Raw genomic sequence first — 124,406 nt, forward strand, 5'->3', positions numbered from 1 at the left:
GGCATGTTCCAGTTGGAAGTAGAAATTGATAAGAGCCTGGTATTTTCTTTGATGCAATTTTATTTCTTTACAAGGAATGTTCAAAGTCCTGCTTCTCCAGACACAGGGGAAACCAAGAAGAAAAAAAGAGCAATTTCTTAGCTTACAGCCCTCAAAGCTCTCCCTTTAGCTTTTTCCAGGTTCACACTGTCCTTGTAAGTGACTGCTTGGCTTTCTCACTTTCTGCCTCTGCCTCTCTCTGTGTGCTTGTCTGTTCTCAGTTTTTTGTGTTCTGCCTGCACAAATTCACATCCATCAATCTCAGCAAGGTCTTAGCTTGACCCATAACAAGGTTTCACCCAGCTCGTAACTAGTATAATGGACTATGGGAGATCCTCCCACACAGAGACTAGGAGACAGGGGGACTTGCTAGCGCAATGACACAGCAGAACCTTGTTAGAACCTGCCTAGTGCCTGACAACCAGCCCTAAATACCAGTCAGTTCAAAACAGAGTGTACTCACTCACAGCACTGTGTGTTGTATATGGAGTCAGTTATGTTGCAGTCTGATTACAACATTTGGTAGAAATCTATACTGCAAAGACAGATCCTCAATTATAACGTTAATTTTCAATCTGGTTTGTTCCAAAACAAAATCTATTGCTTGTAGCACTCCTCACCTCACTTATATCCATTCCAGTGTTGCCACATCATTACTTACTGCTATTCTTCACTAACGCAATAAATCTGATGACTTAACAGTGCATAAATCCCTTTGAGGATGGCATCGACTTTTTAAATATTAATTTCTATGCAGATCAGGGACATCCCAGTCTGGCTGTAATCAAAGGAGGAAGAACAGAGACAAATAGCATGACTGTTCAGGGAGTAATTTCTGTCAGAGATATCATCAAGAGTGGGTCTTAGGAACATTAGGTACTATCAACAGCACAGTGGGTACAAGCTTCGGAGACAGGCACCCCGTAGCACAAGTAAGATCGATGTGGGCTTCTTTGATTCCCACAATTGTATAACCGCTCCCTGCCATCCCTTCATCTTCCAAACAGCTGCTTCTCCCCTGCAATGCTGAAATGCCAGTTGTTTCTCTCTGCTAACTGCTGAGTAATGTAGTGTGAAAGGTGCCAGACTGACAGCACTGGGAAATGCACTTGCCTGTTTATACCCACAGTGCAGGTACAGCACAAGCCCCTTGTCAGCAATGTGCTTCAACCCTGACCTGCAGGGATAAATCACAGGGGTCGGAACCTCCAGGGCTATTATTCAGTTCTTGGCTGCTCTGCCAGTGTCAATTAGTGCCAGCCATGGTGGTGAGTTTTGAAATGTGGAAAAGCAATATGTATCTGGGCTTCCAGCTGACAGTCAAAGCAAGGTCAGTCACGTAGCCTAGTTTTTACTCAGAACAGAAAAGACCTATGTATGTACAATGCAATCTTCTCCCAGTGAATCCATGCCCCTGAGAAGTGGACTGATACTACAAAACTTTTCTCATCCAGGCTGCTGAAGAGCCATCTACTAGTAAAGTCTGCATCACCCTGGATTCAAAGGTAACTTATAGCTGGGTGAAAGTTTCTATATCCCTTTAGCAACTCCCTGAGTCATTCAACCCTCCTCAAAGGATCTATGTTATATCCACACAGAGGCAGGAAACTGAAGCCCAGAGTTCTATGCTTAAAATGATGCTAATAAAGTCGCTGTCAATCAATACCACCTCCGAAGTGTGAGCTTCCATTCTTCTTAGCTTATGCGCAACGGGCCTCAGGTGGCACACAACCAGGATTCATCACTGAATTTGGTCCGCTGGCGGGATCATTACCTCCCCTGACTTGGGCCAGGTACTGACGGGGAGTGCGACATGACCCTCCCTGATCCATCCCCCCGTCCCGAGCTTCCATTGGTCTTTATGAAGAGAAACACTTAAAGCATTCATTTTGTTAGTGAAGGGGAAAAATAAAAAACAAACAAAACAACCCAACCCTTCGCTAAATGCATGTCTGACCCTATGAGGGGACATGAGAGAGAGAAGCCAGAAAAACCCTCAAGCTGGCCCTGACAAGCAATGTCACCTGAAAAAATAAGGAGAAAAAGACAGTGTTGCTTGGATCACCTCTGTATGTAGGTCACGGTGACTTAAAGCAGGCAAGGCACTGACTAGGCAAAAATAAACCTCTTCAAACGCGCCACATACGTAAGTCAGGAGTTCCATCTCAGGCAGAGAGCTCAAAATACACGACAGAGAGGACTCATTGTATAGTGCGATTTCACGAGCTTGGAGCTCCCCTGATGTGACAGGAGCCTGAGGAGTGCGGGCAGCAGCAGCGAAGCTTTGCACGTTTGTGGGCTGTCCTACCAACGTCTGCGTATGAAAACCTCCTACCCGTTTTCCAACAGCAGAGCAGCTGCACTGGTCCTAAGCTGCTACCAGAGCTGATCATCTGAATCCTCTGGAGGAGGCAGGGAAGGAGTTTGCCGGGATCCAATGCACAGAGGCTGTCCAGTTGGTGGAGGATCATACTGCGGTGTGTGTAGAGCCCAGGGGTAAGATCAGGTGCGGCCTCAGGCCTTAGCTGCCTGGCTCAGCCTGCCTCCCTCTCTCTCTTTCACACAACACACACAAACACCCCATTCCCCCAAGTGCAAGGCAAGGAAAGAGCACAAAGCTGGCTTTAAGCAATTCCTCTGCCTGGCTGATTGGGCTGCCTCCATATCGACCAGGTCCAACTTAGGCCTGTTCAACACTAAAAAGTTAGGTGAACCCAGCAACGTCGCTCAGGGTGTGAAAAATTCACCCCCCTGAGTGACATAGTTAAGCCAACCTAACCCCCAGTTTTCAGAGTAACAGCCATGTTAGTCTGTATTCGCAAAAAGAAAACGAGTACTTGTGGCCTCTTAGAGACTAACCAATTTATTTGAGCATAAGCTTTCGTGAGCTACAGCTCACTTCATCGGTTGCATCCACATGCACAAATAATCCAATAAACTCTCCTTTGCAGGGGAAGCTGGAGACAAAGATGCAGCTACATACAGGGAGCAACAGAGAAAGTCTAATAAACGCCTCTGGCCATGGCAGCCTTGTCTACGCTAGGGCTACAACCAGTGGTGCTGCACCAGCTACAGCAATGGAAGAGGTTTTTGTAATTAAAAAAAAACAACCCCCCCCACAAATGTGGACAAGGCCTGAGAGTGTAAATCACTTGTAGAAAAGCCACATTGTCCTACACAGGAAAAATGCAGATTACTTTCCCTGAATTCAACAACAGAAGCCCCTGGATTCCCCTTTAGCTTTTGCTTGAAAATCCTATTGTGTGCTTAGGGTTACACATCACTCTCAATGCAAAGCTATTTGTATGACAAAGGGAATGTCAATTGTTTCTAGGCCAGAGCTTGGAGATAGCAGTGATTTTAAAGGTTTGCATAACAATAGAGGTAGGGTATATGTGCGTGCTGAAACATTTTTCAGATTCCTTTCTTTTCTTTTTTGTTGTTGCTAGATTTACTCCTGTTTATGATTGTTTTGTCTAATGAGATACAATAAATTATGGATTTAAAATTTCAGGTTATGATAAAAGCATGTTCTCAAAGCATGGCCGTCCTGGATATAAGAAAGGGTTCTCAAAAGGTTTTGTAGTTGAAAAATAGCCTTTTTCTCTAAAAAGGAAACTTTTTGCAAAAATAAAATAAAATTTTAAAAAAAACTGACAGCACTGAAATTTTCAGTATCTTTGTGAAATTTTCCACAATACTTTAGCACAATTTTTAATCAACATTTTTAGTCAAGTCATTTTCAAAACCATTATTTAAAATGTTCTCCTTCCAAAAACCTGAAGGTAAACAAAAATTTTCAAAAACGACTGAGATAAAACATTACAGTTTTTTAACCCTGCAAAATGGTAACAGATTTGAAATGCTAACATTTTTGCACATTGGTTTTCCAGTTTTTGGAGTGTATTACTATTCCTTCTATAGATAGAGGGACAGGGCAGAAAAGAAGAACCTATTGTTCTCACAGTTTCAGGATAACTGTACCCATACTCCTTCTCTATGGTCCACTCCAGGAGTGCCTTGTCAGGTCAGGTCAGCCCCCCGGTCAGCTCACCCCCACTTTCCAGTGCCTCCCGCCCACTGGCGGGCCCTGCAGAGCAGCACCTCCCCCTCCCTCCCTGCGCCTCCAGCCCACCGCAAACAGCTGTTTCCTGGTATGCAGGAGGCTGGAAGGGATGGGGGAGGAGCAAGAACACCATGCGCTCAAGGGAAGGGGCGGAAATGGGTGGGAAGAGGCAGGGTGGGGTGGAGCAGGGGCGGAACGAGGCAGGGTGGGGTGGGACCTTGGGAGAAGGGGTGGAGTGGCATGGGGGGCCTGGGTCAGAGCCGGGCATCGAGCACTCCCCGGCACTTTTGAAAGTCAGCAGCTGTGCCTACAAAGCAGTCTGCCTAATGGCCAGTGCCTGCACATTGCTTTCTCTCCAAAGACAATCAGTGACAGCATTTTTACCAGCAGTTACAGGTCACCGTGCAGCTCTCACTAAGCAAGCATATTTATTCTTCCTGTAAAAACATTGCAGAGAAAACCTAATAAAAACAAACAGATTTAAACACACACTAAACATACTAAGACTCACCCATCAGTCTTATGGGGCCCCAGCATGCCAAAGTATTTCCAACCCTTCTGCGAGGATTGGGAGCCCCCCTTGAACTGAAGGTCCTTTCTATTTGCTGGATCAGAAACAAGGCCCTTTGTCAGTTCAAGCTCAGCTTTATACCAAAAGGCCTTTCTTTGCTTGAATCTCTGGCAAACCCATCCTGAACCAGCATATGCAACCCCCACCCCACCCTGGGGTAACAACCCCACACTGGTTTTCATTCCTGTAGAAGAGGTGGTAACCCTCCCCCATGGAGTAGGACACAATCGTACATAAACCACTCATATATTCAATGTAATGGTCCCCAAAGATACCACACAGGGTTATAATATTTCTCACAACTGTCTCCTTGTATCTTCTACCCATGCAGGTGTCAAACTCTTTCTGTGGATTAGGCAATTTTTATGATGGTTCATGGGCTCAGGTATAAATAGGGTCACCAATTCTGGTTGGACGAATTCCTGGAGGTTCCATCACATGACATAATCTTTAATTGAAGATTAATCTTTAATTCCTGGAAACTCCAGGACAATCCTGGAGGGTTGGCAACATTAGGTATTAAGGTAGGACTCTGTGTACCCCTCAGTGCAGAGTACCACTCCCATGTATGACAATGGGGCTCTTGCACAAAAATCAAGGACAGGAAAGGGCTATAATGGAGTAACTAAAGTCTGAGTTATTGTCATTGTCTAATGCTTCTGTGTTTTGTCAGTAACACTCAGTGGGAAATATGCTCCTGTTTCAGAACACCTCTATTTCTGCCCTGTGTGCCCCTTCCTTTCCCATCCTCCTTTGTCTGTCCCACTTCTCCTTGGAGCATCTCCCAATCCCCCTCCCATAGGCTTCATTCTCTCTCCCTGATCTATCTGCTAAAATGATCAGAAACAAAATACTTAATGGTGACAATTAAAGTGTCAGCATTAGGCTTGAGACAGCATGATCATAACAGTCCAGAGAGATGAACAGTGGGGGGAGTCAGGGTGAGTTTTCATGCCACCTACAGCCTGTATGTTTCCAGACTAAAGGACTTGTCTACACATTCACAGCTGCAGCAGCTCAGTGAAGATGCTACCTCTGCCAACGGTAGCTACATTGATGGGAGAAGCCTTCTTGTTGACATAGTGCTATCGACACCAGGAGTTCAGTCAATATAACTGCGCCCCAATGCCCCTGAGCAATTATAACAACGTAAGTCTGCAGTGCAGACCAAGCCTAAGGCACTCAACATGGCATTGGTGGACACTGAGATCCCCTGTGGAAGGTTATCTTCACAACCACAAGGGCTGGAAATGCAAGGGCCTACACTTCCAGAGGTGCATTTGTCCTTGGTGCAAATAACTAGCTTAACTTCCCTGTGCCTCAGTTTACAAATCTGCAGTGTGACATTGTGAGGCTTCATGAATTCATATTTTGTAAAGGGCTTTGAGACCCTCAAATGAAAGGTGCTTTTGAATAACTATTAGATAATAATCCCTGGGTTAAAGGTTGAGAACTCCCTCCTGAGATGTGACCCCAGAAAGAGGCTCTATAGAGCAAAGCTCTGCAAGGATGCCCTTCCAAACATCACTCCTATGTTATCCAGTTGAGGTTACCAGTTTGGCCCCTCCAAACCTGGCAGATCCTTAGGCATCCATGGGAGGGCAAGGTATCTGTGTGGAGGCCTTGTGTCCCACTCAGAAGAAACCTCTGAGATGGGTGTGAGGCAGATTGCTCTTTAGTAAGGGAGCAATATAACATTATAAATAAAAGTATTTAAATCAGAACTTCTGTTTTGACCTAACAAAACTGCAGCATTGTGCAAGGACAGACTTCGAATTCTTTTGGCACACTTTAAACCCCAAGAGCCACAGCACTGTGGTACACATGGTAAAGTAAGTAACCTGCATCCACCTTACCAGTGGCAAATTCAGGCACAACGGTAAAGCTGTGGGGTATTTGAATGTTGTTTGTTAATATGCAGAGTTATGATTTTACCACTAGATGGCACTATTGCCTATAACACACATTCCTTGTCTGATTTTCAGAGCAGCTAGTCCTAAAGCCTTGGCCACCCTGAAGCAATCCCCCCCAAATCCAAACTGGTTTTAAATCTGCTTCACAAGCTTTAAGTAAATCACTTAGAAGGACAGTTCTCGCCATGTGAGCCCCGTCTATATGGGGCTCCAACCCATTTTAAAACCAGCTTGAATTCGGTCTAAATGTAGCCCGTGAAGATTAAGGGACAGATTTTCAAAAAAGCACAGCGCTCATCTAGGCATCAAAATAAGTGGCCAGATTTTTAACAGAGCTCAGGATGTCAGTGCTACTCCAGTATTGCCAAACCTGAGAACCCACGGCTCATGAGATTGGCATAAAGTCAGGAGATTTTTAAAAAGGAATAAACGTAGGGTGCTTTTTATCTGCTTTCTGACCATTAGGGTGTGCTTGGGTCACATTTTCAAGCTTTTCTTTGAAACCATGATGGCTTAAAATCTTGTTTGTTTGTTTTTTAAATGAAAGCTGAGATTCTCATGCAGTTTCCTGATTCCAGCAGCAGCTTTAAGAAAATATCATTTACCAGAAAACTTGCAATGAAATTGCAATACTTGGCAACACCTCTCACTTAGAGCAGTTTAGCACCAGCATTGTTTCATTCACATCAGTGAAATTATTCCTGACTTACACCAGAGTAAATGAGAGCAGGATAAGTCTCTCTGAAGCAGTATGCCATGGACAAGACATCCTGACAGTGATTAACAACATGAGCAGATAGCATTACCTTCTGGCTTGGAGCAGGTAGGAAAAAGAAGAATTACATGTGGTGTATGTATTCTCCTCACAACAGAAGTACATGGAAACTCCCATTAAAGCTTGTACACTGGGGGCAAATATAAAGGAATTGGAGATAACATGTGCAATGATATGCATAAACACACAGCTTAAGACAATGTTTAGAAAGAAAGAATATTTCCTTTGGCTCTACTACAGAACGAAATAGGAATAGATCACTTTTTGCATCACCTATTTTCAAACTCTTTTCCCTTCTGAGTAATTTGTGTTGATATTTTATCATTATGCCTATAACTAAGTTATGCACCTGTAAATATGTTCTCTCTATGTTGTCATTCCAAGACAGAACCCTTTTTGCCTGGCTTCTCAAGCTAGCAAATGGCTTATTACCACCAGCAGGTAGCTGTCTGTTTGACCCCCCCACTTTGAATGAGCCGTGGGCGGTGAGCATAGTGCATTGCTCAGGAGAGAGTAAAGAATATGGTTCAGAAGTAAGATATGGTGCAATCAAATGAAGTAAGGGATAAATAGACAAAGATTGTTAGATATGATAAAACTGATTGTAAGAGAGATTACTTCAAATAAAGACTAACAAACATGATGTAAAACTTTAATATTCCTCCTTAATGGGATGCAGTAAAGTGCAATATTAAAAAAAAACTGCCACTCTACAGAAGTTAATACTGTACAGAGTTTATATGCACACATAAAACACCAGGCTCTCCAAATGCAATAGGTGTAGGTTACTGTGCTTCACTGTAGAAAAGTCAGTGCAGATGCAAGGCAAAATGTTGGAGAGACTGTTATATCTATGGGAAGGAGTGTTATCAAGCAATTAGAGCAGGCAGCTGTGCATCCGGGTTTCTGAGTGTTATTCTGGTCTGGGTAAATCACATAACCTGTATTTAAAATATAGAGCGATCCCTTTAATAATGAAGTGCTGGGGCAAAGCACTCTGGAAAGCATTATGTATATAAATACGTTATGTCAATTCATTCATACTGAACTCAGAGTGACCCTTACCTCAGTGTGAGTTCCCCTTACATACAGAGTGGAGAATAGGGCATTTCCTTAGCTTTGTGTACTTGCTCCAGTAACTCTGGGTGACCTATTTGTAGAGATATTGAAAATGCATCCCAAACGATTTGAGCACATCCCAATGTAGAAATAGAACTGAATGAAATTCAGAATTTCCTTGCTGCAGAAAATTCTTCAATTTCAACATTTGTTTTCATCCCACAATGGGACAAAATTGAAAATTCAAAATTTTCTAGAAAATGGATAGTCTGAAATTTCATTTTGGAAATGTAAAAGTGTTTCATTTTGTATTGAATGAAAACACCGCAATATTCCTGAAAATGAAATGTTTTGGTTGGTTGAAGTGATCCAGAATGCTTCCTTTTGAGCTACTTCAACATTAAACTGCATTCCTCCATAGCACGCTGTGTCAGTGATGGAGGTGTGGGTGGTCATGCCTCACAGGTAGAGCAGGAGCCAGTAATCAAGAATCGGAGCTCAGAGACAGAAACCAGATGGCAGAGCCAAGGGTCACAGCTGAAGTCAGAAATTGGAGCCAAGGCTCAGGACCAGGTTATCTAGGCAAGGCTAGGTTCAGGGCAGGAGCAAACCTGGGAACAGACAGGTACAGGTGCTATTACAGCCATGGGCAAATGCTTTGAGCAAATGCTGCTGCTGCTGGCTGTAAGAGCCAGTCTGCTCCCTTTTCAAACCCAACAGGTAGTGCAGCCAGACAGCCTACTACTGGACATCTGTGCTCGTTAGGATGTCCAAGACTGGCTGTGCTGTAGGCCCTGATTCCTGACACATTGCCTTAAGGAAGTTGGCATTTGGGCTCCCACTCTCTTCTGTGGGCAAGATCAGGTGCCAGGCTGGTAATCTTCAATCAAACTAGGTGATTTCACAGTCAGCATTGTAAATCCTTGATTTCCCTCTGTGTACTTGTAGCCAGGGGGTAGTAATGCAAATAATAAACTTGAACGCTAATAAAGAAAGGTAGAAGACCCATAACTTGTTCCTTATCATTTTTAAGACCTCTTAATTTGCAGTGTACACTGTAGTGTTGGGGGCTTTGGAAACAATTGTTGACTTTTATACAGCCGGTAGCATTTTTTGTTACATTTTAAAAAGCTGATTAGCATGACTCTCATGTGAGTAATATAGCTCCCCTTAATGGCACTCGTATAGCTAGAGCAAGTTAAAGCACACTGTTATGTACTGGTCTTCCTGTTAATATAGTTAGTTCAAGAGTGGCTCTGTGTATATGTGCCTCTGTAGGGTACAGCATTTCTCCAAAAAAGCCTCAAGCTACCACAACACAACATCATGCAAAGTGAACCATCGGTGTTGCCCAGTATATTAGGTAGAGCATAAATTTCCATGGTTATTTCCATGGAATGCTACTGTAGGGCACCACAACTGGTAGAGAGAATTAGCATGAATGTAATTACATGCGTGAGTAAATTTCATGCCCCTGAAAATGCAGAACTCATGAGGCTGGCTTCAGGGAGGTGTCATACAACCAGGAAGGCCCCAATTCGGCTGCCACTGGAGTACATGCACTGTAACGGGGGCAGGCTTTGGGCCCAATGCATTACAATCCTGACCTGTAACTTATCCCACTACCCCAGTCCTAGGCCTCTCTCAGACATAGGCTACTGATCCAATTGTGATAAATTTCTAGATGCATATTGCTGAAGAAAAGTGGGAATTAGAGAGACAGCACCAAGCACGTTGCAACCAAGACTGAATTTGAATCTGCTAGATGTCTAGAGGTGGTGGACTAATCCTCTGAGGCTAGGGATTATGGAGTGCAGAGGCACCTAACAGTAGCTGACGTGCAATGCACGCTAACCCAAGGGACTGTTCAGTTCCTGTGGTCATACTGTCTTTGTTCTTTTGGTGATAACTGAACCTTGCCAAAAGCCCAAGGCCTCACATCAGAAGTATCTGAGCAAAACTAGATTACACTGAAGATTAACCCCCCTTTGTATCTGATTTATTCTGATGTATCAGCAAGTAACATTATACAGATATGATCAAGTAATAAAATCTTTACAACACATCACGTGTACTACAAAGATAAAGAGGAAAGGAGATTGCCTTATTTATGGCAGGAGGAATGGGTCATAATGTGTTATCTTAAAGAATCTCATATGTTAACTTCATCTGACTTAGAATTTTGGCTATTTTCCCTTAGGAACCTCAGATGTTCTGGTATAACAGTTTGTGGAACAAAATAAAAATATCCAGAAGTTGCACCTACCTTATTTGCTTGTGCTAATAGATATCACTATATCTGTAATCTAGACAACCTTTTTCAGTTGTTATAATTCTATCAAACTAATTCCTTTTGGATTGAAAGGAATTATTAGTTATAAATTCAGAGATTGGATTTGTCAGAGCAATCTACATAACTTGATTTTTGGCGGCTCCTGTAACTCACATTTATACTCCTATTGGGCATTTTCTGGTTACATTACTCAAAAATGGTGCGGGCTAGAAACTCTGCTTGTGCTGCAATTCTCACTGAAATTTAATTAATCTAAGGGCCCATTCCTGCTTTCCATGCACACCCAATACTTCCATTGGTTTGAATGGGTGTTTTGAGTGTTCAGTGATTGTAGACTTGAGCCCCCACGGCCAATCCAATTCCCAAAGACGTTGAGAGGATTTATTTCTTTGATTTCAGGGGACTTGGACTGGGCCCTACATTTGTACAAAATTGCATCAGCAGACCTAAAAAAGAGGCACATTATGAGTTCAACTTAGCAATACTCCTATCAATTCCAGAGACCTGTGTCTATCTGGCAGTTACTAAGGGAACATTAGACTTTTTCTACTCTTTTGGTATAGTTAGACTATTAAACATGCCTCCATTAACACTTCACTGCAAAGTGATTTTGCAGCCCAGAGAAGGCTTTAAAGATCTTCAGCAACTTTGAGACACATCTAAAACACTCTGATCCAGACTGTCCCCCTCAATGGAACCTCTCTCTGATAGGGAGAGGGCTAGAAACAATAGGAGGTTCCCTTAGTACAAGAGGCTTTGTCTACACTAGCACTGTTGTCAGTCAGAGGTGTGACAAAACCACCCCTGACTAACATAGGTTTCACTGACAAGAGCGCTAGTGTGGATAATGCTACTGCCATTCAATGGGGATGGTTTAACTATTCTCCCGCCAGCACAGAGCGGCTACACAGGAGACCTTACAGCAGTGCAGCTGCAGCAGTAGAGCTGTGCCACTGTGTAGACATAGCCAGAGCATGGTAAGGGATGAGGCATATTTCCCTCTAACCCACAGGGAGCAAGCAGGGACTTGGTTTCTTAGGAGATCTGTGCCCCGAGTCTCATAATTGGCTCCCATTTCCTCCTAGCTTCCTTTGGATATATCCCACCCTTCAGAGAGCCACATCATGGAAGAGGATGGTAGGTAAGTAGACGCTGACCTTGTCATTATTAACTTACCCACAAAAATCCTGCAGAACTGGCTGAAGTATTTTGTTAAAATGCACAAACTTTGCACAAAGCATAGCTCTTAGTAATTTAACCACATCACCCCGATAATTACTTTTCTACCGCTGATGAGTTTAGAATAATAAAAGCTAGCACTAAATTGATACTTAATAAGGCAAAATTATAATGGGACTCCCATGGAATTACACATTACATTAACACCAAATGAGTTCATTCTGAATTCATTATGAATTAGTACTCTGAATACCAAAGGAATTAATAATCATTAACCATTGACTAGAAAGGGTTGTTGAACTGCAAGATACAGTTGTATGAAGAATTTACAAGTCTTCCTGATCAGACTTCCTGCTGAAAGAATAATTTAAGAGTAACTTTGTTTTCACTGGAGATTTCCCAATTTTATTCTGAATGCGTCCTCTTTTGTTCAATTGCCTTTCAGTTCTAAAAGTACTTCAAAAAAAACCAATCACACGTCCTTCTTCACTTACTAATGGAACAGCTTTTCTTTTCTTTTATCTTTGTTCCGTCTCTGAGTGTCTCTAAGCTGGCTATAAAACACATCTGAAAGGTTAATAAACTCTTAAAAAACAGGGGGAGACATTCAAGGGCAGGGTGACTCCGACATGAAAATAAGAATGTAAAGACGTTATTTTTATGACTTTGTGGCAAGTAAATTCTGAAAGTGAAGATATGCCAGGTCTTTGATTCATTCATTTTCTGAGTTCCCAATGGAATTTAGATTCTCAGCTGTTTTGAATATCATAGGAGCTGTGTTGGAAACAGTGAAAACCAACTGCTTGCTTCATTTCTTTAGGCAGACTTCCACAGCAATAGTGACAGGTTTCAGAGTGGTAGCCGTGTTAGTCTGTATCAGCAAAAACAACAAGGAGTCCTTGTGGCACCTTAGAGACTAACAAATTTATTTGGGCATAAGCTTTCGTGGGCTAAAACCCACTTGGTAAGGCAACTCCCATCTTTTCATATACTGTGTACTTATACCTCTCTACTGTATTTTCCACTCCATACATCTGATGAAGTGGGTTTTAGCCCACAAAAGCTTATGCCCAAATAAATTTGTTAGTCTCTAAGGTGCCACAAGGTCTCCTTGTTGTTTTTTCACAGCAATGTTACTTCTGAATTCCCACTCCCTGCATTGTCCACACATAATTTCGAATCAGATGCTTCCTTTCAATGACAAACTCAAGCATAATGGTTAGTCTTTCTGCAGAGCCCAACCCATGTCACACTTATGAAAATTTTAAAAAGCATAGGCCAAGATTTCCAGGTGAAATAAATTACACATCCACAAACAGATCACTTAATTGATTAATCAAATCTACCCTGTGCAGAGAAACAGGGCCAGGCCTATCCATCACTTAAATCCCTTTTAAACCCCATTGGGCTTAATCCCATTTAAGACTAGTGCTGTCTGTACAGAGTGGATTTCAGACTGACATGTCCATGCATAACAGTATTTATGACCACATAACCAACCAGACTGCTAACTGGGCATGAGTGTCACCAGCCCCTGACTCACACATACAGATTAGGTACCTGCACATATAATTTAGGTTAATCTAATTATTCATGCTTCACATTAAAAATCTGGGGCGAAATCCTCGCTCAGTTTAAGCCAGTGGTAAAATTGCTATTGACTTCAAGATTTTACCCCTAATATTTGATTAAATCCCCATGAAGTTGCCGCATACTTCTCAATTTCCTTTCCTGTCATTGCTGACCCCCAAGGTATTTGATTAGTGTGTCAATTGAAATATTGCACTTTTAAACAAGGGATCGTTCTACCTGATACTTAGTGATGTGATCATCCAATGTTGTGACATCATGATTACCAGGGGAACAACTGTCACCTTGGAAATATTCTCTACCTAGCTTATATGTGAGACAGGCAAAAAGCAACATCCTTCTGAGAGACTCATGAGTTTAACATGGCTCCTAACATCTTGGCCAGAGGAAGATGCTATTTGACTCAGCTGGGAGGGTTGCTAACATTGGACAATTATGATCCCACTTTGAGATTCAGTTTTTGTACCTTGCCCAATGCAAACATTCTATGCCAAATTAATTCCTGCCATCAGTTCTTTGAAGTCAATGGTATTCTACCTGGGATGAATTTGACTCAGGGAGCGTGAATTCACAGAATGCAGGACTATGCTAATTGGTTCAGTCTTCTCTGGTAGTTGGCCACCAGATGGCAGACACAATCTCTTATATGAGAATTATATTCTCCTCTGACCTACCTAAAGAACAACTACACCAGAGATTCTCAAAGTGGGGGTCAGGATCCCTCAGGGCGGTCGTGAGCAATCATCCTCCACCCCAACCTCTGTTTTGCCTCCAGCAGTTATAATGGTGTTAAATATATTAAAAAGGGTTTTTAATTTATTAGGGGGGTTGCACTCAGAGGCTTGCTATGTGAAAGGGGTCAGCAGTACAGAAGTTTGAGAACCACTGAACTACACCTCCTGGGCCTGTCAGAAAGGTAGCTAAAGCCAAGGGCAAATGGAAAATAACAGCCAAATGCTGGAGACCAATCTACAGCTCTTCCAACAAGTTGATAGAACATTCTGCCTAGCTCCAGTCTCACAGGTGATCCATGGGCAGAGAGTGCCATGCTGTAAGTCACTCTTACCCTTCCATTGGTCTAATAGCAAATTAGAGGCATTTAATTCAATTGTAGTTGGATGGAGTTCTTCCAGTGTGAAACAAGGACATTTTTATCAGACTGTTCAGAGGCCTAGATTCTGATGACTGGGAGTGAAAACTGCCTGTATTCCTGCATAAACAGCTACTTACACGCAGGGTAACTGATGTGTGTTTCAATAGAAGCAATAAAACATGAAAGAATGTTACTTTAATCAATATTTTTGACATCATGATTATTTCTGCATCTCTTGTGATGTTTAGTAGAGTGATTGCATGGGACTATTGTTTAATCCCACTCCCACCATTATGGCTGCAGGTTCCAGTCCCACTGCAGGGCTCTACCATTAACTGTGTGTTCATCTCTACAACGGTGAAACTCCTTCCTGCACAGGCATACCAGAACAAAGCCTATGCAACACTGAAGACCCACTAGTGGTCTTGAAGGTGCGGGAAATCAAGAGCATTGTATGCTGTCAAAATCTAAAATTGTTACCTGAAACGAAAGGGTTGGAAACGTGGATGACTAAATGTAGCAATGGCGTGAGCATAGCTGCGATGCTGGCTGAGCAGGTGCCAGCTCATAGGGCCTAGACCTCCCTGAACACTGACAAATGCGTAGGTGCAAACCCATCTGGCTCATCTGTGTGTTCGCATTGTTAAAATAGAAATTAGAGTTATAATTAGGGCTCTACCAAATTCATGGTCCATTTTGGTCAATTTCACGGTCACAGGATTTTAAAAATTTTAAATGTCATGATTTCAGCTATTTAAATCTGCAATTTCATGGTGTTGAAACTGTAGGGATCCTGACCCAAAAAGGAGTTGGGGGGAAGAGAGGGTCACAAGATTATTGTAGGGGGTTTTGCAGTACTGTTACCCTTACCTGTGTGCTGCCTTCAGAGCTGGGCACCCAGCTCTGAAGGCAGTGCCCCGTGAGCAGCAGCGCAGAAGTAAGGGTGGCATGGTATGATATTGTCACTTTTACTTCTGCAATGCTGCTGACAGGGTGCTGTCTTCAGAGCTGGGTGCCTGACCACCAGCCGCCGCTCTCTGGCCACCCAGCTCTGAAGGCACACAGAAGTAAGGGTGGCAACACCATAACCCTCCCTGTAACTTCCTTTTGGATCAGGACCCCTCCCCCCCAATTTGAGAAATGCACGTTTCTCCTGTGAAATCTGTCTAGTACAGGGTAAAAGCACACAGAAGACCAGATTTCATGGGGGGAGACAGGATTTCATGGTCCATAACGCATTTTTCATGGCTGTGAATTTGGTAGGGCCCTAGTTATAAGAATGCGCTTACTTTATACTTTATGAAATGCTTGTAGGATGTTGCATGTATTAATCTCACTTACTACATCTGTAACCTATGTTATTAGGTAACATTTAAGTGTTTGCTCTAAAACTGTAAACCCGCACATTCGGGAGAGAAGCATTACCAAGTACGAAATACTAGTATACCACAAGAGATGTCATCTCCTCTCCAACAAAAGAAGGCCCATAGACACCCGACAAGCCATTGTGGAACATCAGTGGACAAAAGATTTTGTTGATTGCTCCTCCTGTACCCATCAAGCAGAGACCTGCACAAACACTCATCCCATCAGCTTGAGCTCTGGGGGAAGAGAACAAAAGTCCCTTTTAAGATGACATTTGTTATCCCTATGCTGTATGGACTTCAGGGAGAGGACAAGATTTCTAAGCATAAGCAAGGGAGCCCTCACTCTTTAGCTTGGGTTATTACCCTAAAGGACATATACAGCACATGACAGCAGCTTCTCTTACTTTTTGAAACCTAAGACCATACCTCATCAGTGTGTGTACGTTTACCTGCTTTAACCTTGTAAATTACTCATTTCTTTTTCCTAGTTAATACATCTTTAGTTAGTTTATTATATTATTGGCTACAAGCGTTGTCTTTTGTGTGAGATCTAGGGTGCAATTCACCTGGTCATTCAGGACTGGGAGCAACTTGAGTATTGATGTGATTTTTAGTGAAAGAGACCATCTATCACAAAGGCAGGCTTGCCTGGGTCGCAAGATAGACTGGAGCACTCAAAGGGACTGTCTGTGACTCCATGTTAAAGATGTTATAATGCTTGAGGAGTTCACACTTGATACTTGATTGGTGAATCTAATTACAGAACATACAACCAGATTGGTGTTTGTGCCCTGATTTGCAAGGGTCCTATGCCCTTTTAATCTAGCACTAAACAGGGGCATGACTTAGTATTTGGGAAAAGATTCTTCATAAATGCTTCATTCTTAAATACAGCTGCTTTTGTTTTGTTGTTCTGTAAAAATGAATAAAGATTTAAAAAAAGAAGAAATGCAAGGACATACAATATAGTAAATCCTGTGCAGTTATGTGGATGTCAGCATTTTTATATAGCATACCAAGAGTTGAAGAAAGCTAATGATATAGTTTAAGTAGAAATAGTAACTCAAGGAAGTCATGTATTGGAAATCTTTCCCAGCAGTTTCCTAGACCTTCAGTGCTTTTTTTTATCTGTCAATTGATCTGACTTCCAAAGTCCTTTATAGTATTACTACACTAGTGAGATTGCTCTCATAAGTTTTGTTCAAACAGAAAAAGTTCATGACTTGAGTTCATTTACCTCACCCTTGGATCATCCAGGGGAGACTTCCATCTAGAATATGCAAGATGGAGGTCTGAATGCTCAGCTGTGTCACTAAATTACATTGCAGAAACTAACTCTGGGACAGTCTCACTAATTGGATTTTTGGGGCGCAAGCTGACAAACCTGGTAGGAAAAGATACAGCTTCTGCTCCATAACTATTTTCAAAATATTTTTTCCATTGACAGAGCATACAAGACATATAAGCAGAAGACGAGCCTTTACTGAGGATTTTTAACTAAGATGCTCTAGACAATAATTCAGAACATCACTGAGGCTAGTGCAAATTCCCTACATATCCATTTGAAAGCAGCAGTTCCTCCAATGGTCTCATTGTCGTTTTCCATCACATTAAGGCCTTGTTTACATCAAATAAATTTATACTGGTACCCCTATGCTAGTGCAACCCCCTAGGCACTGGATTCAGGCGATTCGTGTTTGATCCTGGCCTCTGCCACTGGGCTGCTATATGAAACTTTGGCCCAATCACTTCACCTCTCTCTCTGCCTCTGTTGTACCAAAGCTAATTTCCTTAACATGGACTGGGCCTAAGAGTTGTGGCCCAGCTAGTAAAGAAAAGATCCTCTTTAGTGGTGTGATCCTGCGCAATAGACAACAAAGGGAACTTTGCCAAAGACTTCAGCCGGCTCAAAATCAGACCTGAAGTGTCAGAATTAAGATTACCCTGAACTGGGGCAGCAAACAGTTACACCCATCTCACAGAGCATTGTCCCTATTTATTTTGTAATAGAAGGGCAATGGGAGCCCTGGCTCTGAAGCAGAATTTCCCAATTACTTCCCTGAACCCTGTGCGAGCAGGCCTTACAAATGACATGGAAGCATCCAGTCAGTGAGTTTTGAATGCTAGCCACAGAATGTGGAGAAAATTCACAGCGGAGAAGTACATAGACCTCTTCCCTTTCTCATACAGAGACAATTTTTTTTTTAAATTACCCTCAGACAGCAGATGACATCTTTTGTGATGACAAGAACTCTAGCAGCCTGTCATTTCCCAGCATGGTACACTTTGAAGCTGAGTGAATAGTGAGGAGAAGTGCGTGTGGAAGAATTCCTAAAATAAGTGTTTGATTTTTTAAAATTCTGTTTATACCGCTCATGTTCACTTTTTGCATCTATTCTAGTAAATTACTTTACCAGTAGGAACATCCACCAAAGCAAGCAATTTTAAATGAGACTTCAACTTGAAAAGTCACATTTCCATCTGAAAGTTTTGTACCTTCCATTGTTATGAGTAATACTTAACATTACTCTCCGTCAGACTTCAGAGAAGGAAATAGGTTGTTTCTTGTTTGATCATCGAAGTTTCCAACTAAAAAGCTTGATTATCTGCAGTGTCGATAGTTATTGCATGTTCTATATTCCACTTGATGTCTGTAATTCATGAAGAACAAAGGCAGAATGTGAGACCCCCCCTCTTACAGGCACTGAAGAGGACAGTTTTGTTCTCAAATGGTACAAGCCCTTACAATACAAATAGCAAATATATTTAAGGAATAGGACCTAATCCAGGAGGCCTTACAAACATCTTAAAAAGACTCTAATGTATATTTTCTGCCACTGGCAAATTAGGATTTGTGAATTAATTACATTATATATTTTTTTTTAAATCTAGCCTACATGCTTGGGGAGCAAAGTGGGTAAACATGATTTGAGTGCAACCTAAAAGCTCTGGAACCAGAAGGTAAATAAAAAGTAAGCCTTGGGCTCTTATTACATTCTCATGACTTTGAGGTGACCTCCCTCATGATTTCTGAATGCTTGAGGTGGCATTACAGTTGTCCAGCCAGGATCAAACCTTGCCCTGGCTGGACAGAGCCTCAAAAGCGGAGCAGCAGCATTGGTGGCTATATCTTCTGCTCCTGGTATGCTGCCAGTCAGGACTGGATTCTAGAAGGAAGGCCTAGGGGATGAGGGAGAGGTAGCCCCCTGAGATAGCAGGCATCTTTCACTGCAGCATGCACTCTAATGGGACAAGATTTTGGGGAACAAACATTTATAATTCTTTCTCCTTGGCAGAATCCATGCTACTAAGAGTCAATAAGAAGCATTTTTCTTCTTAGGATCTTGCAGTCCCTCATACAGGCATACTGTATTATCATCCCTTTTTACAAAGAGGGAATTCATAACAAAGAAATCAAGTGATTTGCTTATGGACACACACTGAATCAGAAGCAGTCAAAACTGGACATTTTACAAATACATCATCTGCAAAATAACTAGTTTATTTCAAACAAATTAATTTGCGGTTCTCTTTTTTTAAAATAAATTCCAACAGAAAGGGTCAGCACTTGCACTTGGGAAAAAAAACAACAACAAAAAAAAAAACAACTGATCCTTACAGCCGTATAAACCAAGGACAAAGAGTCATCATAGAATTATAAACAGGCACTTTCATGAGGGTCAATAACACCCAGGCTAATGACTCAGACACACTATTTCAGTTGGAGGGGTGTGGTGGACAGGTGGAATGATTCGGGGATGGGGTTGAGCAGCTTGGGAAGGTTTATAAAGTGAGAGCTTTGAGCCTGTTTGCACCCAGCCAAGCTTCTTCATCGCAACAGCTGCTCTAGTGCTCTAACCACATCTCTAAGGTGGCATGGCTTTCACGGGCAGATATGAAGTGGAAAGTGAAGACAACTATGACGCCTTCGTGAAGTGTATTGGTGAGTATATACTGGAGATTTTTCTCAATGAATCTTAATGAGTTTTAATAAACAACTAGATGAACAATGCAAAGGTTTGAGGCGCCAAGTGCTGAGGGTGTTTGATACCTATCAGAAAGTGCTGAGCACCTTATCTGCTGGCCCATAGCTGGCAAGTGGGTTATACCTTCATTGATTCATTTTCTTCCATGCAGCTTTCAATCACATCTTCCCAATAACATCTACAGCAAAAGGTCAGGCCTGCTCCTACTAATATAATCCTGAGTTTAATGGGAGCAGAATCAGGCCCAAACGTACCTGAAATACAATGAATTAGGGACCCCAATATCCAATCCTTGCACTCCACTTATGCTGGTACAAACTCGTGACTGTTCTCTACAGGAGTAGGTGCCTGAGTGTACACTAACTCCGTATGAACTTTTAAAAAGCCAAAGCCGGTGCAGGCACCTGTAAAATCCATGGAGGTAACTAGGTTCTGTGAGTATAAATGTTCGAATTCATGCAAGTGTTCAACTATTTAAATGGCATATGCAAATATTAGAATGTAATAAGTGGTTTTTTCCTACGAAGTACAGAAAAAACTTTGTGCACATGTAACTGTGTGTACACACATGAATAGACTGGATAGATATAACTGAAAAATTTACACCCCCGCCCCGCCCATGGACACTTTCTCAACAACCTTTTGCAGCTCAAGAGCTGCATCTAGCTACAGGGTTGAGGTCTTACTGCTTCCAAAGTATGCTTCCAACATTTTGAACTATGACACCAATGTAAAAAAGAGTGGGGATCCATGTAATCAGTCATGAATTTCTCAATAGAGGAAACCCCATGCTATTGTTTGGCTTAAATACAAAAGAAAATATGATTGATGGGATACTGGATTTTAAAAAGTGTGTTTCCATTGGGTAGGTATCCCCAGTGATATCATTGAAAAGGGAAGGAATTTCAAGATTGTCACAGAAGTGGCACAGAATGGAAATGACTTTGTCTGGACCCAGATCTACCCAACAGGCCAGTCCATGACCAACAAATTCACCATTGGCAAGGAAGCAGACATGGAGACAATGGGAGGTAAAAAGTTCAAGGTAAATTAATGGTTTAAATGTTGTTTCAGTAGTAACTTAGCTACTGAGTCTATTCCATAATTTAGGGGACAATGGTCCATAGCATCTGGTACCCCATCTGAGGGATTTTGTCAGTGCCTAGTCCTGACACATATGAAGAGATGCCCTGTATTGTTTTTAATCTACCCATTATATTTTTTAACAAATCTATTTCTAAATATGCCCATAGAGATGTCTAAACCTCTTGATTTTCAGGCCAATGGGCAGCCAGTTCAAAGAGTTTAGTAAGGACTTGAACATTAATCATCACATTAAAAAAAACAGGGAAAAAAAAGGGTAGAATGACAGCCCCAAAAGGGCCCCAGAAGGTGTTGTGCCTCAAGCAGGTACACTGGCTGACACCCCACCCATAATGGGAGTTCATTACCTTCTGCCTTCTATGCCAGATTCCCTTCAGTGACTGGTGTAGAGAGTGGGGAAAACTCTGACTTCTCTCAAGTTGACCAGTCTGTCCTTGACTGACTTAGCTGACTACATAAAGTCACACACAGAGCACCAGGACTCCCACCTGCTTGGGCCTTGACCCATGCAGGGGTGCTCTCATTTCCTCCTTTATAAATCCATGCAACCTGGCCCTATATATTCCAATGTATTTTATTATATAGACTGCTAATATAATAATGATTCTTTCTACTTCCCATCAAAATTTACAAGAGGCATGAAGCAAGCCTCACATTTCTTAGATGTGAGGAAGGATAGCCTGGTCTTCCAGGCACTGCCTAGAGACTCAGAAGACAGATTTAATATCTGGCTTTGCCACAATCTTCCTAAATGACCAGGAACAAATCACTTGCTCTATTCTCCATCTATAAAATGGGGATAATATTTCCCTATCTCAAAGAGGTGTTGAAAGAATAAACTCATAATATCTGAGCATCTCAAAAATAATGAAGTAAGTACCTAGATAGAAGCATTATTCATTTTTAACAATGGGAAAGCCAACCATCGCATGGGGAAGTGTGTGACCAAACTGGGACCCGAACCCATATTCCCCGATTTCTAGACTGGTTTGTCAATCATAACATTGTTTCCTCTACATTCTGACTGGAGTTGTGCAAAAAGCCAAACAATTCTGGCTTTACAAAACCCTTGAGACCTAACATACGTACCATTACAAGGAGAGTTACTTTCATATACTGCAAACTTTTCATCCAAAGTTCTAATATTACAGATTCTACCCTTCCCCTTTCTCTATACCAGAGACACTTTAACATGTGGATCCTTTTGGGCTGCCAAAGATTCGAGTTGGGCAGTTAAGAAAAAATGGTTCTCACATGAGACATGTTTCCTTCAATATAACACAATGCAAACCTGACAGGGGGGTTCCCTGTTGTCTGTCAAAGTCAGCTCATTTTTTACCTTGAAAACCACTATTTTTCTAATTATGGCTGACTGGTGTTAAGTTATTTTTGCCTTACAAGCTTGGACAAAACTAGTTATCTGTAAGAGACCAACATTATGAGGACTGGCTATGAAAAGAGTACTCTGCAGCCCTTCTGTCTCTGGATATACTGTTTCCCTTCAGTGACTGGCCCAAAGAGAAGATATGTTACTTGCTACTACAACTAGCTAGATCTACTTTAGCTTAAGCTGTGAGAACTTATATTTAGGAGCTAAAGTACTAGGATTCTGGTCTTGTTAGTGTCTGAAAATATATAATAGTGGCTGTAGCACATGGGTTCGCTCACATCTTATTTTCTTTAGAGGCTGTTGAAAAGCAGTCATGCACGATAAAGTCCAAGAAATCGAGACAATGATAAACAAATTTCCATTACAGGCAACTGTTAAAATGGAAGATGGGAAAGTGGTTGCTGATTTCCCTAACTACCATCATACTGCAGAGATTGCTGGAGGAAAACTAGTAGAGGTAAGTCTCTAACCATCCTCTAGAGGCACTCCATGAAAAGTAAAGGAACATTGCCAGGTTAATTACAGCATGGAACATTATCTTTACAAAACTTAAGGGACCACTATTAACGTTTCCATTACATTTTTTTTTTTTAAAGGCAGGATTTTAAAGCAAACCTTCTCCCTGCAGTTTTTGTAGCATAATTATCCGATGTGAAATGGACAAGTGCTTCATTGTTCCATCTGAATGCAAAACATTTTTTAGAATGGCTTTCATGATGAATTAGATTTTTTAAGTGTCATAGCTAATAAAACCCAGATAACTGTTAAACACAATTTTGTATTTATATTTTGGATTTTTTAACCTGACTTCTCTCAGGTTGACCAGTCTGTCCTTGACTGACTTAGCAGACTACATAAAGTACATGTACTTCAAGAATTGAAATGGAAATAACACTTACTGAAGTCTTCTAGAATAGTGAAACTTTCTAGGGTGGAATCCCTTACAACATCCCTAAAACATGTTTTTATTTGAGATAGTTGCTATGTAAAATGTATTTCTAGAGTATCCCAGGATTAATATTTATATAATTAATAAGCATATTAATTTAATTTCGGGGACCAAATCTTTTGCCAGCAAGGGGCATACTCCAAGCTCTAACAAGTCTTTTCTATAAGAAACTCTGCAGTTCTAGTTACCGTGTTCAGAGTTTTTGGTTTGTTCTTTATTCCAGATCTCTACAGCTGGTGGTGTAACCTACAAAAGAGTCAGCAAAAAGCTGGCTTAAGAAGAACTCATCTTCCAGTGCACGGAGAAACGAATACCAAGAGAGTCAATAAATCAGTTTTAGAAACTCCATCTCTTTCTGTGTCTCTATTGCAAACAAATGAGGGAACAGTTGTTTCAAAGACAGACAACTTCAATGTTAATATTTTCACCCTTTGTGTAACTGAGGGTTCTGGCACACACCCCTAGTCAAAAACCATGAGATTTAAATCAATGCGCTCATACATGTCTAGTGACTGAGCTGCAGTCTAATTCTTTCAGGATTCATTTTGTGCGTGGCCTAGGTGAGTGGTGTCTATAACCATTTGATAGTTTTCTTATTTGGCCTCTGACTAGGCATGATAGGCAGTACTCTGTTCAAAGCAACTATCATGGTAAGAACAGGGGAAAGGGGTTTAACCTTTGTGTCTCGCTAAAGACACATCATTGAAAAACCACATTTGTGCATCCGATATCAACCCCTTCAGTCTCAAAAGAAGGTATTTTGGTTATATGTGTGGCTGTGATAATCTGCTAGCATTGCTACTGTGATTACATTATCATTACCCCTCTTTATCTAAGTGGTTAGCCACTGTAGGGTTTTTTTGGAGGATGTTTAGATTCCCTCCCAGACCTTTTCTACTTGGCTTCCACAGAATACCTTGTCCAGTTTTGCTCACGTGCATTACCTCTTCTGATTCCAAGACTGAAGTACACCTTTGTTGAAAAGATCCTGAACTTTAAATTGGTGAAACAGGAGTCAGATCTGAAAGCTGTGCACGGTTGGAACAGTCTTCTGCTGCTTACAACAAATAGATATTTCTGATCCACAAGCTTCTGTTGAAATTCAGCCTCCCCAATAATATTGTTAAATGATGGCAGGGCATTGATTTTTCCTACCCCTATCACCAAGGATGCTCCTCCATATCCTCACTATGCTCCACCTCCAGACTGCAGGCCTGATTTTTTGATAGCAGCTCATCAGTTTCTGAGCACGATTGTGTCAACAATAGGGACACAAATCACCATCACAATTTCCCGAGGCTGAGGGGGTCAGCCCTCTAGTGTAGGTCCCCTGGAGCATTCACTCAGACACTCTGCCAGCTGTACAAAGTGTTAATTTAATAGATTGCTGTATGAAAACTTGTAACACTGCTGTAAACCTCTGTGGAAAGTCCTTCTCCAGCCCATGAATAATGATTTCAGTTTTTAGGCACTTCAACATCAACTAGCTATTAACTGGCACAGGGCAACAAAAGTTAAAGGTCATATGATCCACACACTAAAACAAGTTTTAAAACTAATTAAGAGTGAGAATAGCTCACATTATTACTGGAAAAGAATGGTGCATGAGCATAGGAAATACATTATGTAAACATGAAATGTAGTCACACAACATACCTTAGAGACTTGGATATGGATGCACATACAAATACAGTTGTAGAGAGGTGGGAGTTAAATAGAGAGAGAACTCAGAGCCACATTATGCATTCAGATCTTCATGGAAAGTTAGAATCAAAGGGCCATGTTACCTTCACACTGGTGTAAATCAGGTCCATTTATGTCAATGCTGTTTTATCAGGGTAAAATTGATGTGAGAGGGTAAAGATGGGCACCTAGCTCATGCTTTTCTCTCATTCAATTTGGAGATAGTTTGACTAGGTAGTATTTGTATTTTCCAAGGGGGTTATACAACCGGATATCAAAGAACAGATGAAAAGATGCCAAGTGAAATTAATTTTTTGATCCAATTTAAGTTGGATGAATTTGAGCTCTGGTCAGGAATATTTGGCCATACTTCCAGTACTGGCAACAAGAAAGTGGTATGTCAAGCTAATTATAATTCCACTCACCCTAACCATAAATTCTGGAAATGTCACTATTAAAAACAGATTAATTTAGAATCATGAAGCAGTGAAGAAAATATACTTACAGAAGAAAAGTAATTAGAAATTCTACTTTACACATTAACAGGCTGCAGACAACTGAATTGAAAGAATCACTGTTCCTACCCTCTACCTTCAAAGATGCTTTTATATTTTTAATTTTGATGTTTTATTAGCCTTGTGAAGGCCCCTACTATTGAAGGAATGTTAACATGCTGTGATGCAATTAAGGAAGGGACTGGCAAAATCCCTGCAGGCAATTGATCAAAGTGTGTATAGGAGAAAACTACTTCTGAGAAATGTTACACCATGGGAAATCCACTTTCATTCTGAAGTGGGGGTGGGGCACTTGTTCCATACCAGTGCCATGGGATTCAGATTTTACCAGCATTCTGAATAATGGAATTAGAAGCACTGATAGGTAAACAAAGCCCAAATATTGAGCATCTAAATTAAAACTTGGAACAAGTGAATTACATAAAACAATTTATTCTGACCAACAGAAATATACTACAATGCATTTATCAGCAGGAACACAATGTATTTCACAAACATTATGTTTCACAACATGCCTCTTGAACATGGGTAATCATCTCCAGTTTCCAGGTGGGGAAACTGAGGCACAGTGTAGCAACTGGCAAGAGGGCATGTAGCATGATATGCCAGGTGCCTCAGTCTCTATCCTTAAGTATGACTCAAGTCAACTAACCAACAGTCTCAAATCTGAGATAACAGGCATTTGGCAAATTATGGTTTCACAGTAGTGAGAGTTAAGATTACAAAAAAAGCATTCCAAAAAAGGTGGGATATTGAGGTACAGATCATGTAAAACAGAAAGAAAAAAAAATGTAAACATGCCAATTTTCAACCAAATTTCAGCAATTGAATGAATGGTGTGTGTGTAACGGGGTACACTCACCTCTCATGAGCGCTCCCTTGGCTGAGTGCATGTGCCTGCATATTCTCTCTCTCTCTCTCTCAGATTGTCCCTGCTCCGGGAGAGCAGTGCCCCAGGGCTCCCTGGAGAATGTGTCTTTGCCCTCTTGGGCTTCCAGGCCATTTCTCCCCAGTGGCTAAAAGGGGGGTGGGTGAGACCCAGGCCCGCCCACTCATACTCCAGGTCCCAGCAACCAGCTCAAGGCTCCTTCTCACTCTCCCCAGCTTCTGGCAGCACTGCCCTGTCTGAGGTTCTGTAGCTCTATCAGCCAGCCAGCACCAGCAGGGAACTGAACTCCCTCTGGCCCTGCAAGTGTTTTTATACTAGGCTGCAGGGCCCTGATTGACTGTATGGGACACAGCCACTCTAGGCAGCTTGGAGGACCCTCTCCACTGTCCTTTCTTGGGGTGGGATGTGGCAGGGCTAACTACTTATGCTAAACGATCTGTTCCATCTTGCATTTTGCTGTGATTCTGGGAGTACCTTTCCCAGACCCGAAAGAGAGCTCCATGTAGCTCAAAAGCTTGCCTCTTTCACAAACAGAAGCTGGTCCAATAAAAGATATTTCCTCACTCACTTTGTGTCTAATATCCTGGGACCAACATGGTTACAACTACACTGCATACTACACCATCACTGACAAGTGTTTGTCCAACTGGTCTTTAAAAAAGTCCAATCATGGGGATGCCACAACCTCACTGGAAGCCTATTCCAGAGCTTAACTACTCTTCTAGTTAGAAAGCTTTTCCCAATATCTAAGCTAAATCTTCCTTGCTGTAGATTAAAACTATTACTTCTTGTCCTACCTTCAGTGGACATGGAGAACAATTTATCAGCATGCTCTTCATAACAGCCCTTAACATATCTGAAGACTATCAGGTCTCTCCTCAGTCTTCTTCTCTCAGGACTAAACCTTTCTTCATAGCAATTTTTGTTGCTCTCCTCTGGACTCTCCAATTTGTCTACATCTTTCCTAAAGTGCGGCACCCAGAACTGGACACAGCATTCCATCTAGGCCTCACCCTTGCCAGTTAGACAGGACAATTATCTGGTGTGTCTTAGATAGGACATTCATGTTATTACACTGTAGAATGACAGTAGCCTTTTTTCATAGCTGAAGCACATTGGTGACCTATATTCAATTGTGATCCACTGTAACTCCAGATCCTTTTCAGCAGTACTACCTCCTTGCCAGTTATCCCTCATTGTGCATTTGATTTTTCCTTCCTAAGCGAAGTATTTTGCACTTATCTTTATTGAAATTCATCTTGTTGAATTCATGCCAATTTGTCAAGGCCCTTCTGAATTATAATCCTGTCCTCCAAAGTACTTGCAACCCCTTTCAGGTTGGTGTCACCTGCAAGTTTTATAAGCACACTGTCCGCTCCATTATCCAAATCATTAATTAAAATATTGAAGAGCACCAGATCCAAGACTTATCCCCTCCGGGTCTCCACTAGATAACGCCTCCCAGTTTGACAGCAAACAGTTGATAACTACTGCGAGTATGGTCTTTCAATCAGCTCTGCACCCACCTTATAATAATGACAGCAGATGGGTTGGATAAGCTTCTGCTCTGTTCTTTTGGGGTTGTACTGTGATGTTACATTGTTTCTTTTCAAAGGGTAATTGTTTGGTATTTCCCCCAAAAAGTGTTACATGAAAAGTTACATGAAGAGCAGCTGTAATACTGAATATTGCTGCTTGGTGCGACACTACCAACAGTAGTCTCTCTGGCTGGCACAATGGTCATCAGCAGACTATGACTGTTTGAGGATGATATTGTTCATGTATATTGTTTATGGCTTCTTATCAATCGAAATTGCTTGGTTATCTTTAAAAAGAGCAGGAAATTATAGACATCCCTATTCAACTTTGAGGGTTTTTTAAAATGTCATTTAGAAGTGGGAGTAAAACTGAATTTGCATAAAAAATCATGTTTTGTTTGAGTACAGTTTAATTACTTTCAGAATACTGGTCAGCATGGCACAGAGTGGTGAAATATGGAGCTTCACAAAGATAATAGCAATAATACACATTTGTTGTCTTCATTGCATAAGTGCTTTATTTAAATAGCACTCAAGAGATTTTATATTTAAAAACTAAGGACATTCACAGACAAAAATCTTCAGTGAACATTAGTTAAGGTTGCTCACATGAATGAGCTGTAAAAACAAAAATAGGAAATATAAAGTTACGGATTAAAAAAGGTCGCAAAGTCAAGCATTCCCCAGCTAGAAAATGCCAAGATGTACATTAAGGTTGCTCTCATCAAAAACCTAAACTATTAAGGTTTGTGAATCTAAAATAGGATTTGAATTATACAGTGCCTGACATACCCAAGACGTAAGTGATTGCCCAAGACTCAGTGTGGCAACTACAGGTAAACAGTGTATTTTGTGGCGAATAAGGCCTCTGGGCATTGGACATTGCAGCTTGTTACTCTTGAAAGAAGAGTATGTTGACTAGGACAGTGGGGTTATCTATCCCCTACTCATTCCCCAAAGTGCCATTAGATCTATATGCTTCCTAGAAAGTGGACAGATTATGGTCACATTTGTAGGAGGACAGTATTAACAATATAGCTGGCTCCCCACTCCCACACTTACCACTGTAAAGTGATGGCAATAGTAGCTGTGTACACAGGTTGTGTTGTATTGCTTGAACCTATAAGCTGCTCCAGCAGAGAAAAAGGAAGAATGCACCTATCTCGTCATTAGTGGTCTGAGCACAGGACAGGCATACACCAGGAAAACTCTATTCCAGTTCCAGCTCTCTTTGGCCTTGGGCAAGTTACATAACCTCTTTACCTTAGTTTTTCTGTATGTGCAAGATGGGGGGTTAAACAACACTCGTGCACCTCACAGGGTCACTACTACAAGGGAAAATTTAAGTCTGGAATGAACTGAGCATTTTATACTCCACTGCAAGACAAATTCCACAGCTCTCAAGAACAGAAATTAGCAGGGGACACTAACAGACAAAACGGAGTGAAGTCAACAGCAACTCATTATTGGAAAGGTTGGGCCATTAATGCTGTATGTTCTATTGTCCAGCAAAGCTCTAAAGGACAAGAAAATATTTTTCCAAAGCTGCCCCTGGCCTGTTGTAGGAAGCCATATGCTTGTCATACGTGCACACTCAGCTGTGCTAGTCACTTGGAACTCATGCATGGGGTGGGGGGGGGGGTTCTGTTGCTAAGAATGACTATGAACTTTTTCGGTTCTTGTGCGGACGTTTTCACATTTCCATCTGGAGCCAGATGGTTAGCCCCATCGCATCGAGCCACGTGACTAAGCACAGATGTTTGTTTTGTCCTGCATTTACATAAGCTTCTTCTCTTCCCATTTCCACCCTTCATTACTGCCAATTTGCACTGCACAGAAGTGGGAAGTGGAAATGGCTAATACTGCAGGAGCCTAGTGCTCACTGTCCAGTCGTGTCCTCAGAGGCTTTAAGCTATGCAAGGTTCCAAAGGCCCAACTCACCATTCCTGGTCTTCCTTCCCTGCAGTCCCTTTTGCTTTTATGCCAGCAAGCTGTGGCGGAGGCTGTATTCCTTAACCGCTTTCCATGCTTGACAAATTAGCCTTCAACTCCAGCTCTTAGTTTTCCTGGCCATATAGAAGGGTCACCAGAGGCTACAAAGCCCCAGAAATAGGCTTGTGCCATAATCCAGAGGTGAGGAAGTAGGTCACAGATACATAGGAATGTGCTGGGGGAGGGGTTTAGGCAGTGTCTCCACTAAAAAAGGTTTGCCAGTATAGCTATTCTGGCAAAGCCTCCTGATATCGATGCAACTTGTTGTGCTTTTGCAGTATAGCTTATGCCAGTTCCCTGAACAAAATAAGCTATGCAACAACACCACACTTTTTTCCAGTGTAATTGTATCCATAGCAGGGCTTTTGCTGGCATAAAAATATCACAAGAAGCCTCCACTCCTCTAACCGACATTACTATATGGCAAAAGTTTCTAAGATCAGGTAGGTCTATATTAATCCTGCCCTGCCCTGGCTAAACACTATTTAGAAGGTGTTTGGAGAGTTGATTTTCATTTAAAGCAGAACATTTGCTTATGCTGAGGAATAGTAAAAGTAAGAGCAAGTTAAAGTTTAGTCTTAGGAATTGATTCTTGGGATCCATATAAGAATGTGATAAGATTTGAAATTGATTTCTTGGGGACCTGACACCAACATGTTCCCCGCCCCCACGGTTCAAAAACAAAGCTCTCTCTCAGAGGGAACCAAATGATGTCATTGTATTGTAGACACAATTCTGTTGATGGAACCCTGCCAGGACAGTGGGGGGGGGGGGGAATGGGGAGACCTGCTTCTAAATGAGTCCCAACAGCTGGATATACAAGACCTTAAAAAGATGCAAAGAACTGATGCTTTATTAAAGGAGTTGGGAGAGCAGGGTTTGGAAGTTTAAACTCCTGCAAGATAGTTCCAAACAATAGATTCATAGAATAGCAGAGTTGGAAGGGACCTCAGGTCGTCATCTAGTCCAACCCCCTGCTCAAAGCAGGACCAATCCCCAATTTTGCCCCAGAACCCTAAATGGCCCCCTCAAGGATTGAGCTCACAACCCTGGTTTAGAAGGCCAATGCTCAAACCACTGAGCTATCCCTCCTCTCGATGATCCATGCTAGCTTTAAAATGTGTCTCATGAAGACAGAACTGCTTGGGAACTCACACAGAGCATTTCAACCCCCCAAAAATTAAAGCCACATTTTCAAAAGTTGGGTTCTGAAGAAAAGTGCATGCCCCGCCAAAGGTCAGAGAGCAAAAAACTTACGCCTGCTGCCAAAAATCGGACACTCAAACCAATTTGCCAGGCAGTCTGATTTGCCAGGCAAGTAAAGCAGATTTTTGAGGATTTATTGAAGTGCTTTTTAAAGCAGGACACTCACCTCACCTTGTCTTGTCTTTTACACTAAGGAGACACTTGACACCTGCAGTAGTACTCACAAAAACAACAAGGAGTCCTTGTGGCACCTTAGAGACTAACAAATTTATTTGGGCACAAGCTTTCATGGGCTAAAACCCACTTCAGTAATTCAGTGCTACTACCTAACATCAAAAGAATATATGGGCAGGTAAGGAGGTAGTAGAGGGAGATGTTCCGTAGAGGGAGACAGAAGTTAATTCAGGGAAAAGGAAGTTTCTTGCTTATTATGTCTCCAGCTGTGTCTTAAGACTGCCATGCGAGATTGTGCACATTATATTCTACTGCCCCTTTGGTGGGAGTGATCAAGAGTGATTTTCACTTGTAAAAAATATATATATATATAATAATAAATAATAATAATAATAATTTAAGTACCCTAAGTGAGGGGCAGGGAGAATTTTGCAAGGATTATTTAAATGACCAAATTTGAAATATTCCAACTTCAGCAAGAAGTTGTTTGAAGAGTTTACTATATGTTTAAAAGGGTGATTGACAATATCTTTATTTCCTTTTGCCTTCACAGTGCTGTCAACAAACACAAAAGTACTGTGAGGAACAGATTCTGACATTTATAAGAATTAAAAAGAAAAACAAAACCACATCAGATCAAAGACTACTTGTTTAGCAAAAGTGTCAAGAGTATGTTCAAGCTCTCAATAAAGCAACAGACCTTAATATCTGCTTGTAATGTTAATCAAACCCTCAGCAGTAATTTATCTTTGATCACAGAGTATTAACCAACTTTTAACAGTAAATAACTTTATATGAAGCGTTTTGGACAGTGGCTAGAACAGAGAGATCAAGCTGTGTCTGGGGAGTAGTCAAAGCCATTATCGCAAAACATTATAGAAAACTAAATAAGGAATGTCTATGTTAGCTCCAAAGCATAAAGATCTCAATTAGTGAACTCACTGTAGTCTTCCTAATCACTGGAACGCTTTCCCCCATATACACCTGCTACATATCAAGATTCATAAGTGTTAAGAAAAAAAATAGCTTTTGAATTTTCTCATCTAATTTTGCAACCCACTTCTATCTTTTAAAAAATTACCAGTGAATTTTTAAAAATGTCCTGTAACATCTATTAAGCTTTAAAAACTCACCCAGCTTTTTGTGCAGCTATGTAAGTGACATGTAACTGTAAACCTAATCATTACAGTTGTCTGAGCTTTCCTACTTTAGCTACTTCCACAGGTGGCATGTTTTCATTAAAGACAAAAGGAAATTCACACACAAAATTAGGTGTGGCTTAAATGTACACTAGCCAGAAAATTAAAGTGGAACTCCTGCCAGCATTCAGAGGCATTGCAGAAGATATGTTCTCCCAAAACAAGAGGCAACATTGGGCTTTTTAGCCCATCTTTTCTGAAAAACCTCTATATGCTTCTTTCAGAGCTTTGTTTTGGGGCTCATCTATACACAGGACATAAAGAGCAAAATTGAGAGAAGCCAGGGAAAGGACATGTGTAGAGAAAAGTGACCATGAAGGAAAGAAAGAAATTGCAGAGGCATATTCTCCAATTCAGAATTAAAATCGCATAAGCAGCGTGATAGGATGCCCAAGAAATGTATTGGTCACATCACATCATAAGCGGTCATTTCACCACATGCCCTCAGTCCCACTGCATCATTTCTAATTGCTCCTTAGACTGCTTCCCTGATTCACTTCTTGCTTCCTTGTATGCTGCCACATCTTACACTTGGAATAGTTCCTCACTTCCCAAGCAGTGAGTAGCACCTCCCTGATCCTTTACAATTCCCTTTTTGCAAAGCCTTCCTGCATAGGTTTCCTAAACCATGGAAATACCATTTGTTAATTCATCCTGCGTATCACACTTGCCAAGAGTACTTTTCTGTTGTGTCCCAGGAAGCACTGTCGACAGCTATAGCTTCTATACACAGATACTTGACCAAGGGATTACTCTGTGCAAGGTGGGGGCAGAAGTTCACTGGCTCCTTTTAGGAGACATACACTGTGAGAACGTAGACAGTATTAACAAATAAGTAGTCAGATACAGGTCTTTTGTTTATTGAACAATCTTCATCAAGCTAGCAGTGGAAATGGTCACTAAAGAGTGACTGCAGACTGTCAAACACAAGACTTCATATGACCTGTTCTAGAGAGGTTACAAAAAAAACACATGGATTCCACAGTCAGAAATGCCCTAGTACCAAAATATTCCCTGCATGTTTAAGAGGTTCTTTACAGTCTGCTGAATGGCCGACTATAACAGTCATTAAGATACGCTAAAACCTTGTGGAAAAAAGTTCCATATAAATACACAAACAGAATAAAAAAAGAGTGAACTAAATTCTTTAAGTTGCTAAACTAATTTCTGTAAGGCATTACCTCTTCAGTTTTGTTAGGATTTGTAACTTAAAAAAAATAATTTTAAAAATGAAATAGATTTTAAACTTTCCTAGCCTGTTCTGCTAAGGACACGGTCATCTTACTGTGTGACTCAAAATTATAGTATGCAATATTTTTAAGGAGACCCTCATCGTTAAAACAAATGTTAGCAGACAGGTTATTTTTGAGAGAGATTTGCCCTCCACCCCCCAACACATCCCTTAAAAACTACATTCTCTAAAAATATAACTTAAACAGCACTGTCTAACGTGATATTTAAAAAAAACAGCATTTGCCACAGATCAGAGTAAAAGCATATTGCACATTGTCTATACTGCTGTCCTGAGAACCTTTAAAAAAGAATACTGGCTTTCAGCAACTACAGAATGGTGGTTGCCTATCAAGTGAATGTTCTACACCCAAGTAGAAGTCTCCATGTTACTTGTAACTATCTACATTACCACACAAATCCTACATAGAATTTTTGACCAAACACAGGAAGTTCCAGCTCAAAATGATTTTAAAAACATAACCCTTTGGATACATGGTAGCAGGTATACTCATTTCAGTTAAATTACTAGTACCCTTAACTCAGTTTTGCTAGAATGCTCCAAGATGCTTAAAGACCAAAGTTCTGTATAGCCTAACATTGCAGTCTTAGAATAAAGGCATAACCATTCCTAATTTCCATGGTAGAATTAACTGGTTCCCCTTCTCCACCTCCTCTTCATTAGTACAAGTTCTTCAGTCCTAAACTTCACTTTGACCACAATACATTAATCCCCAAAAATACTAAACTGAAGGCAGTGAACCCCTTCAGTGTATATATAAGAATTTTCTTCCAAGGGGTTTTCTTCAAGTAACATTAGATCCCTGATGTAGCTTGTAAACAATTTTACTAAACAAATTATATCCAGTCACATAAGGCAGCAGCATCTTAAAAATCCTAAAGGTGATTTAAGATTGAGGTTTTTTTACATGAAGGCAGAGAGGTTTTGTTCAGTGGCACAGCACCCAAATCCAAGAGGACTTTTAAGGCAAAGAGGATTTGATGGTCATCCGGGTTGCTTTCACTCCAGGTCAAGGAAAGGGAAAACAACATTTTACACAGATTTTGCACAGACTGGGATTGTTCATCCAGATAGCATCAAGAAGCTTCTATAGCATCATTTTTAGTGGTAGTTTCCAGTGGAATAAACTGTCAGAGAGACCTTTGGATAGACGCCACTTTCAACAATAACCTCCCACAAGAATGTTATTTGAGAAGTCCCTCCAGGCATTCCTGCTCAAAATAACCCTTTAAAATCACAAGTGTTAGCATTTGTGATTAATTGGAGCCTGCTGTACAGAAGGCTAAGCTAGTAAGCCCCATAGGGTATAACTTCTTACACAAGATGCTTTTCAAAGTGACAACCTAAAGTGATGTATGTTATTGCATTGCTGTTTCTCTCAGTCTTATTAAAAGACAACACCCCAATCCTTGCAGGAATGGCACCTACATTGAAAAGGGTCTCAAGAGCAAACGTCTTCAGAATCAAGTAGTTGTAAAGATTCTGTTCCTTTGTGTTCCTGTTCCTTTCGCTGCAGATATACATTTGGGTCTTATCCCATGGGGCCCTTTGTTCAGACTTTACTCACGTCACCATTTTTCTAGACAGTCATCTGTCAAAACACCTGGCTGTGTAGGAGTGATGTCCACTGAAATAGCTGCTGCCATAGGCCATGGAGATGCAGTGTCTAGGTTCTGTTGCTATAGCTACCTGCATCGTGATAGGTCCTTGGATGGGCAGAGTTTGCACAGAAGGTTGAAGGCTGGCCTGCAGAGCAGAGTAAGAATGTAGTGAGGTGCTAGCACTCTCAGAGAGTAGGCTGCTGGGCCTGTGGGCCTGCAAGGAGTCACGGTAAGCAGAGCACAAATCCTGCACTGGAGACTGGAACTGTGAAAGGGTAGTTGAGTGCTGGGCTAGTGGGGGATAACTAGATTGCTGAAACAGGACCTGAGTTGTGGTTTGTTGGTTCACACTTCCCACTACTTGCTGCTGCAAGGTTACTTGTTTTTTCAAGTTGCTGGCTTCTTTGACATCATTCTCATAATATCTAGAGAAAACAAAAATTAAAGCATAGCGTTGTCAAGCAAATGCAAGCTATCAGAATGGGTGTAAATATCTGAGGAGTTTCTACAAATTGATTTTCAATTTTCCCCTTGCCAGCCTGTTCCTACATAGTCAGTACAAAGTTTTCCCATTGACCCTAATGGGCATAGGATTTGGGTGCTTATTAGCCTGCAGAGGTCAGAGATAAAAAGAACTTCCTGTGCTCATTAATGTTCATATTTCCCCTGTCGGCACTTTGACTAGACTTACCATTTCTATCTACTAACGACCATTCTGCACCATTAAAACATTCAGTGGGCATTTTGGTACATTTGGTCTATAGCGTGGAGAGATCTTTTAAAACGTGCAGCTATTATTTAAAACGTGCAGTTATTAAAACGTGCAGCTTGATATTGTGCATCAAGACCCCATAAATGCAGAGTACCAATAAGGGAATCCTTTTCAGTCTCTGCTAGCAGGACTTGCCTGCGTCCACATAGATCATGACGGCGGTCCAGCCTATCACAACAGGACAAGCAACATCCTCTCCTGGGGGTAGTTAGTGAGTGAGTGAGACAGACAGAGAAAGTGAATAGTTCTGGAATGTCTTTACTGGAAGGGGAATATTGCTATCACTTTATAACGCTTCTTAGTGTATGAAGTATTGCTGTAACCTCGCAAAGGATGGATAGCTACTTACACAGAAGCTATAACGGAAGTCAAATTTTGTGCAGCCTACCCACCCAGTTGCATGAATTGATTACCATTCTGGTTGATTCAATGGATTCATGTGCTACCACTGCACCAATATTTAGGAAGATTGCCCCAATCCCCAATTTTGCTGATATGCGTTGAGATGTACTAATCTCATGTGATCTTAATTACTATTACACTAAATGCCATTTGGAGTCTTTTCATCTCTACTTTTTTGGAGAGTAATAGAAAGTCTATTAAGAGTTTGAGGAATAGGTTACATTGGTCCAGCAGTCTTACATTAGCATCATTTCGATACACTGGGCAAGATGCTCCCAGGAATAACACGTTAGCAGCTGGAGCTGTGTGGTCCAGGAGGGAGAAATCTGCATACAGATGCGTGAGGCGCACACACAAGCAGCAGCAATCAGAGATGGTCGAAAGTTGAGGAAAGCATAATCTAAAGAAATTTTAAAAATAATATTACGCTTTGACCGATCACCATTCACTCCGAGTTCCATTCACTCTGTGCACATGCAGCAAGGTGGACCAAGTTAAACCTATAGGCCAAATGCCCACAGAGGTGAACAGTTAAGTCTTCATATTTGATACACAGGCTGAAGAGTGGCATTTTGTGCCCAGTCAAAGCCTCCACAAATCAGGATGAAACATTTCAAACTATGACCCTGCTGTGGGCGTCTATCCCCTGCAAGCCATTTGGATGTGTTCCATTTCATGCAAGTTGAAGGCATTTTCTGACTCCTAATCAAGTTTCTAGGAAGGGTCTCAACTAAAACAAGGTTGGGCACTTAAAGTTTAACCCAATTTTTCAAGAATCAAAAATACACCTTAGTTCAAATCTTGCTGCAGCCAAGACAGTGAGCCCCTTTGGCTTTTTAGCAGCTCTCCAAAACATCTCACCCTCAGGGAGGAAGTTAAAATCCACAACCCCCATTTCTAGTGACTCTCACTAGGGGCATCACAGAAAAGTTCTAGGGCTGGGCATTTCCAACCTGCTTTAGATGCTTGCAAAGAGGGCCATAAGGACTCTTCTAGGGGAAGGGTTCTTCCCCTAGAAGTGCCTTTGATAATATGCACCATTTGCAGTCTGTAGCAATATGGAGGAAAGATATTGCTCTTTGCAGGTATTTTTATTGCACCTACATTGTGCCAGTTTTAAAAGCCTTTGTCTGCTATGGATTTTTGCCATTAGCCCACTGGAAAACTACTCAAGGGTAAATCTCTACACATTCCACCTCTCACAGTTGGACTGAGAGATTACCTTGCACTGAGAAATCAAGGAAGTAGTAAGCATATTTCTCCATGAAAGCTTTGACTTTGGTCAGGGAGGTGATGGGCCAGCCATTGTGAAGGTCCTTCTCACCAACAGAAGCGAAGAGGTAGTAGTCAATGTAGTGTGCTGGAGTCGGCAGGCAGAGGTTCCAGTTGAAGTTTTCCAAGAGTAGCAGTTCCATCTTGAGCAGGTCTTTTTTGTTTAGCACCACGTTCACGTTGCACATGTAAGCCAAGTTATTTAGCTGCTCCAGCTTTGGAACGCGATCCTCCTTTTCTTCAAATTTGCCTAAAAAAAAAATTACAAAATTAAAGATGGATTTCAAAATTGACTCAAAAAACAAACAAACTCAGCCCAAGGTCACCAAGATTCAAAGGATCCTGGCACTAGTTGTGCATTAGTAAGCATGTAGAATTCACAGATCCATCATGCAGCATGGGGAACCTGCTCTCCTAGTGGGGCTAGCTGGAGTTTTGTGGACTTAAACCCAAAACTGATCAGGTGGTGTATATGCGAACTGCCAGGGTCTGTGCAAACACTGTATTTGGTCTATCTGTGCAAGACAAAGGTGTGCAGCTCTGGTGCACTGGTGAACTGTGAGCTCCAGAAGTATTTATTGGGGCAAGGGAAGAAGGCAGGAAGTGAGGTCTGATGACGTCTTGCCATGATCTGAATATAAGGTATATTTCAATATAAGCTTCCTTGTCTTTAAGAGCAACTCTAATATGCCAAATACCAACACTAGATACATGCAAGCCAAGGAGGCCCATACAACTTAGGACAATAGCAAACTTTATAGAGATGGGTACACGCTTGCACTATTATGAAGTTGTGTCACCAATGTTGTCTTTCCTTAAAGACTTAGTGAAACTGACCCAGCCAAAGGTATTGGAATCCTAAACGAATCTCCCAAAGGATAAGCCCACCTCCCCATGAGGACTTATATCACATTCCAAGGTTTAGGAACAGAGTCAGACCAAAAAATACATATATATAAAAATTTGAAAAGTGAAGTTAATTTGCAATTAAGTAATATTTTCCATGCAAGAATCTCAAAAGGAGCTTGTTTCCATATAGCACAGAACATTTATAAGATTATTCTATGTGGTATTAATATAAATTTATAAAATAAAAAATTGCACAGATTTTTAATTAGCGCATCCCAGTAAAATACCTAGCACAATAGGACCCAAAACCCTTGGTGGGTCCTATTGGTGCTACTTCGATTGTCGCAGATAAATAATCCCAGTGCTTTAAAAAGCAGCACAAAATTCCTCCCCCCCAAAATCCATCCAAATAAATCCAAGCCGATTTTAAGCATGTTTTTAGAACAGTGCAGACCACCACTGGCCTTTGCTTACCCTTGCTGATGTTATTCCATATTCAGCTTACCCAGTGTGGAGTCTTGTCATCAGCAATGGGTAGTTTTTGCAGGGCAGCTCAGGCTCAGATGGTTGTAAATGTGTAAATACAACCCCCCCACACCTAAAATCAGTCACCATAAAGAAGTTTGTAAAAAGAAGAGCCTATAAAGTATAATGCAAAATAAGAGGATACAAAGTGCAATGAGAAATGGGAAAGAACAAGAACAAATACAGGTCTATCTTCCCTCTGCTAAATCTGTACATTTTTGTTCTAGTATTCAAACAGCTATCAGTAGCTGAAGGAGTACACATCAACCCCCCGATCACAAAAGCCTTAGGATATTGTTAGACAAGAGATTTAAAATTTGGTCCAGAGATCAAATATCAGCAAGACCCACAACTCCGTTCTTCCTTTGGATACACAAAGGCAGCTCCCTGCAGCACAAGTGCAGATAAATTAAGAAAACACTAATACACTTCCAGAGAAGTCTCAAGACACCAAAGGCCTTTTTGTTAAAACCGAAAAACAAACAAGTGGTCTAAACAACTTGTTCTTGAGTTTAACCATCCATCTACTTCTCTGATTTAGAATTTGCTTTCTGCCTTAAAACTAAGTAACCCCATCTTTGCAGCCATCTTGAATTAGATTGACTGCATCTACTTAACCATAATTTATCTATTGAACATTTGTTCAGGATCTTATAGAAGCAGATGTTGGAATTCATTAACATTTTTATACATAGCAGAAAGCTTGGTGGCACATCTTGGGAGATGCAAATGCATTCTGTAGGAAAACTGTATTTCAATATGAAAAGAGAATCTGCTCCTATTTCAAGAGTTTCATACTGCACGGGGTTTCAGAAGTGAACAGAAATCCAAGATAAGCATGTATCTAAGCAAAGCAATCTGCTAAACTATGTACTGTGACATTTAACTTTTCAGGTAATAGAAATGCATACTAGAAAAAACAAGCCATTTCTATAGCAAGTTATCTTTTTGGGGAAAAAACTGTTTTGAACTTAAGCATTTGCTATTTAAATATAGCGAGAACAGGGCAGTAGCTACAGTGCTAACTCAAAATGTAACTGCTTTAAATAACAGTCTAATTTAAAATGTGTACTCTTAATGATTGAGTATATAATGGAGTCCACATAAAAACTGTAACTTATTAAAAATACACACGTCACTTGTCTATTGACAAATGCCTTTCTGGTAATGTTGGGGTTTTAGCCACCACTGACATAAATTTATTCAATTTCTTTGTTTAAAAACTCAGATTCTCCCAGATTTCTCATGGAAAGCGACAGGAAAACACCTCAATTTCTGAGCATGCTACAGTATATAGATAGACTGATCAGGAAAATCATGTTACTGTCAAGTAAAAACTTGCTTCAAGAAATCAACTAACACATGCACTTAACCCATTCTTTTCATGAATGATGTGCTGAAGATGAGTGCCTGTATATCATTTTAGCCAGAATTTCAGCTCTTTCTAGTGCAAATATGTCCCTCCAGTTTTCTTCTCCAGCAGCATTGACACTCCATGGGTCTCTAACCAAGTACGTACCAAAGTATTCTTAGTCCCTTCTACAATGCTGGCCACCTAAATGAGAGAAGCTCAATACTGCAACTGCTATGTTAGGTCAAATTACAAGCTTAAAGACAAGACCATAACACCCTTCCTCAACCTCGGTCATATGCCTTGCAAGGCACCCTCGTCATGGTAACGATTGAATAGATCCTAGCAGAACTAAAAAGGGAGCAATGAAGAGATTAACATCACCAATTTCACTGGAACGGGCAAGTGGACACTTAAAATTACAAATATTCAGAAAGCTTTAAACAACTGCTCGAAACAGAAGAATCCTGCCATGATACCAAGACTATCAACACCACTACCCATATGCCCATGTGTTTTTTTGTTTTTGTTTTTTTAATATGCACACACAATATGTTGGGTTGCGTGGGGGGGGGGGAAGGAATACACCTTAAAAAGTATAAATTGCTTCAGCGGTACTTTTGAAGTTGTGTTGCCTAGTGATTAGAACAAATACTTGCATCACCAAAGTCTCACTGCCAACAAGTCCTGAATTACTAATGCCTATTTAATTTACTTATTTTAACAAGAAAAATCCACACCCTTTCAGGCTTTCATAGTGGCTAAAGAAGTTTTTAAAAACCCTGTCATTTCCCTTTTACACACCAACTTTTAAGGTATGTTTTCACTTCAGAGTTACCTCCGGCTCTCACTCATGTTTTATCCTTAATTCCCCTACCCTTCAAAACACAAATCCCCCTCTCTCGCATTTCAGCCAGGGCTGATGGCTCATCTTGGGGTATAGCCTAAAGCTTGGGCAACAGCCAGGACACAAAACTCAGGTATTTCTTTGCAGAGTGGCTGCTCACATACCCAGGCTGTGCTAACCCAGGTACCAACGATCCGAATTAACTCTACAGTGGAGAAATGTCCTAAAATAATTTACCATAAAGGTTAGTCACTGCTAGATTTAGATCTGGTTCACACTTGGAAACCTGAATCAATTGAAAAGATTTAAATCAGAAGTTTGCACCAATATAATTAGATCAATTTTAATTTGATCTAATTTTAATATAATTAGATCAATTCATCAGTTACACTGATGAACATTTTCCCAACGTATATAGAGAAGCCCTAAATCACTCAGATGGATGCATTCTCTCTCAATATGGACAAGTCAGCTGCGATTAAAGTGAATTCCCTTTGACATCCTGCACCAGAAGTCTTATTTTTCAACACTAAAACTGTTTATCAAAGTCTAAATCTTTTTTAATTATACACATTCGTTGTAATGTTCTACTGTGTTAAGGCTGCCATTGGAAAGGCCTACTTTCCATCCTTCACAACTTCCCTGTGGGGAAAAAAAAAAGTCTTTATCTGAAGCTAGACATGGAAGGTCTGGATCCCAGAAACAAGCTGGCAAGTTGAAGCTTATACCATGTACTTAGGCTTTTCCTTCCAATGGAGAGTTCCCGTGCTTCTAGTATTCTTGTATTTTTTTACATACCTATCCATGGGGGAAAATTTTTAAATACAGTATGTTTTCAAACTCATAGGGCGTAAAACAGATACACACAGAGAAAGGGTTCTTTGCACATAGCCCTATATATACTATATTTAATACGCAGCACTTGCTAAGGAAGTCAGAAGAGACTCCCAATGCGGAGCCAAATTGTTCCTCTAAACATTCTATCAATCTGGTGGATAAATATTACCTTCTTGGTTGAATGGAAACATACTTCAATAACTATATGGCCTGCAGCGGTATGAGGCCTACAATAAAATTGGAGAGGTGCTCTGGGCAAGTGGATTAAGAAATGCTACAGAGTTTCTGACCTTTGTTCTGCCATTCCAAGCATTGCTTGTCTCTGTCCAACCCAGCTGTGTGGAATCTAGCTGCACATCAAGTCTCTATAGCCACCCACATTTAGCATTTTTCTTTAAGTTTCTATCTTTGCTACCCAAGTGGTAGCAATGCTGGAGGACCAGGGTAGTCAACACACTGTTGTTTTAACCAATAGCCTCCATTGCGATAGTATTTCAGCACTCGCAGTCTTCATCCTTTCAGACACCCCTGTTGTGACAGGGAAGTGCTACTATACCCATTTTACAGATGAGGAATGGAGGCACAGAGAAACTAAGACTTGGCCTACACTTAACAGTTAGATTGACATAACTACATTGCTCAGGGTTGTGAAAAGAAATCGTGCCCTGAGTGCCGTTGTTAGGGCGACCTAATCCTTGGTGCAGGTGCAGTAGTGCCTCTCAGAGAAGTAGATGAACTGCATTGATAGGAACAACCCTTCTGTTGACGTAGGAAGGGTCTACACCAGTGGTGGACAACCTGCGGCCCGTCAGGTTAATCCACTGGTGGGCTGCGAGACAGTTTGTTTACACTGACTGTCCACAGGCTCAGCCGCCCACATCTCCCAGTGGCCACGGTTTGCCGTTCCCGGCCAATGGGAGCTGCGGGAAGCAGTGTGGGCCGCAGGTTGCCCACCACTGGCCTACACCCTGCCACTCCTGTGGCACAGCTGCCTTGTCATAGCTGTGCGGTAGCAGCACAGACATGGCCTAAAGGTCACACACGAAGTCCGGCAGCAGGGACTTAACGAATGTCTCGCAAATGCTACGCTAGCACCCGAGCCACTGGCCTTTCTTCTTTTAACAAGACTACCTTTCCTCTTGAGTCTACACAAGCGCTATCTGCCACCCCTTTGCATTCACCCTTTGGAAATGTGATAAAAAGCATGAGTGCAGATATAACCAAAACACTCATTTATTCATCAGTTCTTTTTCCCTCCACAGTGGTGACCTCCGTCTGCAGATATCAGTTTTTGGATTTCCATCCTTTGTGCTGAGGGCCAGAGAACATCACCTCCACATCAGCCTGAAAAGACAATACTTCTCCACTTCACTCCGCTACACGAATAGCTGGAGTGGGAAAAGACCCAGATATTTACAATCCATTTACAGATTTAGAACAAAACAGGATTAATGAAACGTTAGGATTCAGACTCATGATAGCTGGAGAGCGTGGGAGTACAAAGTTAAAAGAAAAGCAGAGGCCAAGGAGAGTGAACATTAAGGTAGGTCAGAAAACCAATCAACAAAAGTTTTGAATCAGAATGGTCAGTACAGGAAAATAGCAAAAAGCTCAAGGTATTCACCTGAGGAAACAGCTAAAATAAAACTTTGTTATATGTTCAGTATTTTGTGAGTATAATAACTGAAGAGATACAGCTTATTCCCCTACTGTTTCCATTTGAATTTTGATTTTAGATTTTACACACACACACACACACACGGAAAAAAAATTGGGACAAGCAAGCTTATCAAGAAATGAGTCTATTGTAGTGAGACCTGCTTTCACTTCAGAACAGACAAGATTCAGAGGCCAAAATCTCCAACAGGTAACTAAAATTAGGCTCCTAAATCCACCTTAGGCACCTGGATAAGTTGCTTATTTTTAAAGATGTCTAGCACGTGGAAGTTCCCCTCTTTGTTCAAGATTGTCTCAAAGACAAATGCACACATTTTACAACCGACTTCTCTCCCCACCCTCAAAAGTGAGCTCTGAGTTACCTGGCAAAGATCTAATGACATACACTTATTTAATGTGCCAAACTGCAATGCAATAGGTAATCACTCAAGTACCCATAAAACATGGACTGTTCAATAGCTGTACTCAGATTCAAAACTCTTTGAACACCTACAAATATACTAGCTTTGTTTTAATCAGCATTAAGGCCTGCTCTACTGTAGGAAGAGGTGAGTGAGCTAGCCATTTAAAAAAAAAAAAAGAAAAAAAGAAAAAAGCCTTTTCCCTAGCGTAGGCATCCCTAAAGGGCTTTTCAGTCATATTAAACTAATTTTATGAAGCTAATCTTAACATAAAGGAAGCCATATCTTTCCTTGTTGACCCATTAAGACAGGACCATAGTGACTTTCACATGAAGTGAGGCTTCAGAGCCAAGAATAGAACATAGTAGCCCCAAATCCCAGTTCTTTGCTTTCAGTAGCCCCTAATTTATACCACCCCTCCGTAAATCATTTAAAGGCCATTTATTCTGACAGTTTGAAAGCGGCTCAGTGGAAGGCCTGCAGTCAAGTGTGGAGAAACATGATCTGGGGAACTCAGCAGCTAAAGAAGATCGATATTCAGAAAGAAAACTTCTTTGGATGCATCCAATGAAGTGAGCTGTAGCTCACAAAAGCTTATGCTCAAATAAATTTGTTAGTCTCGAAGGTGCCACAAGTACTCCTTTTATTTTTGCGAATACAGACTAACACGGCTGCTACTCTGAAACCCGTTCTTTGGATATGTTATTTGAAAGCTAAAATGCACATGCTACAAGAGGGAAGACACACAAAGCCCTCAGGCAGCTCCAACTTTGCCCTGCTTTTGCAGAATTTCTTTTTCTTCCTGTCTGGCAGGGCCTCATTAAGATCAGGTCATTGAAAGGTTAGGAAAAGTATACAGTAACCAAGTAATTAACATAAATAAATTCCTATGGGATTAGGAGAGAGTATACATTTTCACAGAGCCAGGATGGCTGTGCTGCACTCAACTTCTTTAGGCTACATTTATCACTGTACGGGACTGTGGCTTTCCCCAGAATTAGTCACCTACTTCTCAAAAAGTAGTTATAAAGCGCATTGCCACTCGAAAAGCAGTGTGGACAGGTCTCCATTCACTTTCCTGAAAGGAAGCAGTGTCACACATATTTGATTCCCAGTATGTGACCAATCAACAGATAATGGAATAATGAGAGGGTTAGTCTGGTGCGAAGTTAAGAATGCAGTAATTAATGCCTGCTGCACTGCAAAATTTTAAACATAGTTCAAAGGCAGCAATAAACAGATTCACTAAAAAGAGTCTCTCTCCAGATTATTTGTTTGCTACAAATTCAAACCAACTGCTTTGATGTATGGTTACATATGAGTGACACGCAGGTTATCATTCCTTTATGCTTCCGCAGTGATCAGTGCTACTACACACCCGTAGAATCTTCCCGTCAATCCATTTTTCAAACTAACAGGTAGAGCCTTTAAACACCAGAGCTGTATGCTAAACAAATTTAATTGTTATTGTTAAGTCTAATATTAAAAGTAAAAAAATAAAAATCAGTAAGATCTTGCTGTTCAAGGTGATGTTTTCCTTTGTTCATCTTGGTCATTCATGAGCAGATTAAAAAGGTGACATGACAATTTTTAATTCTACTCCTTAGGTGTTAAAAAATACAAAAAAAACAAACAAACCTTGTCTAACTTTCAGAAAATGACAACATCCTCCATATTTCTGAGCTTCTTCAGGTTTTGCCACAGAGCAGTACAGGTGAGTCGCATCTTATGCGGGGGTTAGGTTCTAAAGTCATGCATAAGGTGAAAATTGCATATAGTCAAGTTTACCCTTGAAAATCCCTTAAATCGCCCATAAAGTACAGTACAGTAAACTGTACATGGTTTTGTGTATACTGTACAACCCTGTACAGCAGGGGTCAGCAACCTATGGCACATGTGCCAAAGGCACACATGCGAGCTGATTTTTGGCGGCTCTCTGCTGCCAGCCGGGATCCTGGCCCCACTCAGCCCACTGCCAGCCTGGATGAACAGAACCGCGGGCCAACAGCGGGCTGAGCGGGCCGGCGGCCGGGACCCCTGGCTGGCAGGGGCCAGCGGACAGAAACCCAGATCACCAGCTCAGCCCACTGGCCCCTGCCATCCAGAGGTCCTGGCCGCCGGCCCAGCTCAGGCCGCTGCTGGCCTGGATGAACGGAACCCAGGGCCGGCAGCGGGCTGAGCAACGTCAGCGGCCAGGACCGCTCAGCCCACTGCCAATCTGGGGTTCCGGCTGCCGGCCCCTGTAATTGTAAAATGTATTATTGGCACGCCAAACCTTAATTTAAGGTAGACTTGGCAAGCCACTTCTCAGAAGGTTGCCGACCCCTGCACTAGAATCCACTCAACGCAGCAAGATGCTCACACTATGGATATGTCTACACTACCCGCCAGATCAGCAGGCAGCGATCAATCCAGCGGGAATCTAGACACGATAAATCGACCCGAGCGCTCTCCCGTTGACTCCTGTACTCCACCGCCGCGAGAGGCACGTGGGAACTGAGACCGACTGAGGGAATAGCAGATTCACGTCTTCTATCTCACGCTCACTCCAGCAAATACTCACCAGCAACCACACAACAAAAAAACACGAACCCAGGAACCTATCCTTGCAACAAAGCCCGTTGCAAACTCTGTCCACATATCTATTCAAGGGACACCATCATAGAACCTAATCACATCAGCCACATCATCAGTGGCTCGTGCACCTGCACATCTACCAATGTGATATATGCCATGGTGTGCCAGCAATGCCCCTCTGCCATGTACATTGGCCAAACTGGACAGTCTCTACGCAAAAGAATAAATGGACACAAATCAGACGTCAAGAATTATAACATCCAAAAACCAGTCAGAGAACACTTCAACCTCCCTCGACACTCAATTACAGACCTAAAAGTCGCAATCCTTCAACAAAAAAAACCTTCAAAAACAGACTCCAATGAGAAACTGCAAAGGAATTAATTTGCAAACTGGACACCATTAAATTAGGCTTGACTAAAGACTGGGAACGGATGAGTCCTTACACAAACTAAAAACTATTTCCCCATGCTAATTTTCCCCCTATTGTTACTCACACCTTCTTGTCCGCTGTTTGAAATGGGCCATCCTGATCATCACTACAAAAGGTTTTTTTCTCCTGCTGATAACAGCCCACCCTAGTTGATGAGTCTCCTTAGAGTTGGTATGGCAACACCCATGTTTTCATGTTGTGTGTGTGTGTGTGTGTGTGTCTCTCTCTCTCTATATATATCTCCCAACTGTATTTTCCACGGCCTGCATCCAATGAAGTGGGTTTTAGCCCATGAAAGCTTATGCCCTAATAAATTTGTTAGTCTTTAAGGTGCCACAAGTACTCTTTGTTCTTTTTTCAAAGATTCAAGAGTGAATTAGGGCACAGAAAACATGCATTAGCCTCTCACTTTCAGAGATCATTTTGAATCAGTTTTTAAAGTTCCCCCTCTGGACTTTATGACTCACCTAAAGCTATCCTAGCACTTGGCACAGAAATTTCAGAAGAGTTCATTGGCGGATCTCTGTAAGAACCTCTGTGTTCTTGTGAAACTAAGGACTAGCTAAATTAACAATCAGTTCCATAAATTCTAAATCACTCCTTCTTTCCACTCAATCACAGATGTCTTCAAAAGCTTTTTGCAGTTTGGAAAACAATCCATGACTGTACAACCTGGAAAGTATCAAGAAAACAAAGTTCTGTCCTGTTTGGCTTTAATCAAGATGATTTATTACATGCTTTAAATTTAAACAATGACAGCTAAGTTCAGTTGTGGTGTTCAAATTTTGACTGTTTTGAATGCTCTCAGAACTACTTTTTACTTTTGCTCCTTAGCAAGTTTCTAAGTTGAATGTTAAATACAAATTAGCAACCAGAAGAAATCTATGACCTACAATATGGACTTTAGCTGGAGGAGTTGAAACAACATTCTAAACAAAGCAGCCCTTCAAACTGTCACATTGCAGGTAGATAACATCGCAGGAAGTTGAAATCAAGGCAGAAGGCCTATGGCAAACAATATTCTGTAATATTAAGTTACTTGAGCTACTTTCCAATACAACATCCCAGCGATTGTATCAAGTTATATATGGACATGTTTTCTCTGACCCTAATTCCAGCCTGACCCATCAACGTTGCTTCTCAATTCATTGAGCACACGGTGCAATTTACTTCCACTCTGCACTTTAAATTACTTGAATTTGAAAACAAGAAGAGTCATTACATCAGATTTATTAGCTCACAATCAGGGTGAAAAGTCATTAAAAAAAATCAATTTATATTGTAAGTCACTCTTTCTAACTTTCCCCCCCTCTCACAGCCTTAATCATCAAAGTAGATGTTTTGTGCTTGTTCCTTTAGTTTCATAGTAGGACCACAAGCTCAAAATACAACCTTTATAGGTAAGCAGCCTGTGCTAGATTTGCAACCAACACCACTTTCTGACACATTCTATATCTACAAATCAAGAAAGCTGAAAGTGTTTCAACCAGGCTATACTCCATCAGTATGAAGTCACTTAGGCCTGGTCTAAACTAGGAAATTAGGTTTGTATAACTATGTCACTCGGTATGAAAATCCACACCCCTGAATGACACAATTAAACCGACCTAACCCCCTAATGTAAACAGCACTGGGTCAATGGGAGAATTCTCCCATCGACCTAGCGCTACCACCTCTCGGAGAGGCGGATTACCTGTGGTGACAGGAGAAGTCCTGCCATTGGTGTAGATAATATCTGCACTGAAGTGCTGCAGCATTTTAAGCATAGATAAGTCCTTAGATGCTTTTGAAAATCCCACTCTGAGGTACCTAAATATTTTCCTAGAATCCTGATTTTAGGCTATTTTTTAAACTGTTGGCCTATGCGTAAAGAGTTCCAATTCCTTTGTTAATGCATTGAAAAACCTAAACATCTCATCATTAAACACTGAAGCAGTTTTGTTTTCAAGTGATGCCTCTTAAGAAAAGAATAATACGTTGGCCTCTGATGCTGCAAACACTTATGCACATGCTTAACTTTAAGCACATGAGCCAGAACTATTGAATTCAATGGAACTACTTGCATGAGCAAAGTTACATACCTGCTTAAGTGTGTGCAGGATCTGGGCTTTAAATTTTCAATATTTTGTTCTTTGCCTATAGCAGTTTTGCACAATACAAATAAGATGTCCTTCCAGTAGCGTTCTTCTTAAGAAGCAGCAGGTGTAACTAAATTTTAATCTAAAGTTACAATAGCAAAAGTTGTAAATTAGGTGTATAAAGCCACAACCTGATTAAATCAGATTTAAATCACTCCACTCTGGTCACAATCAAGCGGTCTTCCCAGTGTGAAAAACTTGCTTTCTTTAAAAAGAAATATGTTCAGCTAGTTAGAGTGAAAGCCTGAAACAGTGTTGCCAAGAGGAACAGATTTAAGTCAAAGAGAAAAGAACATTTCATTAGCTCATCTGTCTGCCAGAAAGGATTAAAACTGCCTACCCACACTGGCTTTTAACTAGGAAAAAAAGATAAAGGTTTAAAAGGGGCACCACAGCTGCCAAAAGGTACCCGAAGCAAACGTTGCTATGCGATCCTAGCTATAGTGCGCAGCTCAGAGTGTTTACCAGGGAGCTTGCGGGGGAGAGAAGGAAGGACTTCCTGGGGTTTTGCACAGTGACGAAAATAAAAGAGGACATGCAATTAGTTTTATTAGCGTTTCAGAGTCCAACAGAGGAGTGGGGTAAAAAGGAATATTGACGGTCAGTTTGAAGAGTCATTAAAATGCAAGTGCTTTTCATCCCATAAATACCCAATTCAATCAAACCAAGTGGGGGATACACAGATCAAGCACATCCAGCCAGGACTGAAGAAAAAACACACATTCAATGCTACAAAGTGGTATGCAGTTGAATACTGACAAACTACATTTTTCTTCACTCCTTGACCCACTAGATGACAATACACATCTGAGTGAAAGTTTTCCCAACTAGTCTGTGTTACTGGCAAGATAGAGGCACTAGCAGCTCACAATGAGATCTCTAGTTGGTGTAAGATAACTGGCTCAATTAAAGCTAGGTCTACACTGACAACTGAACTACTAAACTTCTGTCTTTCAGAGGTATTTCCCTTCCCCTCCCGCACCCAGGAAAAAAAAAAAAAGAAAAGTTTTGCCATGACAAATGCTAAAGCGAACAGCAACGGAAATGCTGCTCGCTGGGGGTAGAAGTTTTTTGTTGGCAGGAGAGCCGACAAACAGCGGCTACAATGATTAAAGTGACTTTTAGCGGCATGGCTGTGGCCACACAGCCATGTTGCAGAAAGCTGTGTAGTGTAGACATAGCCTTAACGTTCCCTCCTCTTCCCCCCGCCGGCCCCACTAGCTTCTCATCTTCCTGCTGCATCTTCCCATAACCTAGATGGAGAAAGCATATTAAAAAGAAGCTAAAGTGTGTGTGTGGGGGGGGGGGGGTGGAAGAGATAGAGGGAGGGGTCAAATTTCAAATTTTTAAGCCGATCTTAGGATGTTTCGGGGCTTGGCTTATGATTTTTTGAATGCCTGAAACTGGCAGTAGCCCCATCAGATACAAGCCTCCAACTTATTGGGGTCCGCAGAAATCAGGGCAGGCAAGAGCTCTTACCCCCTGTGAGATGTCCTTCCTCTTAGCTATATCCATAAATCCACCAATTGTTTTCATCTTTCTTCAAATGCCTAGTGGGCCAGCATGTACCTTTTTCTAATTTCAATAATCAGTTCCAGGCACCTGGTGTTGATTATAAACACAGAACAGCTCTTCAGGCTCACATACACAGATGAGGGTCATGTAGTCCATCAGTTTTCTAACTCATTTTCTGGAGGTGTGACCCCACACAGTCACCTCAGATAGAATCACTGCTGGTTTTAAGACTGTCAGTGTGTTGTTCCTGAAAAATCATTCAACTTCCTGCATGTCCTTTTGGCATTTTGGGGTGTGGAGGTGTTAAGTGATAAATTAGAGGCAATGCAGAGGCCACTCCACCCCCCCCCCCCAATCTCCTGAGGATGGGTCATCTTGGGGAAAAAATAGGAATGACAGTTGAAACATGACACAGAAATTTGATTTTGGGAGAGGAGGTGGGATTAATATTTGGAATTTATCAAAGTGCTCTAGGTTCCCTTTATTACACTAATACCTACCTCATAGATAGCACTTTTCATTTGATCTCAATTCTTTGCACATTAGGTCAGCGTCATCCCCATTTTAAAGATGGGGAAATGGAGGCACGGAGGGGAAGTGGTTTGCCCAAGGTCACACAGTGAGCCAATGGCAGAGCTGAAAATACAACCCACTTCTCCGGAGTCCTGCTCCCATGCTCTATCCACTAGGCCAGTTGTTTCCTGACCTGGGATAGGAGGAGGGGGGATACAGCATAACTTTAAAATGGAAAAACACACACACTTGGGGCAGTTTGTGCCTCACTTGTAAAATATTAAAATTTATTCAAGTTGCTTGTCATGTACCTGTTTGCTAACAACACTCATTAAGGAAGAGTAATATTGTCAGCCCAACCGCTCCTCCTTCAGGGCTCTTCCTTCTCCCCACACTACACCCTAATGCAGCCAGACAGGGAACCAGGAGTGGCCAGCACCAGTTACAAGTCACCCACCTGCTGTCTCCCAGCCCCGAATAAGAGCAGTAGTAACATAGTCTGTTAATGACTTGGGGAGGAAAGGGTGTGCACAAAGACAACCTGGTGGTGAAAAAAGCTGACGCGTGCAGAGGGTTGAGGAAGAACAGACTATCAGGAGTGTGACAAAGAACTGTGTAGAGAAAGGAGAGGGTTTGGGAACAGAGAAACAAGGAAGTGAGCAAAAACACTGAACCGATGGTGGTGAAAGGAAGGCTGAATCAACAGTAGCACGTTTATGAAAAACACTTTGAGAGCTACATAAGACTTGGCAGCAATGGAAAGCTGGCCCCCAATACGGATGCCCAGTTAAGTGAGGCTAATTCAAAATAAGCCTCAGGTGTCTCTGCATCTCTCTCTGAACGAGAGAGTCTCACTCCTGGGAAGGATTTTAAAGCCTGGCAGTTGTAGGGTAAGCTTCAGTAAAGTAAGGGCAACCAGGTTGTACTTACCCCAGAAAGGAGCATTTGGTATTACCAAGGCATTTAGTCAGCATTTTCCAGCTGGGCAGTAAAGCTAAATCCTCATAAGAACGGAATGTTTAGGGGGAGATAAATTAAAGACAGGGGACAGCGCCAGGCATGGAGGACACCTAATGAACTTCACTTACCTGTGTTTATCAAAAACTCTGCCGTTCTAGGCCTATAACAAGCTGGATGACCTATTGTCAACACAAACTGTTGACCACTCAAGAAGGTAGCTAGGATTTTCCTCACACAAGTCACTGACATGCAGAAGACATCTGGGGAAAACAATTTTCTGGACACATTGCAAGGCCTAGAACTCTCCAACCCTGTGGCCAGAGAGACGCTTTGTCTTCTCTGACCAAAGGTGTTGGCAGGAGAATGGGTTTGGTTCCCCCCCCCCCCCCCCGAGAGATTAGCATGCCATAGTTATCTCACTGTAAAATCTGAAGTGAAGACAAGGCACCTGTAGTTTATACTGTGGGATAGGTAGGCTATTACTCCCCCCACCACCAGTCAGTGACCTCGCCTAGTTTATCTCATGGCAAGTCTACCGGTGCCTTGCCTCCACTGTGTTTTACAGCAGGATAATCAACACAAGTTAGTCAAGCTGTAGTGAACACACAACTGTTTTTTTGGTGGGTGAAGACATAGCCGGAGCGGTAGAGTTAGGAGTTGTCTATATGGTAAAGTTATACCAGTTACCATAATGTAGCCATATAAAGTCTTATCTACCAGCATAAAAGGAAAGGGTTTAAGCTAAACAAAAACAAAAAACACACACACATACCAACCGACAAGTGAAAATCAAAAAGCTACAAGTTATAGAAGAGGGAGAAATTAAATTCACAGTGAAGTCTTATGTGCCATCCTACCTAACTTAATTTCTAACAGTGACCAGGAAACAATTTACTGCGCTTCTGTTATTTATATTGCACTAGCACATACATATGCCAATCAAGAACTGGGTCCTCATTGTGATAGGCACTGTACAGACAGATGATACCCACCCCAAAAGAATTACTGTAAGTGAATGGAAAACCCACCACACCGAACTTGTTAGAAGCCAAACAGACAGACTGCCTGCCCATGTGTCAATGAAGCAGTTTTGCCAACTAGACTGAATAGGGCCTGTGGAAGCTTTTCTTTAGCTCACTAACAACATATGTCAGGTGCCCGGAAAAGCGAGCCTCACTGGCTTAGAGCACACTCATGAGCAATGCTCTTTCTCAGCCTTTCAGTCAGAAAGCAGCTCTCTCTCTCCCACCCACCCCTCCTTCTAGTCTCAACAAAGGAGTCTGCAAATGCATCTTCTCTCAGACAGCTGAGACTTGCATTGCTCTAGCTTTTGGAAGGCAGCCCACAATCCTCCTTGCTGAAAGCAAGCAGCTGAGCTGCCCCCATCAAGGCACAGGGCACTTACGCATTCATGCTGTGCTGTCACTAATGACTTTCTCCAACTGTGCATAGCAAGGGGGCCACAAAGCAGAACCCACTGGATGAGTTGGAAGCCACTCTACATGCTCAGCAGGAGAACAGGGTGGGGAGAGATTGTCCATACCGGACCTCAGCTCAGGGAGCGTTAATGTGTTCTGCTTTTGCTCCAGTTCCCTCTATTTTTTCTAGTGCTAACTCAGCTCTTGGGAAGCACACTGGAGGATTAAGAAATTGGGTAAACTCTGTAATATGGTAACACTCTGTTAAAATGAGAGATTTGATTACTATAATCCTGTATAATGTCTTCTTAAACAAAAGCTCGCTGTTGTAATGATTGTTTTGTTTCTGATATTTACATGGCAAGAATCTGTGAACCTGTTAATACTTCCTAAATAAACAGTAATAAAAAAAAGAAAAGAAGAAGTTGGGTAAAAACCCTCTGAGAAATTAGAATGTTCTGGAAGCAACATGGCATTGAATACAGTGAAGCAGCCAACAACAGATTGCTCATGGAGTTTGGCTAAAAAAATAACTACCTTGCAATGAAAGCAGAACCCTCAAGAGGCGAAAGAGGGGCAATAACTAAAAATTGTGAAAAGAAAAGGAGTATTTGTGGCATCTTAGAGACTAATCAATTTTTATTTGAGCATAAGCTTTCGTGAGCTACAGCTTCATCATGCATCCGATGAAGTGAGTTGTAGCTCACGAAAGCTTATGCTCAAATAAATTGGTTAGTCTCCAAGGTACCACAAGTACTCCTTTTCTTTTTGCAAATACAGACTAACACGGCTGTTACTCTGAAACCTAAAAATTGTGCGAGTGTTCAAAGCTGTCCTGTGTTAACTCATGGAACTCATGTTAACTCATGTTGCCTAAAGCCAGCTGCTCTTCAGGGAAGAAAGGAGAGCAGGATTTTATACTGATAAAAGCCGAGTTCTCTTTAGGGGTAGTCTAAACACAAAAAGTGGTACTGCTTTAACTCTACAGGTATAGTGGAAGCTGTGCATTGTCCTTCCCCCTAAGTGCACAGGTGGCTATACCAGTATAGCACCTTTATGGCGGAATAACTGTGTCCACACTATGGGTTGTGCTGGTATAATTTATTTTAATTCCTAATCAAAATAGTTATATTGGTATAGAATTCAGCATTTGTAAACCAGGCCTTAGTATATTACTGGACGACAGGTTTTAAGTTATGGTGTGGCTTTGCAGAGTGTTAACCAGTTGTTTCCTTTACTGCAGTCAAGACTACGTACGCAATTTAGAGATAGGGTTCCCTCTGCCTCAGAGAAATTTTACAGAGAAAAATCTCCCAGTCTTGTACTCTTTTCCCAGAATAAGGACCACAGCAATGCTGTCTGAATGGGCACCCAAACAGCCTGATTCAGGAATCAAATGCCTTTCATCTCCATAAATTGATAACTCTGGGATGTGTGTCAATCTCTGTAGCCTTCCTGAACGAGGGTATTTAACTGCTTCTGAAAGCCATTTTCAAGCAACAGATTCCCTGTGAACCACGACTGAAGCAGTCTCAAATCACACTTTCTAAAACTACTGTGAAGGTTTTGTCCCATCCGCATGAACATTCGTTCATTTTCAATGCCGACTCAAGGGGAACAGCAACAATCCATGTTATTAGTGTGCACAGGACTTGAATATTAATCCCCTCAAAACTGCAGAAACCTCCTCCACCCCTCCCACTCTGCACGCATTTGAAGCGGTAGTGGCAAGCAGGTTACAACAACTCAATGATTTTTCAAGGGACACACACGCCTTGGTTACAATGATTTCAAATTCCAATATGATTTGGCTGGCCAGCACAAGTGGTCCCAGATTGTTCTGGAACTGCAAGATCCTTCCCATTTGTCAAACATTTTGTAACTAGTAAGTTACTTTACCTGCCAATAAACACAAAGATGTAGGCAAGCGTACATGGTCTTCAGTTTTTTTAAAAAATGCAGCTGTGACATTCCCCTCTGGTGTTATCTAGACCAGTGATCTGCTAGGCCACTCCAATCCTTGACTCTGGGAGCCAGCCTTACCCTGCTCTGCTGCGAGAACCCCCACTCCTGGGCTGTTCATGCACAGCCTCTGGAAGGTAAGCTGCTCAATGCATCCTGAGCCTTCCGAAGACACCCAACATGACAAACTCTGCATCGGATACCACACAATCATTTTATAAAGATGAACGTGGGGAGGGGGAGGGGAGGGTGTTCTTTCGAGGTACAGAGCGTCACAGCACCACAAAGTGCTTTTTACTAAAGCTGGTAGGGAATTTTTTTTTTTTTTTAATTTCTTCACAAAATGTGAAAGAAAAAAAATATCAAAAACGTTCAGGTTTTTAAATCAACAACAGTACCCCTTCTGGGTTTCTGTTTATGTCAGCCTAAGAACTTAGTCAAAACTAGACACTTCCCACAGAATGTCCATTTTGATGAAAAAATCAAAACAAAAACCAAATCAGAAACCACATTTCAAATGAATAAAACTTTATCAGCTCTACTTTCCACAGGTTTCGGATTAATTCTCTTTGCTTCATGTAGTAATTTATACACTCTTGTTTTGAAACTACCACAACAAATGTTTTGCCACATGGACTGAAAAATTATCTTCTCATTGTTTTTAAAAGATTCTCTGTTGAAAAGCTATACAGCTTCTTACAGAAATGCTCTGTAGGAAGTTATAATAAAGACTGTTCCCTTGGCTTGTTTCTGCAAGCGTGGCAGTTTTCTTTCCTCCTTGCTACAGTGGTAGAAGAAGCTTGTACCTATAGATGTACCTATACAGATATTCAGAGAAACCACACTTACAGGGTGGTTCAGTAGATCAAAGTTTCTTGAGAGAACTCTCTCAAGCTGATGCTTCTCAGGGCTTGTCTAAGAGGAAAGTTTACAGGCATATCTCCCCATGTGGACACTCATTGAGGAATAAGAGTACCCTTTTCCTGGTTTAGCTGGTGCTACTTTGACAATGATACAATATAAACCAGAAAAAAACAACCCACTTATTCTAGAAGAACAGAATATCCAGATGGAGTTATGCCAGTATAATTATATGGGTATATTTCTCCTTGTATGCAAACTTAAGACTTCAGTCATTTAAGGCCTCATCTACATGCAGATTTTGTTCTACTCTAACTATTTTGGTAAAACTTGTGGTGTAGAAACAGTTATAAAGGTGATGCACAGGAATAAGCTATTATGGTGCAACCATGCTGACACTGGGAAGGGGCGGGGGGCAGGGAAGGTTTGTACTACTTTCCAGAGGCAGATTAGGATGTTACTGCGCCTTCCCACCCCTTCTGCCTGCGGTCACCCTGCGCTCCAGCTGGGGAGCAGGGTCGGGATGTAGGGGGCTTGCCCCACTCCACTCCGCCCAGCGCTCTGGCAAGACCCCATGCCCGCTCCCTTGTTGGAGCACCAGGTGTGTGTGTGTGGGGGGGGGCAGAGCAGGGCAAGCCCCCACACCCTGACCCCACTCCCCAGCAGGAGCACTGGGCGGAGTGGATTTGGGGGTGGGGGGCAATTGGCCAGGCCCCTGAGCACAGGCCCTGTTGGTTCAGTGCCTAAGCCAACATGGACTGCTTTACCTGTACCAATATAAAACTATTCTATTTAGAAAAAAAAAGTCCTTACTTATATTTAGGTTACCACACATCTTAAAAGTTACTCCCTCCTTACAATGCTCAGAGAAGTCGCAAAATATTTTCCTCTACTGCTGTCATAAGGAAGCTTGCAAGTTCCCTTTTGCCTTACTACACCTGAGGTGACCTGCAAAAGATTTCCTCCTCCGCCCAGTTAGGGGACTTTTTTGTTTCTTTATATAAAGGGCAGCCTGAAAAGTTTCTCTGCTTGTTTTTAACCCTAGAAGTTGGAGGTCTATAAAGACTAATCTTTCCTGACTGGAGGAGGAAATGAGGTAGCGATCCTTGCAAGGTATACAATGTTAGTAGTCACAGTACTCATCCCTTCACTCGAAGTGTATGTCAAATCCCTTCATTCTGTCTCCATAATGGTAGTCACTGAAGTTAAAGGTGTAAAATCCTTTCCTTAAATCTGATTGAAGAACTATTGAAATGATAGCTTAACAGCACTCTTGCAGGCTAGACAAAAAAAAAAAAAAAAGAGAGGGGTGGGGTGGGGAGGGGAGGGCAGAGAAGTCTGAAAGCTTTGAGACCTCCTTCATCCATCATAAACAGAAGGACAACTACTATATTCTCTTACATTAAAGAGACCTGGAAAAGTACTTTGAATTGGCATTACTTCAGCAGTCGCAAGCTCCTCTTGTAATGTAATGAAGTTATGCAGTACTAGAAATTTTAAAACATGAGCTGCAAGTTGTGAAGTTCAATCCTGAGCTTGCATAAGTGTTCAGGGATATTTAAATCTGGTATTTTGTTTCAAAAAAGTTAGACTGGACCAAAATACCAGGCTCAAAGAAAAGACTGAACTAATTTTAGCCAATGCAATTATTTGGTTTCTTCTCCATTCCAGTTTTAATCATCTTTTACTGTAAGGTAAGTCAGCAACTAAGTGAACATTCACCAATCATAGTCCTGGTCTACACTAGGAGTTTAGGTCAAATTTAGCAGCGTTAAATCGATGTAAACCTGCACCTGTCCACACGATGAAGCCCTTTTTTCGACTTAAAGGGCTCTTAAAATCGATTTCCTTAATCCACCTCTGACAAGTGGATTAGCGCTTAAATCAGCCTTGCCAGGTCGAATTTGGGGTACTGTGGACGCAATTAGACAGTATTGGCCTCCGGGAGCTATCCCAGAGTGCTCTATTGTGACCACTCTGGACAGCACTCTCAACTCAGATGCACTGGCTAAGTAGACAGGAAAAGGCCCGCAAACTTTTGAATTTCAATTTCCTGTTTGCATGGTCACCTGCAGCTTGCCACGCTGGCCAGAGCTCATCAGCAGAGGTGACCATGATCATAGAATATCAGGGTTGGAAGGGACCTCAGGAGGTCATCTAGTCCAACCCCCTGCTCAAAGCAGGGCCAATCCCCAATTAAATCATCCCAGCCAGGGCTTTGTCAAGCCTGACCTTAAAAACTTCTAAGGAAGGAGATTCTATCACCTCCCTAGGTAACACATTCCAGTGTTTCATCCTCCTCCTAGTGAAAAAGTTTTTCCTAATATCCAACCTAAACCTCCCCCACTGCAACTTGAGGCCATTACTCCTTGTCCTGTCCTCTTCTACCACTGAGAATAGTCTAGAACCATCCTCTCTGGAACCACCTCTCAGGTAGCTGAAAGCAGCTATCAAATCCCCCCCCTCATTCTTCTCTTCTGCAGACTAAACAATCCCACTTCCCTCAGCCTCTCCTCATAAGTCATGTGTTCCAGACCCCTAATCATTTTTGTTGCCCTTCGCTGGGCTCTCTCCATTTATCCACGTCCTTCTTGTAGCGAGGGGCCCAAAACTGGACACAGTACTCCAGATGAGGCCTCACCAATGTCGAATAGAGGGGGACAATCACGTCCGTCCATCTGCTCGCTATGCCCCTACTTATACATCCCAAAATGCCATTGGCCTTCTTGGCAACAAGGGCACACTGCTGACTCATATCCAGCTTCTCGTCCACTGTCACCCCTAGGTCCTTTTCCACAGAACTGCTGCCTACCCATTCGGTCCCTAGTCTGTAGCTGTGCATTGGGTTCTTCCGTCCTAAGTGCAGGACCCTGCACTTATCCTTATTGAACCTCATCAGATTTCTTTTGGCCCAATCCTCCAATCTGTCTAGGTCCCTCTGTATCCTATCCCTGCCCTCCAGCGTATCTACCACTCCTCCCAGTTTAGTATCATCCGCAAATTTGCTGAGAGTGCAATCCACACCATCCTCCAGATCATTTATGAAGATATTGAACAAAACCGGCCCCAGGACCGACCCCTGGGGCACTCCACTTGACACCGGCTGCCAACTAGACATGGAGCCATTGATCACTACCCGTTGAGCCTGACAATCTAGCCAACTTTCTACCCACCTTATAGTGCATTCATCCAGCCCATACTTCCTTAACTTGCTGACAAGAATACTGTGGGAGACCGTGTCAAAAGCTTTGCTAAAGTCAAGAAACAATACATCCACTGCTTTCCCTTCATCCACAGAACCAGTAATCTCATCATAGAAGGCGATTAGATTAGTCAGGCATTACCTTTCCTTGGTGAATCCATGCTGACTGTTCCTGATCACTTTCCTCTCATGTAAGCGCTTCAGGATTGATTCTTTGAGGATCTGCTCCATGGTTTTTCCGGGGACTGAAGTGAGGCTGACTGGCCTTTAGTTCCCAGGATCCTCCTTCTTCCCTTTTTTAAAGATTGGCACTACATTAGCCTTTTTCCAGTCATCCGGGACTTCCCCCGTTCGCCACGAGTTTTCAAAGATAATGGCCAGTGGCTCTGCAATCACAGCTGCCAATTCCTTTAGCACTCTCGGATGCAACTCGTCCAGCCCCATGGACTTGTGCACGTCCAGCTTTTCTAAATAGTCCCTACCTACCTCTTTCTCCACAGAGGGCTGGCTATCTATTCCCCATGTTGTGTTGCCCAGCGCAGCAGTCTGGGAGCTGACCTTGTTCGTGAAGACAGAGGCAAAAAAAGCATTGAGTACATTAGCTTTTTCCACATCCTCTGTCACTAGGTTGCCTCCCTCATTCAGTAAGGGGCCCATACTTTCCTTGGCTTTCTTCTTGTTGCCAACATACCTGAAGAAACCCTTCTTGTTACTCTTGACATCTCTCGCTAGCTGCAGCTCCAGGTGCGATTTGGCCCTCCTAATTTCATTCCTACATGCCTGAGCAATATTTTTATACTCTTCCTGGTCATATGTCCAACCTTCCACTTCTTGTAAGCTTCTTTTTTATGTTTAAGATCCGCTAGGATTTCAGTTAAGCCAAGCTGGTCACCTGCCATATTTACTATTCTTTCGACACATCGGGATGGTTTGTCCCTGTAACCTCAACAGGGATTCCTTGAAATACAGCCAGCTGATGATGGAGTCCCAGAATCGCAAAAGAGCTCCAGCATGGACCGAACGGGAGGTATGGGATCTGATCACTGTATGGGGAGAGGAATCTGTGCTATCAGAACTCCGTTCCAGTTTTTGAAATGCCAAAACATTTGTCAAAATCTCCCAGGGCATGAAGGACAGACGCCATAACAGGGACCCGAAGCAATGCTGCGTGAAACTTAAGGAGCTGAGGCAAGCCTACCAGAAAACCAGAGAGGCAAATGGCCGCTCCGGGTCAGAGCCCCAAACATGCCGCTTCTATGATGAGCTGCATGCCATTTTAGGGGGTTCAGCCACCACTACCCCAGCTATGTTGTTTGACTCCTTCAATGGAGATGGAGGCAACACAGAAGCAGGTTTTGGAGACGAGCAAGATGATGATGATGAAGTTGTAGATAGCTCTCAGCAAGTAAGCGGAGAAACCGGTTTTCCCGACAGCCAGGAACTGTTTCTCACCCTGGAGGCAGTTCTCCCCAAACCCACCCAAGGCTGCCTCTCGGACCCGCCAGGTGGAGAAGGGACCTCTGGTGAGTGTACCTTTTAAAATACTATACATGGTTTAAAAGCAAGCATGTTTAATGATTAATTTGCCCTGGCATTTGCAGCTCTCCTGGATGTACTCCCAAAGCCTTTGCAAAAGGTTTCTGGGGAGGGCAGCCTTATTCCACCCACCATGGTAGGACACTTTACCACACCAGGCCAGTAGCACGTACTCGGGAATCGTTGTGGAACAAAGCATTGCAGTGTATGTTTACTGGCATTGAAACAACATCCGTTCTTTATCTCCCTGTGTTATCCTCAGGAGAGTGATATCATTCGTGGTCACCTGGTTGAAATAAGGTGCTTTTCTTAAGGGAACATTCAGAGGTGCCCATTCCTGCTGGGCTGTTTGCCTGTGGCTGAACAGAAATGTTCCCTGCTGTTAGCCATGGGGGGGGGGGGAGAGGAAGGGGGAGGTGAGGGACTAGCCACGCGGTGGGGGGAGGCAAAATGCGACCTTGGAACGAAAACACGTGCTGTGTATGTAATGTTAACAGCAAGGTTTACCGTGAAAGAGTGTAGCCATTGTTCTAGAAAATGTCTCTTTTTAAATACCACTGCTTTTTTTTTTTTTCCTCCACCAGCTGCATGTGTTTCAATGATCACAAGATCTTCTCCTTCCCAGAGGCTAGTGAAGATTAGAAGGTGAAAAAAAAAACAACCACACTCATGATGAAATGTTCTCCAAGCTCATGCTGTCCTCCCACACTGACATAGCACAGACAAATGCGTGGAGGCAGACAACGTCAGAGTGCAGGAAAGCACAATATGATCAGGTGGAGAGGTGGCGGGCTGAAGAGAGGGCTGAAGCAGAAAGGTGGCACCAGCGTGATGAGAGGAGGCAGGATTCCATGCTGAGGGTGCTGGAGAATCAAACCAATATGCTCCAGCGTATGGTTGAGCTGCAGGAAAGGCAGCAGGAGCACAGACTGCCGCTACAGCCCCTGTGTAACCAACCGCCCTCCTCCCCAAGTTCCATAGCCTCCTCACCCAGACGCCCAAGAATGCGGTGGGGGGGCCTCCAGCCACTCCACCCCAGAGGATTGCCCAAGCAACAGAAGGCTGGCATTCAATAAGTTTTAAAGTTTTAAAATTTTAAAAGTGCTGTGTAGCCTTGTCCTTCCCTCCTCCACCACCCCTCCTGGTGCTTCTCTCCTCCACCACCCTTCCTGGGCTACCTTCGCAGTTATCCCCCTATTTGTGTGATGAATTAATAAAGAATGCATGAATGTGAAGCAATGACTTTATTGTCTCTGCAAGCGGTGATCGAAGGGAGGAGGGGAGGGTGGTTAGCTTACAGGGAAGTAGAGTGAAACAAGGGGCGGGGAGTTTCATCAAGGAGAAACAAACAGAACTTTCACACCGTAGCCTGTCCAGTCACGAAACTGGTTTTCAAAGCTTCTCTGATGCACACCGCACCCTCCTGTGCTCTTCTAACCTCCCTGATGTCTGGCTGTGCAAAACCAGCAGCCACGCGATTTGTCTCAACCTCCCACTCCGCCATAAATGTCTCCCCCTTACTCTCACAGATATTGTGGAGCGCACAGCAAGCAAGCAGTAATAACAATGGGAATATTGGTTTTGCTGAGGTCTAACCGAGTCAGTAAACTGCACCAGCGCGCCTTTAAACGTCCAAATGCACATTCTACCACCATTCTGCACTTGCTCAGCCTGTAGTTGAACAGCTGCTGACTACTGTCCAGGCTGCCTGTGTATGGCTTCATGAGCCAGGGCATTAAGGGGTAGGCTGGGTCCCCAAGGATAACTATAGGCATTTCAACGTCCCCAACAGTTATTTTCTCATCTGGGAAGAAAGTCCCTTCTTGCAGCTTTTGAAACAGACCAGAGTTCCTGAAGATGTGAGCGTCATGTACCTTTCCCGGCCATCCCAAGTTGATGTTGGTGAAACGTCCCTTGTGATCCACCAGTGCTTGCAGCACTATTGGAAAGTACCCCTTGTGGTTTACGTATTCGCCAGCTTGGTGCTCCAGTGCCAAGATAGGGATATGGGTTCCGTCTATGGCCCCACCACAGTTAGGGAATCCCATTGCAGCAAAGCCATCCACTATGACCTGCACGTTTCCCAGGGTCATTACCCTTGGTATCAGCAGATCTTTGAATGCGTTGGCTATTTGCATCACAGCAGCCCCCACAGTAGATTTGCCCACTCCAAATTGATTCCCAACTGACCGGTAGCTGTCTGGCGTTGCAAGCTTCCACAGGGCTATTGCCACTTGCTTCGGAACTGTGAGGGCTACTCTCATCTTGGTATTCTTGCGCCTCAGGGCAGGGGAAAGCAAGTCACAAAGTTCCATGAAAGTGCCCTTACGCATGCGAAAGTTTCGCAACCACTGGGAATCATCCCAGACCTGCAACACTATGCGGTCCCACCAGTCTGTGCTTGTTTCCCGAGCCCAGAATCGGCGTTCCACCGCATGAACCTGCCCCATTAGCACCATAATGCCCACATTGCCAGGGCCCATGCTTTGAGAGAAGTCTGTGTCCATGTCCTCATCACTCACGTCACCGCGCTGACGTCGCCTACTCGCCCGGTATCACTTTGCCAGGTTCTGGTGCTGCATATACTGCTGGATAATGCGCATGGTGTTTAATGTGCTCCTAATTGCCAAAGTGATCTGAGTGGGCTCCATGCTTGCCGTGGTATGGTGTCTGCACAGAGAAAAGGCGAGGAACGATTGTCTGCCGTTGCCCTGATGGAGGGAGGGGCGACTGATGACATGGCTTACAGGGAATTAAAATCAACAAAGAGGGTGGTTTGTGAGAAATGGTCCCCTCAAGGATAGAATTCAAAACCTCAAGGATAGAACTCAAAACCGGGTTTAGTAGGCCATTGATTTCACAGAGGGGAGGAGAAAAAGAATACAAAATAAATCTGGTCTATTTCTTGTTTTGAGCCACTTCATCTATCTTTATTCATCTGGCTGGCAGCAGACTGTGCAGTACGACCGCTAGCCATCATCATCTCCTGGGTGCTCGGCAGAAGACTGTGCAGTATGACGACTAGCCGTCATCTTCTGCTGGCTGGAGGTTAAAAGACAGCGCACTGCCGGTAGGATTGAATCGCTACGAGACAAAACAAGGGAAATGACCTGGCTGAGTCACTCCCATGTTTGCCCAGGCGCCCGATTAAAAGAGCGCCCAGGACTATGTTGACGACAGCTACCAGTCATACTGCACTGTCTGCTGCCAAAAGGCAATTAACTGCTGCTGTGTAGCAATGCAATACCACGTCTGCCAGCACCCAGGAGACATATGGTGACGGTTAGCTGAGCGGGCTCTGTGCTTGCTGTGGTATGGCATTTGCACAGGTAACTCAAGAAAAAAGGCGCAAAATAATTGTCTGCCCTTGCTTTTACGGAGGGAAGGAGGGAGGGAGGGAGGAAGGAACGGGGGCTTGACGATATGTACCCAGAATCACCTGCGACAATGTTTTAGCCCCATCAGGCACTGGGATTTCTACCCAGAATTCAAATGGGTGGTGGAGACTGCGGGAACTGTGGGATAGCCACCCACAGTGCAACGCTCCGGAAGTCGACGGTTGCATCGGTACTGTGGACACACTCTGCTGACTACATGCACTTAGAGCACTTTGTGGGGACACACACAATCAACTGTATAAAACCGCTTTCTACAAATTCAACCTAATTTCGTAGTGTAGACATACCCATAGAACCACAGAATACCAGGGTTGGAAGGGACCTCAGGAGGTCATCTAGTCCAACCCCCTGCTCAAAGCAGGATCAACCCCCAATTTTTGCCCCAGATTCCAAATGGCCCCCTCAGGGATTGAACTCACAACCCTGGGTTTAGCAGACCTATGCTATCCCTCCCCCCAAAGAACTTGGAGACGCTGGGGATTGAACCCAGGGCCTCATACATACAAAGCATGTGCTCTACCACTGAGCTACATCCCAGCTCCGCTATATTTCTAAAATGATACAACAATCTCCACCTTTTTCAGAGCTAGGAAAAAGGGGCAACACCTCTCTAGATTTAGAAACATATACCAAAATCTGTTGTCTGTTCCACCATAGTGTTATGAGGCCTTAAGTGTCCTTTGTATGGTAAAATTATCCTAGCACAATCCATTTCAGGAGAGACCATAAGTAGGATCCTTGTGGCTACATCAGTGCCATCCACCATTTGCATAGCCTTGAGCGCAGAGATGGGGCTGAACAAATAGTTCTCTTTGTCACGGGTTCATTTTCAAGACAGACCAAGCATCTTGAACAAGTAGGACAGTGTCACGTTAATCAAATGGACACCAGTTGCTGTGTAACGTTTTAGTACATATTCTGTGCTTATAAATTTTCTAGCCAGGTTCTCACTCAAGTCTACATCAATGGATCTATGAAGACATCACTGTAACCAAAAGTTCTCCAATGGTACAAGAGTTTAGGGTTTATGTAGAGCTATTGGCTGGGAACCCTGAACTTCTTTGCCAAGTTAAAAATCCCTTTCTTTAAGATCACTTCTTAAAAACTTCCCTGAAATGCAAGAGTTTAACAATTCAACTTGTTCTTTAGTTCGGTTACTAAACAAAGCTACTTTAAAAACACGTAATGTTGGTTCAGAGGTATATTGGCAAGCACATACAGCTGCCACAGTGTGCTTTGGTAACTGCCTTCAGCTCAGACATTAGGAGGTCCTATTCTCCAATGTACTGAATGATCCCAGCTCTCTTTGGTCTCAGTGGAAGCCAAGCGTGGCATAATTTCAGGCCCAAATTGATGAATTTCGGAAGAAGTTATATCTTACATTAAAATTATCCCCTGTTGAATGGAGAATAGCAGCTTGTGCGTTACATAAAACAAAAGCAACCATCTGCTTGATCAGAAAAAAACAAGCATGTTACTAGGCAGCAGTGAACTTACTTGCTAGGAGAAGGCAGGCAATCGAAATGACATACAGTTGCTTGACAGTAATATCGTAGTGATCCATAAAGAGGTCCAGTAAGTAGACAGCAAGGTGCCGTGCTGTAGGGCAGAGATTGCAGCGGCTACTGAGGACAGTCAAGAGGTCAGTAAAGTAGCGGCGCATCCCAATCTGTGGTGAGTGGGCCTTATAGACAGGCAGTTTCAGTTCCTACAAGGACACAACAGGAGGGGAGAGAGGTATTAGAGTGAGTATTTGTTTCAACGACCAGAATGCCCAAACCAATACCCGCCACCTACGATGGTAAGTGCTTAGCAACCACAGCAATAAGATTTACTCAGAACGCAGAGCTGTGTTAGTGCTAACATGTTTTGAAAGTCAGTTAACTTCTAATATGTTTGAGTCATTCATTCATTTTCCTTAGGAGGCTTAAGGTACTTGATTTTGCACAGTAAATTCTGGTTTAACCCAGCAATAACCAGTTATTGCTTTCCATAAAGAGAGCTCCAACACTATCCAGACTCAGAAACAAAAATGATCATGAGGAATAACTGAAAAGGGACATTGGTGCAAAATTTGACCTGACAAAGTCAGGTTCTGTACTATAATTTCTTAAGGCACAGGGGTTCATTTTATTTCTTACGCACACACATTCCATACAGAACACCTACACTTTGCTAGGTCCTTTATAAAACAAAACTCCTTCCTTGTTCTACAAATTAAAAAAGCATTATTGTATTGTGTTTAAAACCCAAATATTGCAGAGTAGTGGTACCCTACAAAAAGACCATTGAGTAGAAAGAAAGCAGTTTATTTCCATTTCCATGGGGGCTGTGGGAAACAGCAGCCAGCACATCCCTTGGCCCATGCCGCTTCCTGCAGCCCCCATTGGCCTGGAGCAGCGAACCGCAGCCAGTGGGAGCTGCGATCAGCTGAACCTACGGACGCAGCAGGTAAACAAACCGTCTCGGCACGCCAGTGGCTTTCCCTGATGGGCTATGTGCCAAAGGTTGCCAATCCCTGCACAAGTGCATAGATCCTTAGAAACCAAACACATACCACAATAGTGACAACTGCCTCTATCATGCTTTGTCTACTACACTGGAAAATTCAGTAAATGCTCTTATTCTAGTATAGAAGGGCCTGTTTTCAGTTTAGGTCACTTAAGAAGGTGTTTAAGAGCCAAACTAAAATGAAAATGTTGACATAGGGAACTATACTTAGACGGTAAGCTCTTTGGGGCAGGGACTCTTTGTTCTGTGTTTGTATAGCGCCTACCATAATGGGATCCTGGTCCATGACACACTCTTAGAAACTACCACAATACGCAATCACAACTAGTAAAAATTTCCAGTGTAGACAAGGCCTTAGAATAGGTCTTCGCTGCATAAGTAACGGCTGATCTACACTACAAAGTTAGGTCAACACAAGATGACCTATTTTGGCCTATTTGTGCATGCATCTATACGCAAATTAATCTCCAGCTGATGTAAATGCCCCATTACAGTGACAGTCAAACCACCTCCCTAAATGGTTTGGAACCATGGGTAACCTACTCAGGTTGATACAGAGCAACTGCAGACACTGTGTGACACGTGTCAGTCCAAACAGTCCTTCAGCAGCTTCCTTCCCACAATGCCCCATTCTCCACTATAGAACTGGTGCTGAGCCACAGACCTGCTGCTTTTACAACAGGCTGCATGCCATACCTGGTGAAGACCTCACCAGCACCCCACAGACCATAGATCCCTCCAAGGAGCCTGAGACAAAGACCTCTGCTGTGAACAATGAGGAGAAGGAAGAAGATGCGTCTGAGGGTTCCAGCCATGCCACAAGCCAGGACCTGTTCGAGACTCCACCACAGTCTAGCCAGTCCTGCCAGGTGAACACAGACAAGCTTGAAGACGAAGGAATCTCACGTAAATGTGTGTATACATTTTTCCTTACAATGTTCAAACCCAAAGATAGTGCCCAGCCCCAAGTTCATGAGACATAGATATTGACTTTTCATTGTTTTGCTCATATGAGAAGAGGTACGGGTACAACAGAGGTAGAGTTGGCATGTGCTTGTTTATGTGAACAGGGACACCCTTTTCATCCTGCTGAGAGAACTTGATGAAAAAAAACTTTCATGTAGATACTCTGCAATCCTCTCCTGCAGGTTTCTAGGGATGACAGCCTTATTTCGTCCTCCGCAATGGGACACCCATGCCACTCTGCGAGGAGTATGGCTGGCATCATCACAGCCAACAGGTTAGCAGCAGGTGGGCCCAGGTGACCTTGCAAGGCCAGTAAGAACTGGGCTCTCTGTGCCTTTGTGACCCTTAGGAGTGAGATCTCAGCTAAAGTCACCACACTTAGGCTGCCAATATTCATTGCCATTGCCCTATACTCCTAACCACAGAATTGGGGGCCAAATTTTATAGCTTCATGCAACAGAAAGTCTCCCCCACCAGGCTGTACTCACCAGGAGTACAAGACTAGTGCTATCCCAAGGTGCTCCAAAGCTGAAGTGTTAATAAGCACCTCTAATTAAAATTCTTTATGGGAGTAAGGGAAGGGAGTTTTGAAACTTTTCCCTTCTCGATGTGACTGTAAATCCAACGGTATGTCTATTTTTATTAGCAACTTCTGGCATGGTGAGCTTAAGGGATGCACCCTTCACACCTGACCTGATGAGAAGGAGAGAGAAGACAAGCTAGGAATTTTCTGAGAGATCTTTCAAGCCAGTGCTGCATCAGAGCACGTAGGTACAATCTGACCGAAAACATGAAAAAAAAAAAAAAGCAATACAAAACAAAAGGTCAGGCAAAAGGCCTAGGAGTCCCAGCAGAACAAGGAGAGGGAAATGCACCAGGATAGCTTTTTTCAGGCAGCAAACCCAAAACACTGCAGACCTTGGTTGATCTACAGGGCCAAACATCAGACTCAGCCTTTGCAGTCACTGGAGAACTACATGGTCACTGCTCCCCCACATATCACTTGGCATTATGAACTGCATCCTTACCCCTACCACTCCACGTTGGGGGGAAAAAGCAAGGCAAACCTCAGCTTCAGATACACTAATCTATGGTTTTCTCAGCCACAGCAGGCTACACTGGACTAACATCCACTTGTGAAAACAAAAAGGACGTGTTTATTTCCTTTTCAATAGTAATTTTAAAAGGTTTCACTCATGTTAAATTGTGTTAGAAATTTGCATGACATTGTCTGCACTTTGATTTTGTGCACTAAACTTTAACGTTCTGTTTTTGGAGACTCAAAGTAGCTTCATTAGCTCACAAATTACAGAATGCCCACCAGCAGTCAAGAAATCAAACAGTACTTTTAAATGCACCTCAAGCGCCACAGAATTCCTAGTCTCAGGAAAACCCCCCACCATGTACAGCACGCACCACACAGTTCACAGCAGCAGGCAAAGCTGCTTTTTCACACCCCTGAGAGACGTAGATGCCGATATAAGTTCCCAGTGGAGGCCAGCCCTTAGTTAAGTAGGAGTCAGGTGAAGTCTTGCCTATCACAGCTCTAAGGATGGAACTCAAACTGGTCTGGACTAAGGCACTTCAGAACTGATTGCGGAAATAAAGGAGCTTGTGCCTGAGTTGTTAATAAAATGAGAAATACAGTGGGAGGTTTGTCTCCAGAGCTCTGGAACCACCATGTCAAATTTAATAGTAAGGGGGTAACATTGACTCACTTTGCACCAGTGTTAGCCACATGCTTATTAAAATTTATTTCATTGTGAAGAAATCTATATAACAACGGCATCAAAATGCATTTCTATGGTGAACTGGCACCATACAGTTTGGTCAGTTGTGACAACATTAACAGAATAAGAGCAGATTTTCCCTCTTCAAGAGAAGGAGCATCTGGATTTGTAGTCAATAAAAAATTTATTCCAGTTGAGGTATATGCTTCTTAGACTTTCCCCACATACCAAATGCCAAGATAGAGAATTCCAATGTTTAATTCCTTTGCCATGCTCCTCTTCTACCTTTCTTCAAATACTACAGGTATTCATGAAATATCCAGCAACTGACTCAATACAAGCAGAAAATTTAGTGAATTATGTGATGGTTGCGGTAGTAAACCACTGCTCAAGTAAACAAAATGGAATTCATCAGCCGAGCTTGTTTTTTGTTTTGTTTTGTTTTTTTTAAATAAATTGACAAAATATTTCCTAGAAATACTCCTGGCTATCATTTCTCAACAAATGTACCAACAACCTGGGATGCTTGCTCTCATACCAGAATTTGCTGTTTTACAGAGTTAAATCAGTGTAACTGCCAAAGCAGGCAATTCAGATAGCAACAGGGACTGATCATTAACATATGCATATATTATTTTACACATATACAAAATAGTTTTAGCGAGGACAAAGTTTACAGTAGTATTCTTGGGATCCCTCTATTGTTTTGTGACAGGCAGAAGTTAATCCAAGGATAGCATATCTCTCTCACCATTTGCTGATGACAGTCAGATTAAGAAAACCAATACTTGAAAGACGACTGTTTCAATACTATGTTTCTAAAATGTAATTGTGAAACAAACTACAGCTATATTTGAAGGATGCTATTTAATCCAGTGGAAAGTTGCCTAAATCTACATTAGGGCCACAGCCAGGTCTGAAAACCAATAATAAAAATTCCCACAGTTTATTCAAATCAGGGAGTCAGCACTAACCAACAAGTTTTTTTTTGTTTGTTTGTTTGTTTTAAAGTTCTCTGTATGCTGGCTTTTCCTTTGCACAGTATGTCTCAGTAAATACCCTATTGCACTGGATCCTCAGATTTCTTATAACAAGAATCTCTGTGTCATAAGAAATAAGGTAAGGTTATTGCCAATTAAGCAACAGCAGAAATGCCTATTGCAGGGGTGGCCAACCTGTGGCTCTGGAGCTGCAGACGGCTCTTCAGAGGTTAACATGCAGCTCCTTGCATAGGCACTGTCTCTGAGGCTGGAGCTACAGATGCCAACTTTTCAATGTGCTGGGGGGTGCTCATTGCTCCTGCTCTGCTCCAGGTCCTGCCACCACTCCAGCCCTTCCCCCGAGCCCACGATGCCCTCGCTCCTCCCCACCAGAGCCTCCTGTGCACTGCAAAAGAGCTGACTGCAGCAGGCGGGAGGCGTGGGGAGGGAGGGGGACATGCTGATTGGTGGGGCTGCCAGTGGGTGGGAGGCGGTAGGAGCTGGAGGGGGGTAGCGGATGGGGGGCTGCTGACATATTACTGTGGCTCTTTGGCAATGTTCATTGGTAAATTCTGGCTCCTTCTCAGGCTCAGGTTGGCCACCCTGGCCTATAGTTTACAGATAAGGAAAAAATCCTAGATAAGGTTACCTTAAAAGTTCACACTCACAACAATTCAACTTTTTCCTGTTTTCTATCTTACTTAGCTGGGGGAGAGGTTCTCATTTTCTCTCCTTGAATTCAATTTCTGCACAGAGCATTAGCATGAAAAGTCAGGGGTGAAAAGTTAACTCCTTTGCAACTGACACTATTTAAACAAACAATCCTCTTGTCAGGAAGCGTTTGGAGAATAGCACAAAGAGGAGTTATGGATCTTTAGTTTCTGTTCTTTTTAAGGGGGAGGCACATGTTCCTTAAATTTAACCTAAACTACCTGTCTTCCAAACTAACTTTCCATTTTTGGCCAGTATTTCAACACTAAGTGAAGTCTGAATGCTTAGTTACAAAGGGCCATGAAACTCAAGAGGGGACTCTGCAATTGATGGCATGCTGTTTCCTACTGAAACTAACTTCAGCTTCTGCAAAAACTGCAGTGTTGTGCCTTTAAGTTTACAAAAACATCTACATAAGTATTCTGGTAAACGTTTCTACGATTAGACAGTTGGCAGTAGTTTAGTGAACAGGTCATTAAGGTTAAGAGTCAGATACTATGTTTATGAAAGCTTGTTAGTGGTTTACAACTGAGGCTTTTGGATTTTGCTGGTCACAATGCAGAGATTATGCAAACCACCTCCCCAACAGGAAGAGGTAGAGAGAACTGACAGGTCAATGACACTTCAGAAGGAACCAGCACAGCAATGGGCAACCTGTGGCTCGCGAGCCACATGCGGCCCATCAAGGTAATATGCTGGCAGGCCATGAGACAGTTTGTTTACATTGACTATCCTCAGCAATAGCCCCCTGCAGCTCCCAGTGGCTGCGGTTCGCTGTTCCCGGCCAATGGGAGCTGCGGGAAGCAGTGTGGGCCGCAGGGATGTGCTGGCTGCTGCTTCCCGCAGCTCCCATTGGCCGGGAATGGCAAACCGCAGCCGCTGGGAGCTGCGGGGGGCTATGGCTGAGGACAGTCAATGTAAACACACTGTCTCATGGCCTGCCAGCATATTACCCTGACGGGCTGTGTGCAGCACGTGTGCTGCAGGTTGCCCACCACTAAACTAGCAGGATGTGTTTGGTCAGAGGACAGGAATGTGCATGAAAATCCACCAACAAAAACCACACACCACCCCAAGTCTGCATCAGACTCCAGCTACACTACTGCTCTATCAGTTCAAAGCTGTAGTGTAGATGGGTTCTAACTATGTTAGGGAGACAGTCCAGGGTTTTAACCTTGTTATGGGGCTACAATTAGATACGCTCCACACGTCAACTTTTAGCCTTATTATAACTAGGTCACCTATTTGTTATAGAATAGATAGGGCTTAAGTGGCAGAGAAACATTATTAATATAACTTAAAAGCTTAAATGAGTCCTCCAGTTCCATTAAGCAGGTAAGTTTTATCAGTATTTCTCCCCCTCCCCCCCCCATTTCTAACTAAGCAAAGTTCTAGAAGACTGTGAGGTTAGAGTCTCATAACAGACCTGGGTTCATCCCCACTGCCCTCACTTAAGCACAGGCCTGGAAGGGACACTAAACTATTAGTGTTATCCTTTAAACAGGATGTCAAAATGCAGCTCTCTTGAAATTTAAGATCCCAGGGCTCTTTTTGAGAAGTATACGGGCCAAGTTTCTCCCTCCTTCAACAGAGTCTAACAATGGATAAGGTTGTGTGCAAGCTATTGTTCAATGAACTACCCTTGCCAATTGGTGAAGTATGCCACCCAAATGTCATCAAAACTATATATTATATAAAAAAAATAGGATTCTATGCAGCACCAACACTCTCCTACAATTGAAAGAGATGGCGGAGACCTCCTTTTGAAGAGTACACAACTTGTTCTAAGTGGAGTACACCAGAACTTCCCCTATCCAGTAAGGGATGACAAATATTACTGCATGCACCTACCGGTTTTAAAAAGAAGACAAACTATTTAAATTAAATAATCTTTACTCATGCAAACACGTGGTTCTTGTCTACTGACTTCAAATGGCATCACTGGAAGAGTGATGTTCCATGTTTATGTCTCTAAACCAGGGCTTAATTTGTGCCAGGGCTAGTCAGGGTTGAGCCCCGGCATCTCTGGTTGATGCATCAGCTCTGAATGTAAAAAAAAATTGCTTGAGCCCCAGCACCTCTTTCATTACAAATTAATTACGGCTCTCAACTCCACATCAGACTTGCAGATAAAGGTTTTTTTTCCTAACGGGGAGTCGTTTAGAAGACTCACACAGGCCTGTGGGGAAGATGACTTCTTTCCAAAATTTAATTAAAACTTCGTAGTAATTCACCTAGTATGCTATAGCATGGCCAAGCCAATAAAGCTAACACAAGTAAATCAAAGTCAGAAAATAAAGGATCTGAAAACCACCTTGGCTCTTAGATAGCTCTTTTCATCAGCAGACCTTAGAGTGCTTTAAAAAGGTGGTCACAGTACCTTCATCCCCGTTTTACAAACAGGGAAATTGGGGCACAACAAGGGACACGTCTTGCCCAAGGTCACCTAGCAGCAAGTGGCAGAGCTGGGAACGGAGTCTAGGTTTAATGAGTCCTAATCCAGTGCTTCATCTACTAGAAAGATCACACTGCCTCCTCTTCGGTAACAAGTTGCCAGGTCACGTACTCGCTTTCAGAGAAGAGCCAAACCTTCATAATGTTGTCCCGTTCATCCAGAGGGGAAGCTACCTCTGACCATGTGTATCATATTTTTCATTTCATATTTGTACTGGACTGACAGATTTCTGCCCACTGACAATGCCTTTCAATATACACAGATAAAACTGCACACTTCACTGCTCAGACATTCAAAAATTTAATCTGTTTGCAGCCTACTAAAGAAGACAGACAGGAAGATAAACACACTGTTCTTATGTAAGAGGATGTATTTCTGCTTGAATGCACTCCACAGCAGGCATGTGTAATCACAATATTACCAAACATTCTAATTTCAAAAGACAGTTTAATTGCTACTATGTTTAAAAATCCACTACTTCATGTGTTTCGCTTTGGCATTTTAGAGAGTGTTTCATTAAATTCTCCTTACTCAATTTAAATTATTCAAATGCTCAGCAGCTAATCTGAGGCAGGATCAGAGAAAGGAGTGTGAAAACAGATTCCAACTTTGAGGAAAGAAGAAAGAAAAGATCATGAATAACCATGCACTTTATTAGAACACCTGTTCTTTTCAGTTCCATACATATGGTGCCATCTATACTATAAACAAACTAAAGCTAGAAACCAGTAATGCTATTGTTACAAGTTTCAAAAGCTGGAGTTTTTAAAGTGGACAGATTACATTTTTGTTGCTGGGCTGACAATCCCTTTAGAGGCCCTAACGCAATGAGTTGCTCACTGCTGGTGATGCCTACTTTCATTTTACAACTGAATTAAACTAGAAGGGCAAGTTAAAAGCAAATATTAACATTTTTTCTGTTCATCAAGATGAACAGAAAAGATAAATTGTGTCTCAGACATGCTGGATCCCAGAAATCCTCCTCTAGATTTTGCTTTCAAGATCTGGAAAAGTTACACAGCCTTTTGCAATGTCCTAGTGCCAGCTACCCCTTTGGACAAAAACAAACAAACAACAAAACAACAAACAAACAATTGCCTGATTTACTCAGTTGTGATGTTTGTATAACGCTGAATTCAATTATCTGTGCCAAGCACCTGTAAGTTATTGAAAAGCACCTATCAAATAACATTAGGTAAGGGGTAAAAAGTATAATAGTGGATTTAAGAGGATACAGAATTGAAATGATGAATTACTGTGGCCTCATTTTTAGTACGATCTTGCTTAATTAATAGACCAGGGAAGCCAAGTGTTTCAGAGCTCCAGAGAATGTGTGTAAAGAACACAGGGAAACATTCCCCCCTATTCATTGGGCGAAAGGTGGGGGTGGGTATGTTTTTACTGAAGAATGGTGACCATAAACCTGTTGCTTGTAGTACTTCTGACAACTTGTTTTATTACTATCAGGGTTATCTGGGGGAGTAACTTTTACCTAGAGGAAATATCTATCCCCCAGACACTGTAAAAATGTAAAGTCACATAACTGTTTGTTTTCAGCAGAAGGCATCAGCTCTGTTCAACTATCCACCTGGCTGGAAAGCCCACAGACCACTCATTCCCAAAGCAATTAAGGCGGCCTTTGAAGGATTAAGTTACAATATAAACTCTTAAAGCTTGCACACTCAATGGGCTTTGTGAAATTCAGCCCTGCTCTTACTCACATTGCTTTGAGAAGCTATGTAAGAGGTGAATAAAGGAGGAAATACAAGCAGATCTACTGAGTACTTTTAAATTGTAGGAAATGTGCATATCCTGGAAGGAAGAAAGCCAACATAACCACAAACGCTGGGGGTTGGGGGACAATTCAGTACTCTGTTTCCAAAACAAGCTCAGACCATGTCCTAAATAGATTTTTTTCCTCTTTTTAGCCCTTGTGTGCAAGGAAAAATGCTGACTTGCTATTTAAACTCTCTCTCTTTCTAGAAAAAAGAAGGAGTACTTGTGGCACCTTAGAGACTAAAACTTATTTGGGCATAAGCTTTCTAGAGTAATTATTCCTGCTAAAGCAGAGGTACACTTTTACATCGAACGGAAGCATCAGAAGGCCAATTTCTGTGACATTCTATCCATTTGGTAGGTCCCAAAAACCTCTTGAAAGCTGAATGAATAAAATGCAAGTCAGCCTGCTAGCATGATGTCCTTGCACCACTGACCACTACTACACAGGCTCTAGGCTACTGAAAGGTCATCATGGGCACCAGCACATATACTCAACCCACCTGGCATAGTACTGCTGATGAACAGGGTAGAAGAGAACACTGAAGACTGCAGGGCAGGCTCTGCCTTCTACTCCACCAGTGGCCTTCCAGCTCCTCAAGCAGTCCTCCATGGCACAATCCTGCAAGGCTTAAGTGTTCCCACCCAACCAGAGAAGCCATTAAACTTGTATTGTACTTTGACTTCATTGAGACTAGTCATGTGCTTACAAGTGTTCTGGATCTGGCCAGAACCCTCGAGACCTTGCAAGACCAAACCCTGTGTAGCCTAGCAGAAGCTACCTCCATAGCAACCACAACACTGCTTGCTGACCAGCCAGCCAACTTAGAATGCCAACTCAAGGGATTTATTTCCTCTGTCTTATGAGCACTCCATCTCTACAGCAAAAAACCTCCCAGCACCTTTAAACCCAATTTACACTAGAAGACTTCAGGTGTGCTATGTACATCAGGTGCCTGCCCTCAAGCGCACCACATTCATTCATTACATACAACTAATGAACACACAGCATGGACTGGAGTCTTTCATGCAGTAACACCAGCTCTCAGAGTCCCTGATTATCCTCAGAGTACAGTAATTTCAGGTTTTTGCACACTATGTAAAGTATGGACACAGATATATTATGCCACCACCCTTACAGGTTTTTGTGATTTTATACCCTCCAAAGGAAGGCTCAGTTAGGTTTAATATTAAAATGATCTCCACATGTCTTGTTTTAAAGAAAGTTAAACATTTTCAGAAACTTTCCTTCAGAAATCCTTATGTTGCTAGATGGGAAATGTCTTCTCCGCATTAAATACAAACTTTAAGTACGTTCTTCTGAAGGGGGGGATAATCTGTCAAGAAATTTGCACTGCAAGTCATGGGCTACATAAAGTGTATTTTTCCCCAGTGCCAAATACAACCTTTACTCTCCACTAGATGCATCCGATGAAGTGAGCTGTAGCTCACGAAAGCTTATGCTCAAATAAATTTGTTAGTCTCTAAGGTGCCACAAGTCCTCCTTAACCTTTACTATAGTTTGTTTCTGTTTCAGACTCACCTGCTTAGACCAAGACTAATCTGTTGGTGTGTTCTTCCCTCCCCCTACACCACATCCATGACCAGATTAACATGCTGTGCCAGACCACAGAACTGAAAGTGTTTAGAAAAATCACTCAGAGATCGAGGGGAAAAAAAAAAAAAAAAAAAAGGGGGCTTTGTTTTGTGGGCACCACCATCTGTTTTACCATTTTCTACAGCACAGCACCATAATATACCATTAGGACTCTCAGCAATCTTGTCATAAAAAAGCAGAACAATATTTATGCTTTTTTTGTTCTGTGCTGCTTTTGCAGATTTTCCCATCACTGAAAGCTAATTAGTTAAATACATTGTATTCTTCCAGAACAAAATCAGATGTGCTTCTTCTATTTGACTAGAAACATGCTAAGTCAAATTACTTTTATGTATGTTTGTTTTGTTTTTTATTTATTTATTTTTTAAAAAAGGAAGGATTCCTTCCAAACTCCCACCTCAAAAGCATGAGCAGGTGGCATCAAATCCTCAATACTGCAGGGTTTACAAATCCAGCATTTAGATTTCTCTTTAAGGGAAATTTGCAATTTAAAAAAGAAAGCTTGGGTTTGCATCCTCTCTTTTGCTTCTTTATTATGTATAAAGAAAGCCTGAAGGGTTTTGGGGGGGGAGGGGTTTACGGGTATTTTTTCCACTTTAATATCAACTCTTATCTTGCTGGTTATGCTGAAGGACGGTCTGTTTTACTCTCTCAATTGTTTCAAGGATTCATTTTTCCAAAATGTTAAAGGCATTAACAAAAAGACTCAAACTGTACACCGTGACAGTCCTTTTTTTTCTCAATACACTCAGACTCTGAGCTCTTAAATATCATTTCATTCTTTAACCAGAATCTTCCAAACTAGGCAAGACCTAAACTTCTAATGCAAGAACACAAAGACGCACAGTTCAGATCAGGCCTTCCTTATGAAGGAAGTAGCAAAAGAAAAGTACAAGCCCATTTTCCCCCCTTTTCAGCTTCACCTGCAAATTCAAACAACCAGGCCTATTCCTGTCATAGCAATTGGCATCTATAGGTACACATGAACAAAGAAAAGATGTTAGCACTCTAGGATAGTCCAATGTAACTTCAGCCTACTTTGGGGACATAGTATGCACTTGCTAAAGACAAATTCTAAGCCACATATACAAGAGGTAAAATATGGCTAAGAAATTATGCAAGCCTCAGAAGAAATTGACAAGCCAAATAGTGTAGGTTTCAGTAAAAATTAGTTTTAAGTAACTTCATAAACAAGTTCAGTGTTTTCTTCTGCATGAAAAGAAACAGCTGTAGATCTAGATTTACTTGCATCAGTTATCCCCCCCACTCCATTTCAGAATCAGAAGGACCTGTCCCTCAGTGTGACTGCATGAGAACAAACAACCCACTTGCCAAGACCTGATAATGATTAAGTCACCTGATGTAATTTATTGTTGAATGCCTGCTGGAGAGACAAAAGTAGTAGAATATCCAAAGTGTTAATTTTGTTAAGGGTAACTTGAAAGGGAGTAAAGTGCAGATAGTTAATCTTTGCTGTGATCTCTCTTTCATGTTACCCAGCTAAATGCATTTAGCAATTCTTTAATGTTTGAAGAGTACTTAAGGAAATGCAACATCTAAATAGACAATAAAAAAAGGAGTACTAGTGGCACCTTAGAGACTAACCAATTTATTTGAGCATAAGCTTTCATCGGATGCATTAAAATAGACAATGCTATTATTTCTAGCAGCTCAAAGCAAGTTTTTTTAAATTAAGAGGACAAGACAAAGCACAGCAATAAATCCCTTCAAATACTGCCCAAATATTGCTCATTTAGGTATTTTAATATCAAAGATTTTTTTCTTTAGGAGCACACGTAGATGCAGTACTAGCTTTATCAAAGCAGACAATTACAGCCAGCATTTGTACTATCTCAACTCCTCTGCAGTCTGCCAAGAAACAAGTGTCTGCAGTAAAACCGCCTCTCAACCTGTATTTGTTTGAAAACAGAGTTACTTCTTCAGACCTCAAGATCTTTTGATTGGATGCAGCTCAGCAATAGTATCCCCTTTTTATTTAAACACATTGTCTCATCACCAGCTTGCCTGAATTAAAACTGCTGAACCAAAGCAGGCAGATATTTTTAGCCTGTAAATAGGCTTTTGCAGACTCTAAATTATGATTAAAGCATTTTTATAGGACAGAGAGGGTTAAGTGTAGCTTCTTCTTTGATTAACTCAATTGGTGAAGACAGTTACTTGACAATTTAGAGCTTTAACATTTGTTTTCCTTATAATGCTTGAGGGGTGCCAAAGCATTTTTGCTGAATCGAAAATGAACAGGGGAAGGGGAGAGAAGGGAATTAAAGTCCAACCTTCATTCTCAGAGTCTGATGAATGTCTGCTGCCAGCTCCCCTTTCCACCATTGCTCTTCCATCCTCATTCTTCCCATCCAAAGGTGTGGAAGAGTGGGATTTAGTAACTCTGCTGGAAAGGAAACAAACCAAATAAATCAATCAAGCAGCTTCTACAAACCAATCCAGTGCCATCAGTTTTTCGTAGCTGTTTTAGTGTTAGTTGCTTGCCATCAGATTGACAACACTCTCTAGAAATAAACCACTTGAAAACAATCACGGATCAGCTTGTTTCAAAGAGACTAAAATACAAGTTATTCAGAGTCATCATAAGGCCACCAAACTTCTGATCAGATTGTGACCTGTAGGTTTTGCCAGTTGTAGGACACTGCCAAAGCCTTTCAAGGGGTTTTGCTCCAAAACATCTCGGAGCAGCACTGTCCTCGGGATCACTTAAATTTCAGAGAGCTTCTCCAATAGCAGAAGTGTTTCTTACACTGTTGCTTCCTTCCCATAAAACAAATTAGTGGTGCCTTTACCCTCAGACACCCTTTATTCTTCCTTCTAATTGCCTTGCCCAGGTAAAAGTTTTTTTGTTTTTTAAATTAGGACGGGAGGAATGAGTCCCAGCGAGAGAAATCCTGGGGGACTTCTTCCCACCTGATGAGATCAGGGCAAGAAGCGCCCTGTAATTGACTTTACATCAATTGGATCTAGCCCTTCCCCAGTTGGTTGTGAAACGCAGTCACACTGGGGCTTCTAATACCCTGCGAATGTGCCATTCCAGCCTGCAGATTTCTTTTTTCTCTTTTAATTAACTACGCTGCACAACCTCAGGACCCTGAAAAATGCAACTTGCGTTACCTTCGCCGGCTGCCTCCTCTTCGCCTCCCTCACTCTGATCAGCAGCCTTTGTCCTACTCCAACATCCTGCGGGTGCTGCTACAGCAGCAGGGCCAATACTGCAGCCAAGAGGGGGAGATCAGACCCCGGCAGCCCTTGGCGCTAGGAGTCGGAGGGAAAGACGGGAGATGGATGCACACACCCCCCCCACGTCCCCAGGGTGCACCACGCAGGGGAAAGAGACGCTGCCTCCTCCCCCCCCCCCCCCGCTTTTATAGCGCCCAACCCCTCCAGCCTCCCCCGTTGTTCTCTTGCACCCAGTCCCCGCAGCAGGTCACTGCTGCTGCCGACACTCTACGGGAGCGCAGCAGCGCTCGCGGGGGATTACAACACCGGCCGCGCACCGCGCAGGCGCCATGCCTCCGCCCCGAAGGACTCTGGGGACTGTAGTTTCCTGCCCCCTGCGCGGTGAGGCTGTGGGAAGCGGCAGGTGAGGCGTGGCTTGGCTCGGGCGGCGGGCGCCCCGGGGAGAGGGTGTCCCGCGGGAAGGCGGCGCGTGCTGCTGGGGCTCAGCAGCTGGCTGCCCACGTGCTTGCAGCAGTGCTCGCTGCACCAGGGTCACCAAGCCCCTGGCCTGGGTGGGTGTGAATGTCGTATGCAAATCATGCGATGAGCTAATGTGCATATTCGCAAATCATTTGCATATAATCACGCCGTCTGGGGAGTAAAGTCAGCAGCAGGGCAAGCTTCCGCCATACCACTCTTTTGCCAGCCACAACCATTCAGAAGCCAGGGTTAGCCCCTCTCCCCATTATGAAGTCGGCTTTAAAATCATGACATTTTTATAATATGATAAATGTTGGGATCTTTATTTGCCTTCTGGTTTTTGAGACTTTAGGGCTCATGTTTTGGTGCTTTTTTTGGGATGCGTGAAGGCTAGAAACTTTCCTCCCTCCCCCCCATGAAAGCTGAGTATGCAAGTAGGCATCCACTGTGAGACATATGATGCCCCATACACACATAACCAGACAGGGAGATAAGCATCTGTTACCCCCTGCTTGAAAGGAACCTGTCTATGACATGTCACCTCCTGGTTACCTGCCTTAAGAACGTAATTTTCAGTATAGATGCACAGTACAGATAGTACTCCTTAGGTCAGTGGTGGGCAACCCCACGTGGCCCATTAGGGTAATCCGCTGGCAGGCTGCGAGACAGTGTTTACATTGACCGTCTGCAGGCACGGCTGCCCGCAACTCCCAGTGGCCACGGTTCGCCGTTCCCAGTCAATGGGAGCTGCAGGGCGTGGCGTGGGCTGCAGGGATGTGCTGGCCACTGCTTCCGGCAACTCCCATTCGCCAGGAATGGCAAACCACGGCCACTGGGAGCTGCAGGGGGCCGTGCCTGCGGACAGTCAATGTAAACAAACTGTCTCGCGGCCTGCCAGTGGATTACCCTGATGGGCCGCATGCGGCCCTCGGACTGCAGGTTGCCCACCACTGCCTTAGATGCTACCCATCCATACATTTCCCAGTGATTATGACAACCAGTGTACTACTGGCTCTCGGTAGAGACCTCCCATGTCACCCTTTAGTGAAATATTATGTAGATATATGACCCAGAAGATCCCTGTAAAAATCTATTCATCCCCTCTTCCAGTTGGCACCAAGAGGTTCATGGGTCACACTGCTGATTAGTGCAAAGCATAGTGGTCAGTTTGTGATGTGAGAACTGGAACTGAGACCCTTCAAATTCATCTCATATAAGTGCCACTAAATATCCATTAGATTAGAACATATTTTAGTCGCTGCTGAACTGGGCTGGGTTTAAACTTGTAACCTCCAGGTTAAAGGCTCTGCAGTGCATTAGCACTTTCCTGAGGCGTAAGTGTTAATTTAAGAGGGAATCATAGATATAGATATTTTTAAAAAATTTTAAAAAAAGCCCAGTATTTATATATCTATATTAACAGAATATGAAGGTTGCAAGTCAAGCACTCAAAATGGAGATGTTAGAGTTAATGTTACCTATGGCAGCCTTAATTCATCATTCTTCTTCTCAATGGGTCTTTAATTATATGATTAAATATTATTTTTCTCACATGATTCATCAGTTTGGTTTGAACCCAGGACCTTCAAAATCACAGCACAGACATCTACTAATTAAACTAAATGAGCAACTGATAACAGAAGTAGGTTATTAGCTTCTATAAGGGTCAGCCCCTATAGTTGTTATATCATCCTTTTCCAGGGGGTTACACAACTATTTGCTAGACCAGGTGTTCCTAAACCGTGCTGTGGTATGTAAGCTTGATATTTCATCAATTCACTTCACAACGATTTTTGAAGAAGATGGTATGTGAACCCATATAGTTTAGGAGCTGCTGTGCTAGATAAAAGTAGAATGTTGGGTGTCATGATTCCTAGTTGCCATTCCTGGTTCAGGGAAGGTAGCATAGGATGAGAGTGGTAGTCAAAGACAAGCTAACCAAGCCTGTAGCTTCTTTCTGGAGTAGTGCAACTAGGACTTGGCTAGGGATCTAGGTTCTAATCCTAGCTCTATTGGAAGTTACCTTGACCTGGATCCTCAAAAGTGTTTAGGTACCTAGTTCCCCTTGAAATAAATGGGAGTTATGTGCCTAAATACCTTTAAGGATCTGGGCCTTATCTGAAAGTGGAGAGAATAGAAATTGTTTCAGAGGGGAGTATAATGGGTTGTATAGCCCCTGACTGCAACAGCTACTTAATGGATACACTCAAAGCAACTATTTTTTCCACCTGTGGCTAATTATTTGATTAACAAGCTGCAACGTGGGGGTAAAAGGCTGCACCTCAGCCAGAGATGGGTTGGTAATAGGTACCCTGAGAAGGATTTAGCACTGGGTGCAGTTGGGGAGGAAATAGTGTAAGCACCTGGAACCTCTAAGAATAAACACAGGAATGAGCTGCTCTTTGAGAGAGGCCTGGAGGTCAATAAAGGTAGGAAGTTCAAGTAGCTAAGGGATGTAGCAATACATCTGAGGGAGCAGACCTTAGCATGGTCCCTGGGCTGAAATCTAGAGGAAGGGGGGGCCTGGGTTCCCTTACCTGCCCCAGGGAAAGGGATGGAAAGCTCTCCTGATGCAGAATGTGGTTGAAGACCTGGCATAAAATGTTGGATTTCTTTTTTTAATTCATCTGGAAGGGGTGGGACTACAAGTGACCTGAGTGGTGAGAAGGAGCAAACTGCGTGCTCTGAGTGGCTGTTGATGGAGGGTGCTAGAGTTGAAGACACACTACACCTGGCCATGAAGGGGTGCTCTAGTTGGTAAGTGACTCCTCGCAGAGGATATGAAGGCTTGATCAATAATAAGTGTTATGAAGTATAGGAAAAATATCAATAGAAGTGGTGAGCTTTGAATTTATTGTCTTATGGTTCCCAACTTGGGGAAGTTTTCCATAGGCTTCAGGAGAGAGAGAGCTTGTAAGGGAAACTCACTATCTCCAGGCTGAATTTGTCTGTTTCCCTATCTGTAAAATGGGAATAGTTGTATGTGGCTCCATTATAAAGTGCTTTGAAATCTCCCAATGAAAACTGTTATATATGAGGTGGGTATGGTTATACAAGTTTTCTTTATCATGCCAAACATACTGGGGTCCCGATTACACGTGGACACCTTTGGTGCTAATAGAGCAATAACCTAATATAAGGATTTTGGCTCTCTTTCAGCTCAGAGAGGTGTGACTGCTCCACACGTCAGAGAGACAAGGTACTATCTCTTATTGGACCAACTTCTATTGGTGAAAGAGACAAGCTTTTGAATGTAAGCAGAGCTCTTCTTCAGGTCAGCTCTGTGTAAATGCTCGAGCTTATCTCTCTCACCAACGGAAGTTAGTCCCTTTTTTGTGTCTCTAATCTTGTGACCAATACAGCTACAACAACACTGCACGCCATACAGATGGCAACCACAGCTGAGGCCTGGGTTTATAGCCCTAGTGCAATGTCCCAGGTCCATATTCAGGGAGCTGGGATCTATTCCTCAGACCCCACATCTAGGAAGCTGTGATTTTATGTACACCCTAGTAGAAATTGCAATTGACTGCATTATAATCCTTCAACTTTATTAGCTTTCTGCTCTACTGGCTTGGAGGAACACCAGTAGTTCCTGCAAGCAATACATCAGTGCACCCATTAGTTTATTGCCAAATCTAGTTCCCAATCAAAACTATATGAAAAATATTATTTCCAAGTAGGGATTCTAAAAGGCAAGGCTGTGAATTCTCTCACTTGGGAAACTTGGGTTCCATTCTTACATCTAGGGCTGGCAGGGAAAACTCCAGTTTTTCATAGGAAATAGGAAATCAAGAGGATTTTATATCAATGTTTTGGCTTTTCCATTGGAAAAACAGGGGCTTTTTAAAGTTAAAAACAAATGAGCTTCCCATAAAAACTCAATTTTTGAAAACAAAACACTTTATTGAAGAATTTTCAGTTTCCAGTTTGACATGTGGAAACATTCAACCAGAATGAAAACTCTTGTGAATATTCATTTTGGTTGAAAAGCATTTTGTTTTTTAGAAGATGTTTCAGTGGAGAAGTTTTGACCAGTTCTGTTTAAGACAATAGTCCCCAGCTGTTTTTATGCTAAAAGTTGAGCATCCTTTGGCTGCTTGATTTATTAACTTGCTCTGCAAAACAAAAGGAATCCTACTAATGTTCAGTGAAGTTGACTGTTAATGGCCTGTTAGAATTCAACTGAGTTGGCTGCTAACTACCCGTCGGAAACTCTCCCCTATTTTCTTTTCAGTATCTCTAAGCAGTCTGCTAAATAGATACCAAAATACTACAACACTTGCCTAAAATAAGCATCTGAGTAGTTCTATTGTCACTGGCTCAAAATTCAGCACATTAAGTACCATGCTGAATCAGCACCTGAGTCCTGCCCTAGTGGTACAAATGTGAGAACTATTAAAGTATCAATAGACCTATTTTTCTTCATCTGTTGTTTATCTACTTTAATACAGCTATGGGGTGTCTAATATTTACATCAATGCCATTCTACTACCTTTAAAATCCAGATGTATATAGCTGTAAAGGTAAATGACTAGAAGTGTCTAAAAGATTATAAACATTTTATGAACAGTTTTTATTTTCAGTCCAAAATACTCCTCCTCCCCCCACCACCCTAGGGGCACTTGAAGGGATTTAGGTGCCTGGACAGGTGCCAAGCCTACCATGTAGGCACCTCTGACACTTCCCAAGCTGCAGCTCACAAGCCCCCGGAGATGCCGGCATTGCTGCTGGTTGGCACTTTCAAAACAACCCACACTGCTATCGCCCCCCAGCTCACAAGCTGCTCAGAGCCCTAGTGCAAGTTAATGCCCTGGAGGCCCTTAAGTGGGAGTTTTAAACTTGGTGGAGGTAGCTTGCCAGTGAGCCTGGTCCCATGAGCATGTACTGAGCACACCTAAGATCTGATGCCAGGCAGACCCCACAACAGGAGAGCTGGACACACAAGTTTCCAGTATGTGGAGAGGCAGCACATCACCTACACACAACAATCAGAAGCAACAGGACGGGCAAGCATAAGAGAAGTACTGAGCATGAGTAAGGTGCTGGAAATGGCCCAACTTGATGATCACTTTAGATAAGCTATTACCAGCAGGACAGTGGGGTGGGAGGAGGTATTGTTTCATGATCTCTGTGTGTATATAAAGTCTGCTGCAGTTTCCACGGTATGCATCCGATGAAGTGAGCTGTAGCTCACGAAAGCTCATGCTCAAATAAATTGGTTAGCCTCTAAGGTGCCACAAGTACTTCTCTTCTTTTTGCGAATACAGACTAACACGGCTGTTACTCTGAAACCTGTCTTAAGTACCTAATTCTAGGGAGTGTTTTGCAGTTGAAGCTCCTGAGTGGAGCCCACCAGCAGGCCAGCTGCTCAGTTGCCCAAGTCCCTAGCCTCTTCTCTCCTTTTAGCTAGTTTAGGCAGCTCCCTACCCAGCTGGCCAATTTCTGAAAATCTGTTTTTTAGGTGCTCAACTATTTCCATGTCTGAGGGAGTTTAGGTGGCATGGAGCTGCTTAGCTTGGGGCTGACAATTCCAATGCGCTGCAGGCCACCTATGGGTTAGGCACTGTTCTGGTCAATGCTGAGCAGCACCTCAATCTCTTTCAAAGTCTGTCCCATAATCAACATGTTTCACTCGTTGCACTTAGAATGGAATGAAATGTGATGCACAGCAAGACAGTCAGTGCAAAATTAATTTCAGCAAAGTAGACAACAGACAAGGAAACAACTGTTGTTCTTATTAATGTAGGATTCTTTGTACTTGTTAAAGGATCATCAAGGTGATTCTCAGCTCCATAATATGAGTTAAATAACTCTTGAAATAGAACAGCATACAACTTGGCTTTAAATATTATCCGGTGTCTCAAAGTGTTTACAAATTAGAGCCATTGTGTGCTTGATACTAGTTCATGCCATTGCCTCGCCTTGAATGCTACAGCTGTTTTTAGTGGAAAAAGACAAGAGGCACTTGGGTAAAATAACAGAGAATTTGCTTAGATCTTTTGAAATATTGAGCAATCCCAGCAGTTCATTTCCATATGCTAGTAGTTTAGCCAGTCAAACAATATCCATGCATAGTATTTTGGTCCATGTTTTTTACTATAAATGTACTGCATTTATGGGATTATATTTTCCATCAGAGTGTTTAAGTGAAAGAGTCATCAACTTTTTGTGTGTGGTCTAAGTAACATAAGACAACATGAATAGTTTGAATATTAAAAATGCCTTTGTTTTAACCCAAAGTTGAACTAGTTTAACTTTACATCAACTTAAAAATCGACTTGGTTGGTGCAAAACCCTGTGTGGACAGGCCTAAATGGATTTAAACCTGGGTTTTATTAATGTGTATTGCAGTGGTGTCTAGAAAACAGAATCATTGTATGCTAAGTCAGTATAAACCAGGTGAAAAGTGAATGAGTAGTGCCCACACTATCTTTAACAAATTTAACTAAATCAGGTTTTTTTTAAAAAAACAACAACATTGTTTAACCAGTGCAACTGAGAGCATAGACAAAGCCAGCATTTTATATGGTGCTCTGGAAAGGCCCTTACAGCAACTCTTCCCCAAAGTTATTCTGAAACTTCCTTCAGTTCCCACTCTGAGAAATACAGGCTGCATCCACACAACAGTCCCCTGATCTTGCTCTCCCAGATCCCAACTTCCTTATTATTTCCTGTAATTGCTTCTCCTCAGACCATCCATTTTTTTTACTGATGTTGACTGACCAATCCTACTTTTACCATTGAAACAACACTTTATTTAAGTCAATGTGTCAGATTCCTGATATGCACATTGCTTTGCGAAGGTATTACAGGAAAACTTGTACTCAAAATGTGCTGAAAGCAGCAGAGAAGGAAAAAATGCTCATGCCTTGAGGATAGAGTACTGGACTGGGACTTTATTCCTGGCTCTGCAACTAGCCTTCTGGGTGGCCTTGGGCAAATCACTTCACCTCTCTGTGCCTAAAGCAATATATAACAGCTAAGTGCAATCATCAAGAAAAGACCTGAGTTGTGCTGCGGATTCCCCATTGAATGAGCATACTTCATATTTGGCACAAAAAAGAATTATCTGTATTAATAGAACTGGCAGAATACTGCAAAACAACATGAACATAAAAATCAGTTTGGACATGCTAGCACAAATATTTATAGAAAGTGATTTTGCTTTCCCAGGACACTTGCACCAGAAACCTGATTCCAAGGCTGTCTACTCTGCACTGTCATTGGTAAAACTTTTGTCAGTAAGGGGCGTGGGGGGGAAAAAAGCACATTCCTGATCAACAGAAGTTTTACCGATGACAAGCACCAGTGTGGCCAGCACCATGGTAGTGGGAGATGCTCTCCCGTCCACAAAGCTACCGCCCCTGTTTTATTTTGTCAGCAGGAGAGCGTGGGGGAAAATTAGGCTTAGGTTTTGGTTCATTTTGGTCATTACAAAACCTAAACCTAACTTCCCCCTACTATTACTTTTTGTCAACTGTTTGAAATGGGCCACTCTCATTACCTACAAAAATTATTTTTCCTTCCTACTGTTAATTCAATTGTCTTGTTAGATTGACCTCACACTTGGTAAGGCAACTCCCATCTTGTCATGTATTTATACCTGCTCCTGTATTTTCCACTTCATGCAGCTGATGAAGTGGGTTCTAGCCCATGAAAGCTTATGCCCAAATAAATGTTAGTCTTGAAGGTGCCACAAGGACTCCTCTTTGTTTTTACCTCTCAGCTGAACGTGAGAGGGCGGCTGGGCACCAGAGAAAGAGACCAGAAAGGTGGCTGGGAGCTGCCTGAGAAGAAGAGATTAACCTCATCTAACTTACAAACATAGGTTGAGGCAAGGAGACTTGCATTGCCCTATTTGTTCATGTGCCTACACCCAAATCTGTCTCTGGGCATTTGTCAGCCATTATAGCAGTGCAGTAAAACTACCTCCCCGAATGGCATGGAGCCATAGTCAACCTATTGAGGTTAACACGGTTCATGCATAGACACTGCATGACTTGTTATTTCTATTAAACAACACCTTACTAGAATCTCCTGAAAGGCACTGCACCAGGTGGGAGTGTGTAGCACACTGGGATACCTTCCACCACACTTTGTATTGATACAAGCTCTCCTGGTATGCTGAGCACTGATGCAAGCAGCTAACTACGCCTGCACCCCAGTGAGAGTCACATTTTGATAGCTGTGTGCGCTGACAAAACTTGCATTGACCAAAGGCTGTAGTGTAGCCATGGCCACAGAGAGACAGAAAACTGCAGCAGAAGGATAGAGTGACTAGAGAGGGAGAACGGGTAAGTTTATAGAGCTATTGAGAAGAACAGAAGCTGAAGAAAGTTGTTGGAGAGCTCTGGTCAGAGCTGACGAACCCAGCTGGGGCCTGGTCTACACTACAGAGTTAGGTTGACATAAGGCAGCTTAAGTCAACCTAATTATGTCAGTGTCTATACTACATCCTTACTCCCGCCGACGTATGTGCCCTACTACCCCAACATATGCAAGAGGTGCAAGGCTTCTGTTGGCGCAATCAGAGTGATGCAGTGTCCATGTAGGCACTGTGAGTTACTTACATTGGCTATTGGCTGTCATTCTTGTCAATTTCATGGCTACCTGCTGGAACCGTGAACCTCTCCTGGCTTCCCACTAAGAGCTGAAAGTCGGCAACTCATGGGAGGGACACTAAGGGGAGGACATGTGACCTCCCCATCTGACTCCTCCATGCCCCTCCCCCAGCCCAGGCCCCCTGCACTCTCCCTATTCCATGTTACCTACAGGGGGCTCTGTCCTCCTGCTGCGCTGGCTCCCCCTGGCACGTTCAGCTGCTCTTCCTGGCAGCCGGGCCCTGGAGCAGCTCCCGGATGCTGCCCAGTGCAGCACAGCAGCTGCCTGGGAGAGTGCCTGGCTGCGGCAGCAGCGGGCTGCCTTGTGCTCGGGCTTGGCTTCTAGGACAGCAGCTGAACAAGTCAGAGCCCCCTAGGCTCCCCAGCATGCTCAGAGTCGGCTCCTGTCCTCAGAAGCTGAGCCTGGGGGGGGGGGCAGCCTGCTGCTGCAGCCACATGCTCTCCCAGTCAGCCACTGCGCCGCACCAGGCAGCGTCCCAGGCAGCGTGGCTGGAAGAGGAAAGGCTCTTACCCCAGCCCTTCCTCTCCCTATCCAGGCATAGGCATGCCAACTGGGGGTGCTGCAGTATTTCCCCCCTGCCCCGCCCGCTGGCCCTGCATGCCCAGGCTCCTGGCTGCCAGCCTCAGCTCTTGGGGAGGGTGGTGGACAGGGGTGGGGTGCTGAAAGCCAGCCCCCTTACTATTAAAAATGTTCCAGCATCACTGGCTCTTGCGGGCACTTGACCCTTTGTGCCCCTCCCACGCGTTGCAACCGCCAGCGGAGAGCTGAGCCTGGGTTTTCAGCCCCCCACGCTGCCTCTCAAGTCGATGGAAGTGCTCCTGGTGAGGACGCGCGCCACCGACAGAAAGAGGGTAGTGCAGACATGAACCACCGTAGTAAAAGTCTATAGTGTAGACATGCCTGCAGGAGAGCTTGTGCCGAGACTCCTAGGCAAAAGGAAAGAAGAGCTTGGAAATGAGAGGCTTGATGCGGGCGGGTGGATACCATGTAGGACTTATGGATGAGGAGTCCTGGGGCAGTGGAGCACTGGGGGAGCCTCTTGCAGCAGGCTTGAGTGGGGGGCCAAGCCCAGAAATAAGGCTTAACTCTGCAGGGATGTTCCCTGAACAGGGTAGGACTCATGAGCAGGAGCCCTGAGGAGCAGAACCATGTGGGGAACTCTTCTGCAGGAGATGGGACTTGCTGTCTGCGGTAACAGAGTTGCACGAGAGAAGTGACTCTAGCAACCCTCTGGTCAGAGCTGGGAGAGAGGGGCCCTGGAGGAGCAGAAAGGAAGTGGGAACAGCTGGACACTGACTCTCGAGTACGTGACCTGGAAACTATGTCCCTGGAGGTGGCCTGGAAACCTGTTGTGACTGTACTTGTTGTACTCTGGGGGTTTGGGAGAATGCTTGTTTCATGGGGGTTTTACAGATTACTGTGCAAGTATATGAATAAATTATGCCAAAGACAGGTCTTTGAATAGGACACGGACTATTCCTTTCTGTAGGCAAATGAAGGGGAAACTGAGGCAGGCACACTGCTTTTTTTTCCACAGCCTGCTGCAGGAGGGAGTTCCAGGAGGGGTGGCCCAGCCACTGGTAGCTTACGTGAAGTGCTTTGGTGTTCTCAGTGCAGTTGCTACCAGAGGAGAGTCCATCTCACGTGAAAATATACCAACAGACCACTAGCAATCTCAATAGAGAAGCCAAGATATGGGTGGGAATGGAGAGTGAACCCACTCCTAGAAGTGGTGCCTATGGGTTACTGTGGAGGCTCGTGGATGGGGTTAGGATGGGAAGTTTGCATTGTTACTGCCCAAGCTATAAATTGCTCTGGGACTTAGTTGTCGGGGGCTAACAAATAAGCTAGACTACGTTTCCAACTTCATATTGCACACACTAAAGGCTTCTTACATCCATCTATTTTTCCCTCCTCCCCGCCCAACCACCCAGGGTGCCCCCTTCCCATCCCTTTCTTTCTCAGGGGCTTCCTGCAATCCTCCCCCTGCCAGAGATTCTGTGTGCCCTCATTCTCCTGTACCAGGCCTCCCTTCTTCGCCATACAAGAGCTCTGTGCACCCCCATTCCTACTTCCCCCATGTCCTCCATTTCCCCAAGGAACGGACAAAATCATACTCTTGTAGACAGTATCGTTCAGAAACAACCACTCTCTATGAGCAGTGTAATACATTCCTCTCAGAGTTCAGGGGGCATTTTCCCATCACCCTCAGTTGTTTGTAACCATATCTATTTGACTTTCACCCCACTTTGCCATGCACCCTCATTGCCTGTGCATCACCTCTTGTGCAGAGTTTCTGATACGAGACACTATTTTCCCTTGAACCTGTTGTTTGTGTTGTAGTGGAATCGCCTGGTTTGCATCAAACCTCTCCTTTTTACATTGGCCGTTCAGTTAGAACAGACATTTGGCAGGAATCCAGTTGTCTAGTATGTTTGTCAGGATGCCAACTTGCAGGAGCTTTCAGCAGTGACTGGACTGAGGGATTGCATACAGGCAGATAAAGATCCTTTTGTATCCGTTACTCAGGATTCCTGGGTTGCTCTCCTGCCTGTGCTAAGCTGTCAAGTGTTAAATAACTTACACTGAAGGTGCACTAACCCTGGTGCCTGTTAAATAATATATAAAGCATCACCCTTAGGCCTTGTCTACACGGGCAAGTTTCTGCGCAGTAAAGCAGCTTTCTGCGCTGTAACTCCCAAGGTGCACACGCTGCCAAGCCACTCAGTGTGCAGACACCGTGCAGCTGCAGCGCTGTAAAAAAACCCACCCTGACGAGAGGCATAGAGCTTCCTGGGCCAGGGCTACAGCGTCATGGTGCCAATGTAGACACCCTGCTCGATTACAGCGCTGTGATTGGTCTCCGGGAGATGTCCCCCAATGCCTGTTCTTGCCTCTCTGGTCATCGGTTTGAACTCTAGCCCTGCCTGCAGGTGACCAACTGTGAGCCCCACTCCATAAATTCCTTGGGAATTTTCAAAGTTCCCCTTCCTGTTTGCTCCGTGATGTGTGCAGTGGTCTCAATGCATATTTCCAGGTGACCATGTCTGCTCCATGCACCAGGTGATTTCCCCACTTGGAGCAATGCCGAGCTGCTGGACCTCATCAGTATTTGGGGAGAGGAGGCTGACCAGTCCCAGCTGTGCTCCAGCCGTAGGAATTACAATACCGAATGACAGATTTCACGATGCATGACAGAAAGGGGCCATGACCGGAATGCACTGCAGTGCAGGGTCAGAGTGAAGGAGCTGCAGAACACCTACCACAAGATGCGGGAGGCAAACCGATTCTTGCTTCTGTCAAGGTGCCCCATATATAGCTACATAAGCCAAAGCATTAAGGGGTAGTCAGGGTCTCTGAGGATCACAATGGGCACTTTGGCTTCCCCTATGGTAATCTTCTGATCCGGGAAGAAAATCCCGGCTTGCAGCTTCCTGAATAGGCCAGTGTTCTGAAACATGCGTGCATCATGCACCTTTTCAGACCAGCCTGTGTTAATGTCCGTGAAATGCTCACAGTGATCCACAAGCACCTGGAAAACCATTGAGAAATATCCCTTCTGATTAATGTACTTGGTGGCTAGGTGGTCTTGTGCCAAAATTGGAATTGCCCCTCTGCAGTTAGGGAAGCCCATTTGTGCACAGCTGTCCAGAATTTCACGCACACTGCCCAGAGTCATGGTCTTTCGGACCAGGATATGATTAATGGCCCTGCAGAGTGTGCAGTACTCAAAACATTGAAAGATGGTGTCAAATGCAGACAGAACCACAGGGATTGCTGGGATGCAAAGCAATGCATCACGGGGCATTGGGACAGGACCCAGGATGCCCTGTGACCCCCCCCCCCTCCCCTGCCTTCCCACAACTCTTAGTGGCAGAAGAGGAAGAGATGCTCTGTAGGATAGCTTCCCAGAGAGCACCACTCTGAATACCGCTGCAAGTGTGAACATGCTATTATGCAGGCAGCTGACAGTGTGAACACACAACAGCAGTTTCCCTTCAGCACTCTCTGAGTGGCGATGTAACTTCCGGTGATTGTAACTCTGCCAGTGTAGACATACTCTTAGCGATCCATGTCCTTTTTTCTCTTGAAGGACGATTGTCAGAGATTGAGATAGTAAGTCCACACATCAACCTGTTAATTAGCAGCAACATTCTCTAGTGTGAAGTTTTAGTGCAGAGGTTCTCTGAATGTGGTGGACTGTGGAGACCTGACTGGCTGGGTTGCTCCAGTTTCCTCTTGTTTCCAGCTGTTACATTTCAACATTATGTTCAAAACTGCCAACATACATTAGATACTTAGCTTACATGCAAAAGTAATACTAGCAATCACTATAGTTTTTCATGTTTATTTCATATTTAAGTGAATAAGAGCATAACAAATAGACATTGAAATGTCAAAATCCTTTTGGTGTAGAATAGTTTTTGGGAGGAAGGGAGCATGGAACTTGGGGAGATGGGCTGAATATTAGGGTCACTGATTTGGGCTAGGCAATGGGGATGAGGACAGGTCTGCATTCCATTGGGTGTTGATCACCCTTAACTCCCATTCATGTCAGTGCTGCTTGTGGGTGTCAATACCACACAGGCTCAGACTCCAGGGGAGGCATCAGGAAGATCTGTTTTCCAGTCCTGCACCCCTATCAATCTCTCTACTTTCTAACCATCTAGGCCCTGGTCCTTGGAGATGTTAAGCTTCACAAGCAAGAGTCCAAGTCTCATAGAACTGCTAAGTCTTGTCAGACTGAGGCTCCCCCAGGTCACCAGATGGAGACACTACCTCTAGCAGAGGAGCGCTCTTCAGGCAACTCTGGGTCCAGGTATTCCCTACCTTTGCCCTCTGTGTGTTGCTGATAGGCACTAGGATATGGCGGGAGGAGAAAGTTGAAGCCAAAGCTGTCTGAGAAGAGGAGTTTCTCTGGTGACCCTACTGTGGTCACCAGATGTGAATTGCCTTACCAAGTGTGAGGTTAGTCTAACAAGACAATTCAATTGACAGCAGGATACCAAGGGAGGAAAAATAACTTTTGTGGTGGTAATGAGTGGCCCATTTCAGAGAGTTGATAAGAAGGTGTGAGTAAGAGTAGGGGGACATTAATATTGGGCAAATTAGGTTTAGGTTTTACAATGACCCAACCACTCCCAGTCTTTATTCAGGCCTAATCTGATGGTGTCCATTTTGCAAATTAATTCCAGTTCTGTAGTTTCACGTTGGAGTCTGTTTTTTGAAGTTTTTTTTGTTGAAGAATTGCCACTTTTAGGTCTCTTATTGAGTGATCAGGGAGACAGAAGTGTTCTGCTACTGGTTTTTGAATGTTATGATTCCTGATGTCAGATTTGTGTCCATTTTATTCTTTTGTGTAGAGACTGTCCAGTTTGGCCAATGTACATGGCAGAGGGGCATTGCTGGCACATGATGGCATATATCACATTGGTAGATGTGCAGGTGAATGAGCCCCTGATGATGTGGCTGATGTGGTTAGGTCCTATGATGGTGTCCCTTGAATAGATATGTGGACAGAGTTGTCAACGGGCTTTGTTGCAGGGTTTGGTTCCTGGGTTAGTTTTTTTGTTATGTGGTGCGTAGTTGCTGATGAGTATTTGCTTCAGGTTGGGGGGCTGTCTGTAAGCGAGGCCTGGCCTGTCCCTCAAGGTCTGTGAGAGTGATGGATCATCCTTCAAGATAGGGTTGTAGATCCCTGATGATGCGCTGGAGAGGTTTTAATTGGGGGCTGAAGGTGATGGCTAGTGGCGTTCTGTTACCTTCTTTGTTGGGTCTGTCCTGTAGTAGGTGACTTCTGGGTACTCTTCTGGCTCTGTCAGACCAGGAAGCAGTGCATACAGCATTAGCAGCCAGGACTAGGGAAACTATGGAGCGGATAATAGTGAACCAGATGAGACTTTCATCAGGCGAGAACAGATCCTTATGGAGGCAAAAGTTGATCAGAGTAACTGACATGGATGGAGGCAAGGGTTACAACTCCCTCTCCAACTCCTTTCCCCCAGTGACAACATAAAAGCAGGACCCTCATCCACCCCAGAACTCAATTCAGAAGACTGGAGGGAGGGACATCTCTAACAGATGCAGCACTGCCAACTCTTGTGATTTTTATGTGTCTCTCATGATATTTGGTGTTTTTTCTTAAAGGCCCAGTGGCCAAAATCAAGAGATGGCATTGCAAATCTCAGGCTTCATTTATTATTTGGCCTGGCTCATGCCTTTTGAAATAATGGGGGTTGGCATTGCTGCAGGTACCTTTGCCACTATGCCAACTGCCTCTCCACGCCCAGTGACAGGTGGAAAGTGAGGGGGGGAAGAACACCCCTGGTCAGCAGCCACTCCTTATTAAATGCTGCTGCCTGTTGGTTTTTCTGTGTGTCTGAATCCCCTGTGACAAGCTTTGTAAATAAGTTTTTTCAACAGGTGAGATAGTATGATCATGTTTAAGCCATTGTAGGTAAAATTCTCCCTGTTAAGAGGAAACCACACAAGACCAATACAACACTGAAGTGCATGCGTCTGTCTGTCTCAGGAACATTTCACAGAAACAATTAATGGTTCAAAGGCTTTTGGTGGACCCTCAGCCAAGGGGTGAATTTCCTCCTGTGTGAATAGATAATTTCTCCCATTTTGCCGTCTTCATTTGGCTAGTTTCTGGGTTTTCCACTTCCCTTCTGTAACTCTCCAAGTTCCGTACTTGCCTTAAGTTCATTGAGCTGTGGCTTATGTCATTCAAACAAGCCCTGGAAATAACTTCTCTGTGGTATATAGCAGTGGTTCTCAAACATTTTTTTTCATGGACCACTTGAAAATTTCTGAGGGTCTCGGCGGACCATTTCATGATCTTTCCAAATGTTGTTTGTACTGTTAGCTAACTATTGTAAAGTGCTTTGGATAAAAGCACTATATAAAAAAAACTTAATAATAAATGTTTTTTGTTCTACAAATAAAAGCACACAACTCATATTTTAATATCAGTAGTCTCACCTTTCTAAAGCGATGGATGTGCCCTCTCTTCCCCACCATGGCAGCCGTCAAGCTGGGGCTGGGAAGGTGGGGAGTCTTTCCCCTTCCACAGAGCTGAGGCTGGGAAGGAAGGAGGTCTCTTCCCCTGCAGCCACAGCCCTGGAGATGGGGAAAGTTGCTGTGACGGGTTCAGTCAGAGAGATCCCCTTGGGAGTGTCCCCTAATGTGCTGAAATGACCTCTGAGCCCATTTTCCCTGCCAGCTTGGGACTCCAGAACCCTGCCTTGTTGAGCCAGACACGCTAACCTGTGTGGCTCCACTAATTAGGTGGGTGGCCCTTCATTCTCTCATGTGCAGCCACCCAGGCATGCACCTTAGAGGGAACTATCCACGGACCACCTTAATGGAGCTCGTGGACTACTGGAGGTCCATGGACCACAGTTTGAGAACCTTTGGTATCTACGAAGGCCTGCAGACCTGAACTGGGGGGCATGGAATTGTTATTGAAACATGATTCTGTGCTATTTGAAAGAAAGAACTCCTGCTCCCATTCCTTGGATGAGAACATGGGAGCTCAAATTTGTTCTTAAAGTTGAAAGCAAAACCTAGAGTACTGTACTAATGCCATTGATCTGTCTTTCATTATAGATCAGGGATTGGCAACCTTTTGCACGTGGCCCGCCAGGGTAAGCCCCCTGATGGGCCGGGCTGGTTTGTTTACCTGCCATGTCCTCAGGTTTGGCTGATTGCAGCTCCCACTGGTCGTGGTTTGCCGTCCCAGGCCAACGGGGGCTGTGGAAAGCGGCGGCTAGCACATCCCTTGGCCCGCGCCACGTCCCGCAGCCCCCCTTGGCTTGGAGCAGTGAACCGCGGCCAGTGGGAGTTGAGATCGGCCGAACCTGTGGACGCAGTAGGTAAACAAACTGGCCTGGCCCGCCGGGGGCTTACCCTGGTGGGTTGAGTGCCAAAGTTTGCCGATCCCTGTTATAGATCAGTTGCACTTGGAGAGCCTGATCTAAATATTTGCATTCATTTTTCTCATTTTATTAGAGAAAAAATAATGAAGTACCTTACAGGTAATCTCCCATCTCTTCCATGCCAAAAGATGTAGAGATAGGTATGTATGAGATGTCCCAGGCAGAGTCACTGTTGTTTTGAGATGAGAGCTGGGGACTGGAAGCTAATTCTTAGATTGTGTATGACCTTGATCTAATCACTTTCTCTCTCCATGTCTTAGTCTCCCCCACATTAAACATAATACCTCCTACCTCACAGCAGTGTTAAGGCTTAAATAATTAGTGCCTGTAAAGCACTGCAAGATCGCAGATGAACGGCGCTTGAGAAGCGAAAATTATTTGGGCACCCACTGAAAATATGAGTACACTGGCCCTTTAAGTGATAAGTCCCGGGGGGAAATATGAAGCTGTGTTCTCCTGCCTCACGAGAATTCCTGCATAGAGAATCGAAAACTGAGTTTTCACTTGCAGAGTTTCCTGCTTTCTCTTCTGCTGAGGGAACCCTCCCTCTGCCTCCTACTGGAGAATGGGCAAGAGGTTCAACCACCTCAACGTATAGATCGCCCAAAATACCCAGGCCTCTGTGTGCCCTGAAATAAAGTGCTACCATTGGCACAGTCCCCTCAATGAGTGTACAGCAGCAAGTGTGGAAGGCAGCCTACAGGAATAGGTGCTTGCTTCAGGCAAACGGCTTTTCCTATGGGAATTCGACTGGGTGTGGAGGAGAAAATGCTAAACCCTCCTCTGCTTCATTTTATTTTTTTGCAAGGCTCCAGCCAGGTGGAAGAGACCAAGGAAAAGGGGGCGTGTGCTGTGGAGTCGGTATTCCCCCTTCCTTCCAGGTCTCCTCTTCTTCTTGTTCTCCACTCGGGGGATCCGATTGCCTATGGTCAGTGAGTCTGGTTCAGTGATTCAAGCTGCACACCAGTCCAGAGATACTTTCTAACTGGAAGACTTTATTATAAAACCAAGATAATTCCAGCAGTATTTGAATTCAGTTTTATGTTTTTAAAAAGCAATTTAATGGTCTTGCAAGAGACAGCACAGTTACTGTAGTTAATAGTCATGCAAATATTCCGACTTCTAAAAGTAACATAAACATGTTTCCAGCCTTGTGGGATTTCCTTTCAATGAATGTAAATTAAAAGAACTGGAACTTCATGTAAATTTTCACCTAAAGTGATAGAATAAAGGAGACTAAAGAAATGACTGGGGAGACATGAGTACATATCTGAGAAAAGAATTTGGCCAACGTTTAATGGGAAAAAGGTGAAGGGTTTCTCTTATTTGGCTGTCAAGATAGATATCTATGTTAGGAGTGTTTTACAAAGGGGAGTTTGTAATAGACATTTCTGGGGCTCAGAGCCAGATTGCAGCAGCTTTATAGCAGGATTGCTTTGGACTCTGCTACAGTCCTTCTAACGTTAGAGAACCATACCTCTGTTATCACCAGCTGATAGGCTTATAGATAAAGGAAGAATGCTAAAAAATATGTTATAACTCTTGACCTTTTTATCACCAATACAAAGCTGAATGTGGCTGATTCCAGAACATCAGTAATGTTTTACCATAGTACGCTGAAAACAAATATCTTGTAGCAGTGGGTCACCATACTTAGGAATTGGATATGTGTGTATGCATTAAAGCCCTAGAAAAGAGCCTTAGCAGCAGCACACAGATCCTGCACAGCAAAAGCTAGGGAGAGAAGTTCACACAACAGTTCATGGAATAAAAGTTTGTCCTCAGCTTGAGGCATGAGCCCAAATGCCAGATTTGGATCAGAATCTCACTGGGCCATTTGGCCCATGCAGTCCTGAGATGTGACACTTGGGTCCAGATCCAGATACCAACTTTACCAAAACTTGTGTGGAATCAGATCCAGGATTCCAGTTCAGGTCTCTCTTAAAATCTGATTTTGTGAATATTGGATGCATTCTGAAAGGTACTGAGTGCCATTAATTCCCATTGAATGGGAGTGGAGAGCAGCCAGCATCTTACAGGAAGCTGTACCATTGACTATGAAGGGGCTAAGATGAGGTCTTTGTACCAGTGCTATTTTGGCCAGACCGCTTTGCCCATTGATAATGCAGTTACGAAACTGCTGTTAGAATCTTAACAGAGAACTGCCTGACTCTTTAGTGGTTACTGAACTTTGACTTTGCATTAATGAAGATCCTTTCCGCAGAGGGATAGATATTGTCTATAACAGTGCTTCCGATATGAGGCTGCAGGAAATGGATGTTTTGGCTCATTTTTTGTAATTTAAAAAAAATAGATATAGATTCTGCATTGGTGTTAAAGTTATAGTAATCTGACCACAGCGTATCTGCTTGGTAAAGGAAAATATAACAGACAACTTCAAGGACTGTAAAAAACAATCATTAAGGGTACTTTAAAGTGGTCCGACTGAGCCTAACTCTATTTGTATTACTGTAGCACCTCGGAGCCCATTATGCTATGGGCTGTACAAACCCAATAAAAGGACAATCCTGGTGGGAAACACCTGATATCAACCAAGTGATAATTGCTCCCCACCTCCAAGTAAACTGTATGCTGAGTATCTTCCCTTTATAACTAGGTAAAGGTTCTAGGAAAGCACAGCAACTAAAGAGCTTGTGCTAAAACTTAAATGACATTCAAATACAATGCTTTAATGGTATGGGAGACTTCCAACTAGCCAATGCAGCGTTACAGCTCTAAGAATGCAGAGTCCTATGATTATCCCACACGTACGCACTTAGAGCTGTACTTTGCTTGTATAAGCTCCCAAACTCGCTTCCTATTTTTTGACAGTCTCTTCTTATATTTCATTGAGATAATCCTGGTCAGCATATATAAGAAAGCCGGTGAATAAACTGTCTGTCCAGTAGGGATCATAAAAGAGCCCGTTTTGTTCCGAGTAGAAGATCTGCAACCACACCTCATCATCCTGCTTCAGGGCAATAATGGTTGATCCAGAGGCCACATCATGGTTACCAGTATTGGCATCAAAAGTCTTTATTCGGTATTGCCCGTTGTGGACCAACCCAATGGCCAAGTGTTTATTGGCCAAAGTGATGTCGTAAGTGAAGTAGTAAATACCAGGAATGCTGCATATAAATTTCCCACTGGAAGCATTGTAGTGCTCTCCTTCATTCATAAGGATCTTGTCAAATTTGATGGGCAGCCTCTCTCTCGGGTAGCTTTTGGTGACTGCGACGGAAAAGGCAGATTTGGCCTTTTTGGTGTCACAGCTGCATGGTCCTGGCATCCCAGTGTCACCCTTTTTCCCTTTGGGTCCTTTCTTTCCTTGCACTCCATTATTCCCATGATTCCCCTTAATGCCCTTTGGACCTCGTGGTCCTGCTTTGCCTATGGCGCCTGCTTTCCCCTTTGGTCCTGGTTTGCCTGGGTTTCCGGTTCTGCCTTGGGGACCTAGAAGACAAATTGCCTTCAGTGAGGTTTTTAGTGAAAAATGTGATCAGGTGTGAGGGTGGTGTTATCATTATAACATGAAATTATCGTATGGGAAGAAACCAGCCAGGATCTCCATCTACAGGCGATTTTAATGAAACAATACCTGGGGCTGGATGGGTCCTGAGATGACAATCATGTTGTCTTTTCTAACACGTACATTATGAATGTTTGTGTTAGAAAAGACATTATAACAAAGGAACCTCTGTCCTGCTTGCATTTTGCAACACATGCTGGAAGGGTGCAGAGTGAGCCTGACAATGTTAGAAAGTGACTTCCTCCATTTATCCATGGACAACACAGACAGAAATAGTGCAAGTTTCTCCCCCGCCCCCCACCATCCTCTCTTGGTGCCTCGATCCTCAGTTGCAGGGACCACCTGGAGGAGCAGGAAGAGAGTTCAGTTCACATGTCCGTTTGCCCTTGGCATCTCTGCTGAAACTGCCAGTTAATCCTGACTGTGATGGGAGTTTCTGTGCTATAGACATTTGTTCAAAGAAGCAGGATGTAAACCTCCAAACACCTGTCAGGGACGGTCTAGGTATACTTGGTCCTGCCTCAGTGCAGGACTAGATGACTTTCAGGGTTACTTTCTAACTCTCAGGGTAGTTAAGCTCTGGAATACGCTTCCAAGGGAGGCTGCAGAATCCCCATCAGTAGAGGTTTTTAAGAACAGGTTGGACAAACCATTATCAGGGATGGTCCTGCCGCAGCATAGGGGGGCTGGACTTGATGACTTTTTGAGGTCCCTTCCAGCCCTACATTTCTATGATTCTATGAGAAGGGTCCTGCTGAGCAGATAATGTGAGAGAGCAGAGCCTAATTTTAAGACAGGATTTGCGATGTGGTGTAAGAAGCAAAAGGAAGTCATGAAGGTGACAGTGAGAGACAAGAATCTGGCCTTCATTACCATAATATCTGAATACCTTGCAGTCGAATGTATTGATCCTCACAGCACACCTGTGAGGTAGGGCACTGCTATTATCCCCATTTTACAGATGAGGAACTGAGGCAGAGCAAGGCTAGGTGACTTGCCCAAGGTCACAGAGGAAGTCTGGCAGAGCAGGGAAATGAATATAGTCCTGAGTCCCACGTGAGCCCCTTAAACACTGGCCCATCCTTCCTCTCCAACCACTAAACATGCTGTCTCATGAAGAGAAGACTTTACAAAAATGAAATGCTCCTGCAGCCACTTGGCTATGTTGGAGTAATAACAAGCTATGAGATAACATAGCAAAATCTCACTTGGGGAAGGGTCAGCGATAAGAGATGTCACCGAGGACTTTCTAGGTAGGCATGAAAGAAAAGAATCATGGATCTAAATTACTGAGAATTAATTAGTGTGAAATAAAATTCCACCAGTTGTTTAACATGACCGGTTTGGAACAGGGTACCTCACTTAATTCAATCACAGGTTTATCTGTGCCTCCATTTGATTTGCTCAGAACCTGCGGAATCAGATCATCTGTATGTAACATAGAATTACTTCCACCTTCACTGTGATCAGCTTTGATTGCTTTAGGCAGGAATGCCTGAATTACCCTGTCTCTGAGTACAGAAAGATAGTACCGAATTCGTGTCAGTCCTGGGCCCCATTTCTGGGGGCTGCTAGATGTGAGACTGAGCTGGGAGCAGGGCTGGAACTGCTAGACAAGACAGTTGCATGACAGGCGAGAAACTTCAGGTGAAACCCAGAACTGGGACAATGGCCCAAGTATGGGTTTGAGAGCATAGGTGCTGGAACTAGGGCTGCTGGGGGTGTGGCAGCACCCCATCGCTTGAAGTGGTTTCCATCGTATAGAAGGTTTACAGTTTGGTTCAAAGGCTCTCAGCACCCCCACTATATGCTCAGCACCTATGTTTGGGAGCAGCTGCTTTGGATCTCTCTGTATTTTCTGAACCTCTACTCTTCACCAGGATAATCTGAAGTGTTAACAAATCTCTAAGAGGCAGTTCCCTCTTACCTTCCTCTCCATGCTCTCCTTTCTCCCCGTCCTCACCATCTTTTCCATCCTTTCCTGGAAACCCCATTCGCCCAATTGTTCCTGGAGACCCTGGTGCTCCAGGGGGACCAGGAGGGCCCTGTGGCCCTGGCATGCTGCATATGAGCTGGTGGGAACCTTTCTGAAATTCTCCTTTAACAAAGCCACTGAGAAGCTGATTAGCTACACAAGGCACGGTCCAGATGAGCAGAACCACAGAGATCATGGTGAAACCTGTCATAATGAAACAAAGGGATTTACTGACATGTACCATGGCAGGCCAGTATACACACAAAAGTATCCCTACCCTACCTTGGGATGGGGGGAGGCGGAGAGGGAGTGTTTCAGGTCCCCTTCAAAAATTGGGGCTAGTTGTATTGTTTTGGTGGCTGGAGGAGTCAAGTGAACCACCCCATTTGAATCTGGGATCCTCTATATTGGACAGTTGCATTTTCATCCTTACCTACACATCCACTTTCCTCTTTCCCTCATTGAGAATACCCCTGGCTTAACCCCTCTCGTTCTCTTATGATCTCTGCATTGAAATCAACTGGGCAGCTGAACCTTATCTACTCTAGGATCATCCTCAAATTGGGGTTTGCCAGTCTGGTTACCAGAAACAAAGAGGGGAGAAGCAAAGGGATGGGAAAGCAGGTTTGAGGATAACAAAAAGGGCCTTTGTTTCCTCAGACCCCTTTTTCCCCAACCCGTATCATTTTATCTCCTTCTTTCTTTGCTATTTCTTCTTTTTACTCTTGATCCCTGAAAGCTGTGAAATGCAGAGTAGAAGTAATGGTGGTGGGGTGCAGGGAGTGATTTGCTGCATATTAACAGAGCTAAAATCCTTACTGCTGGACTCCCATGTTTCTCATTACTCAGGGATCTAAAGAGGTAGCTCCTGAATACTCCCAGTGATTCCTGAACTGTCAGCAGCACTTGTTAAGTGTGGTTGAGAACTCTACCTACTTTCACGAGGAAACTGGTTTTTCAGATCCATTCATTTTCCAGTTTGCCAAAATCTCAGCTAAGATTTTTTTTTTTAAACTTGCTTTTGCCCAAGGGCTACAAAACCAACATCCACCTCTCTTCACTCTTAGACTTGCTGAGCAAAGACGTCTGTCTGCCCTTCTGATTCTTTATCATGTCTCCATCAATTCCAGTCCACAGCAAGCGGCACGCTCTGCAGCCTAATAACACACATCAGAGTCTCTCTAACTCTGAATATAGGCTGCAGCTGTTATCGCCTCACAGCTGTCAGAGCTGGCAGGAGATCACTGACATTCTTCAGTACTTTCTTCTCTGACTCTTCACTTCCCCCTCCAGGATCCCCCATCTTGCTTTGCCTCCGTTATACTGTATTCTCATCCCCTGATGTTTTCTTAACCTCACACCAAGTCAGCTCATTTTCCCTCCCTCTGGTTTTTGTGCCTCCGTGTTTTCTGGTTAAGAATTCTAGCTCAAGCCTCGCTGGAAATGTGTACAATTAACTAAATCCAAATCTTGGTGTAGTTCCTCCCTCTCCCTGACTGTTACATTGAGGCAAATTCTGCTCTTAGTTGCACCTCTGTAATCCCATTCGCTTCCATGGTGTTTCATGGAAGTTAGCCCATTAGCATGTAAAATAAACTGATTGAAATGTAACCGCAGAGGAGACTATTTACTGATATACTTCATCTGGTTTCAGAGTATTCCAGATTCTGATACCCTTTACACCTATTCAGTGATACCACTCATGGAGTGAGGAGCAACATACTGTGAGTGAGGGTGACAGAAGAGGGACCTAATCATAGAATTTGGAGACAATTATGACAATGTGTGAATTAGGGGACTGATCCTGAGAGGTGCAGAATGAGGGCATTGAGCATCATGTAGGACTGACTCCTTCATTGTGCTTATATCTCCCTCAGTAAAATTCTTTACATTAAAAAAAGTGGAAGCTGAATGAATATGTATATGCGGGTGGGATTTGCAGAAGCATGTAAACCTCTGCAAAATTTCCAGCATGGTTGTGTGTTTAAATCTCTACAGAGGAAAGGAGTTAGACCACCCCTTATTCAAAAATTTTAGAAAATGTCATTTCACTGCATACTTATTGTCTCCTTCTGTGCTAAGAGTAGGTTGAATGTCACAGAAGTAGAACTGGGGACAAAATATCTACATTCAGCATGGTGTTTACAAGAGTGCCATCTGTAGTGACTGGGAGCTATGTCACAGGCCGTCAGAATCCACAGTACCTCATTTCAGAATGCCAATTTACCTCTGCCCCATACAAATCTCTAGTTATCTCACCTTTACCATTGCAGATTATTGACAGCAGAGAAGCCAAGCCTCAACGGTTGGTGTCTAACTCCCATTGAAATCAGGAGGTGCCTAAAAATTGAAGGCAGTTAGGTGCCTAAATATCTTTGTGAATCCTACCCAATGAAATTAAAAAGATATCACTTTAATAATCCTGAACTATGGTACTTCTTGTGTCTGCCAGGTTAAAAGGTTTAGTATGTTTAATTAATGGACAAAGAGAGAGGTACACATAAGAACCCGACCCCTTCCCTTATCAAAGAGCTTCCTTCCCCAGCTGTGACAGATACCCCTCTTTCTAAATATATATCAAATAAAAGATTCATCAATCATCCCACTTGGATTTTTATCAGATGTTTATGTTCTACTAACTTAATATAAGATGACTTTTTGTTCAATCTAACCAGCTTCCAGACAGTTCTCTAGCACACTTCTCTGAATATCTGTAGGTAGGCAAAGCAAGTGTAGTTAAATGAACACAGATACAAGGTAGAGCATTAATTGTGACAGTATGAACTCTGTTATCTGTTACCAGGCATTTCTAGTCCATAAGAACACAGCTGTCTCTGGGGCCTATATCCGAAGCCTACTGAAGTAAAGAGAAAGATTCTCATTGACTTAAAGGGGCTTTGGATCAGGTTACAGATGTTCTAATTAGCCCATACATTAGAAACTGAGATTATTAATAAAAGTATTGTGCAAAACACACATCTAACATCCTTCCCTGCTCACACTCTCTGAAGGGAATGGATGTAGTACTATGTCCTCCAAGAGCCACGTAACTTGCTATTTCAAATCCATTGGAAAAATATGCTACAAATTAACATTGTATCGAGTGCCCCACACTTTTTCAATGTATATAATTAAGAACATGCAGAGGAGCAAGAGACATAAAACAGATCTCGAGAAAGGGTTCAGTTCCTGAGCTATTTTGATCATCTCATTCCTGGGTTCTCTCTTGCTTTATACATATGTAAGTTAAATTATGGCTGGTGAAAGGTGTCAGATTAATAGCGTTGGAGATCGAAACCACAGAACAGGTATCACTGTGGGCAGATGAATAAAGACCTTTGCTCAGTGTCCAGCAACAACAATAATAATAAAAAAGGCAAATAGAATAGTAGGATACCTAAGGAATGCAATGGAGAATTATAATACTGGTATGCCCTGAATTTTGTGTTCAGTTCTGTTCACCCATCACAAATAGGGCTTAATAGAAATAGAGGGCATTCTGAGCAGAGCTGGGCAGTGAAATGGTTTTCCTATCTTGCAAAAGTTCCTGAGATTTCAAAAATGTTCTCATCCTATTCTGGGGCAACCCCAAAACTTTCTGAGAGAGAGAAACCCTCCCAAACAGCTGAGTCGTTAGGGAACTCACCAGGCCTGTGGGAGAGCCAAATTCAAGTCTCTGCTCTGCCTGATGCAGAACTTGAGGGCATGGCTACACTTGCAAATGTAGAGCGTTTTGAGTTAAACCACCCCTCGGAGAGCGCAGTAGGGAAAGCATTGCAGTCCACACTGACAGGAACAAGTGCAATGGCGTAGCCACATTTGAGGCACTTGCAGTGGCATTGGGAGCGGAGCATTATGGACAACTATCCCACAGAGCACCTCTTCCCATTCTGGTGCTGTGGCTTGTGGGAAGGGGGCAGGGGTTGTGGGGCATTCTGGGTCCTGTCCCAATGCCCCGTGATGCATCGGTTCACATCCCAGCAATCCCTGTGCTTCCGTCCACGCTTGGCGCCATCTTTCAACGTTTTTTGTACTGCACGCTCTATGTTCCCTTTCGGTCTGCGGGAATGGAGCCCGAACTGCTGAGGAGTATGCTGACAACTCTCGCCAGCACTTCACGTTTGGCAGTCGAGTTACTCCTTAAGATCCAAACTGACGGTGAGGACTCCAACTATGATATCAACTCAAGTAACTCATACGACACGAGATTGCTTGTGGCATTCACAGACATGCTCACCACCGTGGAACGCCATTTATGGGCTCGGGAAACAAGCACCGAGTGGTGGGATCACATCGTCATGCAAGTCTGGGATGACGAGCAGTGGCTGCAGAAATTTCGGATGAGGAAAGCTACTTTCATGGGACTGTGTGATGAGCTTGCCCCCACACTGCAGTGTAAGGACACGAGATTGAGAGCTGCCCTGGGGGTGGAGAAGCAGGTGGCTATTGCAATCTGGAAGCTGGCAACTCCAGACAGCTACCGATTGGTTGCTAACCAGTTTGGAGTGGGAAAATCGACTGTTGGAATTGTGTTGATGCAAGTTTGCAGGGCCATTAGTCGCATCCTGCTCAGAAGAGCCGTGACTCTGGGTAACGTGCATGACATTGTGGCCGGCTTTGCACAAATGGGTTTCCCTAACTGCGAGGGGCGATAGACGGCACATATTCCAATTCTGGCACCAGCCCACCTAGCCTCCAAGTATGTTAATCGGAAGGGGTATTTCTCTATGGTTCTCCAGGCGCTTGTGGATCACCGTAGGCGTTTCATTGACATTAATGCAGGCTGACCTGGAAAGGTGCATGATGCACACATCTTTCAGAACACTGGTCTGTTCAGGAAGCTGCAAGCTGGGACTTTTTTCCCAGACCAGAAGATCACCATAGGGGAAGTCGAAATGCCCACTGTGATCCTTGGAGACCCCGCTTACCCTTTAATGGCATGGCTCATGAAACCCTACACAGGGAGCCTTGACAGCAGCAAGGAGCAGTTCAACAACAGGCTGAGCCGGTGCAGAATGACTGTGGAGTGTGCTTTTGGCCATTTAAAGGGCCGCTGGAGTTGTCTGTATGGGAAGCTCGACTTGGCCGATGACAGCATCCCCGCGGTTATATCCGCGTGCTGTACCCTCCATAACATTTGTGAAAGAAAGGGTGAAAGATTCACTCAGGCATGGAACTTGGAGGTTCAACACCTGGAGGCTGAATTTGAACAGCCAGAGAGCAGGGCTATTAGAGGGGCCCAGCGCGGGGCTGCAAGGATTAGGGATGCCTTGAGGGAGCAATTTGAGGCTGAAAGCCACCAGTAATGTCTGGTGCCCTGCACGGGAGTGGTTCCAATGTTAGTAGGAATCTGTGTTTGCTATGCTGACTTGCAGTGCCTGTTGCTTTCCTGGGCTAAGGTATCTTTTACTTTATGCAATAATAAAGAACGTTTTCCAAGCCAAAAAAATCCATTTATTGAAAATAAAATTCATTTATTGCAAAGAAACACAACTACTTGGGAAACAGAAAGGGCAAGGGGGTGCGGTGGGGAATGGTACAACCAAAGATTTGTGTATGTCCTGTTATACTCAGCCTTCCTGTCTGGAGTGCTGTGCAATGAGTGCTGCACTTCAGGATGGCTACATTGCATGGTGATGGGGGTTGAGTGCAGGAGGTCAGGGTCGTAGTTTTCAGGGCTGGGTGGTGAAGCTATAGGTGTTGGAGGCAGCTGGTGGCGGTAAGAACCCGGATGTTGGAGAAAGTGGGTTGGAGGTGACATGGGGGCACAAGGGAAAGAGTTTTGGGACAAGGGCTGCGGGGGGGGCGGGCTTGGTAGTGCTCCGCCTGCCTGGCTACGAGTGCCTGGATCGAGTTCGCTTGGCGCTCCGTGATGCTTATCAGCCACTCTGTGCTTTGCTGCCGGAGCACTGCGCTTTTGTGCTGGCATGCCTCATTCTGCTGACAGATCCTCCTTTCACTCTCCCTCCATTCCTGCAATTTTAGATTCTCGTTAAGGGACTGCTGCATGACTTCATGTAGCATGTCATCTTTGCTTTTACGTGGCCTCTTCCTAATTCATTGAAGTTGATAACACGGACGGCTGAGATCTCAAGGTTGCATCTGTAAGGGCAAAATGCAACACTTAACAGAGGCAGCATTATTCACACCAGACAGAGACAGGATTCCCCCATACATAAGGGCAAGCACAGTCTACACAATAGCATAATTTGCCCATCCCAAAGCGAGCACACATAACCATGGGAGCCCCAAAATGGTGAGTAAGCACAGGGTCAAGCGTGACTGATTGTTTCATGGCTGTACTGTTCTCCAGGTTTCTGTGCCTTGGGGAGAGCCAACAGCTGCAGGGGGCCCCTCTACTGAACACTGTCCCCACATTTTCCACAGGAGTTCGTCCTAGAAGATATCTCGCTGCTGAGGGTGACCTGGGAAGCAAGGGAGGGTCTTCTACTGCAAGACGGATTCTGCCCTGGCCCATATGCAGCTTGCCTGTGTGCAGCAATGGTCCCCTCGCCCCTCATGGCACAGTGGCGCTGACATGTTAGCCTTACTGGGACAAGGAACACAGTGGCTCTCCCAAGAAACCTGCACAAGTGCATTGCCCAAGTTCTGGATGAGACCTTTGAAGAGATCACTGAGGCCGATTACCGCAATTTGAGAGAGCACGTCAACGCCCTATTTCACATCTAGGCATGCATGCAGCCCTAACCCTCCTCACTCCAAGAGCCCGCACCGAATAACTTCCTTCCCAAAATAAAAGCCACTTACTGGGAACCTCCTCTGGTGTTTGTCCTTCCCCAAGCACTGGCCGCTGCGACTGGCTACCTTCCTTCTGGCTTGAGAACAGCTCCTGGCTGCATGCATCTAGGGATGCCAGTGTATGTCCCTCCTCCTCAGCATCCTCGTTCCCGCTTTCCTCCTCCTCATCCTCCTGCCTTGTTGAACTGGGCTCTGAAGTGTCCAGGGTGGTACTTGGAATGGTGGTGGGGTTGCCCTCCAGTATTGTGTCCAGCTCTTTGTAGAAACGGCCGGTTGCAGAGGCAGCACCGGAGTGGCTGTTTGCCTTGCAGGCTTTGTGGTAGGCATTCCGCAGCTCCTTCACTTTACCCCTGTACTGCAGAGCATCCCAGTCATGGCCCCTTTCCATCATGTCCCTTGGTATCTGCCTGAAGGTATCGTAATTCCTATGGCTGGAGCGCAGTTTGGACTGGAAGCTTCCTCCCCCCAAACCCTGATGAGGTCCAGCACCTCGCCATTGCTCCATACTGGGGATCGCCTGGCGCGTGGAGGCATGGTCACCTGGAAAGATTCGCTGCGAGCACTCCACGCCTGGCTGAGCAAACAGGAAGGGGATTTTCAAAATTCCCAGAGAATTTAAAGGGCGGGTCTGACGGTTGGTCACCTGAGGGCAGGGCAGTAGAGTTCAACGTGATGAGCAAAGTGGCTAAAACAGGCATTGTGGGACACTTCTGGAGGCCGATCAGAGCGCACTAACAGACCAGAGCGTCCACACTGGCGCTGCAGCGCTCCAGCGGGGGCGCACAAAATGTTATTCCACTCGCCGAGGTGGAGTACCAGGAGCGCTCTAGCCACGGAGTCAGAGCGCTCTACGTGCCTTGTCAGTGTGGACTTGTCATGAGGTTGGGCGCCCGAGGCTGCTTTAATGTGCTCTAACTCTCAAATGTAGCCAAGCCCTGAGTCTTTCACATCCCAGATGCCCTAACCACCACGCTTTTGCTCAGATGGGGCAGGTATCTTGCTCAATAGATCCTAGACCCAAGAACTTTCTGTGAAAAGTTTCAGTTTTGTTGAAAAATTCCCAACCAGCCCTAATTCTCAGACCGGCAACAGAAATAGAGGCATGGATAAAATGCCTTATGAAGAGAGATTGAAAAGAGGAGGGCTGTTTGGTTTATAGAAGAGATGAATAAAAGGGAACAATATGGAGTTGTACAAAATAACAAATGGCATAGAGAAAGTAAATTGAACTCTTTGGTTTACTTTGTCATAATCCTAGAATAAGGGCACAGTGGATGATGAAAGGCAGCCAATTTAAAACTGATAAATGCTTAATTATCCTGTGGAACTCATTGCAACAAGGTATCCTTTATAGTAGTAATTAGGAAAGAAAAACAGAACTTTTGGAAGGGATATAATGCCTTGTGCTCCAGGACACAAGCCAGTCACTATCTTGTTAAGTTTAGGAAGAAAGCCTCCCTGGGGCGGGATAGATGCCCATTGTGGGATTCCAATTCTCTCTCTCTTGCTCTGGCTCTCTCAGCCTCAAAAAGCATATTGGAACCAGATCAGCATATGTCCCTGGCCTCTCCAAACTACAGGCAATGGTCCCAGTAGCAAAGGTCAGAAAGAAAAAGTTAGGCATACTGCAAGATTTCAGTGGAGATATTACAGTCTGAATAACATTCAATGAGAGTGTTTTCTATATTCAGGGTGTTGTTGAATGTTTGATCAAAAATATATCCCTTGCGCAATAATACTCAGCACTTCCATAGTGTTTGACAAACATCAGCTAATTATTGTAAGCTCTTCAGGGCAGGGACTGTCTTTGTTCTGTGTTCACCCAGCACCAAGCACAAATGGGTCCTGGTCTGTGAGTGTGGCTCCCAGCTGTTCCCACAATACTGGTAGTAAATAATAATAATCCTCCCATTAGCCCTTCAGTTTAGTAATGTCATTTTAATACACTGACTTTTCTGGGGGAAAATGAGAAGTGACTTGCCTAAGACTCTGGAAGGGGTCAGTATCAGAACTCAGGTATTCTTGCTGTCTGTTGTGGGGCACACTGTTAGGGAATCCGATACGGCAAGTGTATATTAAAATAAAAAATAGGACGGGAAAAGAGAATCCAGGCAAGGAAAAGGTTTGGCCAGGACACCACAAATGAGCCATGGATGAATGGTTGGAAGAGCACCCTTTTTGTTGTCATGTACCATAGTATACATTCTTTGTTGCATTTCAGCTGCCTTGGAAATGTAAAGTCAGAGTAAAAATCCTAGAGCGGTTTATCCAAGTAGGAAAGTGGTTGTGTGGTGATAGATGACCTGACTCAATGGTACATTTCCTTCAAGGAAGCTAAAAAGTACAAGCTGGAGGTGCGGGGTGTTTGAAGGGGATGAGTGGGAGGGAACCTTCACCACACAGTAATTGACAAATGAGGCTAAAAATATATGGTGTTCTGTATTGCCTGAATAGGGACTGTAAGCTTTGACCATGCAGTCTATTAACTGATGTTGCCTGAATTATATTTCCTCCCTGCTGCCTTATGACCTTATAGTGTTTTCTAACACCGATTTGCAAATTAAAGATTAGTTAAATCCTTGCATTCCAATGTTTCCCATAAATATTTGGACATCTGTTAAATAAAACAACAACCTCCTCACCCCAGATTCTTGCAGTATAATTCAAAAGGTCCTAATATTCTTAAAATGACGGATTTCCCTTTTATTATAATTCTCATTCCTGGTCATTATAATAAAGTATCACCGATAGCAGCAAAGCACTTGTCCACACACAGCTAAACAATTATTTGATTTAAACAAGGTGTGCTATTAATAACTACGGTGGCATGTTTAAAATGGATGCATTTAATTGCTTGTGTAGCTCAGTGAAAGTCAATAGATTTACATCAGGTCTGAATTTGGCCCATTGTCTGTTGTTAGGCAAAATGCTGATAACATTACACTTCAAAAAAAGGAGAACAATATCTCTTACGCTTTGGGTTGCATTACTGTCCCTGCCATTAAGCAATCAGCTGATGCCCGTGCCAATCCCTCAGTAGCGTTGTGTAGAAAACCTTATTATACAAGTCACCAGTTAAAGAACAGAGAAAAAACTTCCCTGGGCTGACTGAGCCCAGAAAACTCTCTCTGATAAGTATTTTCTCACTGTAATATTTCTTTTAATTCAAGACTGTTGCCATTAAGGATTCCTTTGCGTAACTTGGAAACCTGAGTGCTCAGTAATTTAGACCTTATTTAGCCAGTGTTTCAAAGTTAAGGTTAAAAAAAAAGGGGGGGGGGGAGAATTCTACTTACCAGGACTAATCTCTTTCTTTCTTGACCCTGCACTGGAAAATCTACTGAATCTTAAGCAGATGTTTCATTGCAAATCGTTGTCACACAGTTTAGCATGAATCCCAGTTATTTCTGCAGACAACTTCCTTTCTGAGGGTAGCTTGAAAATTCAAGTCTTCAAACGGCGTTTTAAAAAGTTTATTCCTTTCGCTGCTGTTCCCAGCTTCCTGCAGCAGCTTCAGGTTTTGGCTCAACTTTGCCAAAGGCATATTTTTATTATTGTGTAATGGGTTTGAGCCTCTTCCTTGTGTCACGTGATATGGAAAGAGAATTTTTACACACATATGGCTGAAAAGCTCTTGATGCTTGGGATTGCCCCCACCCGCCTTTCCTCTCTCTGTTTCTCCTTTACAGACAAGTCTAAAAGGTTCAGACCTTGACTGATTCATGGGTAAATGGTTGAGAGTTGGCCTGATGCAGTCTGTCTGTCTGTGCAAGGAGTGTTTGAAGGGAGATAGATTAGATTAGCTTGACCCAGGGGGAAAAAAACACACTTGATCCTTAGCCTGTTGGCAGAAGAGGAAGATCTTATCCTGGGGACTGAAACTCTGTTATCAATTCTAAAACGATTTAGGCAGATTGGTGGCAGAAGATTAGTCCCAAGCCTGAAAGTGAAATAAGTTATTCCATTGCCATCATTAATCATTGACATCATCGTTAACCAGACAGTACAACTCAACAGCTCTACAAACCTTACTTTAGTTGTGTAGCCTCATGTTCTCTTACTCACCTCTGCTGCATATACACACATGCTACAAGAACGATGACACTAATTCTCTAATGATAGGTTTCAGAGTAGCAGCCCTGTTAGTCTGTAACAGCAAAAAGAACAGAATTACTTGTGGCACCTTAAAGACTAACAAATTTATTTGAGCATAAGCTTTCGTGGGCTACAGCTCACTTCATTGGATGCATAGAATGGACCATATAGTAAAAAGATATTTATACATACAGAGAACATGAAAAGGTGGAATGTTCTCTGTATGTATAAATATCTCATACCAACTGTAAGAGGCTAATTAATTAAGAAGAGCTATTATCAGCAGGAGGAAAAAAAACTTTTGAAGTGATAATCAAGATGGATACTTCCACCTTTTCATGTTCTCTGTATGTATAAATATCTTCTTACTATATGGTCCATTCTATGCATCCGATGAAGTGGGCTGTAGCCCACGAAAGCTTATGCTCAAATAAATTTGTTAGTCTCTAAGGTGCCACAAATACTCCTGTTCTTTTTACTAATTCTCTAGTTATTACTGTATGATGTATTCATATTTTGAAGTTGATACAGTGATTATAGGATTGGAATTTTCTTTCTCTCTCTCTGAAAATTAGAAAGCAAAAATAAACTTTTAAAAGTATTCACAAGGAAAAGAAAACAGAAACTGTATGGTGGATAAGGAAGAAAATACTAACAGCAGTGTAGCTTCCTTAATTTATAGATCTCAAAATGCATTACAGAGGTAAGTATTTTCATCATCCATTTGTTTCACTAAAGAGAGGTGAAGTGACTTACTTATGGTCACACAACAAGTCAATAACAGGCAAGAATAGAATAGTTGGACCTAAAGTATCTGCCAGTGGCCAGTGTCTGGAATGACTAGGGCTGGTCTACACATAAAACTTAAGTCAACCTAGCTATGTTGCTCAGGGGTGTGAAAATTTTTGCACCTTGAGCACTGTAATTAGGTTAGGTCAACCTAGCCCATGGTGTAGTCACAGCTAGACTGACAGAAGGATTTTTCTGTTGACCTTGTGACTGCCTCTCAGAGAGATGGAATAACTGCAATGATGTTTCAAGAGCTTTTTTGCTGGAATCAGGGTGAGTAAGATGTTCCTCCCCAGTGAACACGGTAATCTCATGCATCCGATGGCAGGAGCTGACACTCAACCTTTAAACAGGCATCGGATATGAATTATTTTCTGGCTTGTTCATCTTTAGCATGGAGACAGAAGGGTGGCTTTAAGGGAAAGCATATGAAGACCTTTTTCTCATCCATGCATCCTAGGTACTTATATGGCACACATTACCAGAGTAACTGAGCACCTCACACTATTTGATGTATAGATTGACCCAACAATCCTGTGAGGCACGGCAGTGCTAGAGACCCTATTTTACAGATGGGGAACTGAGGCACAGAGAGACTAAGTGACTTCCCCAAGGAAGTGTGTTACAGAGTAGAGACTTGAATCCAGGTCTCCTAAAGTACCAGGCTGACACTCTAGCCACTGGGCTATAAGCCCAATGCAGCTTCCTAGTACGTCATGTGTGTCGAGAAACTCCTCTCCCCAAGCAGCTGGAATTCCATGTTTTGTCTAATACAGGACTTTCCAAGTCTTCTGCTGGTGGCCACCATGCTGGTGTTGATAGAATGACACTCATAGCAACAGCTGGCAGCATGTGTACCCACAAGTATCAGACTTGTTTCATTGCTTCCCAGTGTTGATTTAACAAATCAGGAAAACGGAACTGTTTACATTTCACAGGCAACTGGGGCCCTTCTTCCGGGGTGATAATGTGAAACTGATGTTCAAGATGAAGATAAGAGTGAAAAAGGAAATCCACAAACACAATCTGTTCTTTGCTTTCAGCCTCTTTCTCCCTTTGACCCCATTGCTCAAAGTTAATCATCTGGTGGACATATGGTGTGCAATAATACTATTAAATTTTGGTATGAGTCCATCAAATACTGTTTGTGATGAGGACCTAGGTTTGCTAGGGACAATGAGGGAAATTCATATAGCCACGTAGATAGCTTGACTAATTATTTGGTTTTTTTTCATGATAAAGAGAAAATATAGCCTTTTGATCTTATACAGGAACTGATCTTTCTCCCTAGCCTCCGTTTGCCAGAAGCTGGGAATGGGTGACAGGGGATGGATCACTTGATGATTACCTGTTCTGTTCATTCCCTCTGGGGCATCTGATGTTGGCCATTGTCGGAAGACAGGATACTGGGCTAGATGGACCTTTGGTCTGACCCAGTATGGCCGTTCTTATGGTGTTATGTGAGCATTTTCAATTTGAGGAAAACAGAGCTGAGCAATTATGGCAGCTAAACTGGGCTGGTGGGAGTCCTTTTATTTAATAAGATGTGATCCACAACCTGTATGAATTGATTCCGATTCATATGGGGCAGGGGGATGTGTCACCTTATAGTTTTCATTTAATGGGAACCACACATGACAGCCCCTCTAATAAGTATTCAAGAATCCCATGAGTGTTCCATGCCCATACAGTACCTTTTTCTGCAATCAAATGCCTTTTTTAAAAAGTAAGGATTTTTTTTTAATGGAAGGGATCATCGTCTAGCATCTAGAAAACATGGAGCCAGGACTCTTGGGTTATAGTCCAAGTTTCCCTTGTGTGACCTTCAGCAACTTCTGGGGACATTTCTGTGCCTTTTCTGTAAAATACTTGCATACCCAGGGATGTCATGAGCCTTAGTTAATTAAGGTTAGTAAGGTGCTATAGAAGTGCAAAATATAACTGTTTTCTTTTTGTAAAGAAAATAAACACAGCTGGACCAAATCTCAGTGTGTTCCAAGAGCAGTAGGAGGTGAAAGTTATGAAAAGTTATGAAAATCAGAACGCTTTGGGGAAAATGATTCTAGCCAAGGGCTCACAACTCACTGATAATCTCCACTGGGTAGAAAACATCTCAAGGTTAATCATACAAACAGAAAAGTGCAGCAGATTTACCCCAATGTTTTGACTGAAGTGTTTTCAAGTAAATGAGACACATTTGTCTGAAGTAAACAGATTCCTCCACCATCAAGCTAAAACTGAGAAGTGTGGGTCCACCAAACTAGGGACATAGATATTATGATACTGACAAGCTAAAGTCCCCTGAAATACAAAAAGCCTTCATTCTGCCATTAAAGAACAGGTTTCAAGCACTTGCAGATCTTGATGAAGAGGAATGAAGATGAGGAGATCAACAAGAAGTGGGACAAAGTAACAGCAATTTATAAACAGAGAAGTGAAGCTTGTCTAGGGTACAGGCAAAAGAGAAGGAAGAAGTGGATTACATCCAGCACATGGAATGCCTTAGAAACCAGACAAGCCCTGAAGAAAAAAGTTTTTAGACAGAAAATCCCAGAAGCTAAAGGACAAATACTGCAAGCAGTATAGCAAGGCACACTGGGAGGTCAAATGATGACTTGTGAGAGCAGATAAATGACATTATATTGATAATCTGGCAACACAAGCAGAGGATGCTGCTGCTCGTGGTGAACAAGGAACCATGTACAAAATGACGCGGCTTATCAGTGGTAAACAGCGGACACCAAGAAACACTCTCATCAGGGGCAAACAAGGCCACCTACTAACAACAGAAAAAGAACAAGAAATGTGCTAGACAAAGCATTTCAAAGAATTGCTGAACAGGGAGCCACCTAAAGAGGAAGCAAACGTCCAGGAGGCAGAAGAAGATCTTGATATCAACACAGACACCCCAGCTAAGAAAGAGATCACTGAAGCCATCAAATCTTTAAAAAATGGGAAAGCTCCTGACAAGGATAACTTGAATGCAGAATTGTTCAAGGTAAATCCTGAGTTAGCAGCATCTATCCTGGCCCCTCTAGTTACATCAGTCTGGGAAAAGGAAAAAGTGCCAGATGAGTGGACCAATGGGGTTATAGTGAAGATAACAAAAAAAGGAACTCTCAGTGACTGTAATAACTGGCGTGGTATAACACCTTTGTTAAGGTGCCAAGCAAAGTATTGTGTAAGATCATAGTCCAGCGTATATCAGAGGCAGTTGATAGCGTTCTCAGAAAAGAGCAAGCTGGTTTTCGGAAAGGGTGTGGATGCACAGACCAGATATCCACTCTATGAAATATAATAGAACAATGCTTAGAATGGCAACGGCAACTCTACATAAATAGATTTTGAGAAGGCTTTTGATAGCATTCACAGGACCAGCCTCTGGCGCATTCTGTGGGCATATGGAATCTCTCTCCGTATAATTAACATCATCAAAAGCTTTTATTTCAACTTTACATGCAGTGTTGATCACAGTGAGCTCAGTTTTGAAGTCAAAATAGGAGTACGTCAGGGGTGTATCATGTCTACAATCCTCTTCAACATTGCCGTCGACTGGGTAATGCAGCGTACAACAGAAGACATGCCAAGAGGCATTAAATGGACACCCTTGTCATTCCTTGAAGACCTGGACTTTGCAGATGATCTCGCTCTCTTAATACACACCCTATGCCATATACAAGAAAAAACAACTCAACTCAATGCATTCAGCCAGCAAATTGGATTGAAAATCAACCACAATAAGACAGATATCATGACCTTTAATATTGCCTCACCATCACCGGTACGGATAGAGGATTATGTTCTCACCAATGTAGAAACATTCACATACTTGGGCAGCAACCATCAACCAGGACAGTGGAACAAGCCAGGACATCCGGAACAAAATCAATAAAGCTAGGAACACCTTCAGGAGCTTAAATACAGTCTGGAAATCATCAAGATACAAAACCAAAACCAAACTCAAGATTTATCAGAGTTGCGTACTTTCAACATTACTTTATAGTGCAGAATGCTGGGGAATGAGAAAGTTTGACATGTGGGACTATCTTCATTCTATACAACCTGCCTCAGAAAAATCCTCAATATCTTTTGGCACAGAACAATCTCAAATGAAGATCTATTGACACAGTGCAGCCAAGAGGATATGATATTGCCAGGAGGCGTTGGAGATGAATTGGCCATGTGCTTCGGATGGAAACTGATTCCATCACCAGAGTAGCAATAAGATGGGCACCTGAAGGCAAGTGAAAATGAGGCTATCCAAAAACAACATGGCGAAGAGCTGTGGAAGCCAAGCTGAAATACCTGAGCTGGGGAACTATTGAAAGACTTGCCAGAAACAGACAGGAATGGAGGAGCTTTGTCACTGCCCTAAACGCCAGAGGTGTAATGGGAACATGATGATGATGCTCCTTTCTATTTTCCTCACTAGGATTTAACTTCCACTTTTTAAAAGATACCTTTTTGCCTCTCACTGCTTCTTTTACTTTGTTGTTTAGCCACAGTGGCTCTTTTTTGGTTCTCTTACTATGTTGTTTTAATTTGGGGTATACATTTAAGTTGAGCCTCTATTATGGTCTCTTTAAAAAGTGTCCATGCAGCTTGCAGGGATTTCACTTTTGGTGCTGTACCTTTTTAATTTCTGTTTAACTAACCTCCTCATTTTTGTGTTGTTCCCCTTTCTGAAATTAAATGCTACAGTGTTGAGCTGCAGTGGTGTTTTCCCTGCCACAGGGATGTTAAATTTAATTATATTATGGTCACTATTACCAAGCGGTCCAGCTATATTCATCTCTTGGACCAGATCCTGTGCTCCACTTAGAACTAAATCAAGAATTGTCTCTCCTCTGGTGGGTTCCAGGACCAGCTGCTCCAAGAAGCAGTGATTTAAGGTGTCAAGCAACTTTATCTCTGCATCCTGTCCTGAAGTGACATGTACCCCGTCAATATGGGGATAATTGAAATCCCCCATTATTGTTGAGTTTTTTATTTTAATAGCCTCTCTAATCTCTCTGAGCATTTTGCAGTCACTATCACCATCCTGGTCAGGTGATTGGTAATATATCCCCACTGCTAACGTCTTATTATTAGAGCATGGGGTTACTAATCATAGAGATTCTATGATACAGTTGGGTTCATTTAAGATTTTTACTTCATTTGATTCTACACTTTCTTTCACATATAGTGCCACTCCCCCACCAGCACGACCTGTTCTGTCCTTCCGATATCATTACTTCAAGGCTCAGAAGACCCATGCCAAGCTCTTGCTTTGTGGGTGGGATTTGTACGTATGGCTCAGGAGCATGAATGTGGCTGCTTTATGAAGTAAAAGTCGTCTTTGGAATGAGGAAAGTGATCCCTTGTGTTAATTAATTAAGGTGAGAATGCACATTTATAACCTGCTTTGAAGTCACTTAGACTTGAGTCAGGCACTAAAATACCACAGCGATGTATGTGGAATAGATGTCTGCATAGATAGCACCTCCTGAAGAGATCAAGGCAGTGAAATAAAGCTGAGAAGGTAAAAAGATAAAGCTAAAGACATCTTCACAGAGCCAGATGAGACAGAGAATTTCAGTCTGCCTTGTCGTTGTCTAGGACTAAAACACTGGGTTTCTGTGCACACCTGAGATGGATTCCAACTACTTATTACCCACTTTTCTTTGACTGCTGTAGCTCAGGGTTCCTTCTCAGAAAGGACTTTGAAAAAAATGCTATATACGAAGACGGTTTCTAGATTGTACTAATAACACTGAGTTTGTAAGCTCTTAGGGGCAGGGACCAATCAACCATTTTTCTATTCTGCGTTTGTATAGCACCTAGTACAGTGGGCCACTGCAGCATGACTGAAGCTATTAGGTGCCATCACAATACAAATAAATCATAATAAAATGCTAAGGTATATTAAAAAGCCATTAAAATGATAGGTTTCAGAGTAACAGCCGTGTTAGTCTGTATTCGCAAAAAGAAAAGGAATACTTGTGGCACCTTAGAGACTAACCAATTTATTTGAGCATGAGCTTTCATGAGCTACAGCTCACTTCGTCGGATGCATACCGTGGAAACTGCAGCAGACTTTATATATACACAGAGAATATGAAACAATACCTCCTCCCACCCCACTGTCCTGCTGGTAATAGCTTATCTAAAGTGATCATCAGGTTGGCCCATTTCCAGCACAAATCCAGGTTTTCTCACCCTCCACCCCTCCACACAAATTCACTCTCCTGCTGGTAATAGCCCATCCAAAGTGACAACTCTTTACACAATGTGCATGATAATCAAGTTGGGCCATTTCCTGCACAAATCCAGGTTCTCTCACCCCCCTTCCAAAAACCACACACACAAACTCACTATCCTGCTGGTAATAGCTCATCCAAAGTGACCATTCTCCCTACAATGTGCATGATAATTAAGGTGGGCCATTTCCAGCACAAATCCAGGTTTTCTCACATCCCCCCCCACCCCCATACACACACAAACTCACTCTCCTGCTGGTAATTTTTTGTGGGGATCATTTTTTCTCCTAAAATCCAAATTAAAAGATGTCCCCACTGTAAACTACTTTGAAAGTCCTTATTCTTCTTGACCTTCCTCCAAATATTGCATCGATGCAGAGGGTGTCAAAATGTTGTAAACTATTTATTTCTAAAACATGCCTTAACTCACGCCCCTCCCCGCAGCAATTGTGAGCTCATACCAGATGTGAGCTAACGATCAAGGCAGCAGAGTATATTTGGCTATTCAGACTGGATAATTATTATAGCTAAAGCCTTCCACTTTGTTCCAAGCATGAAGCCGGCCAAGGGCACAGTGTACAAGGGAGGTAGAAACATACACAAAGGAGATAAAAGTAATTCTGGATAATTCAAAATGCTCAACTTGAGGAAAAAGTAAAGTACAGTGTGGAGATGGGTGCTGTAATATTTGACCCAGGATATTGTTAACTATCAGTAGTTGATTAGTTCATGTTCAGATCTGCTGTACATCAGATGCAGACAGCGAGAGAGAGAGTTGAATTCTGCCCTACTTAGACTATGTGCATAGAAAGGAAACAGTTTTGAGTAGTCATGCCTTTCTCTAGTGCTTTTATCTGCAGATGGAAAATATGTCTGTACTGTAATGCTGAGCCTGGGATCACTGCATTTTGACTTACAGGATTTCAGAAAGTTCTGCTGGAGCACATATTTGGCAATGTCCTTGTATTAAATAAATAAACTAGCCTTTCATAATATGAAACAGAATAAACATGAGAGTTAGTTTTATGAATTTTTAGCCAAAGTTGTTGTTTAACAGTTACATGGGGAGATCAAGGCTTTATCTATGCAAGGGACATTTTAGAAAAAAATCCCACCACTGCTAATACTGGTTCAGTTGGTGGGGCTTTGGCTGCTGACACAGTTTTCAACACCGTATCACTGAGAGCAAATCTAATCCATACAGAGCTGAAAATTGCATCAACAGCTAAGACCCCATCTACACTAGGGTTCCCAATACAGTTAACTTTGCAACATTGCTAAAGAAGTGTTAGCAAGGCTGGTAAATATCCCTAGTGTAGACAGTGCCCTAGAGAACAGTAACCTTGAATTTGTAACTTTTTAGTGAGATTACAACTTTTAATGTGTATACAGACTAAGTGTATGACAAGAACCAGGGACGCAACCTGGGGCAGGGTTAACTCTAATTCAGTTTAAACATACTCAGGGGAAGGGCTAGAAGTGGCTGCTTGGGAGACAGATGTGATAGAATTCTGGGCTCCCTACCCAGAGAGAATAGGATTGGACTGAGTTGGGGTGTTTTTTGCTTTGTTTTTTCCCTATTTGCTCTATGATTGTTACTATATTTTACTGTCTTGTTAGAAACACCCGCATGGTGGGAAAGACCGTGTTGACTGCAGTTCTTTTTCTTCTGCTGAGTCATTTCGCTAGCTTACAGATGGATTGCAGCTAGCCTAAAATATAGATGCATGGCATAGAATGGGAAACAGAAAAGGAAGTGGGGAAGTGTGTGTGTGTTTTCAGAGATAAATGATGGGATGTGGGAGACTGACTTTTTAACTGCAGGACTCAGCATTGAGTCATTTTTATTGCCCTAACTAAAAGGAGTTTAGAGGTCCCTGAGCTGTCTTTAGTGAATGATTGTCTCTGTCCAAAAACCACGACAAAGTGAGCTGACTCTCTGCTTTAACTTAAAAGATGCCACTGACAATAGTATCAGCTCTGCTATTTAAGAACTGCAATCTTAACACATACAGGCTATGTCTACACCACTAGCGAGGGGTGTGTGGTTCCCAGCTCAAGCAAACACACCTGCGCTCGCTCTCAGTGAGCAAGCATGCTGAAAATAGCAGGGTTGCCGTGGTAGCATGGACAGCCGCCGTGGCAGTACTGGCTTGCCACCCCAAGTACATACCGACAATGTTGAGGTGGATTCGTACTCGGGGTGGCTAGTCTGTGCTGCCCCTGCCTGTGCTATTGTGACTACACTCCTACTCTTAGAGTGCTTGCTCGATGACAGCTAGTGCGAGTATGTCTACCCAAGTGGGAATCACACCCCTCGCTCCTAGTGTAGACACAATCTGTAGTCACAAAATACAGACTTGTGAATACAGACTAACACGGCTGCTACTCTGAAAATAATCTGTAGTGTAGACAAGCATTTAGGCTATGATAATTGGCTAGAGGAATAAATTTAGTTAAGGATGTGGTAGATTCTCCATCATTCAACATCCTTAAATCAAGACTGGATGTCCTTCTAAAAGATATTCTATAGCTCAAACAAGTTATGGGCTTAATGCAGAAATTACTGGGTGAGGTTCTATGGCTTGTGTTATGCAGTAGGTCAGATTAGATGATCATAACGGTCCCTTCTGGACTTAAAATCTATGAAGACGAAATTTGTTTGGAGTGAATTAGGGATGTTTGTCCCTGTTGTGTCACCATCACGGTGTTTAAGGAGAGATGGTACAAATAAAGCCAGCTGCAAAACTCTGTAGGGAAATTAGTTCTATAGGGTGCCACACTTCAACTAAATAGTCGCTGCTGAGCAGAGGCACAATATTATTTTTTAAAGATAATTTTTGTACTGTATTCCATACCATCCCCTAAATGTCAGGAGTTGGGATGACCTCAGACTGGCTGCTAATGCAAATTTAATCATCAACTGCTGATGTAAATAGAAAAGGGTCAGTTTTTCCTTGTAGTACTCAAGGAGTTTTATAAACAGCTCCCAGTATTATCAGAGAGTTACACATTCCAGTGGGAAAACAGATGTCTTATAGTGAAGTGGAGCCAAAGTTAAGAAACGTATAAACCTATTAACTAGAGCATTTGACGTGGCTGGTGAAAACTCAGTCAGTTGTAGAAAGATGAAGAATTCCTCAATACACGGTGTGGATGAGTCCAGTTACAAT

General features: G+C 43.2%; 3 protein-coding genes and 1 non-coding gene across 6 annotated transcripts; 1 reads left to right on the forward strand and 3 right to left on the reverse strand.

Annotated features, from left to right (window-relative positions):
- Nucleotides 1-2,463: 2,463 nt before the first annotated feature.
- On the forward strand, nucleotides 2,464-23,684 carry FABP6 (fatty acid binding protein 6). Of its 2 annotated transcripts, none has more exons than XM_073358166.1 (5): nucleotides 2,464-2,535; nucleotides 11,802-11,857; nucleotides 20,801-20,976; nucleotides 22,793-22,882; nucleotides 23,598-23,684. In XM_073358166.1, exons 1-5 carry the CDS (start codon nucleotides 2,477-2,479, stop codon nucleotides 23,649-23,651), a joined length of 435 nt encoding a protein of 144 aa, XP_073214267.1. In that variant the 5' UTR covers nucleotides 2,464-2,476; the 3' UTR covers nucleotides 23,652-23,684. The 2 variants fall into 2 exon arrangements, with proteins under 2 accessions (XP_073214267.1, XP_073214268.1); XM_073358167.1 differs by lacking the exon at nucleotides 2,464-2,535 and adding an exon at nucleotides 7,350-7,412.
- A 9,725-nt stretch (nucleotides 23,685-33,409) lies between these two features.
- CCNJL (cyclin J like) lies at nucleotides 33,410-80,901 on the reverse strand. 2 transcript variants are annotated; one of them, XM_073355874.1, is made up of 6 exons: nucleotides 80,755-80,901; nucleotides 79,911-80,020; nucleotides 66,367-66,577; nucleotides 37,820-38,119; nucleotides 36,838-36,997; nucleotides 33,410-35,848 (listed from the first exon to the last, which is right to left on the reverse strand). In XM_073355874.1, the coding sequence occupies exons 2-6, from the start codon at nucleotides 79,986-79,988 to the stop codon at nucleotides 35,410-35,412; spliced, it is 1,188 nt and encodes a 395-aa protein (XP_073211975.1). In that variant the 5' UTR covers nucleotides 79,989-80,020; nucleotides 80,755-80,901; the 3' UTR covers nucleotides 33,410-35,409. The 2 variants fall into 2 exon arrangements, with proteins under 2 accessions (XP_073211975.1, XP_073211974.1); XM_073355873.1 differs by having other exon boundaries at nucleotides 79,911-80,023.
- TRNAT-UGU (transfer RNA threonine (anticodon UGU)) lies at nucleotides 65,335-65,411 on the reverse strand. Its single transcript has one exon. It is a non-coding gene; the product is annotated as a tRNA-Thr (tRNA).
- An 18,962-nt stretch (nucleotides 80,902-99,863) lies between the features above and the next one.
- On the reverse strand, nucleotides 99,864-113,625 carry C1QTNF2 (C1q and TNF related 2). Its single transcript, XM_073358169.1, has 4 exons — nucleotides 113,407-113,625; nucleotides 105,611-105,691; nucleotides 103,304-103,555; nucleotides 99,864-101,300 (listed from the first exon to the last, which is right to left on the reverse strand). Exons 3-4 carry the CDS (start codon nucleotides 103,545-103,547, stop codon nucleotides 100,687-100,689), a joined length of 858 nt encoding a protein of 285 aa, XP_073214270.1. The 5' UTR covers nucleotides 103,548-103,555; nucleotides 105,611-105,691; nucleotides 113,407-113,625; the 3' UTR covers nucleotides 99,864-100,686.
- Between the last annotated feature and the right edge of the window lie 10,781 nt (nucleotides 113,626-124,406).

The sequence above is a fragment of the Lepidochelys kempii genome, chromosome 8, assembly GCF_965140265.1.
Source record: "Lepidochelys kempii isolate rLepKem1 chromosome 8, rLepKem1.hap2, whole genome shotgun sequence".
NCBI classification, from domain to species: Eukaryota; Metazoa; Chordata; order Testudines; family Cheloniidae; genus Lepidochelys; species Lepidochelys kempii.

Coding starts and splice junctions, on each gene's coding strand:
- CCNJL (XM_073355874.1), bottom strand. CDS start 79,988: ATGGGAAGAATGAGGATGGAAGAGCAATGGTGGAAAGGGGAGCTGGCA. Junction 66,578..79,910: donor ATCAGACTCTGAGAATGAAG/GTTGGACTTTAA, acceptor GTGTCCTTGTAG/GAACTGAAACTGCCTGTCTA. Junction 35,849..36,837: donor TGTATCGAAATGATGCTAAT/GTAAGACTGCTG, acceptor TGTTTTCTCTAG/ATATTATGAGAATGATGTCA.
- FABP6 (XM_073358166.1), top strand. CDS start 2,477: ATGCACAGAGGCTGTCCAGTTGGTGGAGGATCATACTGCGGTGTGTGT. Junction 11,858..20,800: donor ATCATGGAAGAGGATGGTAG/GTAAGTAGACGC, acceptor TCCATTGGGTAG/GTATCCCCAGTGATATCATT. Junction 22,883..23,597: donor CTGGAGGAAAACTAGTAGAG/GTAAGTCTCTAA, acceptor TCTTTATTCCAG/ATCTCTACAGCTGGTGGTGT.
- C1QTNF2 (XM_073358169.1), bottom strand. CDS start 103,547: ATGATCTCTGTGGTTCTGCTCATCTGGACCGTGCCTTGTGTAGCTAAT. Junction 101,301..103,303: donor AGGAGAGCATGGAGAGGAAG/GTAAGAGGGAAC, acceptor TTTGTCTTCTAG/GTCCCCAAGGCAGAACCGGA.